Genomic DNA, 144,179 nt, shown 5'->3' on the forward strand with positions numbered 1-144,179 from the left:
GGTGCCGAAGCCCCAGGCACCTCCTGCTCACTGACCTCCTCTTTCCTGCCCCCAGACATTCCCTCATAAGGGGCTGTCTCCCTCACCTCTTCCACTTGGATGTCGGCTGTGCACCTGCTGGGTGCCAGCACACCTGGGACTTGGGAGACCCAGTGGGCAGAGCAGAGCCGAGCCCCGCCGTCTGGCAGAAGAGGGCCCCAAGCCCGTAAATACGCACACAACAGTGCGATGCAGGGAAGGAGCCTCAGCGGGTGGGGCTGGGACGAAGCGCAACTCGAGGGCCCCGCAGTGGTTCTCTCTGCAGCGCCCAGCTCCGTCCAGGAAGGCCCGGTCCTTTGTTACTGTTTCTCATGAGGCTAGGCCCAAACCATTTTCATATGTATACACCTGTATAACTTTTTATGGTGTCATCTCCTAATTTTATTTCTGTATTGCCTTTTTTTTTTTTTTACCATTTTGGAGTGCCTTTTTCTTTTTAAAATTTTATTGGAGTTGATTTACAATATTGTGTTAGTTTCGGGTGTACAGCAAAGTGATTCAGTTAGAATCATGAATACATATATTCATTCTTTTGCAGATTCTTTTCTCATATAGGTTATCACAGAATACTGAGTAGAGCTCCCTGTGCTATACAGTAGGTCCTTGTTGGGTATCTCTCTTATGTATAGTATAGTAGTGTGTGTATGTTAATGCCAAGCTCCTCATTTATCCCTCCCCCCAATCCCATTTCCCCTTTGGTAACCATAAGTTTGTTTTCCATATCTATAAGTCCATTTCTGTTTTGTAAATAAGTTCATTTGTATCATGTTTTAAAAATCAGATTCCACATATGAGTGATAGCATATATTTGTCTTTCTCTGTCTGGCTTACTTCACTTAGTATGATAATCTCTAGGTCCATCCATGTTGCTGCATTATTTCGTTCTTTTTCTGAGTAGTATTCCATTGTGTATATATATACATACCACATCTTCCTTATCCATTCCTCTCTGTATTTCTTTTTTTTTAATTGAAGTATAGTTGATTTACAACATCATGTTAATTTCTTCTGTATGGCAAGGCAATTCCGTTTTATACATATATATATATATATATATATATATATATATATATATCCTTTTTCATATTCTTTTCCATTATGGTTTTATCTTATTTTATTTTGCTGCACCACACCGTTTGCAGGATCTTAGTTCCCCGACCAGAGACTGAACCTGGGCCACGGCAGTGAAAGCCCGGAATCCTAACCACTAGGCCACCAGGGAACGCCCTGTACACTTTTATTTTCAGTAAACTTTGTATTTCAGAAGTTTTATATTTTCAGGGAAGTTGCCAGTTAGCAGTTTCTGTGTGCCCAGCACCTGGTTCTGCCACTGTCACGTGCCATGGTAATTCATCACAACTAATGAGCCAATATTGATACATTATTATTACCTGAACTCCACTGGTCATTCTGGTCTCACTGGTTTTTCTCTGACGCCCCGTTTCTGTTCCGGACCCCCCCGGGGGACCCCACATGACACTCTGCTGTTACGGCTCCGCAGGCTCCTCTTGGCCGAGAGTTTCTCACGTCTTCCTAGTTTCCGATGGCCATTTTGAGGAGTGCTGGCAGGTATTTTGTAGGGTGCCCCTGACGTCTGGGTCATGGGTTTGGGGGAAGCCCGCGGATGCGCAGGCCTTCTCGTCATGTCCCTTCAGGTCTATGCTCTCAAAAAGGCTCCACCACTGACGGGGGATGTGGTTCTAGGCTGTGATGTTTCCTCTCCCCCCCTTTCTACACTGGACTCTGGAAGCGAGTCCTGGCGTGCTGCCCAGACTTCAGGGCTGAGGAGTTATTTGCCCTCCTTGAAGGGGCATCTATATGAATTCCTTGGAGTTATGATATCCATGTGGTCTCGTGGACGTTGATTTTACACACTGGGTTATGACCCAGTGCTATGACTTGGGTAGTCAGATGATCCAGTCCTTGTCCCAGCCCAGCACTAAGCCCTTTTTGCAAGGAGACTGGTTCCTTGTACTGGAAAGTGGAATTAGAAACCAAAATCTGAGCGTGGGGTGTGGTTGTTGCTACTGGGTGTCATTGCTATTCAGAGCCCTGGATAGAAATGGGAAACTTATGTAGGTAACTCGCCCGTGTAGACACACTGCCCGAGGACCATTTCTTCATCCATCCATCAGTCTCTATATTGAGCTAAACATCCTCAGTCATCAGGACCCTTGAAGGGCATTTTCTTTACGACTCAGCTGCCTTGGTGCATTGAGTCTAGGTCAAGTTTAAAGAGGGAAAGAGGTGATGAGCTAAATCTTTTTTTTTTTTTTTTTTTTTTTTCCCTGCCAAGCAGGTCAAGGTAAAATTTGTTTAAGCTACTTTTGCATCAGTAGTTCTCAACTAGGCATGAATACCCTCAGGAGGACACTGGACACTGTCTGCAGATGCTTTTGATTGTTACAACTGGTGAGGGCGGCACCTCGTGGGCGGAGGCCAGGGATGCTGCCCAACAGCCCACAGTGCCCAGGACGGCCCCCAGCAGAGGATGATCCAGCCCCAATGTCCGCGGTGCTGAAGGTGGAGACGCCTCCAGGCCGGATACAAGTGGGAAGGAACACTTGAGCGGCCCCCATTAAAGTCGTAACCTGCTTTCTTTTCTTCTCATGAAATAATACATAAATTTAATAGAAGTGATGCGTGATACTTTCTCATCTATGATATTCTAATCCTTTGATTTTTTAATGTTTTAAATTTAACAATAGCTAATTTACAGCATTGTGCTAGCTTCAAGTGGACAGCTTCAGCTTCTTTTCCATTATAGGTTATTACGGGGTATTGAATAGAGTTCCCTGTGCTCTGCAGTAGGTCCTTGTTATCTATTTTATATCTAGTAGTGCGTATTTTTAATCCCAAACTCCTAATTTATCCCTCTCGCCCCCTTTCCCCCATAAGTTCGTTTTCTATGTCTGTGAGTAGGCTTCTGATTTGTAAATAAGTTGTGTTATTTTTTTAGATTCCACATATAAGTGATATATAATATTTATCTTTCTCCATCTAACTTACTTCACTAGGTCCATCCATGTTGCTGCAAATGGCCGTAATTCATTCTCTTCTATGGCTGAGTAATATTCCATTCTCTCTCTCTCTCTCTCTCTCTCTCTCTCTCTCTCTCTCTCTCCCTCTCTCTCTCTCTCTCTCATGCTCACTCTCTCTCTCTCTCTCTCTCTCTCTCTCTATATATATATATATGTATCTCACATCTTCTTTATCCATTCATCTGTTGATGGACACTTAGGTTGCTTCCACGTCTTGCCTATTGTAAATAGCACTGCTATGAACATTGCTATGCATGTACCTTTTCCAATTAGTTTTCATTTTTTTTGGAAATACGTCCAGGAGTGGGATTGCTGGATCATATGGTAACTCTATTCTTAGTTTCTTAAGGAACCTCCATTCAGTTCTCCACGGTGGCTTCACCAATTTACATTCCCACCAACAGTGTAGGAGTGTTCCCTTTTCTCCACATCCTCTCCAGCATTTATTATCTGTAGGCTTTTTGATCATGGACATTCTGACTGCTGTGAGGGCATACCTCACTGTAGTTTTCATTTGCTTTTCTCTAATAATTAGCAATGTGGAGCATCTTTTCATGTGCCTGTTGGCCATCTGTATGTCTTCTTTGGAGGAATGTCTGTTTAGGTCTTCTACCCATTTTTTGATTGGGTTGTTTATTTTTATGAGTTTTTTAAACATTTAAAATGTTATTCATATATATATGAATCACTCTGCTGTACACTTGAAACTAATGCAACGTTGTAAATTAATTATACATATACATATTCTTTTCCACTACAGGTTATTACAAGATATTAAGTATAGTTCCCTGTGCTCTGCAGTAGATCCTTGCTCTCTGTTTTACATATAGTAGTGTGTATATGTTCATCCCAACCTCCTTATTTATCCCTCCCCCAACCTTTCCCCTTTGGTAACCATAAATTTGTTTTCTAAGTCTGTGAGTCTGTTTCTGTTTTGTAAATAAGGTCATTTGTATCATTTTTTTAGATTCCACGTGTAAGTGATAGCATATTTGTCTTTCTCTATCTGCCTTACTTCACTCTGTATGATCATCTCTAGGTCCATCCATGTCTCTACAATGACCCAATTTCATTCCTTTTTATGGCTGAGTAATATTCCATTTTATATATATATATATATACACATGTACCACATCTTCCTTGTCCACTCGTCTGTTGAGGGACATTCAGGTTGCTCCCATGTCTCGGCTATTGTAAATAGCGCTGCAGTGAACACTGGGGTGTGTGCATCTTTTCGAAATAGAGTTTTCTCTGGATATTTGCCCAGGAGTGGGATTGCTGTGTCATACGGTTGTTCTATTTTTAGTTTTTTAAGGAACCTCCATCCTGTTCTCCACAGTGGCTGCACCAATTTACATTCCCACCAGCAGTGTTGGAGGGTTCCCTTGTCTCCACACCCTCTCCAGCATTCGTTATTTGTAGTTTCTTTGATGACAGCCACTGATTGGTGTGAGGTGATACCTCACTGTAGTTTTGATTTGCATTTCTCTATTAACTAGTGACGTGAAGCATCTTTTCATGTGTGTGTCTGTTGCCTATCTGTACGGACTATGCAGTCCATAGAGACCACATTTGGAAGAAATGTCTATTTAGGTCTTCTGCCCGTTTTTTGATTGGGCTGTTTGTTTGGTTTTTTGATCCTGAGTTGTATGAGCTGGCTGTATGTTTGGAAATGAAGCCCTTGTCTGTTGCATCGTTTACAAATATTTCCTCCCAGTCTGTAGGTTTGTCTTTTCGTTTTGTTTCTGCATAGTCTGCCTTCTTGTTTCTCCTACCCCACTACACTTTTCTGCAGAATTTATCAGTTTCTAATACACTACATAATTCCTATTTCTCATTTAGGCCTTCCTCTTCCCACCAGAGGAAACTCCACATGGAAGGGATGCTGGCCTCTCTTGCGTGCTAAGGGACCTTAGCCCCACGACGGGCCACGTGCCCACTGGCTTATTGGAGTGGCGGGAAGGGGGAGGTGGGAGTGGGGTGGAAGCCACAAGAAGGAAGGCTGGCCTTGGAGAGGATGGTCGCATTGTTCTCCCTGAGACAGAAGTAAGGGCTACAGTGAGAAACGGCTGGCAGTTGGTGTTACAGAAGGAGGGAGGCCAAGCCCACAGCAGTGCCGGGCGTGGGCCTGCAGAACAGAAAAGGTTTGGAGCAGTGATGGGGCGCGTGGGAGGGGAGCAGGCGATCGAGGCGGGCAGCTCTGTGCCCTGTTCTGGGCGTGGAGGAGAGAGGAGACGGCTGGGGCGGGCGGACTTCGCCGTGGAGCTCGCGACCAACCACTTACACAGTTCCCGAAGCCACACGACACTGCTTCTCCCTGCTCTAAGGGTGGCCTCAGAGCAAGGGCCTCACCTTAAACCTCGTCTCTTGGCCTTCCCCAGAGCCTTTGGCCTCGCCGTCCTATTCACCCAAGGCCTCTTCTGCCCGGTACCCTGTTGTGGAAGGCACCCAAGCCCGGATGGCATAACTCTTGGGGCAGGCAGAGGGGCGGCCGTCTCTGAGGGCCCGGCTCCCCAGCGCAAAGCCACTGTGGACCTGGCACCTTTCCTGTGGGGCCCCCACAGCTCCCCTTCCCCAGCCTGTGGAGCCAGGCCACAGCCTGCGAGGTCCGCAAACGGGCCTCAGGGGTCCTCGGGCCCCAGGAGCTGTACATCAACTACATGCTGCCATTGGGATGGGGGGGTCAGTTTCTCAGAGGAATCTGTCTTAAAGAATTCACGGCTCTACTGGGAACAAGGTGTCTTCCTACTGCCTCTTCTCAGTACTCCCTGGGGACACGTCCTGCCTCCACACCACCCGCCTGTGCCCAGCGCGTCCCAGGAATTGCCGGGAAGCCACTCTGCACTTGTGACACATTCTTCAAGTTCGGTTGCCTTTTCCACACCCTCAAGTGTCTGAATCTTTTTGTTCTGCCCATCCATCCATCCACCCACCCACCCACCCACCCACCCACCCATCCAGCAATCACCTGAACGCCTGTCTGGCTCTACGTGTGCCCTTCGGGGTTCAGTGTGGTTGGCAAGACGGGCATTAAGGAAATAAACATACGATTCCCTGCTGTGCTGAATGCCATGAAGGAAAAGAGCAAACTGTACCAAGAGAAATGGCAGCGAAACTGACCCGACGTGGTCTGGGGTGGCGTAGGTGGGTTTTAGGCTTCCCGCGGGACCCCTAAAGCATCGACCATGAGTTAGGGGCACACTGGGAAGGGCCGATAGGGACGAGTGCACATACACAGGCTACACGTGCGGAGCTGAGCTCGGTGGAGAAAGAACAAAGACAAAGAGACCCACCTATTCGTTCTACACAAATTTATTAGGCACCTACTTTGTGCCACGCGTGGAGACAGAAGCTGGAGAGCGTAACAGTCCGCGTGGCGGAGCTGGCCGTCACCTTGGGGCTCGGTCTAGAAGAAGTAGAAGGCGTGGGCAACAAACAAGCACCCAGCAAAGGAACCGAGACGAGAGGGGCTGTGACGCTCAGCGAGGGCTGTACGGTCAGGGGGCTTCCCAAGGGTGGGGAGGACTGGCCAGGCCAGGTGGGCAGCCAGGGTGAGAGCGAGGAAGACCCCCAGGAGGGGAGGAACAGGCCAGGTGCAGGCTGAAGAGCATCGGGGGCCTTTGGGGAGCTGCAGATGCTCAAGACCAAGGTTGGCATGGCTTTTGCGTTCCAGGCGGTGGGGAGACACCAGAGGCCTGGAGCAGCGGAAAAACAAGCGGGCTTGCATCTCGATGCCCACTGGCCACCACGGGGCGGCTGACCGCGTTGGGGCCTCCCTGGGGGGAGCAGGCAGACAACGTGGCCGGGCCGGCCTTTCCCTCGTCCGAGGGCCCACGTCCCGCCGCCTGAGCACACAGCCTGTGGGTGCAGCACTCCTAGAGCCTTCAGGAAAGCCTCCGCCCAACCCTCTGAACCAAGCACAACAGGATTGGGGGGGGCCCTCCGGAAGGGTCCTTCACGGTCACTTCCCACAGGGCTGTGCCTGATGCCCCCTCCCGGCCCTGCCAACACCGGGGCCCAGACGGACTTGGACCTCCCTGTCCGCACCCCAAGTTCTCACACGATCATGGACCAAAGACCACGCCCCAGCCGTTCAACACGCACGTGGAAACCTGCCTCCCAACCGCCCGCTTCCCCTCCCAGTTCGAAGGCAGCACCGTTTACTTTGAAGAAACAGCCTTTGAACGTGGGCTCGGCAGCAGCCTCAGGGCACCCTGGAAAGGAAGAGAAGCGGATCGCGGCTCTGCCACCGTCTCACGCATAACGGCAGCCTCGACATTTCACTTCTGAAGCCTTTTCTCGGAAGGTTCTGTTGCTGCCTTGATTTGAGTGGCGGGCCGCGCCAACGATGTCGTCCTGCGTGCGGACCCGAGGAGAGCCGTGATGACGCCTCCCCCGCCCAGCCAGTGCCAAGGCGAAGGAGACCCCGCGCAGTACCGAACAAAAGCTGCAAATCAAAACGGGGCTGGCAGCTCACCGCGAAGCCAAGCAAAAGGCCCGTCCTTCGCGGCCCCAGGAAGCCCTCCTTGGCCCACGCTCCCGTGTCCCACCCACCCCACAGGCCGGCCTCCACGATGGGTCCACGCGACTGAACGTGGGGGCTCTCGGCTGGTGGGGCTGGACATCCTGCCTGGGGACAGTCGCTGTGGCCTAAAGAGAGTTAGAGACCCGCAAATGTGGCCAGAGCTGGAAGGGGGAGCCTGGTGCGGCCAGGACGGGAGTGATGCCCGGGGCTCTGTGGGGCGGGGAGCTCTGCCCTCCAGGGTGTTGCTTGGGGGCCGGAAGGCCACAGATCTGAGCAGCCCAGCGCCCCGGACACACAGGGACGGAGGGACAAGCCCGTGGCTACCTCAGCCAAGGTCACTACATCCAACAGGCTCGTTTACTATGCAGCAGTACAAAGTGTTTGCTCTAGGGCTGTGCCGCTGTTAATTTTTTATTTTATTTTTATTTTTAAACAGATGGTCTATAGTTTCCTGCTTATCAGCTGATACGGCCTGGCAATAAACTGGTACAGTAAATCCTCTTGTCTCAGGTGGCTACGGGCCGTGGGGTGGCCACCATGAATTAATCAGACCATCTTAAAGAAGTCCCATAGTGAACCTAAGGTCAGCTGTGACAAGGTATTTCTAAGAGGCAACTTGCTGGGCCTTTATTCAAAGCTAGACGTGACCCAACTCTAACCTGCAGATCATGCAACATGGAAACCCTTAAGAACAGGCAGGTTCTGGTGGAGGGTGAAGACCACGCCTTACCTCCCGAGACTGTGCATAAAATTCTGTTTTCTTAGCAAACCTTTCCTTCAGAGGGCGAGCTTAGACTCCCATCAAGGAGGGGCTGAAGCACTGAGGTTTCAAATCAATGAGGTGGCATTATGGAGGTTCAGGGGTACCACACAGTCGTGTCGGGGCTTCAGAGGGGGGACACCGCTGCTGACGGCTCCAAGGACGCTCGAGAGCAGAAAGGCTTGGGGTAGAGAGAGAGAGGAAAGGGGGCAGAGGGTTAACAGGGTGTAGGCAGCCCCCATGCACACCCCACAATGCCCCAAGGACACACTCGGACAGACCTTTGACTTGGTGTCCTTCTTCTAATGGCCAAAACAACCCTCAGGGCAACGTATATTTACGGGCAATCTTTAGGCTGTCGTCCGCTGCTGATTTAAGGGAGAAGCGGTCATGGTTTTGAAAATGGGGCCCCTTTTCAGATGAAGGGGAGCAGGTTGTTAATGAAGTGGGTTGAGTCGAGATCCCCCAGGCCTTTTTTGTGATCTTAGACAAATCACCTGCCTGGAGTTGACTCCTTCGGGGCCCTAGCCAGGCTCAGAAGAGCTTCTCTGAAGCCCGTCCAGTTGGCCGGAGGAAGAAGTCGGGGCTGCGAGCTCCTGCTGTTTCTGCGGGGCAGGCACGGGGGTGGGGAGCCCTACCGTGTGGCGCTCGGGATGGAATGACAGAGCTGGTGGAACCCGTGGTCCCTGCACCCAACCATGGTACGGACAGGGAAAGCCACGCGGGTCGTGTCACTTACCTGTGACCACACAGCCAGGTTCAAGAGCAGGTCCAGGAGGTGTCCAGGGTGCGGGGGCCGCGGGAGCCCCACCCCCGGTGTCTCCTGAGAAAGGGGCACGGCCAGCTGGGTTACTGCAGCTGCGCCATCTGCTGGCGGGGGCCTGGGGCACTTTGTGCCAAGGCTCGGGCCCCCGGGAAGGTCAATCACCCAGAGAGAGCAGGACGCCGGGTGGGGCTCCAGTGGGAGCCTGGGGGTGTCCCAGAGACCCCTTCACAGTGGACCCGCAACACCAGACACCCACGCAGCCCACCCAGCCTGCTGTTCCCGTCAGGGGACTGGAGAAGCGGCTCCCAGCACTGACCCTCTCTCCAGCATCGCTTTCCTCACTGGTCCAAAAACCCCAGAAAACCCCTGTAACACCCTGGCAAGAGGATGAAGATGGGTGGCCCCTTCAGAAGGGGACCGGTGGGAGGGAGGCATTGCCGGAGGCTGGGTCACCGTGCACACTGGTTTCACCAGTCTCGGCCATCTCCCCAACGAGGACAACCTCCCCACCACGTGGGCTCCAGGCCAGAAGGAACCAGCTCCGAGGACAGGCTGAGCCCAAGGGCTGAGGAAGGGCCCAGATGTACCAGGGACCCTCTTCTAAACTGTCAAAAACAAGGACCCAGAGGGAAAGCCGCCCTGAGACTGGCCTTGGCAAGCAGACCCCAGCCACCCCAAGTCACCTCTGACCCCTCTCATGTGCCCACCAGCCGTGCTGTGAGCCCCCCAGATCATCTCAGACACTCTCCCCGCCAACTGGTGGCTCCGGCCAGGCCTCATCTGGACTGACTGGTCCCCCGCTGCTCCTTCCTGCCTCCGACGATCTCCTCCGCGGTAGCAGGAGGCTTTGTTTTTTCCTTTTGGCCGCCCTGGGTCTTCACTGAGGCACGCAGGGCTCTCTAGTTGCAGTGCGCAGGCTTCTCTATTTGTGGCGTGTGGGCTCAGCAGTTATGGCGCTCAGGCTTAGTTGCCCTGCGGCATGGAGGATCCTCCCGGACCAGGGATTGAACCCACGTCCCCTGTGTTGGAAGGCGGATTCTTAACCGCTGCGCCACCAGGGAGGTCACAGCAGGGGGACTTTAGGAGGCGTGGGTTCAGACCACGGCTTAGACCCCTCAGCCTGCTGCCCTCCTCTCACGCCCGCCCCCCCACTTCCTGCAGCCAAGCTGGACTCTGCTGTCCCTATGGCCCATGGCCAGCTCTGCCCACGCCAGAGCCTTTCCCCAGCTTGTGACCCAGCAGGCTCCTGACTCAGTCCAAGCTCCATCTCAGACCCCTCCCTGGAGCCCCCTCATGCCCTGAGAGGCATTCAAAGGCAGCAGCTTGGAGAGTGAGCTCTGGAGCCTGACCCACCACCTGACTTCCAATCTAGGCTCCCCCATTTGCCAGCTGTACAGCCGCAGGCAAGTTACTTGACCTCTCTGTGCCTCCGCTTCCCCGTAAGGTTACAAGACTAAGTGAATGAATGTATTCTCCTCGTGTCTGGGAGAGGGCAGGCACCACGAGACACATCAAACTAAGGGAAACAAACAAATCAGGAGTAGGGCTTCTCCACAAAAAGACCGAGCGTGGGGCAGGCTGTGTGCTGACAGCCAACCCAGCGCTTCTCCCACAGGAGAAACAGGAGAGGAGGGATCTCCGACTAAGCGTCCACGGAGGTGGCCCCGAAGGCCCAGCCGCAGGCATGGCTGCCGTGGCTCCTTCCCAGGGGCCTGGACAAGCAACAGAGAAGTCTGACCTGCAGAGGACAAGGAGGAAACTCTGCACAGGAATAGGAATGAACTCAAGGGCTGCCCGCCGCCAGCCAAGGGCCCCAGGGGCCCCAAGAGAACCCCACCCCCAGCCCGGCCCCCTCCGCTTCTCCTTCCCCTGTGTCCAGGAGCCACACCCAGGTTCGGCCCTGCCCTGGCCTCCTCAGCACCTTCCCGAGCCCCCGCCTGGCCACAGCCGAAAGGCCCAGAGACACACAAATGCCGGTGTAGCCGCGGTAACTGCCCTGACCCTGTGGAGTGTCTGTTCAGGCTACGAAGCGGCCATGGGGAGAAAACTGGGCCACCTCGCTGGCCCCATGGGCCTGGCCGAGGCCTGGTGAGGGGCTCGCTGCCCCCTTCCGTTACCTGCTCCTCCCCAGGCTGGGCCACTCAGGGCTTGTCCATGAGCCCAGGTCTCCCAGCCCAATGTCACGGCAAAGTCAAGGAGGCCCCGGCCAGCAGCTCAGAGGCTAATTCTGATGGCCCTCGTTCCTTCTGAGATAATAATAGCTCCACTTTACTGCCGGAGGACAAGTGAAAATGCCTACAGAGGCCAGGCCCTGCTCGGCCTTGAGTGACGGAGCCAGGTGACGGTGCGGTGGCGGGTGTGAGGCTCGCCGACAGGGGGCGGCCACCCCCTCAGCTTCGGGGGCCTGTGGATGGCGGGCCCCAGACACCCAGAGGCTCCCTTAGGCCAAGAGAAGTCAAATCTCCAAAGCTTTGGTCAGATCGCCTACTACCAAAATGCTGGCGGCTATCAGAAGTCGGACCTAAAAACATCTGTGCAGTCGAGACACAACCCGTCCCTGGGTGGGCTCAGGCCCGGGGGCAGCTTCCACCGCCACTCTGGGGTGGCGGGTGTGCACCGATGAGGTTTTGCTGTTGACGGTAACAGCGACGCTTAGCGGCTTGGTCTCCCAGAGCCCCGGGCCTTCTGGGGGAGGGAGGAAGCGCCCGGGCAGATGAGCCGTCACCCAGGGGCGTGGGGTGGACCAGGGTAAGCCTGGTGCTCTGGTCTGTTTGACACCCAAAACCAGGGGCCTGAACCACAGGCTGCATCCGCATCCCGTCCCTCTGAGCTGGGGGCTCAGTCCTGCCAACCTCCCACCTCCAGACCTGTCCTGGGCACGTCCCCTGGCCCCTGCACCTGCTCTGCATCCTCACCTGCCCTCCTCTGCCTGCCAGGGCCTACCACTCACTCACAGGACCCTCCTGCTACCTCTTCACATGCTGGGCTTCTTCCCAGACACTAATCCTGCCCAGCTCTCCCGACCAAATCTAGCTATGGTGAAGTGGTGTCCTCCAAATCCCCCTGCCCCTCTACCCTGCTGCCGACTGGGCTTCCATTTGTCCTGGGACATTTAAAAATATCTGTCCAGCCCTGGCATATAGAACCCAATACCCCCAGCTGTCTGAATACCGGGGCCTCACTCGGCCAGCACATGCCTCCGCTTCCAGTAAACGCGTCAGCTGACCCAGAACACGGGGTCGGCCGAGCCCTCCGTCCCCATCCCGCCACTCTTCGCTTGGCTCCTGCATCGAATGTATTGCCAGCTCGAGCCCATTCCTGGCCCTACAAGGAGAAGACAGGCGCGGGCTGGGGGCCTCTGAGCCATCTGCGTGCCCGTGACACGGAGCACATGCCGGGAGCGTGGTGTGATGTCTGCCACAGCTGTCCCTCTCTCCCTGGCTTCCAACCCCGATGGGCCCCGTGGCCCTTGTATTAATATAGCACAAAGAGGACCGGCAGCTGGCCGTGGCAAAATCTTTCCACACGGACGGTGACAACTGACATCACACTGATTTGGGGCCCGTATGTTCCAAACGGACATTCTTTTAGAAAGACCATGGCTGCAACCTGCCTCGTCACTGGAAATGTGTCCACCTTTGCTTTGGGAACTGGGGACATCTCCAGTGAGCAATCGGGGGGCCTTTCAAAGGGAACCCAAACGATGGGGGGTGGCTCTAGGAGCCTCCTGGGGCTCACAGCAGCAAGGGTCCCCTCCCCTGGCGAGGCTCCCCTCGGTCTGTGCAGTGATTAAACGCCCCGTGGGGAAGAGGCAGGGAAAGCAGGGCCCGTGACCTTGACACGCTCTCCCCAGGGGCGTAGGAGGAGGGCGGCTTCAACAGACCCCAAAAGAACTCAGGAAGAGTGGGAGCAATGAGATGATTTCTGGGATTTAGACGCTTCAAAGGCCGCTGGAGAAAAGGCTGGGGGTGACAAGGGAAGCAGGGCACCGGGGCTTATGCCACGCAGCTGTGCTGGGGCCCTGGACCTCAGCTCCACCTGCCTCATCGTTGCCTCGGAGCGCTTGGAAATTCCCATTGCAACTTTACAAATACACATGTGAAAACAATATTCAGCAAAAGTTTGCTGAGGGCCTAGCGCGCACCGGAACTCTCCGGGCACCGGTCAGTCTGTACAAGCAGCAGAGAAGCGAGCAGGCCCTGGCAGTCCACAGCACGACGGGTCCACTCCCTGCACGCCCTGGACTGGTGTCAGATGTCCCTTCCACCGATGCCGACCTTTTAAATTTAGTGTTTAAAAATCCTACAATGAGCCCTGTAACCCTCCAGCCAACCCAAGGAAGCGCAATCGGTAACCTTATGGACTAGAACCCCCTGCTCCCCTGCCCTGCCCACCTTCTCTGCATAGGCAACAAAGATGTCAGCTGGGGTTTATTGTGTGCTTATCGTGAACATCACTGCGGTTTCCTCGTGCATATACTGCTTGCTTTTGAACTTTATGAAACGCGGATCCTACCACGTCTGAATATGGACTTTTAGGCACGGGCTCTTTTCTGGCATTTTCTGGCAGCCAGTCGAGAACAGAGAGCACGATGGAAGGAAAGACCCCACTGCCCCACGGAATTCCCGGAAAAGCCCTGAAGGAGAGGAGTGGCCGTGGCTCTGAGGGGAGAGGGCGGCCCTGCGAGAAGCCGGGCAGGAAGGAAGAGGGGCCCGAGCCCGAGTGGCCGCTGCTTGCAGCACGGCTCTGCCGAGGCCAAGGGCACAGGGTGAAGCCTCCCGGAGAAGCGTGTTTCTTGGCTGTGTCTGCAAACAAAAACATGCGAAGTGACGGCAAATGTCACGGTAAAGGCAGAGCGAGACAACTACATCTGTCGATTTATTATTAGAAGGCAAATGTCATGGAAAGAAAATCCGCCCCGAGCCATTCGGTCCTGTTGAAACTCCACAGGGTGCAGCTGGCTGGAACCAGAATCCTTCCCACCACGCCTCCGCTAGGAGCGGCCTTACTCCATACTGGGGTCAACTCTAATTTGTCCCCTTTGATGGCAAAAAGTCACTGGAGAGGGAGACAGGAAGACCACCTGTCTTCACAGCCTCCCTGGGGTCCACGTGAGTATGTGTCTCGGAGAAGAGGGCGCTGGACTAGATCCAGGCGGTGGCCGAGGCGATTCTGAGGGGCACGAGGCAACAGAGGGGCTGTCCGTTTTAGAGCTACTCGCTGATCTTGGCGTGTATTTAAAAAATACTCAGCCAGAAGCTAAGTGACGCTGATATAATTTTCCTTTAAAACCAAACTCATTTACGAGAAGAAAGCAAGTCGGTTTAAAGAAAACTATTACGTGCTTAGAGGATGCGGATATGGCAAAAATCGTGAAGGTAGAACAGAAATAAGCGAACTCAGAGCACAAATGATCTCGATGTTTCTAAGAGGCTGTAAATTTTCTCTAACTTCTAAGGTACTGTTGAGCTCAGAAAGTTCCGACTATGTTCTCTGCCTAAAAACGGCCATTGCACACAGCAGGCCGGCCGCCCAGCCTGGACTGAGCCTTCTCTGCTCGAGGCCCTGTGCTTCGGGGCGCTTCCACGGCTCTGCCAGCCCAGAGCCCGCCCCCCTACCCACTGCAGCTGCTACCAAAGGAAGCCCCAACAAGGGGGGTCGCTGGGCTCAGCTCGCGGTCATGAACCCCAAGGAGCCCCTGGAGAAGCTCCTGTTTCTCCTCTCCTGAGTTTGTTCTTTTCCCCAAGTTTCCACAATGACTTCAGAAAGAAACACAGATGAACAAATGTCACTCTTCGTGTAGGCAGTTCACCCAACTTAACAGGTGCTCTCAATGGCAGACCTTGCTCTCATCACATACAAGTCTATTTTAAAAATACTTCAAATGGGAACTGACTCTTTTAAACATGTTAAAAATAATTATATTATTGTTCACTGTATTACCTCATTTATTTATTTGTAGTGTCACATTATTAATAACAGTATTATTATTATTAAGGAAAAGCCAGGTGCCTATACAGCCCAGTTTGCCAGGGAAGTCCTGCTTTACCTGTCATCCCAGTATCCCCCCGCAGTTAGCACTGCCTTGCACACTCAAATGTGTCCCGGTTGGCTGACAAATGATTAGGTCACCCTAGTTATGCACCATGACTAACTTGTCTATGTCTGCAGTGAGTAGGGTGGGAAGCAGGGGGAGGACAGAGACCTGGATTTCAAAGGCTGGAGGGCATTCTTTAAATTGTGGCCATTCCCAACTTAAACTGTCTAGATCCGGGATTAGGACAGGAGGCCTACCGCTCAGGTTCAAAACAATCCAGCGATGAGGGCTGCAATCAACAGAGCGCAGCAGAGCTCTCCACCCCGAGGTAGTGGTGTGAACGGGACTGTTTCTAACAGAGCTCAGTTACCTTCAGGAAGAACTAAAAGTGGCCTCGACCCCAGCACACCTGGCCTCTCTCTTCTCAGATCTTTCAGTGAGGTTTCCCGCCCCTTGCCTTCGTGGCAGATCTCTGAAACGAACTTCACTGAAGTTCAACGTTTTTTCTTGACTGGTTAGAGACAAGAATGATGAATCCAAGGTCACAGCCCCAGAGGCCCAGCCCCGAGCCCTCACTCCCAACCCAGGGAGTTCTGGGTTCTCTGGGTCAGAGGAACGGGGTGGTGTTGAGATTGGGGACACATGCACCGCTGGTGGGGACGAACTGGTGGCCTCGTACTGAAGGGTGGCTGAGCCAAAGCCCAGTGTCTACCTGGGACCCAGCAGTCCCACCGCTTGAGATCGACCCGAGAAAAATCCCTGTGAACGCACACATGGAGCAGGTGCCGGGACGGGGGGCAACGCTCTTCCAACAGGGACCAAGCGCACGTCAACAGGGAGGTGACTGTCAGTATCTTCTATTCAGACCAGAGACGACGGGTGACAATCCAGGAGCCAGGCAGCTTACGGGAACCAGTGCAGAAGGGTCTCTAAGATACGGGGCCAAGTGAAAAGCCACAAGGTGGCATAGATGCTGCTTGTGTTTCTTTTAAAAAGCCATTTTTCTGTGGAAACTAGCCGGTAACCTCAGGGGGATTCGAGAGGTGGGTTATGGAGCCCGCGGCTGGTGGAGGGTCACTAAGGCAGCCTTTAGCCTTAGCTCTAGTATTTTTAACTTCTCATGTAACGCATCTAATTCCTATGTTCCACGTCTAATTAAACATTAAATTTTTAAAGTAATGGCTGGGAGAAGCTGCTAATATGCCACGGGTCTCATGGAGTAGACATCCTGAGAGAGGGTCTTGAGGAAGATTAACCTGCCTTTCTTGTACCTAATTCCCGTATCTGAGGGACGAGCTTTAGGTAGTAACTGGTGCTTTTGGAGTTGGCTGGGTATTTGAATAACTGGCAGAAAAAGAGAGCGTCGCCAAACAATCTTCGCGTTAACCGCGCCCAAGTCCTTCTCCTGGCTGCCGTGTGGACTTTGCCAGGCTCGATTACTAAGGGCCTGGTATAGTTCTATTTCTAGCTTCCCAACATTTGTAGCCGGCTCTTGCTTTGCTCTCTCTTTAATAAGGAGCCGGCAGAACGTCAGTTCTAAAGTGGATCAAGAAAAGAATGTGAAGCTCTGCACTGCCCATTTGGGTGCTGACAAGAAATAGACCTGGAATCAGGGGGCTGACATCCGAGCCCTCGGCTCGCGTTCAGTGTCTCCGTGAAGGCCCCCAGTTGGCACAGCGAACCAGGCACTGAACCCGGACCGCAAAAGATCCCGTCTGAGAGACGGCTTTGCCACTAGCTGGCAGGTCCCACCCGCCTCTGAGCCTGTTTCCTCACCTGTACAGCCAAGAAGCTAAGATTTGATCTCCCAGGTCCCTTCCAGCTCTGGGACGGCTTCTGTCCTCCATCGGGGTGCCCCTCCCTGGTACCCCCCTTAGCACCAGATTCCTTCTGCTCCCACGGCTGCCCTTCCGTCGAGCTCCAGACCCATGACCTCTTTCTGCCTAGTCGACTCCTCCTCACACGTGGTCCAAAGGCACTTCTAACTCCACAGGTTAGGGACTTCCCTGGAAGTCCAGTGGTTAGGATTCAGTGCTTCCACTGTGGGGGGCACTGGTTTGATCCCTGGTCGGGGACTAAGAGCCCGCATGCTTCGCAGCACGGCCCAAAAAAAAAAGACCCCAACCCCACAGGTTAGTTAGAATGGCCGCCTCTCACCCCACTCACCCCATCAGAACTCGAGGTCCCACGCCCCCTCGAGCCCAGGGAAAGGCACTGACTTCGGCCAGTTCCGCCAGGTGTCTTCCTTCACCCAGCCAATGCCCCACATCCATGCTGCTGCCAGGCCTTGTTGGTCAACCTCCTAAATAACTCTCAAAGTCGTGCTCCCAGCCACCACCATCTCTCTGCGCCTCAAATTCCAACCCCCTACCCCGTGGCCAGAGAGACTTTTGAAACCGACAACCTGATGACGGCACCTCCCGTCCATCAGGACAGAGGCTTCCCTGTTCAAGACACAATAAAGACCGCGTTTCGTCCTGCCAGGCCAACGAGGCCCTGCGTGGCAGCCCCTGCCCACCCTCCAGACCCAGCTCACTCTGTGCCCCAGTTCCGCTGACCTTTGGCTGGTTCCCCTAACCCGTCATCCTTTTCACTAGAGGGCTCGTGAACGCTATTCCTGACCTTGGAACTGTACGCCCGACCCCCACCCCACATTCACCCTTCAGTTCACAGCTCAAGTGTGCACATATCATCTTCCCAGGAAAGTATTCCCTGATATGCCCAGATCGAGGGCAGCTTCCTCCGCCATATACTCTGAAAAAAAAAAAAAAAAAAAAAAAAAGCACATTTCTTTTCCAGTGCCCTTAGCTCGAGTCGGGCTGTAATGAGAACCTCCTTCACGTGGTGATGCATTGTTTCCAGATCCCCAGCTCCAGGTGGAGAGACAGGGTCGGAGAGAGCTCATCTTCATATCCTGGTGCCTAATACAGAGTATGGCCCATAGTGGGTACTCAGTGCATTTCTGTAGATCAAACTATGGCTTCTAAGACCTTCCATCGAGAGGCCACAAAGAGCTCATACAGCTTACTATCAAAAAAAACAAACAACTCAATCAAAAAATGGGCAGAAGACCTAAATAGACATTTCTCCAAAGAAGACATACAGATGGCCAACAGGAATATGAAAAGATACCCAGTATCACTAATTATTAGAGAAATGCATATCAAAACTACAATGAGGTATCACCTCACACCAGTCAGAATGGATCATCAAAAAGTCTACAAATAAGAAATGCTGGAGAGGGCGTGGAGAAAAGGGAACCCTCCTACACTGCTGGTGGGAATGTAAGTTGGTGCAGCCACTGTGGAGAACAGTATGGAGGTTCCTTAAAAAACTAAAAATAGAGCTACCATATGACCCAGCCATCCCACTCCTGGGCATACATCCAGACAAAACTATAATTTGAAAAGATACCTGCACCCCTATGTTCACTGCAGCACTATTTACAATAGCCAGATCATGGAAGCAACCTAAGTGTCCAATGACGGATGAGTGGATAAAGAAGATGTGGTATCTAAGAGGCCACTAAGAGACAAGACCCAACACGACTGGCCTCTCCCACTTTCCGTTAGGCCCCTTCTGCCTCGCTGGGCTCCTGCCAATCCTAACCATCACCCTCCTGCTTCTTCACCTTTACCACCACCATCAGTGACAGCTACCCTACCACTGACCGAACGAACTCTCACTGCAGCAGCTCAGTACCAGTTTGCTTGCCATCAACCACTACTAAGCAGTTCCTATTTCTTTCCTCATGTGATCACCTCCACAACCCTGGAAGGAGGTTTCTTTGGACCCTAGAAGGATCTTATTTTGCAACTGTGGAGGCAGAAGACCAGACAGGTAATGCCACTGGTTAGCTATGAAGCAGAAGGAGGCAAGGTGTATATTCAGCCCAGCTGGTCCCAAATGTGGCTTCTTCCTTCTCATCCCAACTCCCTCTGTTGAGTTCCTCTCATTGGATACCATCTTGTTTCCTTTTAAAACCCACCTAAATACTATCAGAGAAAAGACATTAAGAGAAAAGCCCTTTAAAGAAAGAAACACAATGAGGATGCGCCACTGCACCCATCTCATTTAGAAAAGGAGCAAAGATTCTTGTCTCTCACATACTTTCAGAGAATATGGCGACACACAAAGGAAGGGTGAAGAAACCAAAAAAAGACGAAAGAATAAAAACACCAATTTAACTAAACGATATGGCTAACTAGAAGACAAAAGAATAAACGAAAAATTATTTTAAAATTTAAAAAAGCCCAGAATTACCAAATATCACAAAACTGTGGAGTCGGAAAGGACATGAGTTGGAAGTTCCTGATTTTGAGATTTCAGACAATGCTAAAATTTCCAAATAAATATGGAATGCCAACCTGGGTTGCCACCCAGTTTTTCTTTTTTTTTAATATGCTAAGTAAAGTCATTTAAAAAACTAAATAAGGGCTTCCCTGGCGGCGCAGTGGCTGAGAGTCCGCCTGCCGATGCCGGGGACACGGGTTCGTGCCCCAGTACGGGAAGATCCCACATGCCGCGGAGCGGCTGGGCCCGTGAGCCATGGCCGCTGAGCCTGCGCGTCCGGAGCCTGTGCTCCGCAACGGGAGAGGCCACAACAGTGAGAGGCCCGCATACCGCAAAAAAACCCAAAACAAAACAAAACAAAAAAACTAAATAAAAACAAAATCTTAAAACCAGAAAACCGATATCACTATCTATTGTCACTCAAAAAGAAATGACACTGAAATACCAAAAGGTAGGATGCTTACGCAGCCTCCATCTCAAGGACAGTCCCTTCCCTGAATAAATTTAACCTGATGAAAACCCCACTACATCATCTTTATTTTTCTCACTTCACTGCGCATTGGCATTTGGCAACCACCGACTCAGCTCAAGTCGCTCCCTTGTGCGGGATTCCCTTCTACAAAATCCTCCTGCAGCAACCTCCGCTGAGCGTTGGCCTGAGCAGGCTCCTGGTTGCCTCATAAAGCAACCAATTCTAACGGTAGCAGAATAGGAGAAAAATGCACAGAAATCAATACCGTTCCTATAAGCACAAGAGAAACAGCCTGAATATAATGATGAAAGAGGGTCCATTCACAGTAGCAATAAACACATCAAATACTTGGGAAATACATGATATATATTCACATATCAAATTCCACATATATACATCAGAATTATATAAAGAAAACACAAATCCTTAATGGGAGAAATAGAAACTCAAACGAAGAGAGAGACCATACTTCCGGCTGAAGGCTAAACACAGAAAAAAATGACGCTATTTCCTAACTTATAGATTAAATGAAATTCCAGTCAAGGCATCACCAGGGTCCTTACGGAACTTGACAAGAATGATTCTTAAACTCTTTTTTCTTTTCTTTTTTTTTTTTTTTTTTTTGCGGTACGTGGGCCTCTCACTGTTGTGGCCCCTCCCGTTGTGGAGCACAGGTTCCGGACGCGCAGGCTCAGCGGCCATGGCTCACGGGCCCAGCCGCTCCGCGGCATGTGGGATCTTCCCAGACCGGGGCACGAACCCGTGTCCCCTGCATCGGCAGGTGGACTCTGAACAACTGCGCCACCAGGGAAGCCCTCTGAACCACTGCGCCACCAGGGAAGCCCTCTTTTTTTTTTTTGTCTGTGCTGGGTCTTCGTTGTGGCGTGAGGGCTTCTCTCTAGTTGTGGTGTGCGGGCTTAGTTCCCCCGCGGCCTGTGGGATCTTAGTTCCCACGTGGACGCGGGGATCGAACCTGCGTCCCCTGCATTGGAAGGCAGATTCTTAACCACTGGACCACGAGGGAAGTCCCGAATCTTAAATTCTATAGAAAAATAAATGGACAAAACCATCAGAGGAGTCTGAGATAATACGCAGTAAGAAGATTCTTGCCCCAGCAGATCTTAAAATATAGCATGAAACGATGATCATTCAGGCTGTAAACCAACTAAACCAATGGGGAATGATGCCACAGCCTAACAAACACGGCAGAAGTAAACTCGCTACCAATAAAAGACACAGAAGCCGCACTACGCCACCGCTGTCCTGAGGACAGACTGATGTTTTTCAAAACCTTCCCATCTCAATTTGGAATAGGAATTTCAGAGTTTGTTTTTTTTAAAAAAACTAATTAAGCAACATCAGAAAATTTCAAAGTGACAAAGATGAAGATTTCCTGACAATCTAGAAAAACGTTTCGTATTCCTGTGTGTTTCCTATTCCCGTGTGTTTCGTATTCCTGTGTTTTGAATTCTTAGGGCCATCTCAAGCTCCCACCTCCGAGGCTGTCCAAAACACAATTTGAAATTCCTTAGATTCATCTTGTTCTCTAATTATGAGTGTGAGGGTGGGGTGGCGGAGGTGCTGGCAGCGGGCGCCAGGGAACCTTCTGGGCTCCTTAGTCAGGGGCTGCGGCCCACCGGCCCAGCACCCAGCAGGCCCCACAGGGCCCTCTTGCTGTTCTCGGCTTCCCAACTACACGGATGGTTCTCAAGGGCAATTAGGCCTGAAGTCCTCACTTGCCGCGAATCAATCAGACCTCAGCAATTTGGAAAAACAAAAGTCTCGCTCTTCCTTCTTCCCTCAGGAGTGGAGAGGTGGGAGGGAAGTAACGGCTCTTTTACGAAGGAGTTTCTAGACCAGCAAAGGGAAAAACTCCCAATTTACAATGATTTTTAGCCAAAAAAAAAAGTATGAAGGTGGGAGGCTCCAGAAGTCGTCATCACCAGACAATAGTGAGTTTTCATTTCTGATCTGAGAAGACCTGTTCTTTTTTCTTCTAGTTTTGTGACATTTTCTTTACCTTGGGTGGTTCATGTCTAACTGTGGGCCCTGCTGGGACCTGTATTATCCTGGCAATGGAGGTGACCTTGTCCATCATCTGCCCCAACATCTCAGGACTCTCATGCACAAGAGAAGAAGCGGGGGGTAGGCCTCCGCCAGAAGCAGGAAGCAGAGGTCGGTCACCTGGCCCACACCTGGCCATGGACCTGCTGAGAGGGAGCTGACCCAGAGCATCCCCTTCCCTGCCTAGCTGACAGGTCCACAGCCTCGGGGTGCCACAGACCCTCATACCTGTGGGGCAGGATGGCCCTTCCCCGACTGCCACTGGGAAAAACAAAGCCGAGAGCAAGTAACAAATACCTTAGAATCCTCTTCAAGTCAAAGCACTGCCACGATGAATGAGGCTGATTTCCCCAGTTATGAGGACGGGCTGATTACAGAGCCCAGCATCATTTGTCCGAAGATAATTGCCTCAATTCTCCACTTCACTTTGCACATATAGAAACAGTCGTAATCTACCACAGCCTCGGTGACTAGATATGTTAAATTGGTCTAATCACGTCTTGAAGAGCTTGGGCTGAAAGGACAGCTCCGGGTGCCATCCTGAACCAGGGCACCAGCGAGCCTCTCTCCCTCGGCCCCGCTGCTGCCTCCCTCCCCCACAACGTCTGAAGGGGTGAGTCAGACCCTCAGCAGAGAACAGAAAAACAACTCTGAGGCTCTCTGTCAATGTCTAGTGGCCGTGGGCCCGGGTGGACAAAAGCTAAACCGCACACCACAGGATGTTCCCGACAGCCGAGTGGTCCTCTGCAATCAGCAGTGTTTTCAGCCACTGCCCACCAGCCTCAGGAGGGGCAGCTCTGCAGGGCAGAGGACACAGCTGACACCAGCACCACCGGGGCCATGGGCAGCGCTGGCCACGAGAGAGCACCAGGCAGGCTGGAGCAGGGCAGGTGACAGAATCCAGGCGCCATTTCTCCAGGACAGAGCCAGGCAGAGGGCCAGAGTCCAGGGTGAACCAGGGACCACATCAAATGAAAGCTTTGGCTCTGAGAGCCAGAGCCAGAGCAGAGGAAGGGAGGCACCGTGCCCCAGGAGGACCTGCCCACCCAAGCTTACATTCTGCCTGGGGGAGGGGCCTTCCAGACACTTCCTGTTGGATTAGGAGCCTAGAAATTGCTCCTCCCATGACAGGAGTAGGTAGGTAGGCAGGTAGGCAGGCAGGTGGGTGTTGCGTTGGTAGGATTACCTCGACAGCGCACAAAGCCAAGAGAAAAGAAGGGCCACTCCTGAGAGGAGGACCCCAGCAGCTCTGCACAGGGACACAGGTCACTTCTGATCCTATCTCCCTTTAAAAATGAAGGGCACAAATAGAACATTGTAACCCCAACAAAGGCCTGGACAGAAGCCAGCCATGTCAAAGAGATGATGATTTCCCCCTATTGTTTGCTTCTGGCTCTAGACGGCACAGCCCCAAAATCACAAAGTCAGGAGCCCGGGCTCGTCGCCCTTTCTACTGGTGAGAGCTGACAGATACCAGCGCCGTCTGAGTGACAGCGACGTGGCGCCCCAGAAAAGCGAGCCAAATGCTCTTGTATTGTACCCAGACCTCTGGGGGGGCGGGGCGCAGGCAGCAAGGCAATGCCAAATTCCCAGTGGGCTTGAGCCTTTCTGGCTGATTGCCACAGTCAGTGGTGGGGAGCACGTCATATTCCCTGAGTTCATTTCTACCCAAAGGAAAGTTTGAAAAGCTCTCCGTCTCTAAAATTAGTCCTTATCAATGACTGTCCAAAAAAATGTGTTCAAGAGTGATTGTACCCACTCGCCTGGCGGAGCAGAACCAAACTTTTGTGTCTCATCTTGGAAAACGTGTTGGTGCCGAGGGGACCCATGACAATGGCCTGGCGAGCCTTTTGAGAATTCACGTGAGTCATGTCTCCCCCAGAGTGACTAGAACAGGGCTTCGCACACAGTAGGCATGCAGGAACAGATGGCTTGAAAGCACTGCTCTAATGGGCTTCAAAAAAAAAAGAAAAGAAAACCTCAAAGTCAGACGAGGTAAAAGCCCACCTTTCAGAAAACCACCAGATGTAACCACCTGACTGTAGCCACCGTCGGGCAGCTTCCCTCCCTGGTTTGTCCACCTGGTGAGGATTTAGAATGTGGCACCTGTTGGCAATCCACTCTTTAATAGTTGGAGGCATTTCACATTGACATGCATGTTGTCAGATGACAGGGGTTGGTCACTTCTCAATCACCTCCGTCTCCCCACGATGCCTGGAAGAGTGTCGTGGTCACAGAAGTGACTCAACATGAGGCTGCTTAACAGCCAATTTCATTGTTAATTTCCGAGGCAGCTCCGGGAGGGGAGGCAACGAGGCCCGATACAACTAATAGACAGAGACGGATTTCTCTGCTTCAGCAAATGAGCTGCGGAGCGGAGAGTCACAGAGCCCACCCTGGTCACAAAAGGCCCACCGCTGGCCGAGCCTCCATCACTGACACCTGTTTGCTCGTGTCCTGAAACTGCCACCCAGACACTCCTTCCTGCCGCTGAGCCACCTGCACTTTCAAATGCTTCTACAATAGAAGCCGAGTCGGAAGAGCATGTCCATCAATAGAGCCCCCAGCCCCTCTCCCAGGGCCTCCAGAGCCCTTTCATGGAACCAGAATCTGACTTGAAAAGAACTCGGTGAGCGTGGAGTTCTAATTCCACCTGGCTCAGGAGTCCCAGGGAAAACATCTCTAATATGTGGTCACCTGTCCTTTGATTTAACGCCGCTTCTGACGAAGAGCCACCATCTCCTGACAGCCGTTCCACTTCAGAGCCCTAACTGTTGGAATATCCTTCCTTGGGCTGAGCTGAAATCTGCCTGTTGAAACTGCCTCCCATAGGTTCTAATTTTGCCCTGCCGAGCCACATAAAATACATCATAATGCCTTTTCCACAGGACAATCTTTTAAGGGGCTGAAGACAGTTATTCTTCACAGTTCGTCCAAATAAGACCCTGATCGTAATGAACTGGAAGCTGCGCTTTCCAGTCCAATGGGTCCAGGAGCCTCCCTCTGGCAGAGCCCCGCCGGTGATATACGTTGATATATGTCCGCACTTTATTTACCGCAGACAGACAGAGCCCCTGGTTCCTTCGCCTGGTAACAACCCGAGGCCATTCATCACCAACTTGCTCCTTTTCGAAATTCACTCTGCAGCAAGCACTTTTAAAGTCATGCACGTAATGCATTTAAAGAGCGCTTTCTGCACAGAGCCATTTGCTCAGCCCCGGCACTAAGTGCGAGATGGAACAGTATTTCAGCGACGTTCTCCTGCCCCCAGAGCCCGTGTCGAATGTACGCCAGAAATGTATCGGTAACTATACATGACTGGGGCTCTAAATGCAGTGCTTTGTTAAATGTTCATTTGCTGATTAAAATGCATCTTGCAAAGAAAGTGCATTAGTAATGCAGAATCTAGTCCAAAACTATGTATTATGTAATGCACATTTTCTAATAATGCAGGCAGTCTCGGTGTATCTATATTAGTGGATCGGCTCCGGGCTGCCAGCTCCATTATAGGCAGAAAGCACTCCTTTTGCAAAACGAAGTACTTTCTTATGTACACTAAAGAATCATAATCCACCTCGTTGCTGACAGCTGGCATTTGTCTCCATTGAAAGGGCATTCAGCAGCACCCACATATTCCTGAGTTTTTCCCAATGTGCCCCGAGAACCACTTGAACGATGTCTTTATGTTCCACTCACTGTCAGGGGGGCTGAGCTGATTGAAGAAAGCAAGTGGGTGGGTCAGTGTGAGCAGAACCTTTGGAAATGTCTCAGGTTGGGGCTGAGAGACCAGGATTTGAGATCTGCAGCTCCAAAGGGCCCTGTCCCGTGTCCCCCGATACCATCCATATGATGACTGGAGCCATCCAGACACCTGTGATAATAAAACCCTTTCAGTCACTCTGCAAAGTGGTAAAGAGGAGAGCACAACGAGAACGCAGACGTCTGTCTTTTTACGAGGTTTGCAATCAATCCCACTTTATTACACCAATCAGTATTTTAATGCTACAAACTAACTCGAAGAAAACAAGATGCAACATAGACACAGCCAAGAAGACAGGGCAGGAGCATTCAAGACCATCCCCAGCGAAGATGCAGAAACAAAACCTCCACATGTCAAAACAGTCGCTAGGATCTCACTAAGGTCTTAACTCTGGGTTCAGCAGCTCTAAGGCAGGCATGGTGCGCAAGGGATAAGGGTGAGTCACACCACACTGAGGAATAGCTGTGGGTGCAGGACACTTCGGCACCAGGAAGCAGTGCCAGGAGGGGACACCTGGTGGACCACCTCAGAAGGGAAGGCAGAATTACCTCATGGACTCTTCAAGTGTCCCCCATGTTGACTCAAAGACAAGAAAAACCACCTGTCGCACCTGTAATGCCTTGTTGTTGCTTCCACAGATTCTAGGAAGATGGTTTTGCCCTGAGTTATACCACCGGTGGACCTGTCACAAGGGCAAAAGTGATGCTGCATATTTTAACGGGGAGGGCATGCACAACCCAGAAGCAGCAGTCAGGTTACAGGTGGAACCCCAGAGCTTCCGAAGCACCATCCTGCCTGAGCAACGACCACTCCACGGATCCCCCTCCAGGAGGACATGGAGCTCATTTGGTTCTCCAGGGCTGAGAAAGAGATGGGCTCATTTCCTTTGGGGTTCAACGACATGACCTAGGGTGTCGAGGGGTCCCTTAGCCCTAATGCTCTGGTTGATCCAATAATTTTCTCACTAGAATGCACGCCGGGTTAAACAATGTTGGTGGGTAAGGAGGGAGTCCTGAGTGGTTTAATGCTCTGAGTAACAGCAAATTAATCCTAAGTATCCTTTCCTTGATGTAAGATTTTCTTTTCTTTCCTTTTCTTCTTCCTACTCTATCTTCAGCACCTAGAACAGAGCTTGGCATGTGCTAGGCACTCAACATTTGTTGAATGAACTCACTTGTTGAATGAACTCACTTCGTTGAAAACCTATCTATGAAAAGAGCTTTGAGTGGTACCCAGCGGTTTCCTTGATAGCTGATCGCCCTGCAGCGCCCCCCAAGGGCAGACAATTGGCTGTACCTACTGAAGAGCACAGATATTAACTAGTGGTTCCAGCTAATTAGACTTTCGGCACATGTTCTCAGCTAGAGCTCAGGGTGGTCCACCAACGGGCTTGGGGACGTGTAAACCATCACTCCGTCTGTCTGTGGGGGTCCTTCTTAGGGAAGATGCTCATCTATCCATTAGGTAACTAATTAGTCTCTTGAGACCGCATTGGTGGTTGGGGGGATTGGAAACTGCTCAGATTACGGTCACTGTACCAGGTCTGCCAAAGGTGATCTCACGATTAATTAATGATTGCCTGAGGTTACCATGCTCACACTATTGAGCCCCTGGAAAATGCCCGGAACCGCACCGTTAATACTGACGTACAGAAGCTCATTCCTCCGGAATATCCGCAATTTTGCGGTCTGGTTTTTAGCTGCTTCGGGCTTTGTTCAACTTATCGATAACCCTGGAGAAGCTGGGGAGCGGTACGGACCCCACGGAGAACCCATGCCTAGCTGCGCAAGCACTCTAACCTGTAGCTAGCTCGCTCGCTCGCTCCTTGGCACCCGCCAGGCCCCCAGCCGCTCCCATCGCCCAAATCCTTTCAAACAAGGTTCCCTCCTGCCACCTGCCGGCCCATTAGGGTCTACGCCTCGGGCTCGGCGCCACTGCGCAACTCACGCGGAGCCGCCCCCGCCTCCCTACTGCACATGCCCGGCAGAAGTCCGGGCGCGCAACTTTGCAGAACCTCTCCGCCCCATTTGTCTTCGCCTCAGTCTCCTCTTTCCTCTCCCAGGCGAGAGGACCAGCGGAGGCACCTCTCCCCGAGTCTTAGGCTGCAGAGTCTAAGACTTAGAGAGAGGAGCCTGGGAGGAGATAGACTTTTTCTCCCCTTTTCCCATCCCTTCTTTTTGCCCAGAGAGGCAAATAGAGGCGCGGAGCTTTAGAAAGTTGAGTGGTCAAGAAGGTAGGTGCTTCCTTTTTCTCCTCGCGCCGAGGTGGAGCTGGGACCTCCGGACCCAGCTTCTTAACCTCGCGAGGAGCACCTTTTCCGGCTCTAGCAGCCGATGCTCTTCGGAGCTGCTCTCTGCAGAGCCAGAGGGTGGGTCGGATTCGCCGAGTGTGTGTGAGGATGGATCGCAGATCCCGAGCTCAGCAAGGGCGCCGAGCTCGCCACAGTTACAACGATCTGTGCCCACCCCTAGGCCGCCGGGCAGCCACCGCACTCCTCTGGCTCTCCTGCTCCATTGCTCTCCTTCGCGCCCTCGCCACCTCCAGCGCCCGCGCCCAGCAGCGCGCGGCTGCCCAGCGCCGGAGCTTCCTTAACGCCCACCACCGCTCCGCCGCCCAGGTATTCCCCGAGCCCCCCGAATCCGACCACGAGCACGAGGAGGCAGCCCTCGAGCTCTCCCTCCCCGAGTGCCTGGAGTACGAGGAAGAGTTCGACTACGAATCCGAGACCGAGTCTGAAATCGAGTCGGAGACCGACTTCCAGAGCGACCCTGAGACCGCCCCCACCACTGAGCCCGAGACCGAGCCCGAGGACGAGCGCGGCCCCGTGGTGGCCAAGCGCCGCACCTTCGACCAGTCTCTCACTGAGCGTCTCAACGCCCTGAGGTTGCAGAGCCCCGACGCCTCCCCGAGTCGCGCGCAGCCCAGCACTCGGGAGTCTGAGAGCCCCAGACAAGGGGAGGAGCCCGAGCCCGAGGACAAGGATCCGAGGGACCCCGAGGAGTCTGAGCAGCCAAAGGAGAAGAAGCAGCGACGGCGCCGCTGCAAGCCGAAGAAGCCCACCCGCCGCGACCCATCTCCGGAGTCTCCTTCCAAAAGGGGACCCATCCCCATCCGGCGTCACTAATGGAGGACGCGCCCCAGATTCTCCTTGTTTTCTTTGACCCAGGTTGGTGACCAACCGCTAAACTGGGGAGTCTGGGGTCGGTGCTGGAGCGGTGGGAGGAAGGGAGGGAGAAGCAAAGGCAGGTTAGAAGGAAGGCGGGAAGAGAGCGGGCTCAGCTAGTTAGCCCTGGAGGCGGGGGCGCAGGGCGAGCTAGGAAGAGCTCCGCGAATCTCCCCCGGGGCGCTGGCCGGCGCCCGGGTGGCCAAAGGCCTGTTGGCCAGAGGGGCGGCGGGGCGCTCCTCGCGCCCCTCTGGAGACAGCCTGAGGTCTCCGAGCTGGTGTCCAGGATGCACGACTGAATTCCGGGAGCACCCCAGGTTTCGAGCTGCACACCCAGAAGGCACGGGTAAGTACTTTGTTTTACGTGCTTTTTTCCCTCCTAGAGTAAGTAGTCTCAAACCAGTTGGCCTTGGCGGGTGCCCGAAACGTGGTTCGGAGGTGCTCGCGCCAACTTTCAGAAAGCAGAGCCGCCCGGCGGTAGCGACACTGTTGCAATGTGCGAATACTAACCAGGCTGGGATTGGGCGACAACTCCGGAGACTGCCGGCTCCCGGGGAAAGTTGCGCGCGCACGCGCGCGCCGCTTAAGACACTCGGAGCCTAGAGCCCAGGTCCCGTCGCTGTCAATTTGGAGCCGCCGGACCTCGGCGCCAGTGCCCCCCGCGGCTGCGCGCCGGTCCTGGCCGCCAACGCCCGTCTCCGGGCGCTTGCGGGGCCGGAGACCGCAGCAAAGAGCGTGCGCACCTGCCCGCACGCCCCAGAGCCGACCTCTAAGAGCCGGCCGGCGGTTCCCCACGAGTCACCGGTGCTTGGAAGGCAGGCAGAGGAGGTACGGGAGTCTTGGGAGGTGCCCAACGGGCTACCAGGGTTGGTGGTGTGGGCTTGGTCACGTCGGGGCATCGCCAGCCTTTTGGCGCAGCTAGTCTGGTGGCGGGGCGGGGTGCAGCTTGGCTGGAGAGGTCCCGGGCTGTTTGCGCAAGGGCCTGGGGATGTAAGAGAGGGGCCAAGAGGTCAGCGAGGTGGTCACGAGCGGAAAGGTAAAGCGGAACAAGGAACAAGCTGGAGAGGGAGTCGCGCCTATCACCAGGGAACCCTACAACGCGTCCCCAAAGAGCGCGGCACCCGCCGAGCTGGGGAAAGGTGTTGGATCCGACGCAAGTCCTTGGGCGATCGGTCGAGAGGGGGCAGGAGCCGGCGCCTACGGCAGCCTCGAGGAGGGGAGGGGAGGGGAGGGGAGGGGAGGCTGCGCGCACCGGCCATTTTCAGCTCCGGTGGAGCTAAGTTTGGAATCTGTAACCTGGAGGCGAAGCTGCCCTGGTGTCGGAGCACAAAAACGGCCTGAATCCGGTAACGCATCTTCGGTGCGGAAAGTGTGCCTTTCTCACCAGTCCTGGGGGAAAAGACTGGTTAGTGAAATGTATTTACAAAACCTCACCCGATTTGGAAGTTGGCTTTATCTTGGTGCGCGCGCGTCTCGTTTGGCGTTGGTTTGAGCTATTCTGATGAGAATGATTTGGGGGGGGGGGGGAAGTGAAACGTTTTGAGACTTGAAAAGACGACGGGTCAGGTTCTTAGACTCCTAAGATAAGGTTGCGGCCAGAAGGAACACACGTTAAAGGGTCTTCCTTCCAGGTCTCTTCCCTGGGCAAGGCGTCGCGGAGCCCCAGAACTTCTTCTGGGCTGCGGCGCTCGCTGACTAATGGCTGTTGGATGCTGTTCTGGTCTTCACTAGTAAATACCGGGAAGGGGGCTTCCCTGGGCAGCGGGGAAATGTCCAGAAGTCTGGAGACTGCCGAGGACTTGTAGAAGGGTCCGGTGCGCCCTGGCTTTGGCTTGAAAGCGTGAAAACTGCCTAAGTGAAATGGGGCTCCCCAAAGCTGACATTTCTACTTAGTGTAAAAACAGCGGTTCTGTGTTCCTTTCCGTGGCATTAAGTGTTCTGTTTTTTCTCTGTTAACGTCTTAGCAGCCTGAGTTCACCCAGCAAAATGTCTCTGGTGAATAGGCAAAATCAGCCAGGGGTGCGGTTGGCTTTTTTGGTGTGCTTTTCTGTGTGAGGGCTGCCCTCACAGGCTGGGGGGTTTGGGGGGACCCGTTTTCCTGCAGAGCTGGGTTTTTCATTGGAGAAATTAGCATATCGCCTTGTTGCAGGATGAATATACAAGTTTTTTTTTTAAGTCGTCAGTGCCTAGCCCACACCTGTCACCCCAGTCTTGGGCTCTTTTTTAACCTGAAGCCTGCATAAGGAGAGGCTGTCTTTCTTAACAGTAACCAATATACCAGGTTAGTTGTTGCGGGGCGGGGGTGGGGGGGCCCATGTAGGAACACACAGTTTGCCATCTTTCAGACGCTCCTCCATGAGCTACATGATTGTGAAAACCTGTTACCCACCCCCACAGCCCTCCCCCACTCAGTTCCCCTCCCCCACCCCCTCTCCTTCCATCCTGATTCCGGGGTGGAAGAGTCATTAGGCACATACACAACAACTGAGGAGCATACCAAACCCCTATGACCAGGACTCACCCCATGGAGAGGGAGTTTTGCTACAGAGACGCTTCAAAAAATACTCTTTCTACCTAAGGCACTGGTGTTTAGCTGCCTCTCTTTTCTAGAGGCATTTCTGGCAAGTTTTCCAAGCATTCCCAACTCACTAGTCTCCCAACTAGCCCTTTGTCTCGCCCTGCTCAACTGGGGTGTTAGCATTTGAATGGGCTTAACTTGCCCTTGCAACTTAGGAAATTGTCTTAGAAAAAGCAGACCTTAAGAGTTGACCACTGGGGTGAATTACCAGCCAGTTATAAGGTTTCGATTGGAGAGAAAGGGGAAGAGGAGGGGAAGGAGGGTAAAGCTACTTAAATTGTAAGCTCTGATATTCAGGATTTTTAATTTTGCGACATTAATCATTTGCTTAATAGAAATGTGCTTTTTCTTGGACAAAGGTGCTCTTTTAACTGAACTTTTTGAGTTGGAAAGTCATGCAGCAGTGTTCAAATACTGTGTGGTGTCAACAAGCTGGTGTAGGTTTACTTCTGAGGTTTGGCAAGCAAGACTTCTAATCTGTTTATCAGAATTCAGGAATTGGGAATTTTAAAGTTTGGAATTGTTTTAAGATAATGTTTCTTTAACGCGCTAGAAACTTTTTCCCCTTGGAATTGCTATCAGCCCTTTACACTTCAGCCCTCATTTTTAGCAGCTGTGATGGAGGGTTTAATGAGAAAGAAAGCTGCAACTTCAGTGTAGGTAAGAAGGAGGTTTGTTTTTTTGTTTGTTTTAAATAACCTGCATGGATTTTACTTAATTTGTCTGTATTGTTACTGCTCTTCATGTAAAGGGAGGCTATGGAGAGGAAACTGAGCAGAAACCTTGGTGTTTGGGGAAAGTATGTCTCTTTAACAGAAAGGTGACCTATAACAGCAAATCGCTAGAATCAAATTAAGCGTCCAGAGTGATGTCATATGCCAGCTCGAGTGCTACCCTTCTCTTAAAAATTGTCCAGCAAAGGGGGAATGAGATTCTCATATTACATCTTTAATCCCCATGTTCCAGAATGAGGGATGGAATTCCTCGTCCTGCTCTGCGGGTTTGACATTAATGACGCTATTTTCTAAATCCTGATGCCCCAGAAGTGGGCAGCAGGATCTAAGACCTCAGGCTCTTCTCACCCTGGCCCTGCCCAGCAGCCTCGGGTCAGACCCGGTGGCCTCTGCCTCAGTTTCTTCACGTGGAAAATGAAGTAGCTGAAGAGATGGTCCTAGCATCCCTTTCTGCTCCCAACACTTGGAGGTTGATTAAGAAGCCTGGAGTTGCCCAATTTGACTCATACCAATGATTTTAATGCTAAAGGAGCCCCCCCCCCCCGCCGCCCCGAACGTTAAAGCTTGATAGAATAAAAGCCAGTTGGGAAGAAATCCGTTTTGTGTTGATCTAATTTGATTTTCCCAAATCTGGTTTTGAATTGGGGGCAAAAATGGTTTCGAGGCCAGTTAGAAATAAATAAACGATAGATAAGTAAGTAAGTAAGCAGGCAGGCAGGTTAGAGAATTCAGAATTCCACTGTGTTCTATTACTAACGGGGGGGGGGGGGGTGGCCTCCTCAAGAGCAGATACTTAGTGTTTGTCTTAGGTGTGCTGGTTTTCCCACCTGCCCTCCCTGATCTCAGGGTCGGGGCAGGGAGCCCTGGAGCCAGCCTGGCCCTGAGCACTGCAGCCGGGAGATGCTGGCCGCTTTGGGAGAGAGCAAACTTAACAGCCCCGCTGCTTAACTGACCACAAGTGTTGAATATATTCTTTGGTAACACGTTCAAGTGCCCTGATTAGGTGAGACCTGAAAAAATAGCCCAGAGGCTGCAGCTAGTTAGGATAAACCAGTTTTCTCAACCTTTGTATTTTTTTTCTCTTATCACTCCCTCCCAGGAGCTTCTTCAGACATCTTTTTCTTAATTAGTCCTCGCCCATGAAATGTTAGAGATATATCGTCTATGTTTCTGTACTGCGGAATCTGGTAATAGCTAAGGGTTTTTTTGCACTCCCCCCAAACCAATCTTGTCTCTGTTGCAAATGCATGAGATAAAGAAAGCAAATGTTTAAAAGAACTGGTTTATGTCAAATTAAGTGATTTAACATTCTGTTTTTGTTTTGTATTTTAAACTTTTGGGGGGCTACGTATTAAAAGGCTATAAATAAGGTGGATTTTACTGATGTTTGGTTTCTCTTTCTTACATCTCATGTTTTTTCCCCAAGCCCCCTGGTGCCGATACTGGTGCTAGTGCCTACTTAATTCACACGGCAGAGAAGCCAGAGTAAACAGCCTAGTGACTCAGTTCTCCCAAGCCCAAGAGTCTGCAGTGCAGGGCCACCATCACCTGCTGACAGCACTCAGCCAGTTGAGGCGGGACACCTGAGATGAGCTGACGCCACGGAACCCACCCCCCAACTCCCTATTCCAGGGTAGAACCGGGAAGGCAGCCTCCCCCAGCTTCACGTGTGGACACGGCCTGTTTTTTGGGCTTATTTTAGGCTGAGCACGTGGCCAATTAGCTGGGGGGGGCACAGATATCAGGCCATAGCTAGAGGAGGCTTCATGGACAGAGGGCAGGTGGTGGCTGTAATGGGGGGTAGACGTGAGGACGACAAAAGGAAAAGAAGGTTTGGGGGGATCACAGGAAAAAGAGGGAGACAAGACACCTGACAAGGAAAAGATGAGGTTTGGAGATGGGGATCACAAAGCCTATAAATGTTAGGGCTAGAGAGAACAGGTTGAAGCACGAGATTGGGGAGAAAAAGGTTTAGGGGAGACTCCATGGCAGTCTTCAAATACGTGGTGGCAGCAGGGGCAACGTCAGCTTAGCATTAGGAAGAGCATTTTTCACAGACAAGGATGACAAGGGATGGCCGCTAATGGGGGTCTCAGATTAGTCACCCTTAACCTCGCCGTCCCTCTGAGAGTCTCTTACAGGCCTGGCCCAGAAATTTCAGTTTCTAGGTGCGGTAGAGTTGTCATACGTATGACCTCAGCTGCTTCAACTAAATGAAAAGATTCGCAGCCTAGGAAACCTTGCTTCATGTGGCTCAGATCCTAAGGCCTGGATTCTGGTTCAGGGAGAGTCCCCGAATCTCAAACCTGAGCGGTGTTAGGGGGTGCAGGGCCAAAGACTCCCCCACCCCGCCCCCGCTGAAGAAGACAAGTTTCTCCTCCCCGACGCGAGAGCCGGCTTCTGAGTGTCCTGGCTTATGTTGCTGTCTCAGTTAGATTTCATTAGGAAACTGCACTCTGGGTAATTGAGGTTGTGCGCGAAGGTGAAATATACCATTCCCCTTAAATTCAAATCACTATGCCAAGAATCACCCGGGGTGCCTCTAAAGCCAAATTTCTCTTCCGGGATTCCCTCCCGCCATCCCAGCCCCCCACTTTTGCCCCCTCTCAGTCCCCTTCCTGGGGTGGCACTGGAACCACCCCTTCTCCCCCTGAAATAGTCTGCTGCACCACCAGCCAGCGTGGAGACCACAGCTTCATCCAGGTGACTGGAGAATGTCTGGACCCACCCTACAAGCGCAGGGGGTGAGATGCCTGCGGGTCTGCAGCCAGACCCGGGGGGCCGGTCCAAGACGAGGGCTGCTGAGTACAGCTAGTGAGCTGAACGAGGGGGTCTGAATTCATAGTGGGAACCCTTGGCCTCTGGGGCTCCAGCCTGGGGCTTTTTACTCTGAGCAGGTCAAGTCTTCTCATACATCTGGCTGCCACTGTCTGGCACCATGAGCCCTGCATCTGCCCCTAAGCCTCATCCGCTTGAGGCATTTTCCTTGCACTTAGCATTTGCCTGAAACAGCCCGGTCACGCAGACCCTTCTGCAGACAGCAGTAGGCTGCTGCCACCTCCACCGGCCATGGCTGGCCGAGGAGATGCTGAAAGGGAGAAGGATGGGCGCAGCGAGTCCTAATTGAACAGTAATTAATTGAACAGCTTCAAAGTCTTATTGCTACTCAGTCAGCACTCAGAAAACATTTGTCACCGGGAGGCTGAGAAACATAATCGCAGCCTGAATTCGCTTCCCTTTGTCCTCCCCTTTCTGCTTTTGCCTTTTCCTCACAACCGGTGGAAAGATTCTCCTCCTCATTTGAAAGTAACCCACTGGCAGCTAATGACTCGAGGGGGCTGCAGAGAAGGCTCTTCCGCAAACTGCCCCCCACCCGACGCCCTGCTAGGGGGAAACGCCGCCGCCCAAGATCACGTTTTCCTGGTTTCTGCTCCCTTCTCTCTTGCCTACCCCCCCTCCCTCTCAAGGGACCCTCTTCCACTTCACTTTCTCTTTCTTGAATAAAGGGATGAACTAAAAAAGAAAGCTGACAGGCAGCTACTTAAAATCTGGATGGGGCTTGTGCCTTGGGCAATGAGTAAGAGTCCCCGAACATAAGTACCCTGAGATCGTTCACTGATTATGACGTGTGCTGCCGTGGAGGCGTCGATATAGCGCAAGATGGAGTTGGGGAGGCCCAGGGAGTCGTGTGGAGCCACCAAGGAAGGGGGCCACATCCCTGCAGGTGGCACTGGTGCCGTTCAGAGTCAACAGTGAAGAAACACCGTCCTTCCGTTTGGGGTTACCTCTTTACAAAAAGCCAGCCGATTGCTACCTGTGTGGCACCTGGGCCGTCTGGTCTGAACAGACTGACTTTCCTTAGAAGTGCAGCATTTAACTGAAACGAGTAATTTTCCCATCCTTTCTTAATGCATCAAGTGGAGAAAAGTTACCCTTTCCAAGTAGCTAAGAATATATTATAATTTTCAAGAACCCTTCACCTGGATACTGAGAGCCAATCCTCTCCTCCTGTCACGGACACCTCATCTCACTGCAGCCCCTCGCACACTCCCCGTCAGGTAGGGTCCAGACCCTGGCCCGCAGCTTCACCCCAGCTCAGCCTTCCTTCAGGCACCCTGACTAGCCTATCTTGCCGCCTTCTTCCTGGGCTGCGTGAACCCATTAACTAACTTTCTTCCTCCTTCCTGCTCATTCCTAGAAAAGATACACCTCTTCCCCGATAGAAATCCATCCAGAATTGGAAATCTATGCCCCAGATACTCTGGGATTATAAAATTACAATGGCAGATCCTAAAAACTGTACCCTCTGGCCATCTCCATGCAGGTGAAGGCCACATTTCCGTCTCAGCCAAGATCGCCAGCCCCGAATGGGCTCGCCAGACAGTCCCACCAACCAGGGTGGCCCCCAGTCAGCCCACCAGCTGACCACCCCCAGCTCTTACCATACCCGTTCCTCGGGTCCCTGTGGTCAGGCTACCCAGCTGCCTTTCAAACATCGGCCACATTGCTGCCACCTCTCAGGTCCCACTGCTGATCTGTGGTGGAGTTTCAGCTCTGATCCTCACTCATCCAAGTGATTTGGGGTTTTCAGGTTCTGGTAGCCAGTAACTAGAGAAAAGTAAGAGTGGACAAAAAGGGGAACACTGGAGTTAAATGCTGGCATTTTTTCTCCTTGGTCCAACTTATCTGTAACCGTTAAAGGCAGTTCCTACTCAAGTCTAAGGGTCCTTTCTCAGCCCACAGCAGTGGGGCAGTTTCAACTGGGGGTGATTTTGCCTCTCGGGGGACGCTTGACAAAATTTAGAGACATTTTTGGTGGCTACACCTAAGGGGATGCTACTGGCATCTAGTGCGTAGAGGCCAGGGACGCTGCTAGGCGTCCTTCAGTGCCCGGGACAGTCACCACAGCAAAGAATCACCTGGCCCCCGATGTCACCAGTGCAGAGGCTAAGAAACCACCATCGAGATGAGATCTGTTGACCAATTCTTAACTTCTTCACTCCGGCGTACTCCCGCCCATCCCGTCCTAGGCCCGCTGCTCTCTCCTGTAATGTCCCCCCTTTTCTTCTCCAGTGCTCCAGGTGTTTGAGCTTCTATCACCAAACATATTCCTCCCCTTGAAGGTTTTATCTGATCTAGTGATTTCATATCCTAAGAAGGATAACTGTCCCTTTGAATTCGGGGTCTTTACCTTCCTTCTAAACTTTGGTCCCTTCCTCCTAAATAATAAGCTGAAGAAAATCTCCACCCAGACTGTACATCCTTCCTTCCCCTCTGCCATGTCTAAAACCAGACTGGCTCCACCACCATGCCAGCTTCTCTCCAGATCCTCCACAACGTCCCTATCCCACAGGTGTCCCATCATCCAGGCACCAGACTTGACTCCGCCACCCTTTGTGCGTTGCACAGAAGTCGCTGGAGGGTCCTCTGGGATCCCTCTTGAGTCCCTCCCTCCAGCCCTCCTGCTTCCTTCCCTGTGCGTGGTTCTCGCTCCCTTAAAGGTCATGACCAGACACAGCCTCCTTTGTTCTCTTCAACAGGACCATCCTCCGCACTGCCTCAAACCTGTCCTAAAACTAGGCTCAAATCCTCACTTGCAGGACAAAAAATTCAGTATCTCTTCCATTTCCTACCAAAAGAGCCTCAAAACTGCCTGCCCTGAGAAATCCTACCCAATTTTTCCTGCCTCTCTCCCCCACTGGTCCTCCCAGACCCGGCAAGGTGGCCTGTTCTCTTTACCCAGCCATGTGCCACGTTTCCCACTGTTGGATCTTTGTTCGTGGTAGGCCAATGTCTCCCATCCCCCCCCTTCTGTTCACAGCCTAGACATCTATCCCTCCACAGAGGCCCACGTGAAACTCTATTTTCTCCAACAAGGTCCCCCCAGTTGCAGGTCTTTTCTTTCGTTTTTATGTTGCTTAGCCTCTGCGAGGGAGGGCTGCTCTCTGCCCAATCTGTATCCCGCCAATGCCTGTGCTCTCCTGGCAAACCACCAGGATGCTACCGGCTCCTGAGGATGTCAAACAGAGACCCTGTGCCCATTCCCTGCTGACGTGGGCGGCGCGCGAGGCCTGGCGAGAGCAAACCGTCCCTCTGGGGCCCCCACCGTGGCCTCCCTGAGGCTCCAAACCGCGACGTCTACTAACCTTCCACTTCGGCAGGGCTCAGCACCCCCGCGACCTCAACTCCTTATCCATCTGGGGCCGCTCCTCTGCAGCGGGGCAGTGAGCCCCTCTCCTCAGGGTCTGGGCCCTCTACCTCCAGGCCCTGGAAAGCCTGCTCCTCGCCTCACCCCGGCGGCGGATCCCTGTTAGGTGGGCTCGCCCACCGCCATCAGCGAGAACAAGGGTTGGTCCCTGAGAGCCCTCACCTCCCCTTTCAGCCTTGGTGACTTGGGGCGCCAGGAAGAGCGACCCCACGGCGCCACCCAGCCTCGTGGCGGTCCAGGCCTGGTCGCCATACGCCCGCCCACCAATCCGCTTCTAACCACCCCGGCCGCATAACCTCTTAGGGCGTTCCAACGCGGCGCCCCCTATTGGACCTCCCACTCATATCCGGTTTCCGGTCCGACGCCCCCCGCTCATTCGCCAGGCAGCCTTGATTGGCGTGACCCCAGCCCAATGGCCGACCAAGCGCTGGGGTCGGAGGGGAGCGAGTTGACTGTTGCGACCCAGTTGGACCATTCAGTGGATGCCCAAAAGGTTGAGCCGTTACGCGTGGGGATAGTTGTCCAAAGTTTGAACCAAAGTTCAGTGTTGGCACTTGGAAGTGTGTAGACCCGAAGAGATGAGAGGAGACGCCCTTGGGGAGGCTCCACACGCTACCCGGGGTCCAACTTGGTCAGCTTCCTCCTCGCAGCGCGGCCACGTGCGGGGGCAGTGAGGCGCTCTGGCTGTGACCCCCTCGTTTGAAGAGGGTTGCGTTAGGTTTCACGAGGTTGGAGCATACGTGCGTACGTGGTTCGCTCGACTGCGGCTGGCAGATACAGCGATCCAGGCAGTGCGATCCCGGCGATGCGCCCCGCTTGCCGCATCCCGCCGCCCCTCCCCCCGCCCTAGGGCTAGGCGCCCACCTGACTCTTGCCCAGCTGCCTTCCACCTAAAAGTGGCTCACAGGTCCCTGTCACCCACTGGCGAGTCAGATACGATGCCATGCCCGAGTCCCGGGTCTTACGCGAACCGCAAACAGCAAATCTTTCCTGGGGCTCAAAGCCAGATTTCGCCGACCCCAAACCCAGATCAGTGTGCATGCACGCACGAGCCCACCCAAGTGGTGTAGGCATTGATCCCCGCCGGCTCGGAGCCCACCGCGCGCTACGGCGACGGGAATGCAGCCGGGCGACTGCCGGGTTTGTGGCAAGACTTGTGTGCCTCCTCAGCGGGCTCAAGCGCTGGAAAAGTAAAGCTGCTGCTCTGGGAGACCCACAGCGAGAGCAGAAGGACTGGAAGGGGGCTGGAGGAGGGCTGGAGCGGGGCTAGAGGAGCAGACTGACCACCCCCGCAGCCGGTGCCCGAGGCGGGGAGCAGCGCACAGCGGCCGCAGCTGCCCGCGCGGCACGGTGTGTATTTTTGGATTTGGTGCGCATGAGGTTTCTCAGTCTCTGAGACCACCCTAAACCGGCCGTAAATTTCAACTGAAATTCCATTTAGCCCTTCCCCCCGCACAGTAGGACCCCCGGAACTCCGGGGCCTACAGTCTGTGGGGTCCCTGTGTGCGTCCCACGCCCCCGCGTTCCGTGCCGCGGCAGCTACTGCTTAGAGAGTCTCGGTGGTAGATGCCCGAGACCCTCTTATTCCCCTGTATTTATCATAGTTCCCATAAACGGGGAGGAACCCTGCCTGCGCCACCGCAGGCCACTGCTGAGACCCCAGAGTGTGGTGGGGATGGGGGACATAGAGGTGCTTTACAGGAGCCAGCCTCGGCAACCGGCAAACAAAAACGCAGAAGCGATGGAAAGTACCCCAACACATTTTAAAAACAAATTGCGTGCTCACACTCGGTACCCCTTGCCCCTCGCCTCCTGCCTGCTCCGCCGGTGGGCTCACGACCACCTGTCGCATCCCCGCGCGCGCCTGCACCCCCTTCCCACCCGCCCAAAGCCTTGCGCTCCAGACCTGGGCAGGATCCGAGGCTGCCCAGGGCTGGGGGCTGGGGCTCTGGGGCTCAGGGGTTCAGGGGTAATTTGGGGTTATGAAACACTCCTGCAGTCCCCCCTCCCCTCGAGGAGAGTCTGTTGGGTCTGGGAGGGAGGGTTTCAGCTCCTGCGCTCAAGCAGCCCGGGGCCCACGTCTTGCATCACGTGTCCCGCAACGCAGGAGAGCTCTCTCTCTGGCCAGGGGAGAAGAGAGGAGAAAGACTCCAAATCAGTCAGGGAGAGGACTGGAAGGAACCAAAACGTCCCTGCGAGGCCTGCGCTCATCAGCCCCCTTACCCAAAGTCCGGGGCCGGAGCCGGCTCCCGGAGCCACCTCGGCCGGGGCTGGTGTCCCCTGGTGGCAGAGAAAGAGCACTACGAGCGATTTTCGGACCGAATCGGCACGCTCCTCTGATCCAAGCAGGCGGGGCTGGCCTGGAGCTGAGAGAAAGAGAGAGGAGGGGACGAAGCAGGCCTAAGGGGGGGCCAGGGGCCGCCTGAGGGGATAAAAAGTGGCCAGAAAGGAGCCAAGACTCAACCAGCAACAATAGACTTGCTTCTAACATGGTCTGGGGTTTGAGGTCCTGAACCCCTAGACCTCACTGGGGTTAGAAAGTGTGGTTGGAGAACTTTCCAGCTGGTACTTCAATTTTTTTTTTTTTTGAAAATATTTTTTTCACCCTAGTTCGGTCGGGTGCTCCGTCTTACGGGGCCCCAAGTTTATTTTAAGAAACCGCCACCGTGTTATGGGCGTGCGCAACTGCCTCGACGGCAATAATATGTCAGGACAACGCAATATCCCCCTTGAACTCGGCGAACAGCCCGAGCAACCACCTTTGGAGGCCCCAGGGGCAGCTGCCCCCGGTGCTGGGCCTGGCGCAGCCGAAGAGATGGAGACCCCACCGCCTCACAGCGAGCCCGTCCCCGTCGAGATTGAAGGCGAGGCCTGTGGACCCCCAGAAGTCTCCAGGCCCAAGTTCCAGGACCTCAGCCAGGCCATCAAGGAAGCCGGAGCCCATGGAGGCTACAGCCCACCTCCTGAAGAAGCCATGCCCTTCGAGGTCGAGCAGTCCAGCTTGGGACGCTTCTGGCCTACCCTGGAGCACCCTGGAGACACCACTGGGGCCCATGCAGGCCTTGAAGCCTTCAGCCCACCGATCGTGGAGCCCAGAGCCTTCGGTGAGGCCAGGTCAAGCCTGGGAAGCTACAGCCCTCCCCCCGAAGAAGCTATGCCCTTTGAGTTTGAGCAGCCTGCGCAGGGAAGCTGCAACCAACCTCTCTTGCAGGTCTCAGACCTCGCTCCAGGAGGCCCACGTGCGGGGGTCTTTAGGGCTCCTCCCGAGGAGCCCCAAGATCTCAGACCTGCAAGCGCACGCTTCAGAGGAGGATGCAGCCCTCCCCGTGAGGAGGATGTGCCATTTGAGTTTGATGGAGCAGGCTTTGGGGACGACAGCCCACCCCCTGGGCTCCCCCGAGCTAGCCCACAAATCGACGGCCTTGGCGGCAACCAGATCGCGGCAGTCGCGGCCCCGAGTGCGGTCCTCCTCGCTCCCGCCGCGAACGAGCCCCCCCTCTGGGTCCCAGGCATCATCGGCAGCCCATCTCGAGAGGCTGTCAGACCTCCTCCACACTTCGCGGGCAACAGCCCCCCGATGGAGATCTCCGGACCCCCGCGCGAGATTGGCAGCGCCCCCGTTGGGGTCGACGACGCTCCCGTCAACGTGGACAGCCCCCGAGTCGCGCCTGACGGCCCGCCCATCGAGGTCTCCCGAGCCCCAGTTAAGAGAGAGCAAGCAGAGGGAGAGAGACCCCCAGTTGAGGGAGAAGCAGCCGAGATGGAAGGAGGCTCAGCCGACGCTGCCGCGGAGAGAGGCAAAGTCCCTGATCCCGGAGACGGAGCCCCTGCCGCCGGAGCAGCCCCTGACGCGCCAGCCGCCGGGGCAGCCCCCGATGCTCCTGCCGCCGGGGCAGCTCCTGCCGCCGGGGCAGCCCCTGCCGGCCCTGACACGCCAGCCGCCGGGGCAGCCCCTGCCGCCCGGGCAGCCCCTGCCGCCCGGGCAGCTCCTGTCGCCCGGGCCGCCCCTGTCGCCCGGGCCACCCCTGTCCCCCGGGCCGCTCCCACCGCCTGGGCAACCCCAGCCTCTGGAGCCCGACCCAAGATCAGTTTCCTTAGACCCCCCAGCCCCGAGATCCAGGCTGCCGATCCGCCTACTCCGCAGCCTCCTCGCGCATATGCCTGGCGGGGCAGGTCTGAGCGCAGCTGCTACCGCGGCGGCGACAACGACGACATATCGGTCAGCAGCGACAGCGGAGACGAATCCGACGATGGGACCTTCGGATGCCACCGCTGGTTTCAGTCCAGGCGAAACCGCCGCCGCCGAAAGACCCGGCGCAACTTGCTCCGCAACTTCCTCGTTCAGGCCTTCGGAGGCTGCTTCTGCAGATCCGAGAGCCCCCAGTCCAGAGGCTCCCTCAGCCCCAAGGTCAAGAAGGTTGCCCTGGAGGAGAAGCGCAGACAGACCCGCAAGGAAAGCGTGGAGATGCGCGCCCAGAAGCGCACAGAGAAGAAACGCAGCAAACTCATCGACAAGCAGCTCCAGAACGAGAAGATGGGCTACATGTGTACGCACCGCCTGCTGCTTCTAGGTAATGCGGCGGACTCTGCCCGTGGGGAGCAGGGCCGCCCGGGGGCCCCGGGAATGGGTGGCAGGGCTGCCCGGTGGGGCTTGGGGCCCGGCGGCGGGAGGACGGGGTCTGGGCAAAGGCGGGAAGAACCTGCCAGAAAGTTCCAGCTGGGGGCCCTAACTTTGCCCCGGGAGCGGGGGGGGCCTCGGGTGGGCTTGGGTGGCGAAGTGTGTGCCCTTTAGGGAGAAAAGTGGTGCCGTGCAACACTGAGGGTCGTTTCCAGCTGGACAAACCAGCGCCAGCGACCGTAAGACATCGCCGAGTCGTGGGGTGGGGGACGGCAAGAAAGGCGGGGGCTTCAGGTGAGCCAGGAACTGCAGGGGAGGGCTCCGGGGTCGCTCAGGCTGGGCTGGCTGGGGCCGTTGGTGGGTTGGGGTCATTGGAGAAGGTGCGTCCCCGCCTCGCCTGGCACGGCTGCTTGGAGTAAGACGGCTTGTTGTTGGTGTGTGTTGGTGTCCATATTGTGTCCGCCTGTGCATGATATGCTCAAGCGTTCTTCCATTCCCGCCCCTGGCACCCCCAAATTACCCGCCGACTGTGTACTTGTACCGGGGAACGGGCTGTCTTGTGTTTTGCGCCATTGCGCGGGCAAAAACTTTCCGTGTTCGCACACTCGGGTGGTACCTGTGCGCTGGCGCTGTGCAGTGGGCGGCGCGAAAACGCCCGAGAAGGTAGCGGGAGACGCTGGGCAGGATGTCGGGCCGCTGGCGGGGCGGGGGGAGGGGGCCGCCTCTGGCCGGCCTCCGTAACCTGTTTTCTGTCTGTCTTTCTCTCTTTTCTCCCTTTGCGCTAAGCGTTTCCTCACTTCTCATTCGTTCGCCCAACCCTCCCGCCTTTACGGTTGAAAAACCAGACACTCAGGTATCTGGGGCGTCCGGGGCTGCGCGCAGAAATTCGGTATTCTGCACACACTCCGCTCACCTGGCGGGGGGCGGAGGGAGGAGGGGGAGAAACCCCCCCCACACACTTAACCCGCTGTAGGCGAGTCCCGTATCCCAAACCACACGGGGCTGGTTCCGGGGGGGAGGGGCTGGGGAGGTGGGAGGGGGCGTGGCCATGTTTAAAAAATATGAAATCATTTTTCTTCCTAGGGAAGAGCCTGAGGTAAGCCAATCATTTACCCTTTTACAGAATACAGTAGGAGGGGCTTGGTGTAAAGAGAGAGGGTTTATGCGTTGGGAGTGGAATGCCCATCTTGTGTTTGAAATGCAATTAAAATAAAACTTTTTAAAAAATGCTTCCAGTGTATTTTAAGTGTGTGGACAAAATGTGATAAAACTGTGAGACATGTAAATGTTTGCATGTGAATTCTTTCAAGCAGCTTTAGCTGGGGGCAAAGAGGCTCAAAGGTAAGATCCTCTGCATATGGGCTTGGGATACAGAAACATTAAAAAGATGTTAATAATCCCATTGGAAGGGTACCTTTGGTGGCCCTGGCCTTCCCCCTCCTCCTCCCTTCACCTATGCCAGCTTTCAGGGTCCTCTCCCCTCTCCAGGACCTCCCTCCTCCCCCCCACAGCTTGACTCGTGCCACAGCTAATCAAAGCAGCAATTAGCAAAGGTCTGAATGTGGGGCTTAAGTGAAAATTTCAGATGTGAAACTCCACAATCTTAATTTCTTTCTTTATTCTCTAAGACCTCTCAAGGGATTTCAAGATCACAACTTTTCAGGCGGTGCTATGTTTGTTTGCTAAATATTTTATAATGTGTGATGGTGTCTATTAATGACCTATGGGCATCACTGTTTGCTGTTGTGATATGTGCCTCTCACGCATCACAGTTTTACATGTGATGGTCATTCTGTTTATGCCCACCCAGGGAAACACAGACAACATCATTTCCCCAAAAACATACAGGAGGGAGACAGTTTTACATTTCAGATGCCTCAACTGCGTGGAAGGCACAGCGCCTCAAATGACAGCGTGCTGTTTTCCTGCAGACAACTGATTTTGCCACAAGAGCCCCATTTCAATATCCCAAGCATAGCTCTGGGTAGCAAACCTGTGATAGGGGAGGCGGCCATAATTGGGGGCAGACAGGAGAGCCAAGTGATGGCGTGCACTTGAGCCCTAATTGGCCAGTGCCGCTCATATGCCGGGGCCTCAGTTGCCTCATTTGTGAAATGAAACTTTCAAGCAGATCTTCACTAAATTCTCCTTTGCTCCATGGCCTGAATCCCCTATCCTGGGGGTTGGGGAGCACCATCCACTTAAATCAGGACTGGAGCCTTAAACCATAGGTTATGCACGCATCAACTCTGTAGCAAACAGCCCGTGTCTGGGGCTGAGCCTTAAGAATGTTAGAAGTTTCCCTTGCTTACCCATGTTTTATATGCAGGGGGAAAAATTCACCTTAAGTAAAGGAAATTAGCTGGGGTCACCCTGCCATCATCCTGGCCCTGCACCCAGGTCAAGCCCGTTTGCATGCAGTGTAGTCCGGTGAAACGTGGGCCCTGTCTAGCACGAACCTGAATTCAGAAAGCCAGATTGCCTGCTGTGGCAGTGTGGCTTGTGGAGCCAGGCTGCAATCTGACAAGGTTTCATTTTGCCAAAGTGACGAGAGGCACCCCGCTGGGTCTGAATTATTTCCATGTTTGCAGAGGGGGAGAGGAGGCAGGATGAAGACCCACTTCCATTTAGGACAAGACTTTTCACTAACATTTAAATCCTAACATATAAAACAAGACATCCGTATACGCTGAGCACTGAAAAGGGAAGACCAAATGACCATCCTTTGATAATTGGTGACATACAGATTCATCTGTTGCTTTAAAACTGTATGTGTTTCTGTGTATATACCCTCTCCATTTTTATTGCCCAAACAGCTTAACCACATTACAGGGACTCTTAAAAAGGAAAATGGTAGATAAATAGTTAGAAATAGATAGACAATCAGTAACATGACTGAAATTCTAGAATAGCTAAAAAGTTGAAGCCTTTTTCTTACTCTAGCCAATAATAGACTTATTTCCATGTTTCTGTTGCCTTTCTGAATAATTTTGGTGGCTTAAACATGTTTTGGAAACCTAATTTGGGTGATTCCCTCATTTTTGTTAAGAATTGAAGGGACTGCTAGGCTAGAATTTCTTAGTAGCTGCTGACTGTATTAAAATTGTGCAGGCAAATGCTATATATAATAATGGCTATTCTGCCATGACACTTTGTTTATACAGTGAATCTCAATTAATTGTATGATAATTTATTTATGCCACCAGGTACAACAGTGAGGCATCCATCTCATCCTGCTGGAGTGCCCTTTGCTTTGCTTTTTTATTTATTTTTAATTCAGCCATTTTTCCGTATTCAAAATGCCTCCACTGAGCTGTTTGGTGCAGTGGGAAGGGCATGGCTTACCAGGCCAAAAATCTCTTCCTTGCCTTTTAAAATCCAATTTCCATAGATTTTTCTCAAAAAAAAAAAAATGCCTTTCTATACAGCTATGTTAATTTTTATCATTTGCCTACGTTACATATACCATGGAAAACTGGTATTAAGCAAAAAAAAAAGTGGGGTTTGTCACCTTTTTGTACATTCATCCCACCCCCTTACTCTCCCCACCCCCAGCTTGAGAGGGATAGCCTCACTGCCTTCAGAATTGTTAGTAACCTGTAAGAGTAATGATTACACATAATGATAGCACTTTTTTACCGTATTTTTAAAAGCCTTTCATCCAGTCACATTTCTCCTTTGCAACAGCCTTGGGCAGTAAAAATGTGATGGGACCCCATTTCATAGGCAAGTAAACCAAAAGCTCAGAGATTAAATGTCAGGGACTTTTGCTCAAAGACTGCAAGGTAAGTGAAGGAATCAGAAGTTTCTAATTCAGTGCTTACCCCCAACATGTGGTAATAAGTTATAAAGCGTCATTTCAGTGTGAGCCATGATTATTGTTAAGTGCGCTATGTGCTCTTAAAATCCCTTGTCAGATGACAGGTGTCCCGCAGTCTTCTGCCTCCTGAATAATAACCAGAACCAGACAGACCCTTGGTTATAAATGTCCATTGAGTGTACGTGAAACGTGAGCCTCCTCATTGCTGGGATACCTGTCACTGCTGTGGTGATATTTTGTTTCCACATTTGCTGTCATTCATCTGCCAACACTGCAGTCTTTGTTTGTTTGTTGGACTTCTTTTTTTAAATGCAGGTTTTCTTTAAAGTCTTTAAAAAATCCCCCAGAAGTGTTCTTGAGCAAGGTCTAAAGCTTTTTTCTTTACTCAGGTTTCCACTAAAACATCATTATCATCATCATTTAAAAATACAGTTGCTTTTATGCATAGCCCCTCCATTATTAGTGTTAGAGTGTAATAGACTGTTTAGAATCTCCTGGCCTGGATCTAATGACCCTATTAAAATAACTCTTACTCAATATTCTTCATAGTGATTATTTCTTAAAAGTATTCCTTCCTTTCAGTCGGGGCTAATTCCTCCTTAGTGAGTGTCAGTACATAATCTTGGAAATCACCTTTGACTTTTATGGGGGAAGGTTGGTATTAAGCAAAAAAAAAAAAAAAAAAAAAAACTTTTTTAGAGACGGTAAACTAATTGACTAGATTTGAAATTCTCCATCCCAACCGTGTGTCTTCTTTATAGAGTTAATTTTCCCACCAAATAAAACATACCCCTTACCCCAGCAAAACCGTGGCCCTCCAAATCCCTCTCCATTCAGTGACTTTTAGGAGGCATGTAAATAGCAAATGAAAACTGGTCTCTATACTTCTTGTTTCTTTAACCTGTGGCAAAGGCAGGGTTCTTCCCAACCCACCTTGTGCCTCCTAGGGTTTCTAATGGAATGTGAAATTAACATGCCAGTTGTCCATTTCAAAATCGGATTCCTCTGCAAGTGTAGCAATTTTCAAAACAGAAAGGGCAGGGCCAGTTGCTGTGACAGGGTTCCCACCAGCAATTAAAACAGTTAGTCAGGTCATTCTAATTAACCGTCTCCAGCTCTGGTGGCCCCCCCCAGTAAGAGGAACTCAGACTCGGGCCCTGTTAACACCAACCTCAACAGATTTCATTGAATTAGACTGAAAGGGTCTTTGTCCCATCAGATTCCTGTTGTGGCCTGTGGTCACCCTGGGCATAAGATCCTCATCTCTTCAGGGAGTGAGAGAAAGATGGGCCTGAGTCTCTCTCTTTGGGATTCTGCTGAAGAGTCAGCAAGTCAAAGTGGCCTTTATGAAACTGAGGAAGGCTAGTGGGAAGCCCCAGATACAAACTGGCCATTGGAGTAGGCCAAGGGAGGGGAGGGGCGTTTGCAGAAGAATCAGAGGAAGATGTGTCCTTTTCCTTCATTCCTCTAAAATGGGGGCCAGATACTAGAAATTGAGAGAAGCCTTGAACCCAGGGCCTGGCACATGTAAGTATCTGATAAATGGTAGCCATTATGTTTAGAAATTTACTTTTCTTCCTGGACTTCTGTCTCCCTGGTCCAAGGGAGGGTTTGTTTTTTTTGTTTTTGATGTTTTCTGTTTGTCTGTTTAATATTTTCTTGGCCATACCATGTGGTATATGGGATCTTCGTTCCCCGACCAGGGATCGAACCCATGCCCCTTGCATTGGAAGCGTGGGAGTCTTAACCACTGGACCGCCAGGGAAGTCCCTGGTTGGTTTTTTTTTGTTTTCTGTATTCCCCATGAGACCTAAAGTTCTAAAAGTCCCAGGCACCCATCCTGCCTTTCTGCCTCGACGTTTCAGAGTACACTCTTTGTACACGTTTTATAAAGAAGGGTCAACCCAAGCCGTAGACTGACGACTCTGCCAAATTTATGATCGTGTGGAGTCACTGTTAGGTGTGCAACAGGATGAGACGGGAACTTACTTTTTACCTGTCCTGAGAAAGTGCCGCCTACCCCCCTCTCGGAGCCCACAGCCCCCTCTGCCACTCCCCCTCCTTTTATTAGCTCCTATCTATAAACCAACCGGATACTATGGTTGAGCCCGGGGTCCTGAGCACAGACTGTTCTGTACTTATTACACATGCAAAAAAAAAAAAAAAGATTGTCTCTAGTTTTCCTTCCCGACAGCCAGATGGTGACGAAGGCCAGCCACTGGGAATGGAAGATGAGGAGAGACCTCCAAGAACGAGGTAGGGAACAGCATACACACAAAAAAAACCCATGTTTGAATTTTCCTGTTGCTCATCACACGCTCAGTTGAGATATGGGATGCTCTGTTCTCAGACAGCAAACACTTGAGAGGTGTAGCCCCCTCCAATCAGAATTACTGGAGTAGTTTTACCCAGACAGCAACTGGGGGCTGTAATAGAGAAGGATGTTAGGTAACTGATCTGTGACAGAGCAACGAAAATCAAGGGCGTGCGCCTCTGCCGTCCTTACTTAGAAGGAAAATCCCACGTTGCACTGCAGAGTAATTTGTTAAACCTCAGGAGAATTCCCGAGCATTTCGACTCCTGGAGTTCTGCCCACAGAACTTGAACGTTAGATCTTACTAAATGTTTCTTAATGATTCAATTTGGGGTGAGGAGAGAGGTATAAAGGTAGAAATTGTTACCGGATCCCGAATTTATTATGAGTCAGTCAATGTTTCTGAAGTTGTCACACATACTTGGTGTGTGGGACAGAGTACGTACCTTAAACTTCCTTTAATGAGTTGATAATGGGAAGGAAAATCTTTCGTACCCACTTCTGAAGGCGTGGCACAGTCAAGCTTTCACGAGCTCCGTGTCGACACGGAGCGTCGATTCTTCTAAGGGAAAAAGAACTCAATTTGTCCAGCTCTTGACTCTCCCCCTCCATCCAAAGACCAGAGTACCTCTCTCCTCTTTCCTGTTTGAACAGTTTTGCCTTGCCTCAAACTGATTGCTAATTTGCAAGTGACCTTGGAGACTTTTTTTATAGGGAACCTCCATTCAGGTAAGTCTGCAGCTGTGGGATTTTTGCAAAGAAAGAATGATTCGTAAGATGAGGCACACAGACTAAAATCAGGCGTTGTGATAGAGTCCAGGGCCAAGAAGGGCTGCTTGCCGGGGCTCAACCCAGGGAAATAGGGACAAGGTCCTACATCTCAGCTAGTGTCCATCCCAGCACCCTTCTGATCTTGGGGACCACATGCCTAGGCCTGTTTCTTTAGCTGTAAAAGTAGCTGATGGTTACCTTTGACAAAGAAAAACCAATCTGTGGAGAGTAGGCAGTGTTACTTAGGAAGTATATAGCTACTTAAATTGCTGAGGCCACTTGGACGCCCCCTTTTAAGTAGATGCCGCTTGCTTCTCTGTGGTTATATAAGGTAACTCCTAAGGTTTTGGGCCTTTGTGGGCTGCTGAAATCATAGAAAGTGTTCATCTTAATTCCTTATAGCTGTTCTCTATATAGGTCTGTTAGGCCTACAAGATGCTTAATTAACTTATTAATAAAATCATATACGTCATTCGGGGTCCTTCCACCCACTGCCTCCCCCCAATGTGAATTTTTTAATGACTGAATCTAGAATGGCGCAGAGATGGTGAAGGTGAGTTGATATTTCAGGTGGCCACTAGATGGTGAGACGGCACAGGCAGAAGAAAGGTGTCACATCTGTAGTGAAAATGAGAGGGGAAGGGAAGAGCCAGCAGAGACAGAGGAGGGTCCCACTCCAACTGCACCCTCCCACCCCACGCCAGGACAAAGCCTGGATTTAACAGGCCCCAGAGCTTTACTCAGACCTAGCCTTTTATGTTTAAGCTCTGACTTCTCCCTGCTGGCTCTATGCTGGGATATTAGCATTTTCGGGGTGCTCTGTCTAACAAAGGGGTCTTCCATAGGTGTTCTGTTGCCATGGGGACCGTCCTGTGCAATGTAGGGTGTTAGCAGCCTCTCTGACCTCTACCCACTTGACGCCAGTAACACACACACACACACAGCCTACCCCACCAAGCACCACCACATACGCAGTGTGACAACCAAAACTTCCTGTAGTCATTGCCAAGTATCCCCTGGGGTGGAGGGTGGCGGGGGCAGAAATCATCCCCAGTTGAGAACCACTGCCCTAACATTATCAACCTCAAATCCTGGGGAAGGTAGAGATCATACAGGTCAGAACTTGAACACCTTAAAATAAAAAATTATCTTCAGAGAAAAGGCTGTTGACTTCAGTTACTAATAACCAGTCAGAAAGGTTTATGCCAGTGTTGGTGAGCCTACATTCCAGGGTAGAACTAATTTCCAAAAATCTCTGCAAAGAAGGTGACCTAAAAAGTCGCCAGCTGACCCTAAATAGAATAGAAAAGGGTGGAAATAATGAATCGGTCTAAGACTCTGATTAACCAAGTCAGTCCCATAGCTAATCGATGGGCCAGGATAAATCGGGGCTTACATAGACTTTAACCCTTAAATGATCACATCTACTACTCAGGGGTTCTTTAGGGGCCTTTGTCTGCAGCAGGCAGGGAATGCTCCCCGTCTGCTGTGCGTACGTTAATTCACTGTGCGTCGTGGAGGAGGGTGGCCGAGATAATCAGCACTGATACTCCGATGGCTGCTGGTCGTATATCAGCTCTGGGATGGCTGGGGACCCACCTTGCGTGTGTCCCACAAAACGCAAATGGAGCCTGGGATTGGCAGTGCGTACACGCCTGCCATGGGCGTGGGCCCTGTTAACTGGGTCACCTGAGCCCCACAACCACAGGGAACCAGCCCACTGAACGGAGGTGCCCCCTAACCTATAGCAACTGATATTTCAAGGCAGGAAGCTGTAGGGGTGGGATAGGGGGCAGTGGAAGGAATGCCTCTGAATGACCGTACTGAGGAAGGTCAAATGAGATCTTTTAGGAATAAAACATACCTGTGCCAACAGGAATAAGAACCCAGGGACATTTCCTGATCAAGAGAGTTGCACTTGGTTTTTGGTAAGATGGTCGATGCACCCTGCCCGCCCCCTCATCCTAGGGCAGATTCTATAACCAATATCTTGGAATAATCACAACAGGAATACATCATTTTTTAGTTTTATTTTTTACAAAAATTTTTTACGGAAGTATAGTTGAATAAATCATTTTGCTTTTAAATAGTGGTCTAGGCCCCCAGCTTGCACCTAATGAGTCTCTCCCCCAAGTATCCCTTATGGAAGGAGACTTTATCGCTTCTTTATTATATTTTGAGCCTAAAACACTTATATTTTTGCCCCCTTCTGATCTTCCAATACGGTTATTACAGATTCATCAGAGATTTAACTTTTTTTTTAAAAAGTTTTTTTTTTCTTTTTCCTTAGAGAATTTGGAATTTGTGGCCTTTAAGTTAATTGCAAAGTCTAGAAGGAAAAACAGAAAACAGAAAGCCCACTCTCCACTCCAGACACCTATGTGAACTTGGACTTTTGCTTTTACTGTTAAGATTACTTTAGGGTAAAGGGTGGAAACTGATTGGTAGTTTGATCAATGATATATTGGACATGTTAAATTTAAAATATCATTTTTTTTATAGGTTTCAAGTTTAGTTAAGTGAAGCGCCCCTAACTAAGATCTTCTTATTGCAGAATCCTCAGAACGACCCAAGGCATGTTTTTTGAATGTTGATTTTGACTTTTTGCCTGGGACCAAGTGCAGCATCTTTCCAAGGAAATGCTTAGAAGGTTCCAGGCAGAACCCAAAAACAAATGCCAGACGTTAGGGGAAAATTTTTAAAAGTTGGATTGCCAGAAAATAATAGCTATTTATAATTCAACACTTAGGTGATTTCATTTCTTCCTTTTTAGCTGCTAAAAGGGAAGCGTATTAGATCCTTTTGTTTTGCAAACAAACGGCCAGGGCTGATTTTAAGATGGACACTTGAGGGAGGGTTGCCCTTTCCAAATGCAAGTCTTTGGGCCTTTTCCCGATGGGATCTGGTCACTCTGGAGCGCTCTCAGGAATCTTTATCCTTGGGCGGTTGGGATGGGGTGAGCTTGTTATCATCCTTCGCTGTCTCTCCACGTTGCCTTGATTGTAGAGGGGGCGGGCAGAGGGGCCCAGGATGGCGGAAAGAGCACACTGGGTAAATGTTAGCCGGCTCTCATTTCCAGAACCTTGGTTGATTGCACTGCTCTATTCAGGGGTTCCATGAATTTGCCAGGTGACATCCAGAAAAGGCCAAAGTTTGACTCTTTTTTTTTTTTTTTTGCGGTACGCGGGCCTCTCACTGTTGGGGCCTCTCCCGCTGCGGAGCACAGGCTCCGGACGCGCAGGCTCAGCGGCCATGGCTCACGGGCCCAGCCGCTCCGCGGCATGTGGGATCTTCCCGGACCGGGGCACGAACCCGTGTCCCCTGCATCGGCAGGCAGACTCTCAACCACTGCGCCACCAGGGAAGCCCCAAAATTTGACTCTTAAAAGTACCAACAAGGCTCCATGTTATGATGGTTCTGCCATGGTCAAGATAGAGGCTTAAGTTTGGTGGGCCATCCAACAGAAAGCCAGGGGGGATCTCTCTGTGTTCACCTTTATGTAGAAAGAGGTAATGACCCAAGGGACAAATCCAAAACCCTTGCAGACATCTTATCCTGAGACTTAAGTTGCCAGACGGCAGAGGCCTCACTTCTCTCTTTCTTTCTGGCCCTAGAACCTTGACTCCCCAGAGATAGGGTCTGACTTCTGATATTAAGGCAGGCTCCAAGCTGGGCACTGATCTTTCATCCTGCCAGGAAGAAAGGGTCAGGAGACAGACCACCAAGGCTGCCTTTGATGGAGAAAGCGGGGTGCTCTGTCCCATTCTCCCCAGAGGTCCGCACAGCTCAGAAATGGGGAAGAAATCAGCCTCTTAAGAGATTCCCTCATTTTTTCCTTGCTTTCCCTTTTTTTCTCTCTCTCTCTCTCTCTTGCGATTTTTTTTTAAATAAGATTCTTATTTTAAGGGGGTTTCTGAGCAAGAAATACCTTTTTTTTTTTTTTTTTAAAGGGAAAGAGACGAGAACACCAAGGACTTAGGGCTGAGAAGTAGAGACAATAAAATAAAGCAAGCCTGCTCAGAACTGGCTGGCAGATGGCGCTCGGCTTTTACTATTGAGAGCCTGGCTTTTCAAAATTCACCATGTGCTGGTGCCTAAGGCAGAATTCCACGGCCCCTCCCCTAATCCTCTTTCCCAGGGACACAGCTCCCGCCCCCAAGGCCCAGGGATAGTTTTAAAGGTGTTCCAGTGGAACAATTGATATCTGAGGTCAAACCCTGTCCCTTTTATTTATCTTTTAAATATTTATTTATTTATTTATTTATTTGGTTGCACCAGGTCTTAGTTGCAGCAGATGGGCTCCTCAGTTGCGGCTCGCCAGCTCCTTAGTTGTGGCACAAGAACTCTTAGTTGCAGCATGCATGTGGGATCTAGTTCCCTGACTAAGGATCGAACCCAGGCTCCGGGCATTGGAAGCGCAGTCTTATCCACTGCGCCACCAGGGAAGTCCCAATCCTGTCCCTTTTAACTAGTGGCTCTATTAGACCCTAGCCAGTGCAGGAACACACACTATCACAATGACCTCTAAATTCCTAGGCCATGTGTGTGCCCTAGGTCTTCTGGGAACCAGTTTCTGAGACCTTTGGGCAAATTGCTTTATCTTCTGGGTCCCAGTTTTTCTCATCTGAAAAATGAGAGAGATGTCCTTCTCACTTTAAAAGTTCTTTAATTCTCTTATTAAAAGTTGTAGTAGAACTGGTATGCCAAACCACCCCCCTGCCCCGCCACACACTCTCTCTCTCTTTCTTAAAAGTATCCTTTTCAAAATGGCAGCTTGTACAGGCAATTTTAGGCCTATCTTTTGCCCTTTGGCACATAATTAATAATTTCTGAGAACCCACCTCTGGGAGAATCTCTGCAGGATGCAGAGGAGAGTGGGACATTCTTTCTCACCCCAATCAAGGGCTAGAAAAGAAATTCAGAGGTGGATTGAGGTCCTTTTTTCCATCAGGGAAACCCAGGGAGCCTTCCTGGAGGAGGTAGCATTTGAGACAGTATGGGAAGATGCAGGGAAATGAGAGAGGAGACTTTGGGGTGAATGCTCGGTGCTGTCTTATAGAGAAGATACTGGCTGAGAGTAAATCCTTATGGTTTTTTCATTCATGGGAGCATCATTGGGTTTTTGAGGGTCTCAGATTTCAGAGCTAGTTTTAATTTTCTCCCCTTTACAACCCTTCTCTACCTCTCAGGGCTGCAAACCCGCTGAGCACTCAGGGGCATTCTTACTAAGAAGAGTCTTCTCCATCTAAGGATGGGACCCGCACCCTCCATCTCAGGCCCAACCCTGGACTTGGGGGAAGGTCACTTCTGTCTTGTTTAGGCCAAGTTCCAGTGGAGGGGAGGTGAGATCTGATGGTGTCTGGGGCCAAGTTCCTTGGTTCCAAAGAGAACAGGCATCCTTGCCATTTTTCCCCCCACCTCCCCTCCCCTCCCTGCAGCAGCTGTAAAATCATGAGGTCATCTATTTGAGAAGGGCCACGTGAACTTACCATGCCAGGACCTACCAAGTCCCGTCATGGGAGTTTATTCCTTTCCAACGAAACTTACCCTCCATATACTGTTCTTAGATACGTTCTCGTCCCTCCCTCTTTTATAGTTGAACAAAATCAAAGGGACTGAATAAAATATATTAACTTTGGGCAAAAGCTTCCCCCGCCCTGCTAGTAAAAAATCCTCTTCTTTAAGTCAACAAACTTTATTCCAACATGCTTCTCTTAAGCTCCTAATCACCTGGGGCTCCTTTAAAGCTTTTCTGACCTTTTTCCTCCTCACACCTTCCAACCTATAGCCCTGAACCTTGGACGAGGCAGGTTAACAAAGCCCCCCCCCCCCCGGGGAAGGGGGTTCCTCTGGGTGCTGGGGTCCCTGGGAAAGCAGGGCAGGTGCGCTGCCCAGTTTCTAACACCTTTTCTGGGCCAGTAGAGCTCCTCCCCCACCAGAGGTCAGCAGAGAGCTCAGAATGGCTGGAATGCTCGCAGGAAGTGGGATCACTTAGAATTTTCTAGATGAAATGTAGGAAAGCCCTATGGAAAAAAGCCCCAGGTTTCAGGGGATATCTCAGGTTGCCGTCTCATCTTGTGCTGGGTCCCTGGGAGTTTAGTTTTAACACCAATCCTGCCATTCTGTGCTTTGGGGGAACAGGGGGCTTTGGTCTGTTCATTTGATGGGTTTCTTTGCCAGTTTCTCCCCGCACCCCCCACCCCCCGCCTCCCCGGACAGCACGCACATCTTTACCTTCTAGGGGGCCATGCCCTCTTAGAACTCAGGGTCTCCCACACAGGGCCAAACCGCCCACTTTCGCTGCCCACAGGACTGGGAATCCACACCCCATACTTTCCCTGACCCCTTTCCCTTTTTCTTCCAGAAGTCGTACTTATTGTTAAAATGACATTATAATATTACAGGAAATCCCCCCCGTCCCGCCCTTATCCTGTCAGGATTTTATATCTCCTTATCTCCTCCTGTTCTTTACCCAGACGTATGGATGTTTCTAAAGAGGGTACTAATCGCGGTGTGCAAACAACTTCACCTTTAGCTCACCCCCCAGCCAACACACACTGACTTCCTGAGCGCCTTTCCCACATTCTCCATTGTGTCTTTTCAGGGTTCTTTTACTTGCTCAGCGCTTTCCCTGGGGTGGGATGGGGGGAGGGGTAAGGAATCTGAATTCCTTTTTTTGTGTTTCCTCCCCCGAACTTTTGTGAACTACTCCACAGTTAAAAACCAGCTCCCCCCAAGCCAGTTCTTTATTGTTGAAAGACAGAGAAAGAAGGTACAAAAGGAAGGAAAGAGCTACAGAAACACAGAGATGAAATGAAAAGTTTGAAAGGGAGAGAAGGAGGAGAGAAGAAGGGGGAGAGAGAGAAAGAGAAGGAAAGAAAAAGTGCCTTTGCTACACTTAGTTCTAGACACTAGACGTGGTCCCTGCCCTCTAGGAACTTAGAGTCTGGAAGGGACGAGGCAGAGGTGTGGGATGCAAGGAATGCAGGTTGCCCCAGGCAGAGGATGGAGAGCGGAGGAGCCAGGCTGCCCTCAACCGGAGGACTGGGGAGGCAGGCCCAGGAGTCTGGCGGGGGGGGGCATCACCCCCTCCCCGTCCCTCTGCCCCATGGGCCCCATGGGCCCATGTGGGTCCCAGGAGCGCACCGAGTAGTACAGGGACTGGAGGGCTGGTGGAGAGTGCCAGGACCAAGGCCCCCACCTCCCTTCCCCACTGTCCCCTGAGCTCTGACCACTGCCCTCTCTCCCACAGTCGGCCCTTTTTCAGTTTCCCGAATGTTCCTCTCCTGACCCTAAAATGATAGCTCAATTTTTTTTTTAATTAGTAATAAGCCCCCTTCTAGCATGACCTAACTTTCCGAGTGTTTTCACCAGCCTTACCCCACTGAGTGGTTTGATTTTAAGAAATCTGGCACCCTTGGACCTTTTTGACCTAAAAAAAAAAAAAAAAGGTCAATCTTTATGAGTTCTTTGATAATTACTCAAAACAAAGCAAAGCAAATCTTAAGGCTGAAAGCAAACACCCTGTATATTACGTATACATCTCAGACGTTGAGGAAATCCTTAGAAGTTTATAGGTTAGCGTCCTCGAGAACTTGGCTCCGGCCAGACCCAGTATAGGCATTGTGTGCTTTTTTTTTCCTTCCTTCCTCCCTTCCTTCCTTTCTTCCTTCCCCACACTTTTGAAAAACAAGTTTTATTCTCCTGGGTATGTTCATTAGAGAGGGGAGACAGCTCTATTCAGTGAGGAAGGGGGAGGGGGATTCTGCAGCAGGAGACAAGATTGATTGCTTTGTGCTGGGGGGCCCCAAGTGCACATCACACCCAGATGCAAATCTCTCAGGCTATAAAAAAAAAAAAAAAGCACAACACGAGAGCAGATTTCAGCTTCCTGGCATTAGTGGGGAAAATATTCCGTCAGCTGCCTCTGTGTCCTGTGCCTTATTCATTAGCTCAAGTGAAAAAAAAAAAACCCAACAAAGTCTTGTCCTAAGTAGGGCTCCATTCTCCCAAGTTTGGGACTTAAAAAAAAAAAAAACAAAAACACAGCCCACTGAGGCAGAAGAGGTTTGCTAGGTTGACCAGGATTTGGTTTGTTCTCAAGGTTTAACTTCCCTCCACCAGGAAAAGTTCACACTTTTCCCAAGCCCCCAGAAGTTAGAAATGTGTTACTAATTGATTGGAGCTAAATTTGCATTGCTTTGAAACCCAGCAAAATTGCCCATTAGGGGCCAGTAGGGGGAAAAACAATTACTGTCCTAAGAGTCAGGAAAGGGGATTTGCCACCAATATGCTTATCAAATGGACCTTCTGTGACCTTTAAGAATCGTTGGGGAAAGGGGGTCATGGCTGTTCTTCAGAAAAAATAAAGAAAAAGTTGTTGGGAAGTGTTTGATGGGAATTTAGCATCAAGTGACACGCCTAATTGAGGGAAATCATGGTTCCAAATGAAAACAGTTGTCACGAATTAATTTTTCAAGTTTCTGACTATTGGCAGATCTGAGGTTTACCTCATAAGTAGGCTGTGTCCAGCTTGGCAAAGAGCATGGAATACTGCCCAGTTCTCGGTGCAAATGCTCCCATTTTCCCTCACTGATAAGTTCTTTCCTAATTTGGGGGTTAAGTGGGATGTCGAAATGGCTGTTTCCTTTTTGCCTTTGTAGTAGCATCTCTTAACTTGCAGTAGCTGCTCACGTGTCTGCCAAGCCTCCCAGAAGGATGAAATCCTTGCCGGGTCGGTGAGTTGGCCTTCGCTGAGGCATTTTCATTTATTCATTCATTCACTCAATATACACCTGATATGTGCCCTTCCGCGTGGGGAAGATAAAGGTATAAGACATTGCTGCTCCCTTTGAGCAAAACAGCCCCAGGAAGTTAAGCGTGGACCGTCGCTACCCGGTGATTAAATAGGGAATAGACATGGCAGCTAAGAAAAGATGGAAAGGTTGTCAAAAAACAGACTTTAGCGGCCTTCTGACACGACTCCAACCTAGTTAAGCAAAGCAGATCAGTGGTTACATGAAATTATTGTTGAGTCCTGATAATGAGATTGCAGAAAACCCCGAAGGATCTGCTTGGCTCAAAACTAACACCTGTGTGTAGATATTGGACGGGCATACAGTTCAGATTTCCATGCCAGTCTGGGGCTGAACAGTTATATGCCAACAGCGGGGACGGGCCTTCTGCAGGCGCAGTGTGGGCCTCGGAGATGCTACGGAAGGATGCCTTTCTCCGGGAGGTGTTGCCCTGGGGCTCCCTGGGAGAGCTGAGGCGTGGGCTTGCTTTCAGAAGGGACTCCAGAGGCCTGGCCCTGGGCTGGTGAGAGAACTGCCTTTAGCCCCATCTCTCTTCATTTTCTGATCTGTCTGGAGCCTAACTATGCCTTCCAGGATCTTCAAGGACTGAGAATTCTCTTTGGGGTAGCCCCACATTCTTCCACCGAACCTTAGAATCTTCTGTGTCTAGGGTTTGTATTCTGAGGGGTGGGGTGAGGGAGTGTTTGTAGTTTGCAGCCAGAAGTCCTGAGGTGCCGTGGAGTGTTTTCACCTTAGCTTGGGCCCTCCATCTTAGCTTCTGGGCTGCCCTCCATTTTGGCTCCAGTCCTCCATCTTAGGTCCTGGCCTGTCCTCCATCTTAGCTTCCGTCCTCCATCTTAGGTCCTGGCCTGTCCTCCATCTTAGCTTCCGTCCTCCATCTTAGGTCCTGAGCTCTGGGCCTCTTTTTCCTGTTTCCTAATGCAAATAGAGATCCGCAATATTCAGTAGTATAATTAATTCCCGGTCATTGTGGGAAGAAAAATGCCTTAATTCCAGAATTTAATTTCCAGTTTTTCTTTCACAAACTTTTCAGTCATCTCTTCAGTAGCCTTGGAAGAGTCGTTTTATCTAAAGGTCTCCTGTAATGCTCAGCACATGGTATGTGATTTTTATAAAATATGTGTGTGTGTACAGATAGGTAGATGGAGAATTTTTATTTTAGCTCTACGATGAGGGAAGTGCTTTTGTGAGGGCTACTGAACTGAAGGAACTCCCAGACGACAGGGACTGGTTTGATTCCATGAGTAAAATTCAGGTTTACAGAATTATTAAGTTTGGGCTTCTCCTTGTTTGTGACATTTTCATGCCCTTCACCTGAGAGGCACACTAAGAAATCAATGTGAGTGAAAACCCATTTTCAGGGCATAAAGCGAAGCTTGTTTACCAGCTCAGGAAAAAAAATCAGTTTGCCAAGTCACTTTGAAAACGTCCTTTATTACAAGTGGCTGCCTCTGTAAATGAATTAGTTATGTGCAATTACTTCCCCACCGCTGGCCTGATGCTCCTCTCTTGAATCCGGACCACTCTGCTAGGATACCTTGAAAACGATGTCCATCCTAAGAGAAATGATTGGAAAGAGATGGGGCCACCAGGGCGCCAAGAATTACAGTGAGCAAACGATCCCACTGCTGGGACTCGGGCTCTGGCTACAGAGTCCCCTTTCAAAGACATCTGAGACGGGGAAGGCTGAATTTTGCTTTCTGCCTGTTCAGGGATGAGCTTTTGGCAAATTTGAGAAGGTGGGGTTGGCCCCCAGGCCTCCTTACCTCCCTGCAGGTGGCTGTGTTCTGTTCACTTAATCCCATTAGCCGGCAGAGGCTTACGGAGCTACCCTTAAGGGACGTTTGCATTTTAATAAAGAGCTCTCCGAGGCCAGGAAGCTGAGAGAGTCACATTTTTAATAGTGGAATAGAATTCTAGCAGGAGGCGGTGGAGGAAGACAGGGGAGGGGGCGTTAGGGCAGTTGACACCTGAGCCCCATTCTCCCCAGCCCAGCTCTGTGCACCCCCAGTGCGGTGAATTGGCTCCCTCTCCCCTGCCCCCGTGACCCCAGGACTTTCTCCCCCACCCCAGCTCTTCAGGTACAGCTTAGTGGGTGGTAGGAGGGGGCCCCCATCCGAATGGCAGAGTCAGGTCCAGATGGAAGCTTCGGGTGCCTGACTCATTCCGGCTCAGGCCGGTAATAACAAGCCCCATGTTTTTCTCCAGCGTCCACTGCTCTGACACACAGAATAGTCAGGAAATAAAAGATTTGAGTACTATACAGCTGCTTTGCTTTCTCTAAAAAGGGGGGGGGGGGAAGTCGGGGGTTGGGGGGAGAAAGGAGCAAGGAGGCAGGAGTCCAGGCCAGCAAATAACGAAGCAGCACAAACAAGGTTGCTGCTGGCGTGTTACATAAACAGCCCCACCACCCCGCGCTGCAGCCCGAGGAAAAAGTGGTGCTTTAGTGACACTTGGGTTGGTTTCACACCTGAGCTTGGAGTTACTCAGAGGTGCATTAACAACTAATGATTCAATTGAGGGAGGCCTGGATTGCCATTTTGACTTGCCAGATATTAGCATACCCTTCTAGAAACCCAGAAGCCTGCCAATTGAGCTCCCCAGTGAAACTGAGAAGGGGCCTTTCCAAGATGCACGATATTTAGGAAAAGGAAATTAAGCTAATTTTGAAATGTTTCCTTAAAATCGAAGTAGTTGAAGGCTGGGATGAATATTATGAATTCCTCACATGATACGAGTTTGAATAATATGTCATGGATTCCAAAGGCACAGCTGAAAAGTACTCAGGGCCCTGGGTTCCTTTTCGTTCTTTTTCATTTTTTTTTCCTTTTTTTTCCCCCTTAAACATTACTGCATTGCTCACCTGAAATGTCCTTTTTGGAAAGTTCTCTGATAGCTAACAGGACAGAGTGACGTTTTCACAAAATGAGATGAGATGCCATTGCCAGAGAGAGCCCTGGGCACTGCAGTGGCCGTGACAGGAGCGTCACCCAGGGGCTCGGTAGCACTCGGCGGGGAGGAGGAGGGCATTTCATTATGCGTCTAAGTTATAGCTTTATTTCAAACACAAACACGCAGGCTGGCGAGGATGTTAAATATGCCGTCACGCTTTCCCTCCGGGCGAGGAAGGCGCTTGGATTTTATCTTCCCAGATCCAGAACCTGTTTACTTCCTTCCAAGCAGCTTCCTCCTGCCCTTTAGATAAATCAACGGGGAGACTCGACCTCCAAATGTGGCTAAATTGCGACCCCTGACAATGTCTGGTAATTAGGGAGCCGGGCGTGGATGGAGCTGAGGGCTGCGGCAGCCGGGAGGATAGCCCTGCAGCACCTAGGCTGCTGCAGCAGAGGGGCCAGCTCCAAAAACATCGATTTCTCTCCCCACCCTCCCAAGGTTAGGATTCTGCTTAGAACTCTCTGCTTCCTGCTAAAATTTCCATCACCAAAGGGCCTGATTTCAGGCAGAGAAAGGACCACTTTAGCAAATGAGAGGAGAGGAAAGCAGAGGGTCATTTCAGCTGCGGCAAAAATCAGCCATGCCATTTTCCCTGACAGCACTTTAATTATGATGAAAGAACAAGATGGTTTTTGGTTTTTTACCGAGGAGGCTTGTGGTGGGGGGAAGGGGAGGGGGCTCTGAAAGAGATGCGAGTGGAGTGCAAAGCGGGCTGTCACCGCGGGCTGATGTATACACTGAAGGAGGGAGGGAAGCGCCCCCCGCACGGTCCTGGGTCCCGGCCCCCGTTGCGCCGGTCAGGCCCGCTGTTTGCAGGCAGGGGTGAGCCGGGCATAGGAAGGGCCGGTAGGGCAGAACTTAGCCAGCTGCTGGGTGCCGGCTTCCCCCTTCCCCTCTGTGGGGTGAGCTGTGACTTTAACCCCGAGCCTTGGAGGGCGGGGTGGGGGGGGTCTAGCTTGTGTTCTGCTCCATCGGCTTTGAAAGCAGCCGAGGGGTTTTCAGTGGCCGTACGTCTCATTCTTGAAAATGGTGGGTTGTTTTTTTATTGTTTTTTTTTTAAGTCAAGTCAGGTGCTTGGTTCAAATGGCCATTCCAGGGCCTTGGAGCTGCAGAGGAGGCCAGAGAGAGCCCTGCAGGCCTGGGGCTGCTGTTCTGAGGGCAGAGGCAGCGTTTTAGCGATGGGAAAAGAGGTGGAAAGCAGATGTTAATCAGTTTCTTTCAGCTCAAGCGAGAATCAGGGAAAGGGCCCATTTCCCCTTCCACCCACCCTGCGTTGACCTTAGACATTGAGCCCTCAGGAACCCCCACCCACCCCCGCCCCCAACTGGGTTGCTAACAGCCCCTGAAGGTGGCCCTGGGATTCGTGCTGGCAGTGTCTCTCAGCTGAAAAGAGCCTTAGCTCCTGGGCTTGGGAAGGTGAGGAAGATAGCACCCACATGCATCCACATTGCCCGCGGGTCCCCGGGGATGGAGGGGGGGGGACAAAAAGGCATAGAAGGTGCATTATTTCAGCCCCCTCCTCCGTTTTAGGACCCTTTCATGCCTTGCAAACACCAAGTGCAGGCTGCTGGAGAGCCTCTAGGACAGAACTACACAGAACAGGAGAGATGATCTGACCCTGCTCACCTCCGCTGCTCTTGTGTAACTAAATTACCCGATGTCTCTGTTAAAAGTGATGTCGCCCAGAGAGAGCACCCCGCAGCCTTGCGATAAACACCGAGGGGCCTTATTCCCCTCTCCCCAGGGAGGCTCTCTATGTGGCAAGTTCTCCCAAACAATCCATGATTTTCCCGGGATCCCTTATGCCCCTGACTGAATCATCGTGCTGCTGGAGACCCTTCTGATTTTGATGATTATTACCGGGCAGAGGATAATGAAACAGCAGGGACTTAGGGCTTTGTGTGGTAGGTGAATGATGGACATTTCCGAGTAAAGCCACTTTATTTCTTGCACGTACCAAGAGGACTCACAAGCCAAATGCAGCATCTGCGAGATCTTATGGGAGGGGGTCGGGGTCTTGGGCTGCTGAGGCGGTACTGCAGGGATACAGAGATGCCTCCTTTTTCTAGAACAACTGCAGTGTCCCCATCTGAGCCCAGCCAAAAGGCAAATTCTTTATCTGGACGCACGGTGATTCTGCCTGCTGCATAGACGGAGGAACCGTGATCCTGCTGATTTCAATGGACCGGTTGAGGAGAAAACATGAGGAAAAAAAAATCTTTATTTTTCTCAGTTTTCCCTTTTCTGCTTGGAAAACAATTTTAGGATCCGGCAGTTCAGTCTGCAAGGAGGAAGGGGCAGCATCCCAACTTACGACCGTTGGGGTGTTTAGCTATTTTAGAGGGATTTTAGTTTGGAGGAAAAAAAACACAAAAAAAGACAAATAAGACAAAAAAGCTTGCTGAGTTGGGGGTGAGGGGGGTATCAAAGCAGCCCACGTTAGGAGGCTGTACCTTTTCAATGTCGGAATAAGGGAGGTGTGTGAGGATCCACTCTTAGAAATAAATAGGCACTTTGGAAAAGGAAAATATCCCGTTCTTTGAGAAACAGGGTGAGGTGATCGGTTAATGTCGGGTGGTGGGGATCATAATCCTGTTTGAAGAATTGGTCTCATTTTTCATGTCAGAATTAATATTGGTGGAGATTAGATGGCTTCTTAATTTAGACCATTTACATCTTATAGAGTGCTAAAAAAGAGGGCTCCGAGCCACTTTCCGGCAGCAGCGAACCCAAATAAATAGGAACGATATAACCTTTTTAAAAATCCGTTCTCTCTGCCGTCTCTTCACTGGCGAATTTTGAGTCATTTAGCACAACCTGAAAACTCAGATTTTTGTTGCTAGAAAAAGTAATGCTTCCTACTGTAGTATGGTTTTTGTTTGTTTGGTTTTTGTTTTGTTTTGTTTTTTGTCGCCCACAATTTCCTATTCTGCTGATCTTTTTGACTTGAGTTTTTGTCTTCTTGACACCAAAGCATCCAATCAATTTGGTCGAAAGTTCAGTCGTGGAAGAGCAACTGGTTGTTTTGTCCACAGACAGCCGGTTTGTCAAATATTTGAGAAACAGCTTATCTGACCACCTACCCTGACATCCCCCCAACCCAATGCTGCAGGGAAACTTATTTTTAGGAATTGGAGGGAACAGACCTTAGAAGCCGTTCCTCTGCTCTCTGAGGAATGAGGAAGTAGAGGGGACACGAATAAGATGTCATAGACCCTCTCGCTTTCTCTGCAGTGGCCATCTGAAGTCTGCAGTAGAGGGGAGGGGGGGACCCCAGTCTTCACAGGCAGGCGTGCAGAGGGGGGGAGTCTTTATGACTAGGCTCTTGGCAACATCACGGTCAGGGTCAAGATTTGTCTGGTGCCTGAGGCCATCTTAGGATGTGGTGAAGGCTGAGACCACCTGCCCTCATTTTGTTTTAGGGTACCACCAGTCCAGTGCAGCCAGTGAACAAATAAGGACGACAAGTGTTGCTTTTATAGAAAAAGAAAAAAAAAAAGCGTCATGATTCAGTTTCTTGAAAAAGCCGCCCCCCATCCTTTTATCTCAAAGTCACCATAACTAGGACTCCATCATCAATCTTTTTCTTTCTTTCTCACGTGGATAGCTAATTGAGGCTCTCCGGGCTACAGGGTTTTTTCCTGCTCTTTCAAGGCACTCAGTAGCCAGGCAGGTGGGGGAGGAAGGGGATGCTAGGAGGGGCAGAGGAGGGGGCAAGGGCTCCTTGGCACACCCCCTCCTGTACTTCAGTCTCGTGCAGAGCATTCCTATTTGCAGACAGCTCAGCCCAAAGCAGAGCGTTGCTATTACCCCCAGATGCTGTTTCTAATCGATCTGCTTTATTTTCCCTCTGGGGTGCAGGCAGGGCGGAGCCCAGATGTGCTCAGACCTCCAAAGCCACCCAGCCTTGATCCTTTATTTTTATGTTACAGCCACAGAACCTTGCAAATATGTTTTCAGCAGTTTAACCGCGTACCGAGAATTTCAGGGGAAAAAAGGTCAAGAAGTGATGATGACTTACATTTATTAGGGGCCCCATCAAGCAGACCTCTGAATTCTAATAAAGACAAATCAGTGTCATGTTTCTAAAAGGAAAAGAGTGACAGCTGGGTGATTTCACAGAATTATCAGGTGTTGGGAGGAAGGTAAAGCCAAGGGTTCAGTTACTATAAATTAGAGTGATTTTTTGGGTTTGTTCCCCTGGGGTTTTCATTGCTGCTGGTACCTGTTTTGGTGTGTTTGTAGTTTTGCTGAAATACACATATATTTTTCTCTCAATATCTTTTCTACTTTGGCATCCATTTTAGAAACTACATTTTTGTTGTAGAGTTCTATTCTTTAGTTTTCTTCTTTCTTCTTCTTTTTTTTTTTTTTTCCACAAAGTTGCCCTGTCTGCCTTCTGTACGCTCAGTAAATCTAGGGGATATGTAGTTATGCCAGGTTGAGGAATACACATCTATTTAACACATTTAAGAATGTGCAAATGAAATATAAAGTTATTTTATATCTAAGATTAAAACATTGTGTCCTTGGGGATCACCCTAGTTAGCCCACAGTTTTTCCCCCATTTTGCATTCAACTGACTCATGGCAGCTTACTGAAATGATGTATTTAGACTAATTACTGATTTAACTAATAGAAAACCGTTTAAGAAATTCACTTTTAAGGCTGAGAATGACTTTAAGTTCCCCTGCTCTAGGGCGCCCCCCTGAGGCCCGGGTTAATAATAACATCATGATAGGATGGGGCCAGTTAGGTTTCTCTAGACATTAGGATGCTTTGAATGGTTATGAATGCATGGAATATCCATTTAACTTGCAGATTAGATGTCTTTGGGTCCCAACTAAGTTTTATATCAACTTCCTTTGAAAGATTCTTTCACAGCTAGGCTTTTTGAAGCGGAGAGTACAATTATGAAAATATCCTGGTACTCAGAAGGCAGAGATTTGTCTTTTCAGGATAAGGAAGCAAAAAACCTAACGCTGCTTTAAGCTGGTTGATGCCTTCAACCATCACAGTGAGAAGCACCCTTATTGGAACCAGTCCCCAAAGTGGGAGATTTGTCCACTTTTGGAGGTGGTTCTCTGTCCGTCAGCCATCTGGCATCATCTTGCTGGAGGATAGGGACCCAGGGCCTTTGTGTGGCTGGTGGGATGGACCAACGAAAGCTTTTTCATCTAGGCTCCTTTTCGGCTCAGCAGAGCTTTCTTTCTGCCCTCTGCAGACCAGGACACCCCGTAGGCATTTTGCTCAGGCCGGACTTTGACATTCCAGAGTCGTCCTCTTACCAGCATGCTGACTTCATACCGGAGCTCCCAAGGTTTGGGCTGGAGCCTCACGGGCCCTCCTCCACTGTTGCCAAGTTCCCTCGAAAGTTGGCTACCTTCGTGACTGCTGATTTCTAACCGCAGGTCAGATTAAAGGACTCAGTGAAACCTTTGCCCTGTGGCCCCTGCCCTCAGGGTGTTCATGTCTTGTATACGTGAAGGGCTAGTTTTCCAGAGTTTTCATTTCTTGGCGTTAGGTCACTGCAACCCTGGGATAAAAATAGGTGTAATTAGTATGTTACAGATTAGACTCTGTATTTCTAGCTTTGTGCCACTTCCTCTAATAATACCAATTTTGGTGACACATTTCCTAGAATCCTGGGCTTGCTTCGTTTGCTAAAATCCTTCAAGAGCCAATTATAGGACAGATCTGTTTGCTTTAAAACCTAGAAGGGTCTGATCTTGATCAGACCTCTCGGCTCCCACTTCCTCTTTCCCCTGTCTTCTGAGGTCTGTCTTGATTTTCTTGTTTTCTATTCAGGGAGCAGGGCCTCCATCCCCCTCAAAGGCTGGCATTTTTGTTGACGGCTGAGCACACATGGTCTTCCGTGGCAAAAGGCCCTTTCCTGGCTGGCTCCAGAGTCCCCACCAATTAATCGGGGGGGTGGGGTGAGCGGGGGGGTGACTTGAGTTAGGCATCGCTTCAGCCAAGCTGGGCATACATCGAGCACACCTGTCACTTGTGCCCGTGTCCAAAATTCAGCCCTAAGGGTCACAGCTGTGGCATTATTTCAGCATGAGCAATTCAGTATTTAATGTTCCTTAGAAAAATAAATCATTCCAAGCTGCTACTGTTCACCTATTAACCCTTAGAGGATTTCATAGAGGGAGGGCGGGGGTGTCATCCATAGTTTTCTTGGCCAGTAACAGACACTTCCCAGTTCTCCTTTTAAAAGACCATTTCTTATATAATGGCGAACAGGAGCTGCAGAAACAGCATCCTCTCATTCTCTGGCAGCCACAGCCTCCCAGAGTGAGAAGTTAGACTTTCTTTTCCTTTCATTTATATTTTTACCTGCGTAATACATAGCTTTCTACACATGGGCATTCCATCCCTTTCCTTTTTCATGGTAAGCTTATATTAGTCTGCCATCATTGACAAATATTGTCTTTTCTTTTTTTAAGTTTTGGCCACACCGAACAGCATGTGGGATCTTAGTTCCCCAACCAGGGATCGAACCCTCGCCCCCTGCAGTGGAAGCGCGGAGCCCTAACCACTGGGCCACCAGGGAAGTCCCTGTGGCAAGTCTTAATTTACAATGAAGTGCTGGTGGGTGGGATGGGGAAAGTTGATCATTAACCAGATTTGGGATTTGATGTAAATGGCCCCCCGGAGCAACACACATGTTAGACGTAGCCTCCCTTCTGTTACCTGGGTCTTCGTAGCTGTCCATCTGCAGTTCATCCACATAGTACAAATCGTTTGAAAGCTGAGTTGTCTGCCTTCTGAAAGAAATTGGCTATATTTAGTTTTTAAAGCAAGCCTTGCTTTGTGTTCTTTGTAAAGTCAGCGACATTCTTTCAATTTTTTCAGTGTAATTAGCACAAAAGGAGCCGTAATCTGAGAAGGTAGTAGAGACTTAAGCGACTGAGAGACAGGAATGTTGGAGAAAGCGGGCAGAGGCCTCTTTCCCCTTTCTGGGCGGCGGGCAGAGACCCCGGGACGTGGGTGTGGGTAAAGCTGAGGTCTGTAGCTCATAAAAACATCTCCTTTTCATCTGATCCCCAGACTGACTGCAAATGCCTGATGCTTTGGCTGGATAGTCTTCTCCTCCTCCTAACTTCCAGAGGTCGGCAAAGACCTTAGGAAGCCACAGTGCCCTCTGGGCTCCGCTGAGTCGAGTGGGCTCCTGACTTGTCGGGGAGGGGGCCGTGCGGGCTGCCAAGCCCTCCATAAAGTGCTGAGTGAGGGAGGGAGTGGCGGGCACAGCCTCTGGCTGGGACTTACGTGTAGCCACGTGCAAAGGAGGAGGCTGCCCTTCATCCTCTGGGAGCCAAGCATTTGTGCCCCCTCAAAATAAAGACCCGGGGAAAGAGGAGGAGCTAAACTATAATTACACGTTTTTCAATTTCAACGTGTGTGGGTAAACACAGATGAAAAGGTACCTACATTTTTAGATAAATTAAACGTGTGACTAATTATGTCCCATTAATTGCTTAATTCCGGGTTTACCAACAGCAGGCGGAAGTGGGTTTAGAGAGGAGGGTTCAGCTACGAGGGCAGGTGACACCTACAGCCCTGTCAGAATCTCACTTGTCCCAAACTGAGGCTAGTAACTAAGTGCAAGCCTGTTTGAAAACGGCCACCCATGCTTGGCTGGTAGGTAAATAAAGTAAAACCCCAAGATGTAAAAGTTGTATTTAGCAGTTGTTTCCTATGTATATATGTATACACAAAGCAGCATTTAATGAAAGGAAATGTATTACCTGATTCATCCAGAGTGTTTAGCGCTCTGAACTCTTAATCGTATGGGGCTAAGTTTGAAGAATTGAATGCAATGAAAAGAAAAGGAAAAAAAAACAGGAAAATCTTTAAAATCAGAGCAATTAAAGAGCTTCTTTTATCTACAGAGATCTTCTTAGGACTTTGAGACTCTCTTGATCGCGCCAACTTGCTTTTTGTTTTATTTTTTCCCGTTGGTACTTGTTAAGTAAGATGTTGGATCAAAATGTCATTTAAATAAGGCATCTTGTAAATAAAAACAAAAGTTAGCTGACCTGCACCTGTTTTTAACTAGTCCTCCCTGCATTATTCCCCATCCTGGATGAGTTCCCATCCTCAAGGCCAAATTAAAAGTTCTAAGCAACAGGCTTTCCCATCACCGTAGTCCTCGTGAAATCCCGCCCCCAAGGGAGGCTAAAGGTATCTTAGTTTAGGAAAATTAACTTTCCTGCTATAGAGTGGTAACAAATTTACATCTTTTTGTCCCCGCCCCAAGATCTCCAGTAAGCGGGTCCATCGGTCTGTGGTTGATGTCAGTAAGCCCCTAATCCAAGTTATCCATCTAGAATCTTTTCAGGGCTACCATATGTATCATATTATTTAGGTTTAAGTTTTTAAAAGGAACATTGTAATGCACGTCGTCTCTACTTTATCGTTTCCCCTTTTAAGGTAGATGCTGGCTTTGGTAAAAGTCCACTCCCACTCACTCTGGGGCTCCTGGGGATGTTGTGAGAAGGGCACTAATCGTCCTGGGAACTGGGCATCCATGGAGACCAGGAAGTTTCTCTCTTCGATGGTGTCCACACATCAAAGTCAAGGAAGATCCATAAAGGCACAGAAGTCCCAACTGCCCTCGTTTTGTGAACTGTGGTTTTAAGTAGACGTTTGATTGGTATCTCAAAGCCATTGGGTCCAAACACATTGGCCAATGTGCCCCTATATTTTGTTTGGATTCGAGTATGTTCTAAATTAAAAACAAATTATTTTTAAAATTAGTTGATAGAAGTTAAATCGGGAGATTTCATATGGCCTTGTAGTTAGTTAGTCCCTTAATGTCAGGGCTTTTGAAATGAAGTTTTACTAACTTGAGCACCATGTTTAGTTCTGAATGCCAGTTTTGGATTACTTTGTGGTTGCCATTATTAACTAGTGAATATGACAAGGGAAAAAAAAATGCCCTAGGTAATCACAACATTAGATTTTTAAGAACTTTATGGTCCTAAGTAATAGAACCTTCTCACGGGGGATTAACTGGAACTAGGAAAACGCTTTTTACAATACCTGCTTCCTCATCGGTATCGTGCAGGCTTCAAGTCACATTCATTTGCAACAATTTCAGTAATTCTAGTTAAATAAAGTGCGAAATGTGCTTTAAAGACAGAAAGCACCATTGAAGTGCTAAGCGCTATTATTAAAACCTTACAGCTAAGGTTTCTGTTTCAGTGGAAACCTATTTATTGTTCCCTAGGCTATTAAAATAATATTATAATTCTGTTTTCTCTGGGATCTTACAGTGACCCCATCTAATGAAAGGCCAAAAAGAACACCCTTGTCCAAAAACTGAATTACATCATTAAGTGTAAAAATGTTTTCAAGATACTAAGCTATAGCGAGTCTGTTTCTTTTAAGAGCAGACGAGGCATTCTTTCTCAGACAGGAAGGTGCAAAAGAGCCAGGGAACACATCCACCCATAAATACGATGCTTACAAGACCACAAAATTCAGACCCCGGCATGACATGCGAATGCATCCATTGTTGTAAAATCTGTATTGCTGGAAAGAGCTTTGGCTAGGCCGGCCCTGTGTATAGCGGTGGGACGCCCATCTGTTTTACCAAGTTGTATCGTGAGGTGACCTAGTGCTTTAGGTTACGGTTGTGTTATTATCCCAACTTGCCGGCTTTGGCATGAAGCAAGTCACCTGAAGCAGGCATTTTACACCCAGGACATTCTGGCCCTTTGCCCCTCTCTGGAGCTTAAAATTTCCACAACTTCCATCTCTCCCTGAGCCAAAAAAGAGGCCCCTTCCACTGGAAAACTCTAGAGTCTGGACTGTTCCAAGAATTATGCTAATGGATTGCTCACTCGCAAAGCATAAACCAGGCGCTTAAAATGGTAACAACCTATTAAAATAAATTACTAATTCATATGAAAAGGTCACGCATGGTGGCCTCCAAACCTGAAAGCCTTTTTTTTTTTAAATTTTTATTAAAATGTTTAAGGCCCAGGTAGGTCAAATGCTAGACTGAAAACTGTAGACGGTATCAGCTCACCACGCCAATTAAGTAAAAATCTCATCTTTCACTTTGTGTCGGGTGAAAACAGAAAGCTGAACAGACCACAAACGAGCTTGTGTTTCAGAGCTCTCAGTGGCCTTTGCTTACCTGTAAACCCTTGATTCCACCTGCTGTCATTTATTTACAAAGTAAATGCTTTATTTGTCCATCAGTGGTTGGTCATAATAAAATATAGCTGAAACCTACACTTAACACAATTTTTTTTTTTCAAGGATGGCCTGCCAGGTTAGAAGTTGAAATGACTGAAGCCAGACCTTGCTTTATTCATTCTAGGACAGTAGTCCCGATTGTGCCTTGCCTGGAATATATGTCAGTATATGACATGGGACAGCTTCACTCCTTTCAAAGTTCAGGTGTGATATTTATCTAAAAGGGGGGAGATGGTAACCCAACTCAGGGATTTCCAAATAAGGAGCCTTCATTATATTCCTTGTAGTAACGTGTAGCTACTGGCATAAGTATCGAGGTTGTATTGGTTACTATTTTCCTTCTTGCTCTTAAACACGATGTATTTGCGCTTTGCCACATTAGAAGCAGGAAGGAAAGATACTTTGGAACAAATGGAGCAGAAAATGTCTGGCCTATTCCTCCTCCTTATAAGTCTTCACCAATTTTTAAAAATGACAATCAGTTGATGAATCAAATTCAACCAACAGGTTTTTATTTAAGATGTAAAGGTATAAAACTTGGGCCCCGTCTTTAGGTAGTTTCTAATCTAGTTGGTGAATGATTGTGTCATGATCTTTGCAAACAGCCTTACTGTCGAATTTGCTTAGGAGAACATTCCCGTCTATAGGGTAAATATTTTTATCGGCTTTTGTTTAGACGAACGGTAGTTCCTTTGAGTTTTTGTCGAAAGAAGGTGTATTTTTGTGTAAGAAGGAGAGACCATATCCAGAGTGTGATCAAGACCTGGCTTACTTGGATGTGAGGAGGAAAGGGCAAGCACAGCAACTTTTCTGCAGAGTTCGAGAGAGTCTGAGACCCGCAGTCAGGCGAGGTAGCAGATGTAGATCATGAGGGTCTGGCGTGAAGATTTTGCTTCCTGTTCTTAATTCCAAGTGTTCTCTGCTGGCTTTGAATTGCCCTCCGCTGTCTTTCAGGTCCATAAAGTGAGGCCTTGTAGAAGGAGGGTAGAGGTGTACTGGATGGGGCCAAGAACAGTAATAGCGGACATCTTCATCTGACACAACTTTTCTTACTTTGAGTTGAGCAAACTGAGGAGAAGCGGGGGATTGCAGCAGTCCCGTTGAATGGTTAACAGTGTCTATTTTCAAAGAAAACAACACTCTTTGGACAGTTTACTCAAGGCCTCTGACCAAACCGAACAATCACCCCACCCCCTAGGTATGTTAGCTGTGTTTCCATTTACAAGTAGGCTGCCTCTTCCTTTCTTTCTATCCCCCCAAACATCCAAAGTTTTACTGTTTCGAAGTGAAAGAAAGTTAAAGGCGGGAGAGAGTTCACGACTACTTTATGGATTGGGGTTGACCGGCAGGCAGCCGCGACCCACCAAAGGCAGTTGCCAAGTCTTAGCTTGACGGCTGGGCTACTCTTGACTCACCTGGGCCCAAGGTGGGCCGCACGGACCAAACTTTTATTGACTGAATGAATGAATTGTACCCAAGCAGACACGCGCAGGGCTCAACCAGGAGACTCAACCAAGGTCCCAGGAAAAGTGAGCCGCGGCCGAGTCGTTGAGAACTTGGTGTGACTGCTCTTCACCCACCACGCTGTACCGCATCCTCATATGGGACAGGGCTTGGAGTGGGACACTTGAAAGTCTTTAAACAATTCTCAAACAAATTCGTGTTCAATAAACTACTTTTCCGTCTGTTCCAGAGCATCCCCCCGCGGCACCCCGGCCCGGCCTCGTATAACTGGGACGCCCTGGCCCGCCACCTGTCCCGCCCAGGAGGACTCCGGGGGCGCAGACCTCGCGGCCCCGGCCACCACCGCTCGGCTCTCGAGTCGCCGGCGCCTGCTTGCTCTTGCGATGCTCGTTTTTCGCGCTCACATAACACCTCTCATCGGACGACCCGCCGCCGGGCACGCGCCGCCGGGAGGGAGGGGTGGGTGGCGGTCTCCGCGCGCGCTAACCGGGAAGCTGGAGGTAAGGAGGCGCGCAGCAGGGGTAAGCGCCGCCGTCGCACACTTTGCACGCCGCCCAGGGCTACACCACTCACCGAAAATTGGGAGGCAGGTCTGGGAGGCGGGGTCCGGCGCCCACCGCCTTGGGCGCCCCCTCGGCCCCCGCCACCGCGTCCCCCGCGCCCCGCGCCCACTCCCGCGTGGCCCCCGCACCGGCCTGCACCTCCGGGGTGCGCGGCGGCCCGTTTGGGCGCGTCCCCGGCGGGCCGATTTTTCGGCTTCCCCTTCGGTTTATAGGGGCCGCCACGGTGGGTCCGTCCTCTGAAGAGGCTGGGGCGTCATCGGGCTGCTTAGGAGCGCTGCTCTCCGGCGGGGACACTCAGTCGCGTCGGCACCGCGGAGCGGGCTGCGTCAGGTGGCCGGCCCGGCGCGGCTTGCTCGCTGGCTCGCAGGCTCTCTGGCTCCGGGCTGCGGCGCCGCGGCTGGAGCGAACTCCTGTCCCAGCGCGGGGCGGCGGCGGGCGGCCGGCAGGCAGGCAGGCAGGCACTGCCTTGCGTGTGAGTGCACCTCACTCACATGTAAGTCCGGGGGCACCGTGGCCTCCCGCGGAAGTGCGAGTCGCCCGGCGCGGGGAAATAGCCACCGGGGCCGGGACGGGGCAGGGGCGCCCCAGCACTGCCGCCCTGCCCGCGCCTCCCGGGCACCCTCCAATTCTCTCTCTCTTCTCTTTTCTCTTCTCCATTGGCGTACCCAAGAGCCTAACCAAGGAGCGCCTGAGGGTAACAGCAACCTCGTGCCATCGCGCCTCTGCACTTTTCTTTTTTGAGTTGTTTGACGTTTCTTGTTGCTTTTTGATTTCTCGTGTTGTTGGGTGCTTTTTGGTTTGTTCTCGCCCCTTTTTCGTTTGCTCACCCTTTTTTGGCGCTAACTCTTAGGCAGCCAGCCCAGCAGCCCGAACGAAGCCCGGCAGCCGCGCTCCGCGGCCCCGGGGCAGCGCAGCGGGGATCGCAGCCGATTCCCCCGACACGGGGCGCACGGGGTCCGGCCAGCCCGAGGCCGGGGGCAAGCAGGGCGCCCGGGCCAGGCGAGAGCCAGGCACCCCGAGGTGGCCGAGCCACCATGCTGAAGATGGCCATGAAGATCAAAGCTTGGGCGGTGGAGAGCGAGAGGAAGACAGCGTTGGCTGCGGCCGAGGTGGCTGCCGAAGCTGCGGCGGTGGCTGCAGCGCTGGCCGAGCCGCGCGCACCGCGGAAGAAAGGGGACACCGAGAAGCCCCCCAAGAAGCCAGAGCAAGAGGCGTCCTCCGAGAAGTTGCTGACCGAAAAGGAGCGGCGGAAGATCGAGAGGAAGCTACTGGAGCAGAGAAGAAACGAGGAGAAGAAGAAGGAGAAGGAGAGGAAGAAGTTGGAGAAGATGCAGAAGAAGAAGAAGAAGAAGGAGAAGAAGAAGAAGAAGAAGAAGGTGCCAGAAGCCCAGGAGGAGGCCCGAGGCCTGGAGGTCGCCGCCGCTACCGCCGCCGGCGGCGCAGACGAGGGCGCCGCGGAGGGCGCCGACGGGGGCGGCGTGGGCGCCGGCGCCGGGGCCACGAGTAGGATCTGGATCGAGTGGGACACGGACTCGAGCGACGAGGACGACCTGTTCGACGCCTTGCGGGGCTTCAGGGGCGCCGTGTGGGGGTCCGGGCTGCTGAAGATCAGCGCGCTGAGCGCCCACCTGCCGCTCCTGACCTTCCCGGTTCTCTCCGTGCGCAGCCCCGCGTGGGTGCTCGATTTCCTGCTGCAGAAGCGCCCGGAGCAGGGCCGCGGCTGCGGCTTCTTTTTCGGGGCGATCTGCTGCTTCCGAATGTTCCTGGGCTGCGCCTTCTTCTCCTTCGTGGGCGGCCGGGCCAAGCGCAGAGGCCATGGGCGCCCCGGGACCTCGGGTGCCTTCGGCTCGGGCCATGGCGCCCAGCGCCAGGGGCGCGAGGAGCGGCTCATCTAGTCAGACCCCCCGCCCCCTCCCCGCCACCAGACACCACCATCGTTGTGTAGTGTGGAGTTTTATTGAGTATTTGTGTGTGTGTGTTTGGACACATTTTCCTTTTCGGTTGCTCTGTCCTTTGGTTCGTGCTCGCCTCGCTTCTTCCACACTCCCTGCTCTCTAGCTCTCTCTGTCTCTCTCTTCTTTTCGAAAAATTTCCTAAGTCCGGGCTCTGGCTCGCGCTCCCTCCCCTTCCGCCCACCCCGGCCCCTCGGCGGCGCCCGCGGGAGGGGGGAGGGGGCTCGGCCTCGGGGGCCGCTGGCCGACGCGGCCCGGGGGGTGGAGCGTTGGCGTCGTGCGAGGGGTCGTCACCGGCTCGGAGACGCCCCCTCTCCCCCCGTGGCCGGCCCCGCTTGGGGCCCGAGCCAGGGGGGCGAGGGGGCGTCTCCCAGGCCCGTCCCGTCCCGGGCGCGGGCAGAGGGACCCCCTCCCCGGGTACCCGTGGGGGGGGGGCGCCTCCCTCCACCAGCTCCCGCCCTCCCCGCCGCCGCGGCCGCTCCTCATCCCTCCTCCTCCTCCTCCTCCTTCCACCCCCCTCGCCGCCGCCGCCTCCTCCTCCCCCCGCCTCCCCCCGCCCGCCGCGGAGCTTTGGGTCGGGGCGGCGGCGGGGCCCCGGCCGAGGCAATAAGAGCGGCGGCGGCGGCAGCGGCGGCAGCAGCTCCCGCAGCTCCTGCTCTGGTCCGCCTCGGTCCGCGGCGGCCATCAGACCCCTCGGCTTCGGCTCGAGGGGCCGGGAGCCGCGCGCTCGGCTCGGTCAGACCGACACCACCCTCCCCGCGCGGTCCGCAGTCCGCCCCGCGCGCTCCTCCCCGAGGAGCCGAGCCCGCGCCCGGCCCGCCCGCCCGGCTGCCCCGGCCCTCTCCGCCCGCGTGAGGCCGCCCGCGCCCGGCCCCGCCGCCGCCGCCGCCGCAGCCCGGCCGCGCCCCGCGCCCCGCCGCCGCCGCCGCCATGGGCTGCCTCGGAAACAGTAAGACCGAGGACCAGCGCAACGAGGAGAAGGCGCAGCGCGAGGCCAACAAAAAGATCGAGAAGCAGCTGCAGAAGGACAAGCAGGTCTACCGGGCCACGCACCGCCTGCTGCTGCTGGGTAAGGGCGGGGCGGGGGGCGCCGGCCCCGGCCCGGCCCGGGGGCCCCTCGGGGCGCCCCGCAGGCCGCGCGCGCCGAGCCCGCCCCCCGCCCCGGGCGCGCGCTCCCGAGCCCGCCGCCCGCCCGCGGGCTCAGTCTCTCGGGGGCGAGGCCGGAAGGGGGACCCCGGGGCGCCATTCGGCCGGGCGGGGGCCCAAAATGGGTCCGGGGGCCGTGGCGACGCGGGCGCGGGTCCCCCTCCCCTGGCCGCTCGCTCTCTGTCTCTCTCTCGCCCTCCCCCTCGCTCTTCTTTCTCTCTTTTTCCGCGAGGCCTACACGACGCCAGGGGTTCGGGTGCGTGTTGGGGAGGGGGAGGGGGAGTCCCACAGGGCTCGGGAGACTGCGACAAAAAGAGGGTTTCGGGGACAGGAAATGGGGTGGCGGGCCGAGGGAGGGGGACCCGCCTCCGTTGGGTGTGTGATTTGTTGGGAGAGGGAAGGGGAGAAAGCGAGAGGGGCCGGCGGAGAAGGGGGTGACGCGGGGGGGGGGCGCCGCGGTGGCGGAGGGGGCCTCGTCGAGGGGAGAGGTTCGGCGGGAGAAGTGGCTGAGGAGAGTGGGGGCGGGTGACATCAGCCCCTCGGAAGGGCTCGGAGTGGTAAAGGTGGTGCAGCGAGGGGGAGGGGGCGCGGGCGAGTCGTGGCGCCGGAGTGGGGGGGCGGGCGGAGGAGGGAGCGCGGCGGCCGCTGGGCGCGACTTGGTGCGTTGCGGGCAGGACACACTGTGTGCGCGGAGCAGACGTGTCCCGGGCCGGGCCGGGCCGTGGAAGGAAGAGAAGGAGAATCGAATAAAATAAGGCCGAAAAAAAAAAAAATGGAGTTAGTACTCTAAGTGCCCAGTGAAGCCAAATGACACGTCATTTTACAGTATGACCTTTTTTCCCCTTCCAGATATGCAGGCTCTTTGAAAAGCAAAGAAGAGAATTAACTGTAGCAGCTGCCGCCCCCCCAAACCATTAACACACACACACACACTTTCCTGTTAGTCGGCCACATTGAGAGCGCTTTGTGAAAAAAATGGAAAGAAAAAAAAAAAAAAGACATGCACAGATCAGAACTGGAAAATGACATTTGTCTGTAAATGGCTTCTTGGTCTGGAAATGGCGTGGTTTTTTTTGTCCTTTTCAAGGTGGGAGGGGGATTGAGAATGCTTTAAGGAAAAGACTTTTTTTCCAGGTGGAAGGAGATGAGACTACGTTAGTTGTTTGTCAAGTGACATTTGGTTGTTTGGTTTGGGGTTTTCTCTTTTGATTGCGGTTTTTCCTCTTTGGCCAAAAAAAAAAAAAAAACGCGGGTGGGGGTGTGTGTGAACTCTAAGGAGATGGCCTTTTCCCCTTTTGTCTTAAAGGTGCTGCTTTGGGAAAATAAATCAAACAAAAGCATAAAAGAAATTGTTGAAATAACCAGAAGAATTACACAAGCATTAATTAGTATGGAAGTTTTCCACTTCCTTAGTAATTTGGCTATCTGAGTTAATTTGTGAATTTGCTAGGTTAAGACCTAGTTCATGGTCACATATCAACAGAACAGCTTGATTATGAAGAATAAAATGTAAAGGGCTGTTTTTTCTTTGTGGTGGCGTCTGCTTTGCTTTTTTTTTTGGATGGGTCACGTCTTTGTTCTCCTGGGTCCAGATTTATGTAAAGCAGAAAATTATTAAGTGAAAATAAGTCCCTTTGGTGTGTGTTTATGCATTTGCAATTACAGTAATTAAATGGTACGTATGTTGAGGTGTCGTCAAAAACTTACAAAGGTGGAACTATGCTATGTGAATATTAATGTGCCATGTAATTTGATTTCAAAGTATAAGCCTAGAAAAGTCTAGAATCTTTGCTAGGAACACTCCTGCTATCTGAATACTAATTTAAAACAAGTGTGATGTTAATGGTACCTTAAATTTCTAACAGCCTTGCACGGACATCACAAAGTCTTCACTTGAGACTGTTGCTCTGAACACACCTGGCATCACTGGGCTAACCTTTCCCAGGCGTCTTAGCCCTATTACCATAACTTATTGAAGGCTCTGGCATAGGGGGGTCTGCAGCCCAAGGCAGTGCCACACATTTTGCATCTTTAAATCGTGATTCTCACCAAATGATGCCCCCCCACGCAAAAGAGGAAAAGTAGTGATGCCCAGAATCCTCTTTTTTAATTTAATGATATGAAATCTGAGTGAATTACAGTATCACAAAAGATCTGGCAGTAATTTTTCAGTCCGATTCTCCAATTTCCTAAATGTGGAAACTGAGGCACGGACCTGTTTGTGCCCTAAAGAGAGGTGATACACACTTTAACACGAGAGTGTTGGAGATTCTGATTAAGACTATGTATTCTCTTCATGGAATCTCTTAATCGTACCTTTAATATTTTAATTTATGAGAGTTAGGCTCATTAAGATAGAATGTTTGCTTTGAAATCAATGTTTCTGTGGAAACTGATTTTAACTTTTTACAGATATTGATTACAGCCTTGTGAGAAGGCAAGAGAAGGAGGAATGCTTTGCTCTCTGGGCAGTAAAACAAAACAATTAATAAAATTAAAAGTGAAAAAGAGGACTAAAAAACCAAACAGGTTTGTGCTTGAGGAGGACAAAAATTGTCCCCTCAGGGTTAGTTGCTGGAGAGAGTATCCATTTGCAAAAACAGAAAATGAGAAACTAGCAATCCTCCTTCTAGCTTGGTGGAACTGTGTTTTTTCCATAAAATATATGTTTTTACAAATGAAAGGTGGTTTAAAATGGGGGCATGTGCCCCTTCTAAGCTCTGTTCGTTGGGAAGGGCTTGGAATCTTTGAAAATTCAGTGGTTACCAGGAATATTTTCCCTTCTGATTAAAGTCCTGCCCTTTTAACATGCTAATAGGGTAGTTCTCAAGCCCTGTATTTAATATTTAAATGTGTTTTTCGAGAAGGTGACAGCAAATCAATGGTGTCCCCCCCACCATGGTTGTTGTATCCAGAGTTTATCTTTAGAAAAACAAAGTTAGCAGGAAAAGGGGGAGGGGTGTGGAGAAGTGGATAAAATGTAAGAGTATGGGGCTTAGGGGTTGATTTTTAAGTAGCCCGGGGGGCGAGAACCCTGCAGAGAAGGCAGCAGCCTTGAGAAAATGTTGAAGAGGCAGTCGCTGCGTCAGTACTGATCTGGGGGCGCCTGCAGGGCCGGGGCATTGTTTTGTGAATACTGGGGTATTTTAACCATGAAACATCTGACGAGCAGTGAACTATGTGGCCGTATACATTAATGTGTACATTTTTACCAGTGAACGCTCATAGTTCAAACATCCAGTTTCATGGCTTTAACAGCAATTTTCTTGACCCCCCCTCCCATGACAGAATTGCGTCATTCTTTCTTTGCCCCTTTGCCCACCCCACAAATTTTAAGGCAACCAAAAGGAAAAATAAAAAGAAGAAAACAAAACACCTAAACAAACCAAAACCTTTCATTCTTGTTTGTTGTTCTGACGGTGGAATACTGCAGGTACACACAAAGTTGGATGTTTATTTCATTTTCTCTGCGTCGAAATGTCAAGGAAAATTGCAAGTCTCTTGTTTGTTTTTTGTGTGTTGCTTCTATGGAGAAAACGGCAGTCCTCTTTCTCTCTCCTCCCTGCCCAAAGTGTGTAAAATGCCTCCCTCTTAACCTGAGACTTACTTTCATTTTCTAGGTGCTGGAGAATCTGGTAAAAGCACCATCGTGAAGCAAATGAGGATCCTGCATGTTAATGGGTTTAATGGAGAGTAAGTGTCAAATCTGTGGCAAGGGCACAGGCAGAGTAGCACATTGGATGCTAACCTTTAGGAAGTTCAGGTAGCTTTTGGGGGCTGGGCAACGTCCGCTTGAATTTTTTCAGCCTACATGTTAGAAAATCCAGGGAAGAGCTCTTCAGGGGTTGTTCTCCTCTCCCTCCTTTTACTCTTTGGTGCAGCAACGAGACAGTAATAATAATAAAGCCCCAGTGTTGGCCCTGTGACGGGTCTGCGGCAGATTTTGGTGCAGTGGGTCTCAGACATAGCTGACTCTGGCCGTGGCCACCCTTTTGCCTGGTGACGCTGACCACTGCAGAGACGCCCCCCGCCCCCAGGCACATTTCAGCGCAATGCACCAGTGCAGGATGTTGTAAACTACTACGGAAACATGGTTTCAATAATATTCTCACATAGAACTAAGTTGGAAGAGTCAGCCCTTGTTCATAATTCCTCATTCCCCACCCCTCACCCCCTTTGGAATTATCATGGGTAGATCATTGTTTCCCTTTTTAAAAATCGATGGTCTTGCCTAAAGAAAAGAAAAAGGAGACGTTTAAATGATGGAAAGGCTGGGAGTTGGGCACTTCCGGCCAGACCAAGAGGTACTTTTGCCTTTGAAAAGTCCTTCAGGGCATTTTGCTATAGGACAATGTGACAATACCGCAGTGAGAATAAAGATGAAACGAGAGAGTGCCTATATCAGGGATGTAAAAGACGGGCATGGCGTTCTGCTTGCCAGGAAGGATGCAAATAAGGGGCACAAGTCTCCCCAGACCCAGCCTCTGTTTTCACGGGGGTGAGAGCAGTTAACCTCACTAGATTACAAACACCTGAAGCCACTAGTCTGCAGTTAGTAGTTGGTTAGCAATCCTATTCCCTTTCTTAAACCTGGATTCAGTTGAAAGTTGCCTTCCCCCTTGGTTTCAAAAGGGAAGATTGAGTCAAAGGGGCATAGTTTAATTCAGTTGTGCACCCAGAACAAACCAGTTAAAAAAAAAAGTTACTGTCGCCTACTAAGGGCGGGGCGGGGGGGGGGACATGACAAAGATGAATTTTATCACCTTTCAGAGGTAAAAGAGCTGAGCTGAAGGCAGTTTATGGAAAACAGGCTCTTTATGGAAAATTCTAGAATTTCTTAGACCAAATAAGGGGGGGTGGAGAAAAGGATGACATCACCCATACAAATGGACATTTTAGTTTAGGATGCTTTAAGCTTTAAAATTCAGAGGGATGGACTATTAATTTTATGAATGGCTCCTGATGAGTTACCGATACGCACATACATGCTGTTAATTAGTCAGTTGACTTGTCACAAACCAGTTCTGAACTTCTTAATTTCTAAAGCCTTGCCACCAGAGTTGCCATCCGTCAATTAAAACAAAAAACCTGAAATAGGCTCCTTGCTATGATTTTGTAATCTAAAGAAAAATCTTGCATAATTTTCCCCCCTGCAACTTGCTGGGGAGAGCTTCTTCATGAGGCTAGTTAAGCAAAAATAATTTGACCATGTACCCTCTAGATAAATATTTTGATTAAAACTGGACATGGCTCGAATTTTTTAAAAGGATGCAGCAGCCACTGTTTACCTTAGCTCGAGTCCAATAGAAGATAGGACATCCTTGACATAATTCACTTAAAGTTTTATTACTCTGCAGATTGCCCTAAAATTTTTTAATTTTTAGGGAAAGGATTCTCCTCCCTAAGCGAGCCCGTTTGTAATGCAGACGAGGCATTTAAACCAGAACTTCTCTTTTCTATTTTTTCAAAAGAGGAAGCGCCATTCCCAGTTTGCCTGCTTTGTAGAGGAAGCCATAGGTAATCTCCGAGGATGGTAAATTTAGTCCGTGAAAGTGACATACAGGGGAATTCTTTACATGAGTTTAGAAACCTTATTTTTATCTTGTCCAACTGAGCCTCCTTTTTTCTTTTTCCTCGCTGTGGTATTGCAACAAAAGCGGTTTCCTTCTCCACTAGGAATTCCCTGTGAAGTGGGGACATCCGTCCACGAAAGGGTGTTTTGTGTGGTGCAGGGTCTCTCCCTCCTTCCTCCATAAATGTGCGCTTTGTCAGGGCTGGGCTGAGCTATTACATTTGCCTTAACTGTCCGCAGACTGCTGTGCCAAGTACATCTGCAGAGTAACATGTCATTAATCTGACCTTCAGAAATACAGAGGTCAAATGCGGATTTTCCTAACTCAACGCTAACTCTCTATCTTACATTAAAAAAAAAAAAAAAGTGCCGTTAACACTGGTTGAGCTAATAAGCTAATCAAGTACAAACCCACGTAGACAGCTTAAGCCATCTTGCCCGTCCCACCTTCGAGGAGGATTTCCTACCATTCATGAAGATTGGGTTTTGGGGGGTGGGGAGGGTTGGTGGTAGTGGGTGGGTTTTATTCTTTTTATTTTTTGTTGCCTTATGGTCCAGGCACACTTTTAATTGATGACAGTTTATGGGGAGCAATTATATAGAAATAACATAGGTAGTTTCCCGACTACAAAAAGGGAGGAAATTAATATTGGCACCAGGAAATCATGGGCCAAAAGCACCCATGTCTGTGTTCAGATGCAACATGGTGAAGATTGAGGTCTGGGACAATCAGGGGCCGTATGCGCTGCTGTATTCTCCAAAGACTTGTGAGATAAATCACTGCTTTAGCTCCCTGATGCACGTACGTTTAGTGAAAGCACAAGAAAATATGCGTCTCTTCGGTACCCGACGGGAGTCCCCAGAGGACTCTGCTAATACTGCAGCGAAGGTGTGGAATTCTTCCCTCTACGGCCTGCAGTCTCAGTAGACATTCCAATTTAGCCAGAAAGGCGACCTAAGAATTAACGGGAGGATGGTGGCCATTTGTTTAGGAATGTAGAGAGGCTGTGTGGGGTTTTTGTGAAATTGCGGTGCCTTGCAGATTAGGTGAGCTTTCAATCTCTCTTTAAAAGGGGCGGCGAAGAGGACCCGCAGGCCGCAAGGAGCAACAGCGATGGGTAGGCACATTCAAAACCAGAGAAACTTCTTCACACGCACATTTGACACACACGAGGGTCATACTGGGAAACTGAGGGCACAGAGACCCGGGAAGAAAACCAAAATCATTTAAGGGCCATCAGCCATCTTGGTGTATGTCTGCAAACAGCATCATTTCTTAGCATTTCAGAGCAAGTGAAGTGCAAAACAATTTTTTTTGGCCAACCTTAAAGTATAATTAGATCCAGCTGGGGGGAGGCTATAGATTTCAACTTTAGACGATCAGTTTAGGGTTTCTCTACAATTGATGTTTTTCCATATGGTTTCTATCCTCCCCCCAACCCCCCAGCTCACCATCTGAATTGGCTACTTGCTTTTAAAACTGGCTACTTGTTTTTAAAACTACTAAATTCCATCTACCCAGTGGTTGGTCTGATTTTAAAATTTCAGACCTCGGGCGGGGCGGGGGGGATTTTTTTTTTTTACCTCTATTAAAATACGTGGTGCCACACTGTCCTTAATTTTGGGAAAACAGAATGCCGAGGAGGAGGGGAGGTCATTGTTGAGAATGATCTCGAAAAGCCTCTGGTCTTTTTAAAATTGTCAACTTTATTTTAACCCAAGGCACTTTATGTTAGCTAGTGGACAGGAAATTAATGATGGCCTCCATCTTTTTCCATTCATTATCAAATTATTTTTTTTCTTCACTTCCTGCATCCGCACTGCCCATCACGCCCGTGCGCGCGCGCACACGCACACACACGCATGCCAGGTAACCCTCTGAGCACTGCTTTGCTTATTCAGCTTGCAGTGGGGGAGCAGCTATTTCTCCTGAGAACATGCAGAGCCGACTGACCTAGCCTAGGGCATCTCAAAGAAATAGCTTCTGTGGCCTGGGAGGGGAGGGGCAAAGGATACTAGGGGGTCGGGACTAAGTAACTGACACATGTTTGTTCATCTGTTTTTTTTAGACAACATTACCCCTAGATGATGGCTTCAGTGTCTCATCTTCCCGGCTATGTCCTATCACACTTTGCATGCTGGAATTGCCCGTCTTAGGAACTTCTAATAAGAATACTATTCTGTTGGGGAGGGGGGAGGGGGGAGGGGGCCCTACCACCTAACCTCTAAAGATAACAACAAAAAAAAAACCAAAAAAAAAAAAAAGAATCCCTAATTGACAAAAATGTAGTGTATCAACTATCCAAGGCATCTACATAAAAAGTGATTGACAGTTTACTGTACCAAAAGTTGGCATTTGAGAGCTACGACACATCTTTACTGAGCTACCTACTGTGTACTAGATGCTATGCTAGACCCCTGAACCCTTCTAATACCTACTAACAGCCTGCTCTTCTGTGACTCTGTTCTACAAGTAGAAATAAGTATTAACATATGTGATAAATAAAAATTATCTGCATGTCTCAGCAATCCCTGTATCTTGTGTCTGTCTTCTGTCTTTTCCCACCAAAGGGAAAAAAGAAAGGCATAAAGATAAAAAAAGGTATAGAACTTAGTACGACATAGCCTTCCCCTAATACTTAGCTGAAGGGGGGAGCGGGGTGGGCAGCTCTTAGAATTCAAACCTAGCATAGAAAGCAGCCCTGATCTGCTTTATACGTGGGGGGGGGGGGAGAAGCTACAATATCCTATAAGTACTTCCAGCCCCCATTTTTCAGTCCATCAGAATTCTAGCAATTGATATACAATTTGGCTTTGTTAAGTAGTTTAGAGACATCTGAGGAATTTTCTCCAAATGTCACAATCAACATTAAGTTCATTAAGTGATAGTAAAAATTATGATAAACCTGCCAGCCCCCAGAATCATAGCTCCATCTACAGAGTAACTGCTTCAATGGAGGAATTTTTATGTTTTAGTATTACACGCCCGAATTAGATTTTAGATTTCTACTTTAGCTGTGTTATACTTGATATACTCCCACACCTATTCACATACGTAGGTGAATACTGAACGCGTTCTCAGAATATCCGTATTTAAGACTGGAAGTTTTCCAATTATCATACTACTACTTAGACCAAAATATCAAACTGAGTGAAAGAATCAGGTTTCTGGAAATAACTTTGCTCTTGCTCTTTGTTCATTTGGGTATTAAATACCCGGACATACCTAATTTTAACTCTGGTGGGACCATAAAAACAGGTTAAAGGCTCTCGGTACCATGAAAGTGGAGCTTGTATCTAATGAATGGGAATGGATTTGTCCTATGGGGTTTTGACTTTGAATTCCCGGGTGAACGTTAGGGACAAACACGTGTCCTTTTAAAACCCCAACGTCTTAAATACCTGATTCAGACTGTAGCACCAAGTCTGGACACGATTAGTAATTTTCAGAAACGTACGAAGCAGAATAGCCCCACAGAGAGGGGTCGGGACACTCGCCCTTTAAGCCTAGGGTCGTTGCGTTAAGAGTCTGGGGGCTTGGGGCACGGATCCCACTCTCCTAGTTGGCAGCACAGCTTTCATATCCGTGCCTGGAGTTCTCCCGACCATGAGGGGGTTCCTGGTACCATCTGTCGCCCCACACCCTCAGCCCCTGATGAGCACAGCACCTCTAAACCAGCTCCTGATTCCGGTGTGAGAGGGGCGGGGTCTCAAAGGCTAGTTTGCCCCTGGGGTAGGGATGAAATGCGATGAGATCATTCAGAAAACGAGGGCCCACCCCTCAAACGAATATGCAAGGAAAGGCCAGGTTCTCGAGGGGCGGGGCTCTTGCAGGAGAGCACGTGACATCCCCCATCCCCCACCGCCGTGGTCCCCCGACCCGAGAGCCGCCTCCCCACGTCACATGCTGACCTCCCCCCTGGGCTGCACTTTGCTGTTACCCGCCCCCCTCCCCCCCACCCCGCGTGTCCTCCGCATTAATGTCCTGTCGTGTTCTGCCTTGAGGGGCTACGTGTTTAATTTCTACCTCCATCCCACGACTCTTGGGCAATTAACCCCGTGAATACGTCAAAAATTGGGACTCTCTTTAAAGACATTTCTTTAAAAATCCCGGCAAGAAAAACGTAAACTCTGTCTCCCCCTCTGTCGTCCTGCCTCTGTCACTCAGACCCTCCCTCCCTCAGCCTCAGTCCCCTCCTCTGTGAGGACAGCACCTTAGGTCCTCGTGACGGTGCTGTCACGTCCCAGGGCCCAATACGCAGTAGGTGTGTCATGGCTGTGGGTTCAGTACCCCATCCCACCCCCCAAACCAAGAGGTGACGCCTGGGCAGTAGAGTGGCAAGATTTACACCCTGAGCAAGAGGTCCTTAACCCCTAAAAACACAAATCCGAGAATGTTCCCTGGCTGTGCCTGTGATGAAAGACAGTGTCTGAAAGACACAGGGGGACAAACAACGTCAGGGGACCACAGAGCCAAAGGGCGTGGCCTTTATCTGTGGTCCCAGGGACCCTGAACGTAGATGGTTCCACATCTACACACAGGCCGTCCCAGGTGCCCAAGTTAATAAGCAACAAACGCTAACCTCTACTTAACGGAGGGACAAGAGCCACACCGCCTCCCTCCCCTCCCCCCAATAAACCCCAGATCATAAAGCCTTCCGGGGGCAGAATGTTATTTTACCTTATTCACATCGAGGGATCGATCTATATTAACATCATCAACTAGGAATGTCATCCACTGCTGCTGGCTGCAGTGACTATTGAAATAAACAAAAATAAATAGGGCCCCAAAGCCCTCAAATCTGTAATTAACACCACCACCTGCATTTCATCCACTGGTTGTCCGTGTGCTAATCCAGTGACTGAGGAAGCCCCAAGGCACACCTTGAACTTTTCCCCCTCCCAACCCCACCCCCAAAGCAGGGATGCTAGCAAGGGCCAGTAGGAACCTTTTTGGAAGTGCTGGTGTGCGGTGTGGGCCTCAAGAAAATGGAAGCACCCCTGAATAGTGATGAGCCAGCCCCCACTTCTGGTACAGTAGCCTTGATCCTTATCTAGATGCCGACTTGGTAATCTGCCCCAATTGGGCGTGTCCTCAGGACACAGTCTGGGAGGTTATCATTTGAAACCACCTTTATTCTCCAACCTCTGCACCCATCTGAACCCACCACTCCTTCAAGAACAGAATACTATTTTGGTTGGAAAATCGTGATTGAAGCGACACTGTGAGTCAGCGTGATGCAATATGATTTTTTTTTTCCTTTTCAATCCCACTGTAGTGAGAAGGCAACCAAAGTGCAGGACATCAAAAACAACCTGAAAGAGGCCATTGAAGTACGTGCCTGGTCCTTTTTGTCATTCTTTTAGCCTCCCTGTCAGACAGCGCTGTTCCCCTGACCGCTTTGCTCCGTCATTTTCAGACCATCGTGGCCGCCATGAGCAACCTGGTGCCCCCTGTGGAGCTGGCCAACCCCGAGAACCAGTTCAGAGTGGACTACATTCTGAGCGTGATGAACGTGCCAGACTTTGACTTCCCTCCCGTAAGCTAAGCCCGTGCCCCTTCCCACCCCACACACCCCCTGGGCTGTCCCCCCGCACAGGCACGCTGCCAGCAAAACCCATTTCTGTGATATTGATAGGAAAAATCATCGTTAGAGCTTGGGTCAAGATGGATGAGCGAATTTCTGTCGCCCCTCGTGAGTCTTGGCTCGCCCGTCCCCACAAGTCAACGTCACAGTTCAGTACTACAGCTCTCGCTGTATTAGATTGTAAATCTTTATGAGAAAAAGTCATGAGTTGTGGCAGCCTTAATTATTCCCCTATACACATCTTGTGACAAACTGTTAAGTATGACACACAAATGCTAATTGTCTGGCTAATCGAAGATATCCTAAGATACAAGGAATGCAGAAATGAGGAGCCAGCTCTGAGTTTTATAAACGGAAGATCTTCTCATTTGAAACAATTTGCCATTTAACCTTTATTAAGGTTTTTCTAAAGTCAGTCCTTGTCTTGGGGCAAATGAAGTCTTTTCTCATTATTCAGAAAAAAGAAAGAAAAGACCTTCACCTAAATAAATCATAACCCAGGCACTGTCCTCTATGCACCCTGGCTGGCGTGGACACTGCTTACAAAGATTTGTCTGCTCCATAAAGAACTATTTTTAGGGAACACAAGATTGCCTGTGGCCCAAGCATATATGTTTTGACCCCTTTGTGGGGGAAGAATAGTTTATAAGAGGGGAACAGGAAACAAGATGGAAAGATGGGCAAGTTTATAAGGCCCAGAAGGAAAAGACTTGTCTACAGCAAAAACAATGACTTATTGTTGCCTTTTGTCAGGCTTTCGTGGGAATTTGTGTTTGTGTATTTTAAATGGGTTTGGCTGCAAACTTCTCCTAGCAAGGAAGCAGTATTAGTAAGTACGGCTAGGTAAATTCTTTTAAATGGAAAAGAAGTCGAGCAGTAAACACAGCACACATAATGCCAGACACAGACTCTTTCATGAGACGTGATTCTGTATTTCTAATAGGAGAAAAAAGGCAGCCCGTTAAAAATACACCAGGACGGTGACCTCTTAAGAGGGTCTTCTGTTAGCTGAACTTCACGTTCCTGCCTACTTTTGACCCTTTTCTTGCTGCATTCACATTGCAGAAGAACATCCTCTTTCCTTGTAAGGGACGAATTGCCCCGATACAATTAAAAATGTTATTCTGTTCAAATGAAATACGAATCATGACCTGCTGCAGTTTAAAACCACGCCGAGGTCACTTGCTCTTTTGATCGACAGGCATTGATGGACAAGGTCGGATTTGCCAGCAACTCCCAACCATAATATTTTTTTTCTAAAATTCAAATTTTCCTGGAAGGAAAATTTCGATCCCACCACATCTTCACAAATGAAAACGTCTTGTTTCCACGACATGGAATCATACATTGGCGGCGCCTCCTAATGAGCTTATAGTTCTCCTAGATGAGCCGTTGGGTGAACAAACTTATTCAGTAGTCTACTCTGGCCCCGCCCCCCACTCCAAAAAATATAGGCTGAAAACTACCCAAGAACAGTAATTCGCAACAAGAGGACAGCTGGATTCAATTTCTGAATACGTTTAGCGCACTGAAGGTCTTTATGAACGCCCATTCCTTCGTTCGCCCCGAAATTGGGAATAATCACGCCCAGGGTTGGTGGCAGAGTGAACTCCGGTCTCATTGACTTGGAGCAGCTCCCGCGTCTAAACCTTCCCTCTCGTGTTCACTTTCAGGAATTCTACGAGCACGCCAAGGCTCTGTGGGAGGACGAGGGGGTGCGTGCCTGCTACGAGCGCTCCAACGAGTACCAGCTCATCGACTGCGCCCAGTAGTGAGTAACCCCATCTCCACATCCGCATGTGAGATAGGCACACACGGGCGCACGGAGAGAACCTTACAAACCTCGACTCCCACTTTTCAAGTTACTTGTAAATGAGTTCTTTTCATAGAAGCCAGCCAGTTATTCCCACCTGCGGTTAGAAAGTTCTAGTCTGATTCATTTGTTTTATAAAGGCCTTAATTGCACTTTTTAGTGCGGTGACATTATTTTTATACAAACAATTAATGCCTGTTAGAGCAAAATGATAATTACCTGCAATAAAGTGACATTCATAATTAATGAGCTTGAAGTAATTAATTGAATTGACCTCCAAGCGTTCAGGGAGATAGGGCAGCTCTCACACTTCGCATCAGGTAGAAATATTCTATTTTATTGCTGTAATGTAAAAACCTGACAAAGAGGAACAGTGAGGACAAAAATATGCCTCCTCCTCCTGGGTGACTGATAAGGTGCTTTGCTATTTCTGCTATCAGGTAGGGGACTACAGTAGCTGCCAGAGTGCCATGTTTCTGGTTCATCTAGAGTCGGGGACTGTGTTGAATTCCATTTCCTATCCTTATTTATTCATTCACACTGGGCCTTAATTCAAGGATGCTCCCCCCATGGGGTCCTTGGTCTGTCCTTTCATGGGCTGCCTTCCAGTGGATGTGATAACACAGCTGGAAAGTTGCCTTTTAAATAGTTTATGACCCTCCTTATCCTGTACATAACATAGCAAATATGTGAGGTTCAGAGCCATCAAAAATATTTTAAAGGTGTCATTTGTTTGCTGACGTGGCACAAATATACTAAGTGGGCTCAGTTATCATTTTCTCAAGTTGGATTGTCTTTTATGACCGGGGGAAGGGCAAGAGAGATTTGTGATGTTTTAGCCTCTCTCATGTAAGTAACTGAAACTCACAAACAATTTTGCTATTGAAAATATTAAGTGACCAGGACCAAGGTACCCCGGCTGGCTCAGAACAAGCTAAAATCGCATGACGTAGGAGCCCCACGCCGGAGGACCTTATTGTGAAAACCACTCGAATAAACGGGAGGGAGGAAGAGGTGACAGCGCTCAAACAGCAAATGCAAAGCAAGCTCCCCAGAATCCTGTTAGAGACACATCACACAAGCTGATGTTAGGGGCTGTGAAACCTATCAGTTTATCTTTCCCTGGCCCTGCTTTCCCATCGAAAATGCATTTGATTATTTTCAGTTGTCACACCTGTAGCTATTTTGTGATTTTTTTTTTTTTTTTTTTTTTTAAATATACAAGCAAATCTGTATATTTTTTCAAGGAGCAGAAAAACAGTCCATCTGGGCCGGTCCCTGTGACCCTCCCACCCCCACCCCTTCTTCAACAAAGCCCCTGATTTTCTCAAAAGTTTGAGCTTAAAGCTGGAAGTGCTAATTATAGTAACGCAAAACAAATGGAAATCCTGGAATTGTTTGCCTTTTGTATTTTGGATCCAAGTCAGAAGTACAGGTACAAGATTAGGAGGGTTTAACCGTCCCAGTTTTGAGCGCTCTGGAAGTGGGGAGGGTGTAACAACTTCATTGATGAACAGTTAGCCAGTTTTTTGTTTTTTTTTTTGAATCTGACACCATTTAAAAGTTGCTTTTTTAAGGCAAAATTCAGTTACTCCTGCAACTTTATCTGAAAATGGCAACATTTGCACAATTTATGGAAAGTTTCAAGGGAACTCCAGGGAAAAAGGGAACATAGCTTGAATCTTAGAAAATGTCTTCCCCAGCCCGATGATTAAAGTAGCCCTGCCTCTGCAGTGACCAACGCGTTTCTGGTTTAACGGCCTTTATGTTAAAGTTGAGCTCCCGGTACCTTGCCCGTTCCTTAAGGTGCCTATTTTTATTTGTTGAGCTGGGGTTTGGCTGGCCTTACTCCAGATGTCTCTCTCACAAGATTTGGTGCTGATGATCTATTTATAGAACTGTGGTTCTGTTGCCATGGCAACGTGCTGCAGGCCAGGGCGGCTGGGGAGCTATTTCTGGCCCGGTGCTGTAATGTAAGACTGATTGGGCAAGTCGGTATATCCTCTAAGCCAGACTAACTTTAAACTGGTAAAAAGGAAGGGGCGGGGGGACCTTATAGAATTTCTTTAAATAGACTTTTCTCTCTTTGTGATTTTTTTCCTGATTAGCCCACTTTACAACAATCCAGACCCCTGCCCCCCAAAAAGCTGGTTTTAATATTAACTTTTCACAGTAATTAAATTAGTCCAGTCTTTTAGAAGTTATTTTTCCTAACAGTGTATCTAGTCAGGCAACACAAGCAAGATACTTTTTACTTTGGGAACAGTTATGGCTGTGGAGCGGGAGATAGAAAACACTGCTTTTCCCCCTAAAGCTTTTGCATCACTAATGATGGCCCCTGAGACCGCCCCCGCCCCTCCACTGTACTTGCTCCCTGCCCAGATAAGGGCCCCTAACCTGGATGGCCGTGAGGTTTTTTGAAAACTCAAAGTTTAATATCTGGACTGTCCTATTTCATGGACCAAGTGGAACGGAAGGGAACTTTGTGTCTGTTTCCTGTTCACTGTGGTAAGGGCCAAAAGGGCCCCTTCTTAAAAGTAGAAGGAAGGGATACCCTTTCTGAGTAACTCAATCTTATTTTCATTAGTCCCTCGCTGGGGAGGGGGGGGCGGGGGAATCCTTGTTTCTTTAAAGTATGCCATCTTTTTCATTTAAAAAAAAAAAACTGTGACGTGGAAGGGTACAGTTTTCAAACTACTCGCCATTTTAGTCAAAGGCAAACAATTTGAAAATCTGAATATTTTACTCAGTCTTTATCAAATGGCACAAAATCAGACCTGATTTGGGGCCTTCAGCTAATTGACATGCACAGAACCAGCCTTTTAAAATTAAAGCAAGACCAGAGCTCTGCACTGGCCTGTGCTGTCCCTGTAGGCCAGGGGTCCTGAGAGCCCACCCCTAGTTCCTGGTTCCTAGACCTACTGGTCAGCCAGGTACATTTATCTTAAATTCTGTTTGCTCTAACCTTTTCTAAGGCATAAGCTTGGACTCATAATGAACACAAGCAACCTCCGCATTGACTTAATGCCAGGTAACTGGGGGGTGATCATTTCCATTTAGCTGGACTTGGCAGAGAGGCAGGAATAGTGGGCGAAGTGGCGTGACTGTGTGCTCACCCCTGTGCATTCTTCTTTCCCTCCCAGCTTCCTGGACAAGATTGACGTCATCAAGCAGGCTGACTATGTGCCCAGCGACCAGGTATGCACACGGTCTCACAAGCAGAGGACGCAGAGCCCTCTTTCCGAACGAGTCAAGACTTTTGCTCCAGACTGTCAATTATTAATAATGTTTAGGTTGGTTTGGGTGCGATCCCTTGACCTAAGATTTTGTTTTAGGACCTGCTGCGCTGCCGCGTCCTGACCTCTGGAATCTTTGAGACCAAGTTCCAGGTGGATAAAGTCAACTTCCAGTAAGTAAATGGCTCCCTTTAAAAAAAAAAAAAAAGAGAGAAAGAAAGAGAGAGAGAGATTTCTTGACGTTCCCTCTGGCAGGGAGAATGGTGGACCAGTGTTGGCCCTTGGGGTGACCAGGTGTCATTTCTCTCCTGCAGCATGTTCGACGTGGGCGGCCAGCGTGATGAACGCCGCAAATGGATCCAGTGCTTCAATGGTACGGAAGCCATGGGCTTCTCTGCTCTTTAAGGACATTTTGGTCTTTTCATCGTCAAGGATCATTTTCTCTTCTAACGTGCACTGCTTTTGCTTTCTTGTGCCGAAGATGTGACTGCCATCATCTTCGTGGTTGCCAGCAGCAGCTACAACATGGTCATCCGGGAGGACAACCAGACCAACCGCCTGCAGGAGGCGCTGAACCTCTTCAAGAGCATCTGGAACAACAGGTTTGGGCGTGACCCCCGGTCTCCTCCCCACTGATCTCAAGGCCCTGTATTTGCATGGCTGGTAGAAGAGAATCTTGTGCGAGTTCTTGGGCAAGCATCTCAAACCCCTTGCAGAAAGAATCCTTTCTTTTCCTGAGCATTAAACCTGCGTCTCTCTCTCTTAGATGGCTGCGCACCATCTCTGTGATTCTGTTCCTCAACAAGCAAGATCTGCTCGCTGAGAAAGTCCTTGCTGGAAAATCGAAGATTGAGGACTACTTTCCAGAATTTGCTCGCTACACGACTCCTGAGGATGGTATGTGTGGCCTTCTGCAGTTGATTAGTGCCCCCTTGGTCCTACGGGGTGTCTTGCATATGTTAAAAATTTCTGTTCTGGATTTTTAAAATGAACATCCTCTAAGAATGGAACCCCCCGCTCCCTCAACCACCACCACACTATAAGGGATCTGTAGGGAGGAGCCAAAGAACCTTATTTTTTTAATCACTTAAGTAACAAAATATTTATATTCTTTGCAGCGACTCCCGAGCCCGGAGAGGACCCACGCGTGACCCGGGCCAAGTACTTCATTCGAGATGAATTTCTGGTGAGTAGAGACTGTCTTTGGTTCCCTCTCTCTGCTTGTTCTCTTATCCTTAGGGGCGCAAGTTTCCTTACTTCTAAATTTGGGGATCAAACCATCCAGTTCCTCAGTGTTATTTCACCAATAGTCAGTATGAATTTAGCCTTTGTGCCCCTCAACTTGGGTTTGTTTTAACATAACGTCAGTGACTGGTGGGCAGTCCTTGGTAGGTGACCCCACTGCCGACAGGGGGACTTACTGGAGAGGCGGCACTGACCGAGTTTCCTTCTTTGCCCACAGAGAATCAGCACTGCTAGTGGAGACGGGCGCCACTACTGCTACCCTCACTTCACCTGCGCTGTGGACACAGAGAACATTCGCCGTGTGTTCAACGACTGCCGTGACATCATCCAGCGCATGCACCTCCGTCAGTATGAGCTGCTCTAAGAAGGGAACTTCCAAATTTAATTAAGGCCTTAAGCACAATTAATTAAAAGTGAAACGTAATTGTACACGCAGTTGATCACCCACCATAGGGCATGATTAACAAAGCAACCTTTCCTTTCCCTCAAGTGATTTTGCGAAACCCCCTTTACCCTTCAGCTTGCTTAAATATTCCAAATTTAGAAAGCTTAAGGCGGCCTACAGAAAAAGATAAAAGAAAAAAAGGCCACAAACGTTCCCTCTCTCTTTAAGTAAGTAAAATAACAGCAGCAAACAGAAATAAAGAAATAAAAGAATAAATGACATAAATGAAACAAATGAAATAAATATTGTGTTGTGCAGCATTAAAAAAATCAAAATAAAAATTAAATGTGAGCAAAGGATGTGACTCCCGTGAATTATTTGTGGTTTCGAGCAGACACCCATTGTCCAGGGTTTTGACTGCATCAAAAGTTGGGAGGCCCCCGTGGTGAGGTGACAAGGCCCCAGGGTTATAAGTGGGTATAAAATATCGCCACTCTATGTTTTTGTTGACCGAACCTTGGGTTTCTGAAAACAATTTGCAGACGATACAAAATGTCCACTCTGTCCTCCTCTCGAACCCATGCCCCATAGAAAACCACTAAGCCCCATCAAAAAAGTTCTGTGCTTTGATCACTGCTGCCCTATCCAAAGAGTCTATCGACTTATACCCTTATGTATTGTCTCACAGTGTGCCTGCTTACCTGGTCTCCCCAAAGAGGTGTTTGAATTTCAGCTGTCTGTCCTGCATTAAGACAGGGACTCAGCTGGGTGGGAGGAATTTAGGAATGCAGTTTACAATCAGGGAAAGAGTTATGCAAGGAATGGTGTACAATGCATATTAAATCATCACGTTTTACACTTTAAATATCTTAAAATTTTGTCAATTGTATCTCAGTAAAGGCGGGAGGTGGGGGTTGAGAAAGAAATGGTATAGCGACTTGGGGAAAAAAACTCAATCCCTACCTCATTCCATACACAAATGAACTCAGTGTGGGTCAAACATATATGTGGAAATACAACAAGTTCCTTTTAAAAAGGTCATTTTTAGGGCTTCCCTGGTGGCGCAGTGGTTGAGAGTCCGCCTGCTGATGCAGGGGACGTGGGTTCGTGCCCCGGTCCGGGAAGATCCCACATGCCGCGGAGCGGCTGGGCCCATGAGCCATGGCCGCTGAGCCTGTGCGTCCAGAGCCTGTGCTCCACAACGGGAGGGGCCACAACAGTGAGAGGCCCGTGTACCGCAAAAAAAAAATAATAATAATTAATTTTTTAAAAAGGCAATTTTTACAATTAAAATCTTGGTTTATAGAAGGCCTCTCTAAGCATGACCTAAGATTTAAAAAACAAGGCGCTGGGGTGGGGGAGGACCGTACGAAAATTAAAATCAAATATGAATGGGGGTGGGAGTGGAGACTGGGTAAAAACCTGTAACAAAGGGTTAATTTCCCTAATAAGCAAAGAGCTCTGAAGAATTAATAAGCAAGCACCTCTCGCAAAAATGGGCAAGGTACATGAACAAGCAATTTTACTCTTTAAAAAGGTACAAATAACTAATTATCCCTACCTTGTTCCATACACGAATGAACTCAACGTGGGTCTAACACATATGTTTAAGTACAAACAGTTACTTTAAAAATGGCAATTTTTATAATTAAAACCTTGGTTTACAGAAGCATCTCTAAGCATGACCTGAGGCTATAAAAAAAATAAAAGGGTGGGGGATGACCATACAAAAATTAATATCAAATATGAATGGGGTGGGGGTGGAGACTGGGTAAAAATCTAACAAAGGGTTAGTTTCCCTAATAAGCAAAGAGCTCTGAAGAATTAATAAGCAAGCACCTCTCGCAAAAATGGGCAAGGTACATGAACAAGCAATTTTACTTTTTTAAAAAGGTACAAATAACTAATTAACATTGGGGAAACCATGCAACCTCACTCATAATGAAGTGAAATACAAATAAAACAATATTCCACCACTGTTGGGGGAGGGGGTGGCCGCCAGCACTCATGGGCCCCACATCAAACTCTGAATCCTTGGTGGGTTATGGCTTGGACCTGAGGTCCACTTGGGCTCCCTAGTCCTTCACCCCCCCAGGCTCATCCCTTAAGTTCACGGTCACCCATGGTGTGGCTTCCTGGAGGGGTGGGAGGGAGAGACCAGTTTGCCCCCAGCATCAATCATTGCACCCTCTGAAACTGGCCAAATGGGACACTAATCAAGTTGATTCTGTAATTCAGGCCAAAAACCTACTTCCTGTTCCATTTTCTAGGTCAAATTAATCCCAGCCAATTAATCCTCAAGCAGAGTATACCAGAGGTGAGCAAAGCATGCCCCACGGAGGGCAGAAAAAGTAGCGAATACCCCATGTCCATAAACCTTCCCAAAGCTTCCTATGTAACATTCATTCCACGTAAAAATTGTTGGCTTACTAGGTAGATTTCGTTACAAAACGACTCAAACCGCCCCCCCAGATTAACATATAATCTACACGAGTGCTTGCTATGCAAATATAGCCAGAAGACCAGTCCCCAAATTCCCATAATTGTCCAAAGTACTCCAAATAAACACAATTAACTAAACCCTAGGCAACAAGTACAAGACCAGCCCACCATACAAACACCCATCCAAGTAAAGTGCTGGCGGAGAATAAAGTCCCAAAGCCCCTCTTCCAATATGGCCGCCTGTATGCCCCGCCCACACAGAAATTCTAGAGCCTCCTCTAAATAATCCACGTAAGATTGTCGTAGTGCTAGCCACATAGCCATCACAATTAGGAAGCAAATTCTCAGGCTATAGAACATTTATACATAGAAAACGATATCCCAGAACCCCCGGCCCTTGCTGGTCAAAACTGGCAGAGACTTTGTGATGACGTCCAGAAAGAGGGTAATAAAAGTCACGGTTATCCACCACCTACTGTGTGCCAATTAAATCACTGCCCAATGAGACCCGTTCAGCTATTACTGCCATTTTACGAGGCCTAGAGAGGCCAAAGTAACTTGCCCCAAGAGTTAAGCAGGGAAAATGGGCTTCAAACTCAGGTAGCCAAAGCCCACTGCTTGGCTACTACAATATCCTGTAGTTCTAAAAGATATACAAAAAAAGAGAAGGTCTGCTGCTCTCCTCTCCTGGATGCCAGCTGCCAGGAGCCCAGGACCCATGACCCCAAGGGGAAATCCTGCATGTCTCCATTGATTCCATATCCAGTGGTGATGGTGGGGTGGGGTGGGGGGTCGTGAGCAGGTCGGGGAGGGGAGAGGGACATCCTCATCCCTCAGAGAATGGCACTGGACACACTCCTGCCTTACCCCCAGTTCAGAGGTTTGCCATGGGGCCACCTCCAGTCACTCAGATGTGTTTCAGGGTCCCTTCTCCTCCTTGGGATTTATCCCTTCTACTAAAACAATTTCATTTTCGTTTTCCCTTTGACTTGGTACCAAACGTAACTCTTATAGGGCTATTTTAAAATCTAAATTCTAGGATCTTCAGAATTCCAAAACATCATGAAGAATTTCATCTAAATATTTGATGACAATAAACCATTAGTTTTTTAGTTGTTAGCTGAATCTTACTTAATCTTAATCCCTACTCAAATGCAAAACAACATATTTTTCTAAAAGTAACAATTTGTACTCCACTTCATAAAGCTGTAGAGGCCAAATATTAAAAATAACTATTCTCTGATCTTTTTGAGATTAATAATAATAATAATAAAAAAAACCCACTAAGCCCCCTGAGGGCTTATTTAGTTTGAGGAGGGTCTAGAATTGGGCAGAAATTTTACCCACCTTCACTTTTATTTAAATGTAGGCAAAATTATCCCCAAAGAAATGACCACCTCAGAACAGCCTTTCTATGTCAAATGGTATTCTCTTATGATAATGGTTTCTTGGACATTTTTGGTGATCTTTTTACTCAACAAATATATAGAGAGTACAGAACCTATGCCAGCCACTGGGAGTTCTGCTCTCATGGGTAAGTTCTATCAGGGGAGACATGCATTTACCAAATAAATAACTAAAAGAATTACAAATGATGAAAAGGTCTCTGGGCTAATAAACAGGATGGTGGTGATGGGGAATGGGAGCTATTTGGGGAGGGATGCCACTTGAGATAGAATAGCCAGGGAGGGCCTCTCGGAGGAGGTGACTTTTCTTATGGGAATGCAAAGGATGACAAGGAGCTAGTCATCTAAGTATGAGTAGCAAACATCACTATTCTTTAATCAATATTCCTTATTAAAACATTATAATTAACATTTATGGAGCACTTTACCATGTGCCAGGCACTGTCCTAGGCCCTTTATATGGGTTATCTCATTTAATCATTTTGAAACCCTAAGAGGATATACCCTATCATCTGTACAAGATGTAACCAATCTGTATCCAATTGTACAAAAATGAAAAAGGTAAAATACATCTAAAACATTGTGAATAATTTATGCAAATCATGCTTTTAACAATGGTTACACTAAGAAGGCCATGCGATATGCACTTAATTTGTGAAATTGCTACTCCGGTTCCTAACTTAGAGTTGGCGAATTTGGTGTCTCTACAATAATTTTTCTGTATATAAACATTTACATACTATGAACAACTAAAACTGTCTGGTTTCGCCTAAAAATCTTACTTCCTCTATCAGTTAGGAATGTATTCAGCTGCAAATAATGGAACCCTGACTTGGAGCGGCACAAACAGAGGCTTATACCTCTTACTTACCAAGAATTCTGGAGGTAGGTGTTTCCTGGTGTTATCTCAGCAGCTCATCAGTGGCAGAGCCTATGCCTCCACAGTTCTCTTGGCTTCTCTCCTGTTGTTGCAAAATGGTACCATGTCTTAGCCTAAGGCAGAAAGGAGAAGAAAAGGACAGCCCAATCAATTCTCTCATCAGGAATGCAAATGCTTTGTAGATGCCCTTTGTTCTCTCTACCATGTGAAATATACATAGATACCAGGATAGCAAGATAAATAGTTAGATGGTGAGATAAATAGCTAGCTAGCTAGATAAGACAGAAAAGTATGCGTGCAATAACACTATTACAAACACACACACAGAGGTTTATAATTTTTTGTCCCATGGACCATGATGGAACTTTAGAAAGATACACCCAGAACCTGTAGTTTTTAAGGATTAGGGAATATAACAGGTAAAAACATTCAAATCATAAAGAACTCATTTGCATAATTATATATAAATCAGTTTGAAAGCCTAGATGAAATAGTTAATTGTCCAGAAAAATACTGTTTATCAAAACTGACTGGAGACAAAAAAATCTAAGCAGACCGCTTAACATAGGGGGAAAAAAAATACAGAGCCTAGAGAGCACCATGACAAACGGGCTTCAGGCGCTTGTTGCGGGAAGCTAGTGAGTGGAAGGAAACATGGAGGAGGCTTATGGGGCACCAGGGTCTGCTTCTTGCTCTAAATGCTGATTAAACAAATATACTCTATTTGAGAAAATCCGCTGAACTGTACACCTATGATTTGATTCTTTTTTTCAGTATATATACTGAAAAAAAATTTTAGGATGGAGGGGAGGAGGGAAAATTTTTTTTTTTTATAATGAGGAAAAGGAAAAAGGCACCAGACCCAGGTAATTCTATAGGAGAATTCTACTAAACCTTTAAAGGTCAAATAATTCCAATACTACTTAAAATTATTCCAGCATATAATGAAAGGAAACTTTCAAAAGTATTTTTATGAAGTATAACACTGACTCTGAAACATGCCAAACATTGCATCCAAAAATAAAATTACAGACCAATCTCATTTATGAATATCAATCATAAAATCTTAAAATATAAGCAAGTAGAATCCAATATTAGTTTAAAAAAATGAAACATCACGCCTAGGTAAGAGTTATTCTGTGAATTCAAACCTGGTTCAATATTGGCAACATAGTAAGATTTGCCAAATTTAACACCCATTTATATTTTTTAAAATCCAATAAAATCGTGATTAATGGATGCTCCCTTAATATAAGTCTATGTAGCATATATTATATAAATGTTATATATATAAATTATATATGTATGATACATATATAAAATATATTTTTCTTTTTTTTTTTTTAAACATCTTTATTGGAGCATAATTGCTTTACAATGGTATGTTAGTTTCAGCTTCACAACAAAATGAATCAGTTATATATATACATATGTTCCCATATCTCTTCCCGCTTGCGTCACCCTCCCTCCCACCCTCCCTATCCCACCCCTCCAGGCGGTCACACAGCACCGAGCTGATCTCCCTGTGCTATGCGGCTGCTTCCCACTAACTATCTACCTTACGTTTGGTAGTGTATACATGTCCATGCCTCTTTATTGCTTTGTCACCGTTTACCCTTCCCCCTCCCCATAGCCTCAAGTCCATTCTCTAGTAAGTCTGTGTCTTTATTCCTGTTTCACCCCTAGGTTTTTCATGACATTATTTTTTTCTTAAATTCCATATATATGTGTTAGCATACGGTATTTGTCTCTCTCTTTCTGACTTACTTCACTCTGTAAGACAGACTCTAGGTCTATCCACCTCATTACAAATAGCTCAATTTCGTCTCTTTTTATGGCTGAGTAATACTCCATTGTATATATGTGCCACATCTTCTTTATCCATTCATCCGATGATGGACACTTAGGTTGTTTCCATCTCTGGGCTATTGTAAATAGAGCTGCAATGAACATTTTGGTACATGACTCTTTTTGAATTATGGTTTTCTCAGGATATATGCCCAGTAGTGGGATTGCTGGGTCATATGGTAGTTCTATTTTTAGTTTGTTAAGGAACCTCCATACTGTTCTCCACAGTGGCTGTATCAATTTACATTCCCACCAACAGTGTAAGAGGGTTCCCTTTTCTCCACACCCTCTCCAGCATTTAAAATATATTTTTCTACAGAACACAACATTTTACTTAATGAGGAATATCTAAAAGCTTTTCCACCAATGTCAGGAACAAGAATCAAAACAGACAAGGATGCCTCACGTTGCCATACTATAGTTATCATTTTATCGAAAATATAAGCCAATTCAATTAGACAAAAGAAAGCAATCAGAGGTCTGAGAGTCGGAAAGAAAGAAGTAAAACTATTCTTTATTGCAAATGATATAATTAAATACCATAAGTCCCCCCCCAAAAAAATTCACAGAAAAACAGTTACTAAAAAATGAGAATTTAGAAAAGAATAGGTTTATAAGATCAACATACGAAAATCCATAGCCTTTTAATAACTGATTTTCTTTCTGGATGTTCTATCCAACAGCTGACTTGAACAACACAATAGACCACATAGACACAAAGACCTAACAGATATATACTACTGAATAAACCTTATCCTCAAATGCACATGAAATATTCTCTAGGATAAATCATGTGTTAGGTCACAAAACAAATCTTAACAAATTTAAGAAGATCAAAATCATTCCAAGTATCTTTCCCATCTAACATGGAATGAAACTAGAAATCAAAACACTAAGAAAATGAGAAAATTCACAAACATGTGGAAAGTAAATAACACATTTTTGAACGATTATTAGGTCAAAGAGGAAATTTTTAAAGAAGGAAATTTTAAAAGTATTTTGAGGGCTTCCCTGGTGGCACAGTGGTTAAGAATCCGCCTGCCAATGCAGGGGACACAGGTTCGAGCCCTGGTCCGGGAAGATCCCACATGCTGTGGAGCAACTAAGCCTGTGCGCCACAACTACCGAGCTTGCGCTCTAGAGCCCACAAGCCACAACTACTGAAGCCACATGCTTAGAGTCCATGCTCCGCAACAAGAGAAGCCACCGCAATGAGAAACCTGCACACCACAACGAAGAGTAGCCCCCACTTGCTGCAACTAGAGAAAGCCCGCACGCAGCAACAAAGACCCAAACTCAGCCAAAAATAAATAAATAAATTTATTTTAAAAAAGTATTGTGAGATAAACAAAATTGAAACTATAGCATGCCAAAACTTATGGGATGCAGCAAAAGCAGCACTAAGAGGGATGTTTACAGTGATAAACTCCTACATTAAAAAAGAGGAAAGACCTCAAATAAACAATATAACTTTACATCTCAAAAAACTAGAAAAAGAAGAACAAACTAAGCCGAAAGCTAGTGAAAGGAAGGAGATAATAAAGATTAGAGCAGAAGTAAATCAAATAGAGAACAGAAAAACAATAGAAAAAAAAACAGGAGTTGGTTTTATGAAAATATAAACAAAACCAACAAACCCTTAGCTAGGCTGGCAGAAAAAAAGAGAGAAGACTCAAATTTTACAAATCAGAAATGAAAGAAGAGCCATTATGACAGATGCCTCATAAATAAAAAAGATCATAAGGGATTATTATGAACAATTATATGCCAACAAACTGGATAACCTAGATAAAATAGATAAATTCCTAGAAACATACAACCTGCCAAAACTTAAGAAGAAACAGAAATCCTGAACAGACTAATAACAAATAAGGAGATTGAATTAGTAAGCAAATCCTTCCCAACAAAGAAAAGCCCAGGACCAGATGGCTTCTTTGGTAACTTTTACCAAACATTCATAGAAGAATTTATACCAATTCTTCTTAAACTCTTCCAAAATAATAGAAGAGGGAGTGCTTCCAAACTCATTTTATGAGGTAGGCATCACCCTAATACCAAAGCCAGACAAAGATAAGAAAAGAAAGCCACAGGCCAATATCCCTGATGAACACAGATGCAAAAATCCTCAATAAAATACTAACAAACCAAATTTAATAACACATTAAAAAGTTCATATACCATGAACCAGTGGGATTTATCCCTGGGATGCAAAGATAGTTCTACATGTGCAAATCAATCAATGTGATACACCATATTAATGAAGGGTTAAAATCACATGATCATCTCAATCAATGCAGAAAAACATTTGACAAAGTTTAACATCCATTCATGATAAAAACTCTCAACAAAATCAGTGGAGAAGAAACTTAACACAATAAGGCCACATATGAAAAGCCTACTTCTAACACAATAATCAATGGGGAAAAACTGAAAGCTTTTCCTCTAAGATTCAGTACAAAGCAAACATGCCCACTCTCATCTGTTGTTCAGCATAGTACTAGAAGTTGCAGCTAGAGCAATTAGACAAGAAAAAGAAATAAAAGGCATCTAAATTGGAAAGGAAGTAGTAAAATTAGTTCTCTTTGCAGATGACATGATCATATATGTAGAAAACTCTCAAGACTCAACAACAACCAAAAAAACTGTTAGAATTAGTAAATGAATTCAGTAAAGTTGCAGGATTAAAAAAATCTACAAAAATGAGTCACAATTCTATGCAGAAAACAGATTATCCTAAAAGGAAGTTGAGAAAACAGTTCCATCACAAAAGCAAGAAAAATAATAAAATACTTAGAAATAAACTTAACCAAAGAGGTGAAAGACTGGTACACTAAAAATGATAAAACACTGATGAAGGAAATTAAAGAAAACATAGGGAGAATGGAAAGACATCCTATGTTCATGGATTGGAAGAATATTGTTAAAACGTCTATTCTACCCAAAATGATCGATAGATTCCATGCAATCTCTATCAAAATCCCAAAGGCACTGTTTACAGAAATAGAAAAAAAAAATCCTAAAATTAGCATGGAACAACAAAAGATACTAAATAGCCAAAACAATCTTGAACAAGAACAACAAAGCTGGGGGCAACACACGTCCTTATTTAAAAATACATTACAAAGCTACAGTAATCAAAACAGTATGGTACTGGCATAAAAATGGACATAAGGAAAAATGGAACAGAATAGAGAGCCCAGAAATAAATCCATACACCTATGGTCAACTGACTATTGACAAGATTACCAATGAGGAAAGGACAGTCTCTTGATTAAATGGTATACGGAAAACTGGATATCCACAAGCAGAAGAATGAATCACTTCACTGTACACCTGAAACTAACACATTGCAAATTAACTACACTTAAATTTTAAAAATGAATTTATTTTATTTATTTTTGGCTGCGTTGGGTCTCCGTTGCTGTGCGTGGGTTTTCTCTAGTTGTGGCGAGCGGGGGCTACTCTTTGTTGTGGTGTGTGGACTTCTCATGTGGTGGCTTCTCTTGCTGCGGAGCACTGGCTCTATGCACACAGGCTCCAGTAGTTGTGGCTCGTGGGCTCTAGAGCACAGGCTCAGTAGTTGTGGTGCATGGGCTTAGCTGCTCCGCAGCATGTGGGATCTTCCCAGACCAGGGCTCGAACCTGTGTCCCCTGCTATGGCACGTGGATTCTTAACCACTGAGTCACCAGGGAAGCCCCCTATACTTCAATTTTTAAAGAATGGCTAAAAAAAAAGAAAAAAATAAACTCAAAATGGATTAAATTGGGCTTCTCTGGTGGCACAGTGGTTGAGAGTCCGCCTGCCGATGCAGGGGACACGGGTTCGTGCCCCGGTCTGGGAAGATCCCACATGCCACGGAGCAGCTAGGCCCGTGAGCCATGGCTGCTGAGTCTGCGCATCTGGAGCCTGTGCTCCGCAACGGGAGAGGCCACAACAGTGAGAGGCCCACGTACCGCAAAAAAAAAAAAAAAAAAAAAAAAAAAAAAAGGATTAAATAAAGACCTGAAGTCATAAAACTAAAATAAGAAAACATAGGAAAAAAGCTTTTGGACATTGGTCTGGGTGATGATTTTTTGGATATGACACTGAAAGCACAGGCAACAAAGGTAAAAATAGACAAGTAGGATTGCATTAAACCAAAAAGCTTCAGCACAGCAACAGAAACAATCAACAGAGTGAAAAGGCAATGTATGGAATAGAAGAATATCTGTGCAAACCATGTATCTGATAAGGGGTTAATATCCAAAATATGTAAGGAACTCACACAACTCAAGAGCAAAACATGTAAAAAACCTGATTATAAAATAGGCAAAGGACATGAATAGATATTTCTCAAAAGAAGACATACAAATGACCAACAGGTATATGAAAAGGCACTCTACCATTAATCGTCAGGGAAATGCAAATCAAAACTACAATGAGATATTGCCTCACACCTGTTATAATGGCTATTATCAAAAAGGCAAAATATAAGTGTTGGTGAGGATGTGGAGAATAGGGAACCCTTGTACGTTATTGGTGGGATGTAAGTTAGTGCAGCCATTATGGAAAACAGTATGGAGGTTCTTCAAAAAATTAAATATAGAGATACCATACGATCCAGCAGTCCTACTTCTGGGTATCTGCCAAAGGAAATGCAATCAGTATCTCAAGCAGCCCTCCTCTCCTGTTCATTGCAGCGTCAGTCACAAATGCCAAGATATGCAAACTGCCTAAATCTGTCTATGGACAGAGGCATAAAGAAAATACTGTATATACAATGGAATATTATTCAGCCTTAAAAAAGAAGTAAATCCTGTCGTTTACAATAATATGAATGAACCTGGATGACATTATGCTAAGTGAAATAAGCCAGACACAGAAAGACAAGTATTGTGTGATGTCCCTTATATGTGGAATCTAACAGAGTCAAACTCATAGAAGCAGAGAATTAGGACGGTGGTTACCAGGGGCTGGGGTGATGGGGGGGCTGGGGAGGGGGAGGGGATATTGTTCAGGAGGTAAAGTTTCAGTTACGCAAATGAATAAGTTCTGGGGATCTGATGTACACAATGTGACTTTTGTTAATACTGTGTTGTATGCTTGAAATTTGCTAGGAGAGTAGATCTTAAGTGTTCTCACTACAAAGAAAAAAAAAGAAAAAGAAAATGCTATCTATGTGAAGTGATGGATGTGTTCATGCGCGTAACGTGGTGATATATCAAAACATCAAGCTGTACTGCTTAAATATATACATTTTCCGTTGTCGATTATACCTCAATAAAGATGGGGGAAATCAGCATGTGAAAGGTAGAACAATAAAGTTTTTAGGAGAAAGCGTAGAAAACTACTGCTTGGATATGGCCCACATGTTGTATTTGTGTTGTTTTTTAAAAAATTAATTAATTAAATCTGGCTGCACTGCGTCTTAGTTGCGGCATGTGGGATCTAGTTCCCTGACCAGGGATCGAACCTGGGCCCCCTGCATTGGGAGCACAGAATCCTAGCCACTGGACCACCAGGGAAGTCCCTTGTATTTGGTTTATATGACTCTTTTTTTAAAAAAATATTTATTTATTTATTTTTGGCTGCGTTGGGTCTTTATTGCTGCGTGTGGGCTTTCTTTAATTGCGGTGAGCGGGGGCTACTCTTTGTTGTGGTGGGCGGCTTCTCATTGGGTGGATTCTCCTGTTGTGAAGCACGGGCTCCAGGTACACAGGCTTCAGTAGTTGTGGCTCTCAGGTTCTAGAGCGCAGGCTCAGTAGTTGTGGTGCACGGGCTCAGCTGCTCCGTGGCATGCGGGATCTTCCTGGACCAGGGCTCGAACCCGTGTCCCCTGCATTGGCAGGCGGATTCTTAACCACTGCGCCACCAGGGAAGCCCCTATATGACTCTTAAATCTTGTTTAATTTGCAGGTTTCTCCCTCTCTTTTTTTCTTTTACATTTTACAATTTAGCTGTTGAAGGAAAACGGTTATTGTCCTCTACAGTTTTCCATAGTTTAAATTTTGCTGATTGCATCCCATAGTATAGACCTATTTGGAATTCTTATTTGAACAAACCAACTACTTGTTAAAATTATGAAAAAAATTAAAAAATGAAATTATCAGGAAAATCTGAACAATGGGTATTTGACAATATTTTAAAAATTGGTGTTAATTTTTTAGTACGTGACAGGGGAATTATAGTGATAATTTTTAAGGAATTTTTAAGGATAATTTTTAAGGAATCTAGTATTTTAGGTGTACCCACTGAAACAAAGTAATATGAGGTTCCAAAAGAATCCAGTGGGGTGGGAGTGGGAGCAGTGGATAGTCTGGTAATTCCTTAACAACAGGCTCTCCCGCCCGAAGGTGGCAGAGAGAAGGAAGGCTTGATTTGTAGTATTTGCCAATTTCCATGATGTAAATACTCCCATCACAGTTGGTTGCAAACTCCCAGCAGTGTGTCACTGAACATGGAATTGGGAAGAAAATCAGGTCTTGGCAGGCAGAGCAAGCCAGTTCCAGGACATCATTGAGAGAGGGCAGAGGCGAAACAAGATTGGCTGTGAGTTGATACCTGGAGGATGAGTCCATGGGGGTTCATTATACTATCCTAATTTTTTAAATTGAGATGTAATTGACATATAACATTGTATTCGCTTTAGGTGTACAACATAATGATTTGATTCATGTATATATTACAAAATGATTACCACAATAAGTTAACATCCATTGCCACACAGTTACAAAATTCTTTTTTCTTGCGATGAGAACTTTTAAGATCTGCTCTCTTAGCAACTTTCAAATAGACAATACTGTCTTATTAACTGTAGTCACCATGCTGTACATGACACCCCTCTAATTTTGAATATGCTAATTTTGTAACAAAAATTTTAGAACAAGGAAAAAAAGAATCCTAAATATCAAGATTAAATTTTTAAAACCTTCCAGTGTTATGAGTGGCCACTGCAAAGAATGATGAACAAGAATTACATGTAGGGACTTTCCTGGTGGTCCAGTGGTTAAGAATCTGCCTTCCAATGCAGGGGATACAGGTTCAATCCCTGGTCCGGGAACTAAGATTCCACACGCCCGTGGGACAACTAAGCCCACGCCACAATGAAAGATCGGATGCCACAACTAAAACCCGATACAGCCAAATATATAAATAAATAAATATCCTTTTAAAAAAAGAATTAGATGTAATCACATCAGTGGTCCACAAGAGACGTGCCAAAGTAAATTAATGACAAAAGGAAGAGCTATAATGTTGAGTGCCTACTACCTGCTTGATCTGGTTTAGTGCTTTACAAGGAATAACTCGAGGGGCTACTATTATCTGTGTTTTACAGGAACTCAAGGAGTAGAAAGCTGAACAACTTGCTTGGTCTACGATCACACGGCCGTAAGTGGCAGAGCTGGGATTCAAATCCAGATAATGGGACTCGAGAGCCTGCGATTTTAAACTCTGACCCAAGACTCTTGCTTCAAAAAAAATGCCCAAAATTGTCGTATTGGAAATAAACTCAGGGATGTTGCTGAATGATAGACAATCCGCCATCTAGGAAACCCTTTCCCCATCACTGATTCGCCCAATGCCTCCAGTAGACCAGTGCTGGACCTGCTGATGGCGACCAGGCAGACTGGCCCCTGTTCCCATGGAGTACTTCTCTACCGAGAGGCAAAGTGCATTTCCAAAATGGGGATTTCGTTGACACGGGGCTCAATGGGGCCGGGGCAGGGGCATTGCTCATATAAATTCCTGGGTTCGTTTTTTATCGCCATGCTGTTCTGGTAGTTTCTCTGCATAAATCTGTTGAGAGTAACTTTCTCTCTTTGTCACAGCACAGACTATTTTATCCACTCAGCAGGTGTTTATTGAATACTTACTATCCCCCAGACGCTGTGCTAGGCTCCAGAGTGACAGGAGTGAACAGAGGGAAAGCTCTGTCATTCTAGACATTGAGACAGTAATGGTAACCTAATAATCGAGGTGAGCCAGAGGGCCACAAGGTCTATGTAAAGTGACAGGACATGATGCGCTGGTGGAGTTGCTTAGAAAGATGTGGTCGGGGAAGGCTTCTTGGAGGAGGTGACACTGGAACCGAGACCTGAAGGGTAAGAAGAGTGTGAGGGTCTGAGGAAGGAGCTCGAGCCGCTGGGCGCACCCCCAAGGAAGGCTGAGCGCCCTCCATGTCTTTCAAGCACACATTTTGAGACACAAATGCGCTTTTGTAATGAGGGTCTTTGGGGACTTACTATGGCCTTGCATCCCAGATTCCTTCCTTTCCTAAGTGAGGTTCTACAGAAATACACACGAAGAGCTGAGATTCTGGCCGAGAGGAGGTCGGACTTGGGGTTGGGGTTAGGAAGAGAGTGAAAGATGGAAAGACTCACATATCAGAATCTGGAATCAATGGCCTCACCACAGAGCCCAGAAGAGCACCTGGCACGAAGTCATGAGTTTGGGGATGAAACACCTGGAGAGACAGGAGGGCGTTTGCGTCCATTTTCTCTTGAAATCGACGAGCTCATCAATATGGCTCCTCCAATAATAGGAAGGTGAGTGTAGGACCCCCCTGACCCCACCTACCAATACTGTTCCTCCACTTTGCTGCGTCAGAGATGAAGTTCAGGTCTGAGAATAATTGAGATCAGCTGCTAGAAATGAGGATCCATGGACCAGTAACAAGAATTGGTTCTGCTCTTTTTCCAAGAGGAGAGAAATAGCTAACGAAGAAAAAACGTACTGTGACCCTGTTCCCCAAGGTCGGGGTACCTCAAAGGAAAGACAGTCTCTATTGAGTTGGGTTTCAGGGAACAATGTCTTTGAGGAATGGAAAACCACACAGAGGGCTGGGATTACTGAACAGCCCCCGAAGCAAAGGTTAAGAATGCTTTTGTGTATGCTCATCCTTTACTCCCTGATCATCTGGCATTTGCTTTAGAATTTTATAGATTGGCAAACTGGGGATATCGTAGTAACTGATCAGTGGGGGCATTCTAAATTATGTTCTTGGGGTTTTATGATGTTTTCGTGTTTAGCAAACATCTGAAGACCCATTTTAAATCCCATTGCATTTCGTAAATCTTTAGTTATTCAATATTTCTCCCTCTTTCTTTCTTTCCCAATTATCAAGTAGCCTTTGGTGGCAGAGTCCACAGTGACAACATTTTTCTGATGGTTCTCAAGACTGTAAGGTCTTAGATTCCTTAGGTTTGATGAACCCTTTATGTAGTTTCATTCGTGTGATTTGATGCTACATTTTTTCTCTTAATTTCAAACCAAAACCTCTTTTAGTATCAGATCGCAAATAGAATGGCCACTAAAAAGCTGTAGGTCAGAAAAACAGGGGATCCTAAAGAAAAAAACGGTCAAAAGGTGAGGAGAAATCAGACTGGTTTTAAGGAAAAATTCGAATTTTCTAGCCTTCTCAGAAAAACAGAATTATTGTCACGGAAACAGCTAGAATAATTCTTATTTGTCTCTAGGAACCAGAATCGAAGGAAGAAATGAATACATTTCACAAAAGCGAAGAGGCCTTTCCTTAATTAGTAACTGGAAAATCTAAAAATCAGCAGGTAAGCCAGGTTAAATTCAAGCGACAGCACATGATAGCAAAGCATTCAACCTTTACCCATAAAATTATAGCTCATTGTACAATCAGTTGACAAATTACCCCACAAAGAATTCCATAATTGCTTCCATCCACAACTATAAACATTTCCATTATCATCATATAGAGGTTCAAATATTCTTATAACAGTTTCAGCAATTAATTGAAGTCATAATAGTAGCTTATCATTTGTCTTAAGGCTTTTACTTTTATTGAGTAGTAATAGTAGCTGAGACACCATGAGGTCCCTGCTGTGTGCCTGCAACAAGTTCAATCAATGAAGGTTCAATCCTCGATGAAACCTGTCGTGTGCTCAAAGTAAAACTGTCTTACCTGTGTTTACCAAAGGGGAAACGTGGGCGGCGGGTGGGTGGGGAGACGTAAATTAGGAGCTTGGGATTAACATACACACACACTATTATATATAAAATAGATAACTAACAAGGACCTACTGTATAGCACAGGGAACTCTACTCAATATTCTGCAATAACCTATATGGGTAAAGAATCTGAAAAAGAATGAATATATGTCTATGTATAACGTAATCACTTTGCTGTACACTTGAAACTAACACAACATTGTAAATCAACTATACTCCAATAAAATTAAACAAACAAAAAAACCGAAACAAAGTAAAACTGTCTTCTATTTCTTTCTCTGTAAAAAAGGATTTGTTGGGCTTCCCTGGTGGCGCAGTCGTTGAGAGCCCGCCTGCCGTTGCAGGGGACACGGGGTCGTGCCCCGGTCCGGGAAGATCCCACATGCCGCGGAGCAGCTGGGCCCGTGAGCCATGGCCACTGAGCCTGTGCGTCCGGAGCCTGTGCTCCGCAACGGGAGGGGCCACAACAGTGAGAGGCCCGCGTATCGCAAAAAAAAAAAAAAAAAAAAAAAAGGATTTGTTTTACACCTATGTACCGCAAATAAAAATTTAACTGATGTCACTTTTTGTTTTTTCAATTAGTAGTTTTAAATTCAGACACAGAATTAACTCACACTAACATCTGATCAAGAGCTTTTCCAGGTACAACTTAGTGTGTCTTCTGAAACTCTAACCTTCACTGTAAGAGTTTAAATTCAAATGAGTCTTGAGAGTTAGTTAGTCTCTGCCCTTGTCCTCAAAATAAGCAATTATGACAGATTTTGCTTTGGGTTTGTCAAAGCTGGTTCCACCAGTTGATAGGATTTAGGGGAATGTTGTCATGTTGGGCTTGGTTCTGGCTCCCTTGGTTCTTCCCCAAAATGATACGGATCCTTTGCCTCCTGACCCTGGTGCTTGATGTATTTTACAAAGTGAGAGATGAACTGAATCATAGCAAACAGGATTCAGACCAGAGCAAGATGGGTTTAGGGACAGAATGCAAAGATGAGTATCACAAAATTGGTCAATATGATTCCCACTTAACAGGTCAAAAGAGAAGATACCTTCAGTAGCTCGTTGGGGACTGAAAAGGCATTTGAGAGCATTGGGTCCCTTCCTGGTTGCTTTGTTTGCTTGTTTGTTTGTTTGTTTGTTTTTTAAGGCTTTGGAAGACTAGTAATAAAAGGACACTTCCTTAATATCATTGTTTGTGAGAATGGATCCAACAGCTAGCAATACTCTTAACATTCTTGAAGCCGGGAACAACAAAACAATCTACTCTCATCACTGTTATTTAATTTTGCTCTGAAAGGTTGCACTTCTAGTACAATTAGACAAAATAATAACAATAATTGGAATTAAAAGCACAAGAAAGTAGAAGGTAATATTGTCATTATGTGTGGATGACATGATTGTATAGCTTAAGAAAATCTCAAAGAAAACTTACTAAGTGCAGTATAATATAAAATTAACACGAGCACTGGGCACTGATTTAATACTCACCTACTATATACCAGTAAAAGCTAGCATCAATGGAGCAGTCACCATGGGCCAGGCACTGTTTAGTACTTTGCTACTCATAAACTATGCAACTATAACCATAAAATTTTATACTAACTGAGTGCTGATTATGGGCTAGGCCTTGTCAAAATACTTCAATACTTTTAACAATTGTAAGAGGCTTTAAATCCTATTTGTGTCATGAGATACTTAGATTATTAACAATATATTACTAGATATATTTATATAATATAGTTTACATTATAATCACACCTATAGGTGAATTTTACATATTAGATACTATTATATATTAAATTATATATAATTTATATTGTACATTATAAATTTTATTTTATTACAGATTATTAGTAATGGTTATTTTTTTATATTACTACATACTGATATAACTTTTCACATTATAATTACACATGTATAAGGTGATATATTACCAGTTTTATATATAATTTATTATACCACAATATTTTATGATATAGATTAATATCTATTGACATGTTACATTGCTACATATCTATATATTTTATATCATAATTACATGTGTATGATGGGGCATAATATCACACATTAAATTACGTGAACTAAATTACATTATACTACATTACATTATGTTTTAATGCCACCATCTATGGAGAATGAAACAGGCACAGGGAGGTGTGGCCTGGCTGAGGTTATGAGGCTCCTGGAGCTCCCATCCCACTCTGGTTCCAGAATCCCTGCTCTTTTATTTCTGGCCCCACTGCATGGTGTGCAGGGTCTTAGTTCCCCGACCAGGGATCGAACCTGTGCCCCCTGCAGAGGAAGCTCCCAGTCCTAACAACTGGGCCAGGGAGGTCCCCAGAATCCCTGCTCTTAACCTCGCCTCTCCACCCTCTCTGGAACCGGCTGAGCTCTCCGTTGGCTGTGGGAAGCTCTGCCTGCTCTGCCCCCTCCGCGCCTTGAAAAAAGCAAGTGTGTTGTTTTCAACACTGCTGACGGCCAAAAGCTCCATGAGCGTGTCTGTGTGTGTCTGTGTGTGATTTTAAAAGTCCAAATGGTCCCATTCTCCCAGCTACAGGGAACTGAAGGAGGGAGGAACAGGTGGAGATGCAGGGCACCTGCGGGCACAGAAAGGGGAGGTGATGCCATCAGATTTCTTCCCTCAGGGATGTGAGGAAAGAACCAACTGAAGCAGCCACCGGGTAAGGGATGCTGCAGAGGAAGCGTTACAGGGGACCCAGGTAGGGGCAGCTGGACCACTGTGGAGCTGAAATCGTAACCAGGAGCCCGTTGGAGGAGCCAGATGGCCGAGCTAGTAGAACGGAGCTGATAGGCAGGTAAGCAGAGGAGCCGTGAGGAGAGAGCAGAGGACCTCCAGCAGGAAGGGCGAGCAAGCAGCTTCTCGGTTCTCACCTGCCTCCCCGGTCCCGTGCCTCTGCGGTCGGCCTCACTCCTTACCTGGATTCCCCTCGGCCACCACTCAATTTCCCTGACGCCCGACACACACACACACACACACACACACACACACACACACACATTGATTACTTTGAGGGAGTCTCCATTTCTTGCAACAATTAGACCCACCCTAAAACCACTTGATGGACTAGGTACAGAATAAATACACTCCGAGCCTACAGCATATATACTAACAAAAACCTCTTACAAAGTAAAACTGGAAAAAGACACCAGTCACAACAGCAAGAAAAATTATAAAATACTTAAGAATAAACGTAACAAGTGCAGGATTTTATTAGATAAAAACTAAGTTGGAACTTCCCTGGTGGCGCAGTGGCTAAGAATCTGCCTGCCAAGGAAAGGGACAAAGGTTCGAGCCCTGGTCCGGGAAGATCCCACATGCCACAGAGCAACTAAGCCTGTGCGCCACAACTACTGAGCTTGCCCTCTGGAGCCGCCAAGCCTCAACTACTGAGCCTGTGAGCCACAACTACTGAAGCCCGCACACCTACAGCCCGTGCTCCACAACAAGAGAAGCCACCGCAATGAGAAGCCCACGCACCGCAACGAAGAGTAGCCCCGGCTCACCGCAACTAGAGAAAGCCTGCGCGCAGCAATGAAGACCCAACGCAGCCAAAAATAAATAAAGTAAAAAAACCCAAACAAAGTTTACTGAAATACAGAAAGGAATATTAGAATAAATGAAAAAAAAAATCTCTCCTTGGCTAGGAGGACTCCACATTTAAAGATGACAATTCTCTCTAAACCAACCTCTAAATGTAATGCAACCTCAGAGTACCGGTTTTTTATTTTTATTTTTTATTTTTTTGGCCGCACCAGACAGCTTGTGGGATCTTAGTTCCCCAACCAGGGATCGAACCCATGCCCCCTGCAGTGGAAGGGCAGAGTCCTAACCACTTGGCCACCAGGGAATTCCCTCCCCTGATTTTTTGAAAGCTGCAAAATTATGCTATAGTTCATCTGGGAGAATGAATCATATAAAAGAAAAGCAGATGAAATTCTGAAAATGGAGGTTGTGGACAGACTTGCTTGACTAGCTATAAAACACATTCTAAATATTATAAACATGTTATAAACAGAGCATTGGAACGAAACGGGAAATCCAGAAAAGAGGCCCAAGAGTATGGAAATCTAATATACGATCCAAGTAGCATTTGATTGTATTGATCAAGATTCATTTGGTTACATGTAACAGAAACTCAATGTGAAATAGCTTAAGCAAAAGGGAGGTTGAATGGAGATTCATAACACTCTAGAAAGATCAAGGGTGGATATCTGCATCATGGATTTATTCTCCCAGGGTTTTTTTTCTCATATAGTGACAACCCTGTCCCATGCCCCAGCTCTTCCAACTTCACCATCAAAAATGGACTGAGAAACAAGCAACGGGCCAAGCAGTGTACCCTTTGGCGTGCTTCCGTTTCTATAAAAAGGCTGCATGCGTGTGTGGTGTTGGGGGAAGCACATATATTTGTTTGCATATGTTTAACCCACCCCAGCAGGATACGTAGTAAACAGATATTATTGGATGCCTCTAGGGAGGAGGTACAAGGCGAGAATCTTTTTCCCCTTACTGGACCTCAGGAAAAGAGTTAACGATGGTCCCCAGGTTGCAGCCAGGCCGTCACTGGTCTGTGCAAGGTGCCTCTTGTTTTACAGATCTACTTATTCCCTTTTAGCTGCAATTCCCTTCCCACCATTGACAGCAATTCCAGTATGTTTGATGTGTGTCCTTCTGTGTGTATGTGTCCTTGGGAAAATGTGTAGATTGTTCCGGGCACATTTTTACCTATTCTTTTTTTTTTTTTTTGACTGCACCTCACAGCATGCGGGATCTCAGTTCCCCAACCAGGGATCCAACCTACAACCCCTGCAGTGGATGCGCAGAGTCTTAACCACCGGACTGCCAGGAAGTCCCTGGGGCACATTTTTTAAAAATTAAAACAAGTTTATATATTAAAACAGTACAATCACAGAAAAAGACATATCAGATGTCATTACCTATTTTGAATTTGCATGTGAATTTAATATTGAACACGTTTCTTTTTTTTTCTTAAAAAATTTATTTTATTATTTTATTTTATTTATTTATTGTTTCTGGATGCGTTGGGTCTTCGTTGCTGCACGCGGGCTTTTCTCTGGTTGCAGTGAGCGGGGGCTACTCTTTGTTGCGGTTTGTGGGCTTCTCATTCTGGTGGCTTCTCTTGTTGTGGAGCATGGGCTCTAGGCGCACAGGCTTCAGTAGTTGTGGCACGTGGGCTCAGTAGTTGTGGCACACGGGTTTAGTTGCTCCGCGGCATGCGGGATCTTCCCGGATCAGGGATCGAACCTATGTCTCCTGCACTGGCAGGTGGATTCTCAACCACTGCACCACCAGGGAAGCCCTGAACATGTTTCTTCTTAACATACAGATATGATTTCAATATTTTGAAGAGATCACATGCATTTAATCAGTATTTGTATTTGTCCAGTGAGTTTATAACTTTGGATTTGACAAATGTGATAATTCTAAGAATAAGTGAAAAAATGTATGCCAACAACAAGCGAAATGATGTATTTAGGATTAAATATGTGTTCGTTACTGTGCTGGGTACTTTTATGGTATCTCATTAGTCCCTAAATAATTAGATGATCAACCAGCACCAACAAACTTGGATTCAGATTAACCACCAAACTAGACACAGACACATACCAGACTTCACCCACCACTCATTAGACCTTCAAATTTTCCTTTCAACCCTCTCTTATTGCTCTTTTATCCTCCTTCAGGGGTTACAGTATACTGTGCACCAGTTTCCAATAATCCCAGTGAGCTCTGCTTGCCTACCTTCAGGCATTCAATTTTTAAAAACAGATTTGGACAGATTTTTAATTTTTAGGATTTTTTTGAAGTATAGTTAATACACAATGTTGTGTTAGTTTCAGATGTACTGAAAAGTGATTCAGTTATACATGTGTATGTGTATATATATATATATATATATAAATTTTCAGATTCTTCTCCCTTATAGGTTATTACAAAATATCAAGTATCATTCCCTTCAGTCATTCAATTTTGTTCATCAGAAAAGCAAGTTGGTTGCTCTGCTGAGAAGAAGCATTTACAATATTTAAATTCCATTTTTCATATTTATCTCCAGGAATCTTCAACAGAACTTTCACCACATCAAACCAAGAATAGTTTATCAAATATTTTTGCAGCAAGAGCTTTTCAGAACTGCCTTCTCTGAATTCTGTATCCACAACTGCCCTTGACATATTTTTTAAAATATTTATTTATTTATTTATGGCTGCGTTGGGTCTTAGTTGCAGCACACCGTGTCTTTCGTTGCAGCGTGCGGGATCTTCGATGTGGCATATGGGCTTCTCTCTAGTTGTGACACATGGGCTCCAGAGCGCACGGGCTGTCTAGTGGTGTGTGGGCTCAGTAGCTGCAGCGTAGGCTTCTCTTTAGTTGTGGTGCACGGGCTCAGTAGTTGTGGCACACGGGCTTAGTTGCCCCTCAGCATGTGGGATCTTAGTTCCCTGACCAGGGATCAAACTCGCATCCCCTGCATTGGAAGGCAGATTCTTAACCATTGGACCACCAGGGAAGTCCCTGCCCTTGACATATTGATATAAGGATGTGACAACCATTCCTGCTTCTGACCCCACTCAGCAACATGGGGTACATTATTTTTAATTGATATAAATGGTGTGATGGTATAGACTTCCTTCAGTATTTTTTCCCATCCAGCAATTTTTAAAATTCATTTTATTGAAGTACAGTTGATTTACAATGTTGTGTGAATTTCTGCTGTATACCAAAGTGATCCAGTTATATAGATAGATAGATAGATAGATTGATAGATATTCTCTTTCATATTCTTTTCCATTATGCTTTATCTCAGGATATTACATACAGTTCCCTGTGCTATACAGTAGGACCTTGTTGTTTATCCATTCTATATATAATAGTTTGCATCTGCTAATCCCAAACTCCCAACCCATCCCTCCCCCTTGGCAACCACAAGTCTGTTCTCTATGTCTGTGAGTCTGTTTCTGTTTCGTAGGTAGGTTCCTTTGTGTCGTATTTTAGATTCCACATATAAGTGATATCATATGGTATTTGTCTTTCTCTTTCTGACTTACTTCATTTAGCATGATAATCTCTAGGTCCATCCATGTTGCTGCAAATGGCATTATTTCGTTCTTCTTAATGGCTGAGTAGTATTCCATTGTATGTATGTATATATATATATATATATATATATATACCACATCTTCTTTATCCATTCATCTGTTGATGGACATTTAGGTTGTTTCCATGTCTTGGCTATTGTGAATAGTCATCCAGCACTGTTTTTAATATCTATCCACAATGCTGTGTATGTGCCTCCTCCATGGTTTCCAATGTCTACTTGTGGCCTCTGTATCAGTCAGACAGAGTAGGTTACACTGCAGTAACAAATACTCCCCAGATTACAGACATACCTTGTTTTATTACATTTTGCTTTATTGCACTTTGCAGATACTGCTTTTTTTTTAAACAAATTGAAGGTTTGTGGCAATCCTGCCTTGTCAGATGATATTAGCATTTTTTAGCAATAAGGTATTTTAAAATTAAGGTACATATATTGTTTTTTTAAACATAATGATATTGCACACTTAATAGACTACAATGATATTGCACACTTATAAACATACTTTTATATGCTCTGGGAAACGAAAAAAATTCATGTGACTTGCTATATTGCCACGGCTTGGAACCAAAACTGCAGCATCTGAGGTATGTCTGTATAATGGTTTAAAATCACTAAGGCTTATTTCTCATAGACGCTGCATGTCCACTGTAGACAAAAGAATGTAGCAAAGCACGCGCTGACTCTTGATTTCCATCTGCAAGTGACACACATCCCTCCTGCCCACATTCTGATGGCAAAAGTACTTCACATGGTCCCCCCTACCTTACATGGCAGGGAAGTTCACTCCCACCACGTGGCTGTGGAAAGAGAAAGCTGGAATATTTGTAGACAGTCTTAGTGACCACCATGGACACCCAGGCTGCCTTCAACTCCATGTTCCCCCAAACGATGGCGTGATGAACATACCTATATGCGCCCCCTACAGGCCCATGTAGCCACTGCTTGGGACATACACCCAGGAGTGGGATTTCTGGGCAGTAGAGCATATATTTCATTTCACTAAGGAGTGCCTGTTCCAGTCTGAGCTATAAGCAGGCACAAAGGTGTGTATATCCTCACATCCTTCCAATGCTTGGCAATAACCACGTTTTATTTATTTATTTTTAAATATTTATTTATTTATTTAGGCAGCGCCAGGTCTTCATTGCGGAATAACCACCTTTTAAAATTTTGCCAGTCCAGTAGGTATAAAGTGATAGCTGTTATTGTTCTAAATTGTAGTCTATGATTTCTAATGAGTTTAAGTATCTCTTCATATACTTATCAGCCTTTCACATGTCTTCTTCTGTAAAGTGCCTGTTCATATCTTCTTATATTTTTTCATATTAGCGTTACTATAGTTTTCTTGTTGATTTTTATGAGTTTCTGGTAGAAATTTTTACTCTATAGTCTTTAATATCTTTTGGATGTTAAACAATATGAATGTGAATATACTCCTGATCTCCCAGAAAGTTATATATTATTTTAATGGATTGCATCTCATCTCCTAACTCTTTGGGGAAAAAAAAAAATTAAAGAAAGGAAGATAGACTAGGCTGGAATCAGAAGCCATTCCTGGGCCAATCAAAGGTGACTGGGAAGGTGGGCCTATACAATGACAGCTTCTGTTTAAACCACAAAGCTGGAACAGAAGAAAAAGATTTCCCAGTATAAATGGGGAGTTTGCAGGGGGAGGGAGGGAGAAAGGGATGCTCTTCTGGGCAGACAAAGCAATAGATGATCCCTGGCTTAGCATTTGATGTAAAAAATAAGGTCATGTATCCATCAGGATTCTTTTGTTTGCAAGAGACAGAAACTCAACTGAAACTAAGTTTCAAAAAAGGAATGTATTATAAATAAATTGATTAATTAAAATTTTTTAAAAAGGAATGTATTTTTTAAATACATTCAAGTACCTCAAAAGTCCAATGGGTAGGAGAGCTGGACGTAGGTGCCCAAAAATATCAACAGGTCTCCATCTTTGTCTCTATTTCTCCAATAAGCTCTCTCTAAGGTGGGCATGGTGGCCACCAATAGCCAAACTCACATAGTACCTTAACAACTGAAGCCTAAAAAACCTGGTTCTTTCCTAACCTTTATGGTAGAAAAAAGTCCTAGGGAAGAATTCTGATTGGTCCAACCTACAAGACATGCCCTTTTCTGAACGAATCACTGTGGCCAGAGGGATGGAGTCATTTGATTGGTCAGACACGGGTCAAGGATGGGTGGTGGATGGGCCACTTTAGACTCAATGAGAGGGTGCCCCACAGGAAAGAGGGGTGCTTGCCAGAAGGAGAGAGAAGACATGCTGGACAAGCAGAACCCAGAAATGCCAGATCCAGGCCAGATCCCTGCCTCATTCCTTACATCAAGGATGGATTCCATATGGACAAGGATATGGGATGGTGGGGGAAGAAACCACAGGAGAACAAGAATACAATATTGGTGGGCTTCCCTGGTGGCGCAGTGGTTGAGAGTCCGCCTGCCGATGCAGGGGACACGGGTTCGTGCCCCGGTCTGGGAAGATCCCACATGCCACGGAGTGGCTGGGCCCGTGAGCCATGGCCGCTGAGCCTGCGCGTCCAGAGCCTGTGCTCCGCAACGGAAGGGGCCACAACAGTGAGAGGCCTGCATACCACAAAAAAAAAAAACAAAAAAAAAAAAGAATACAATATTGGTGATTGAAAGAATTAGGGGCTCAGCAAATGCCCTTCCAACAATGACAGTAAAATCAGACACCATGACGACAAAGACTGATGCCTTCTAAACTTCCATAGCACAAAACAAACAACCAGAATCTCCACAAGCAAGATTAAGAGACTAATGACAAATTGGGGGGAAACATTTGTAACCCACACATCAAAGTACTGGGATCCCATGTGTGCCCAAGAGTTCTTAGAGATTCCAGACAAAGTGGACACCCCCATGAAAGTATGAGAAAATGACATGAAATAACATCTCAGAAATTGATGAGGGAAATGGAATACATGTCTGAGAGACAGGAAAAATGATAAAAGTTTTAAAAGATTGACAACTCTGGGTAGAAAAATGAACATGCTCAGGCTTCTCCTTCAGGGCCACCCTCCAAGGGCAGATGGAGTCCTGGTGTGTACACTCTGGGCCTGAGGAGTGACCAAGGGGCAGTGGTTTGTGGTTGAGGGTGTGGACAGAGCTTGGATGTGTGGCATGGGTGTCAACACACATGCATGTCCAGTCCCTTGAAGGTGGGACCAAGGCAAAGAAGAAAGAGGAGGGTGGAGACCCAGTAACCTCCATTTGTCCCCTTGCATCAGGCCCCTTTGATGCTCGAGGGGTGGATAATTCAAAGCTTTCTAGAGCCAGCTTAAGGATTAGGGACGTTATCCTAAGAGCAATGGGAGGCCTGCTGAAGGATTCTTGGTAAAGAGAATGAAATGAGTAAATCCGGGTTTTTAGAAGATCCCTCTGGCTACGATGGGGTGAATGGATTGGGGTTGAGTTAGATAGGAAGAAGGGGGAAGGGTTGGGAGGGTGAGGCCATAATTCAAAACAGAGATGATGACAATGTACATTGGAAAAGTGGAAAAAAGTGAGGAGGAAAAACAAACACGGTGATGGATAGGATACGGGGTTGGAGAGAGGAAGTTCTCAAGGGTCACGTTTTAGGCTTCTGGTGCATGTTACTGATGGGCAGTGGTGCTGTCTACTGAGACAGGGAGCTGGACAAAGGGTCAGCTTTGGTGGAGGGTGGGGAGGGGGAAGAGGAGGTTACGGACACACTGAGTTCATTGCCTTTGAGATGCCCAAGCAGAGATGCCAAGTAGACAATTGGATGATTAAGTCCAGAGTTCTGAGGACAGTCTGGGTTGAGGAGACACATGTGGCATTGAGACTGGATTTCATGTCATCTAAGATGCCACCGATTGGAAGCTGCACCATTATTTTAGATGCCACTAAGAAAGAAAAAAAAAGCACTGAGATTCAACCATGACATGCCTCTGACTGAATAGTTTTGATTTCAGATAAAATGTGAAAAAATGCATCACAGAATTGATGAAATTGATTGTTAGGGTATAAGTTTGGCTTCTTTTGATGAACTGAAGTAACAGGGGCACAATAGGATAGAAGGTCACTTCTATGACATGGAGAAGACTGAGAAGGTAGCGTAGCCCCACTCCACGAGGTGTCCCAGGGCCCAGGTGTCTTCTACCTGCATGGGGTGATGCTCTTGTCTGCAGGGGCAGCCTGGCTCATCACAACGACAGCATTCCAGCATCAGAAGGGGCCCTGGGGAGGGAGAGGCCAGGGCCCTCTCTATGAAGGCACCAGAGTGGGTATGTGTCACTTCCTCTCACTACCCAGTGGCCAGAACTTTGTCACATAGTACTCCCAGCTGTAAATAGTTCCCAGCCTCCCACAGTACTCCCAGAGAGGCTGGGAACTATTTACAACAGCCAAGACATGGAAACAACCTAAAAGTCCATTGACAGATGAATGGATAAAGATGTGGTACATATATACAATGGAATATTACTCAGCCATAAAAAAGAATTAAAGAATGCCATTTGCAGCAACATGGATGGACCTAGAGATGATCATACTAAGTGAAGTAAGTCAGAAAGAGAAAGACAAATACCATATGATAACATTTATATGTGGAATCTAAAATATGACACAAATGAACCTGTCTATGAAACAGAAACAGACTCAGACATAGAGAACAGACTTGTGGTTACCAAGGGGGAGGGGTGTAGGGGAGGGAAGGATTGGGAGTTTGGGATGAGTGGATACAAACTAGTATATATAGAATGGATTAACAACAAGGTCTTACTGTATAGCACAGAGAACTATATTCAATATCTTGTGATAAACCATAATGGAAAAGAATATGAAAAAGAATATAGGGACTTCCCTGGTGGTAAAGTGGTTAAGAATCCGCCTGCAAATGCAGGGGACACAGGTTCAAGCCCTGGTCCGGGAAGATCCCACATGCCGCGGAGCAACTGAGCCCATGCGCCACAACTGCTGAGCCTGTGCTCTAGAGCCTGTGTGCCACAACTACTGAAGCTCACGCGCCTAAAGCCCATGCTCCGTGACAAGAGAAGCCACCGCAATGAGAAGCCCGCGCACTGCAACGAAGAGTAGCCCCCACTCGCTGCAACTAGAGAAAGCCCACGCGCAGCAACGAAGACCCGACGCAGCCAAAAATAAATACATTTATTTAAAAAAAGAATATATATGTACAACTAAATCACTTTTCTGTACAGCAGAAATTAACACAACATTGAAAATCAACTATACTTCAATAAAATTTTTTAAAAATTAAAAGTAGAGAGAGAGGCTGGGAAATGTGGCTTTAGCTTGGCAGCCTGGTGCCCAGCTAGAAGTCAGGGCTCCTAAGAAAGACAGGATGGACGTTGGTGTCAACTGGTGGTCTCTGCCCCAGGAGTCACCTGCACGTGGGTGGTGATTGACGCTAAGGGCATGAGTGAGACCAGGTGATGGTGAAGAAAGCCGAGAGCAGGTGCTGGCGTGCCCTCACCTTTGGAGTTTCAGAGAGGATGATAATCAAGAAATAGACCAAGGAAGAAAGGTCTGGAAAGGGAAGGGGCACCAGGAGGTGTTTGTGCCAAGAAGCCAAGGGAGCCAATGTCTCAAGGGAAGGGAGAGGTCACCTCTGTCCAGCGCTGCTGCGGGGGAGGGACAGTGAGATGAGATTTTCTTCCAAATGACTGATTCGTAAATACTGGTAATTGAAGTCAGAGGATGGCGGTTCGTGATACTCTTCTCTCTATTTTTGAATATATTTGAACGTTTCCACACATCACAAGAAAATAAAGCAAAAAACCTATTTGATGTAGTGACATGGAAGTCACTGGTGACTTTCACAAGAGTGGTTAAAAAGCAGAAGCCAGACGAGAGAGAAGAGGGATTTGTGCGCCGAGGCTGTGGGGGCTGTGACGGTTAACGTGGAGAGCGGAGCTTCCCACAAACGCCCGCATCAGTGACGCTGGCTCCACACACTCCTCTAGAACCTCGCCTCTGCTCATCCAGATGTGGACCCTATCCCCAAACCTGGGAATCTGGGGGCACCTGTGACTTCTTTCACCAACAGAGAACAGGGGGTTTGATGCCACGTGGTCTGTGAGGCTGCGTCATTAAAAGGATACGGAAGGATACAGCTTCCCTGGTTCATATTTATTCTCTCTTTCTCTCTCGAGTTGTGTAACATAAAATGTACCAGTTAAAGCGTTTTAAAATGTACAGTGCAGTAGGGTTAAGTCCATACACATCATCGTGCAACCCATCTCCAGAACTGTTTTCAACTTGCAAAACTGAAACTCTGTCCACATTAAACACTAACCCCCGACTGTCCCCCCTCCCTAGCCCCTGGCAACCACCATTCTATTTTCTGTCTCTGTGAATTTAACAACCTCTGGTTCTGTTCAATACATTCATCCTTGGAATCCAGCTGCCATGCTGGGAAGAAGCCCAAAGTAGTCCATGAAGAGACCACTTTGATCCCAGCTGATAGCAATCGCCCACCTCCTCACGTGAGTAAACAAGCCTTCAGGTAACGCCAGCCGCCAGCCGCAGGTTTTGGGATAACCAGCCAGAGCTCAGACGTTGTGGAACAGAAACAAGCTATCCCCACTGCGCTCTATCTGAAGTCCTGACCCAAAGAAACCAACAATAAATGTCACTAAGTTTGGGGGTCATTTGTTATGTAGCCATAGTAACTGGGACAGTTGGTAATCCTTACAAAGTGTTTGTTAAGGAGAGAAGGAAATTGGGGGTGGGGCGGTGACCCAAGGCAGGTAGGTCAAGGAAAGTTGGTCTTTGTTTTGCTTCTTTAAGATGGAAGCAATCTGAGTGTGTTTAAGCATTGAGCGGAAAGAAATATCCATGTGAGAAGGAGACTTGAATATTCAGATGAAAGAGGACAGGTCTGTAGAGACCGTCATACAGAGTGAAGTAAGTCAGAAAGAGAAAAACAAATACTGTATGCTAACATATATATATGGAATCTAAGGAAAAAAAAGGTTCTGAAGAACCTAGGGGCAGGACAGGAATAAAGACGCAGACGTAGAGAATGGACTTGAGGACACAGGGAGGGGGAAGGGGAAGCTGGGAAGTGAGAGAGTGGCATGGACATATATACACTACCAAATGTAAAATAGATAGCTAGTGGGAAGCAGCTGCATAGCACAGGGAGATCAGCTCTGTGCTTTGTGTCCACCTAGAGGGGTGGGATAGGGAGGGCGGGAGGAAGACGCAAGAGGGAGGGGATATGACAATATATGTATAGCTGTTTCACTTTGTTACACAGCAGAAACTAACACACCATTGTAAGGCAATTATACTCCAACAAAGATGTTAAAAACAAAAAAGATTTTCCAACTGGAAAATCTCAGTGATTAAACAGCACACTTCTAAATAACACATGGGACTAAGAAGAAATCTCAATAGAAATTTTGAAATATTTTTAAACACGTGAAAATGAAAACACAATTTGTCGAAGTTTGTGGGATGTAACAAAACAGAGTTCAGAGGGAAGTTTGCAGCATTGAATGCATATATTAGAAAAAAGGAAAGATCTAAAATCAATCATCTTAGTTTCCACATTAGGAAAATAGAAAAAGAAAAGGAAATTAAAGTGAGCAGAAGAAAATAATTAAGAATTTGAGCAGAAATAAATGAAATTGAAAACAGGAAATCAATAGAGAAAATCATGACACCAATGCTGGTTCTACGAAAAGATCCATTAAGTCGACAAGGACTTCACTAGAGATTCTTTAGACATTAAAATGATAATAAAGGAATAGTATTAGCTATTGATAACGATGAAATGGACCAATTCCTTGAAAGATACAATCTACTAAAACTCACACAAGAATAGAGGATCTGAATGAGCCTACCTATATTAAAGAAATTGAATCAATAATTAATAACCTTCCAAAACAGAAAATAAGAGCCTGACAGGGGTTCACTGATAAATTCTACTAAACCTCTAAGGAAGAAATTATACTGATTCTCTACAATCTCTTTCAGAGGATAGAAGCAGGGGGAATCTTCCTAACTCATTCTATGAGGCCAGCATTACCCTAATACCAAAACCAGATGAAGATATTCTGAGAAAACTACAGACCAGTATCTCTCATGAACATAGACACAAAAATCTTCAACAATGGAATTCCCTGGCGGTCCAGTGGTTAGGACTCTGTGCGTAATAAAATATTAGCACATCAAATCCAATGACGTATAAAAAAATTATACACCATGACCCAGTGGGATTTACCATAGTTATGCAAGGAAGGCCGATTCATCATTCAAAAATCAACTAGTGTGATCCACATTAAATTGTCTTTGTTTGAAGATGACATGATCATCTACATAGGAAATCCAAAAGAACTGACCAAAAAACACTCCTAGAGCTAATAAGTGATTAGGGCAAGTTTGCAGGATACAGTTTTAAAATGCAAAAGTCAATTGCTTTCCTATATACCAGCAATGAACAAGTGGAATCTGATTTTAAAAATACCATTTACATGAAATACGTAGGTGTAAATCTAATCAAATATGCAGAAAATCTATATGAGGAAACTATAAAACTCTGATGATTGAAATCAATGAACTAAATAAAAGGAGAGATATTTCACATTCATGGATAGGAAGATTCAATATTGTCAGGTTATAGGAATAAAGACACAGACCTACTAGAGCATGCACTTGAGGATATGGGGAGGGGGAAGGGTAAACTGTGACAAAGCGAGAGAGAGGCATGGACATATATACACTACCAAACGTAAGGTAGATAGCTAGTGGGAAGCAGCCGCATAGCACAGGGAGATCAGCTAGGTGGTTTGTGACCTAGGGAGGGTGGGAGGGAGGGCGACGCAAGAGGGAAGAGATATGGGAACATATGTATATGTATAACTGATTCACTTTGTTATAAAGCAGAAACTAACACACCATTGCAAAGCAATTATACTCCAATAAAGATGTTTATATATATATATATATATATATATATATATATATATATATATATATAGTCAGGTTGTCAGTCTCTCTCAACTTGATCGACAGATTCATTGCAATCCCAATCAAAACTTACTATTTTGTGGATATCAGCAAAGTGAATCTATAAGGTATTTGGAGAGGCAAAAGACCCAGAATAGACAACATGATGTTGAAGGACAAGAGCAAAGTTGGAGGACTGATGCTATCCTACTTTAAGCCTTAGTATAAAGCTACAGTCATCAAGATAGGGTGGAGCTGGCGAAAATACAGACTAATAGATCCATGGGACAACAGAGCTCAGAAATAGACCCGCAATATATAGTCAACTGATCTTTGACAAAGGAGCAAAGGCAGTACAGTAAAGAAAAGATAGCCTGTTCAACAAATGGTGCTGGAACAAGTGGACGTCCGTATGTAGAAAATAAATCTAGACACAGACCTTAAAACCTTCACAAATTTAACTCAAAACGGATCATAGAACTAAATGTAAAACACAAAACTACAAAACTCCTAGAAGAAAACCAAGATGACCTTGGGTATGTTGATGCCTTTTTAGATAAAGCACCAAAGATATAATCCTTGAAAGAAATAACTGATAAGCTGGACTTCATTAAAATTAAAAATTTCTACTCCGCAAAAGACATTCAGTGCTGGAGGGAATGCAAAGTGGTACAGCCACTTTGGAACACAGTTTGGCTTTTTCTTCTAAAACTAAACATACTCTCAACATACAATACAGCAATCGCACTCCTTGGTATTTACCCAAAGGAGTTGAAAACTTATGTTCATACAAGAATCTGCCTGCAGATGTTTATAGCAGCTTTATACATAATGGACAAATGTTGGAAGCAACCAAGATGTTCTTCAGTAGGTGAACGTGTAAATAAACTATGGTGCACCCAGACAGCGGAATTACTATTCAGCACGAAATAGAAATGAGCCATCAAGCCATGAAAAGACATGGAGTAGACCTAAATGCATATTATTAGTGAAAGATGCCCATCTGAAAAGTCTACATACTGTATAATTCCAACTATATGACATTCTATGGAGCCAGTAAAAAGATCGGGGGTGAAGGAAGGGTGTATCAATAAAAGGACTGAGCACAGAGGATTTGGGGGGCAGTGAAACTACACTGTATGATACCCTCATTATGGATATATGTCATTATTCATTTGTCCAAACCCATAGAATGTACAACACCAAGAGTGACCGTTAATGTAAACTATGGACTTTGGGTGATCATGATGTGCCAGTGGCGTAGGTTCTATTGTAACAGATGCACCATCTGGAGGGGGATATTGACAATGGGGGAGGCTGGGGGTGGCAGGGAAGGAGTATAAAGGGAAATCTCTGTATCTTCCACTCAATTTTGCTGTGAACCTAAAACTGCTCTGAAAAATAACAAATCAATAAGGATCCAATAATAAGATTCCTTGACATAATTCCCAAGTTCCTTTGGGTCCATAGGTCCCCCTCCATCTCCCTTTTTTCTTCCTTGAAACAATTTATTTCCACAGTCTGGACTTCATAGGTGGGGCCGTTACTTTCATTAGATAATACATGTTGTCTTGTTTTCCCTCTTTTTGTCGAAAGCATCATTGATGTTCAGTGTCTACATCAATTCATCAGGGGCTGGAAGATGGTCAAAAACTCATAGTAGCATTCCTTTTCCATGTATTAGCTGGAATGCTTCTTTTGAAAAGAAACTTGCTCTCATCTATTTGGTTACCCAAATATACAGTGTGTCTAGGATAGGCAAGGGAAGTGCTGGATTCTCCATCTTTATTTACTAGTGTTCAAAATAATATATTTACCCTCTAGCATCCTTCAACTGTGACCAAGTAGGTTTCTGTTGTTATTATTGTCATCATCATTAATTCTAACATTTTAAGCATCTATTAACATTTTTTTCCCAAAGAAATTTAAAAATTTATTCTAAAAGAAGACTCGGGGTGACTATTTCCAAATATCTAACACAGGAGGCCAGGGAAAGAAAACCATCTTTCTTCTTCAGTGGTATTAAATATATTCATAACATTGTGCAACCGTCACCACCATTCATCTCCATAACTCTTTTTATGTTTTAAAACAAAAGCTCTATACCCTTTAAACAGTAACTCCCCAATCCCCAGCCCCTGGCATCTACTATTCCACTGTCTCTATGATTTTGACTCTGCTAAGTAACTCATATCAATGGAATCTTACAGGGTATTTCTTTTTGTGACTGGCCTATTTCAGTTAACACATGTCCTCAAGGCTCATCCATTTTGGAGCATGTGTCAGAATTTCCTTTTCTTAAAGACTGAATACTAGTCAATTGCATGTAGTATAGACCACATGTTGCTTATCAGTTAACCCATGGAGGGATACTTGGGCTGCTTCTACTAATACATTTCAGCAGTTGTGAATAATGCTGCTATAAACATGGGTGTAAAAACTCTCCAAGATCTTGCTTTCAATTCTTTGAGTGTATACCCAGAAGCAGAACTATGAATAATATGGTAATTTTATTTTAAATTTTTTGAGCGGGGAATTCCTTGGCGGTCCAGTGGGGCCCAGGTTGGGGGAACTAAGACCCAGCAAGCCACGCAGTGCGGCCAAATAAATACATTTTTTGAAGGACTGCCATACTGCTTTCCACAGTGGATGTACCATTTTAATTTCTAACAACAGTGCACAAAGATTCCAATTCTGCATTTCCTTGTTATTTTCTGTTTATTTAGGGGTTTGGTTGTTTTGGTTTTTTGATAGTTGCTATCCTAATGGGTGTAAGGTGCTATCTCACTGTAGTTTTGATTTGCATTTTCCAGAATGAATAGTGATGTTAAGCATCTTTTCATGAGCTTATTGGCCATTTTTATATTTTCTTTGGAGAAATGTCTATTCAAGTCTTTTTTTTTTCCTTCCCAGCTGTGCCTCACGGCTTTCCGGGATCTTAGTTCCCGGACCAGGGACTGAACCCGGGCCCCCAGCAGTGGAAGCACAGAGTCCTAACCACCGGACCGCCAGGGAATTCCCAAGTCCTTTGTTTTTTAATGAGGATTTTTGGTTGTTGTTGAGTTTTAGTTTTCTTGCTATATTCTGGATACCCATCCCTTATTTTACTGACTTGCAAATATTTTCTCCTATTTTGTAGATTACCTTTTTACTCTGTTAATATTGTCTTCTGATGCGCAAGATTTAAAATTTTTTAGGAAGTCCAATTTTTCTGTTTTTTTCTTTCGTTGCCTGTGCCTTTGGTTCATATCCAAGAAAACATTGCCAAATCCAGCATTGTGAAGCTTTTGTCCCTATGTTTTCTTCTAAGATTTTTACAGCTTTGGGTCTTACATCTTACATACATTAGATCTTTGATCCATTTTGAGTTTTTTTTTTGTTTGGTGTTAGGTAAGTGTCCAATTTCATTTTTTTTGCACGTGGACATTTAGCTCTGACAGCACCATTTTAAAAACACTGTCCTTTTCCCCACTGAATGGTCTTAACACTCTTGTCAAAAATCATTTGATGATGTATTTATGTGTTATTTCAGGTCTTTCTAGTCTATTTCATTGATATATATCTGTCTATATGCTAATACAATGTTAGCAAACACTTTTGATTACTGTAGCTTTGTAGTAAGTTTTTTTTTTTTTAACATCTTTATTGGGGTATAATTGCTTTACAATGGTGTGTTAGTTTCTGCTTTATAACAAAGTGAATCAGTTATACATATACATATGTTCCCATATGTCTTCCCTCTTGCGTCTCCCTCCCTCCCACCCTCCCTATCCCACCCCTCCAGGCGGTCACAAAGCACCGAGCCGATATCCCTGTGCCATGAGGCTGCTTCCCACTAGCTATTTACCTTACGTTTGTTAGTGTATATATATGTCCATGCCTCTCTCTCGCCCTGTTGTAGTAAGTTTTGAAATCAAGTAGTGTTAAGGCCTCCAGCTTTGTTCTTCTTTAACAAGACTGTTTTGGCTATTCAGGGTTCCTTGAGATTCCATATGAATTTTAGGATGGATTTTTCTATTTCTGTAAAAAATAGAAAATTTTTAATTTCATTTCAATAGAGATTACATTGAGTCTGTAGTTTGCTTTGGGTAGTATTGACCTCTTAACAATATTAACTCTTCCAATTCGTGAAGACGGAATTCATTTCCATTTACTGATATCTTCTTTAATCTCTTTCAGCAATGTTTCAGAGTTTTCATTGTACAAGTTCCTTGATATGTTAATTTCTAAATTTTTTGAGGCTACTGTAAATGGAACTGGTTTTGTAATTTCCTTTAAAGATTGTCCATACAAATGATTTTTGCGTGTTGACTTTGTGTCCTACTTTGCTGAATTTATTTATTAATTCTAACAGGTTTTTTTTGTGTTATAATCTTTAATGTTTTCTGCATGTAAGATCATATCATCTGGGAACAGATGGCATCCAATTTGGATGTCTTTTATTTCTTTTTCTTGCCTAACTGCTCTGGCTAAAATATACAGTACTACGTTGAATAGAAGTGGTAAAAGTAGGGCACCTTGCCTTGTTCCTAATCTTAGAGGAAAATCTTTGTCTTTTATCACTGAGTATCTTAACTGTGGGTTAACATACTCAGTGGTAAAAGATATATTTGGCTTTTATTATATTGAGCTAGTTTCCTTCTATTCCTAGTTTGTTGAGCACTCTATCATAAAAGGGTGTTGAATTTTGTCAAATACGTTTTCTGCATCAATTGTCATGTGTATGTGGTTTGTTTTGTTTTTTTCCCTTTCACTCCCTTAATGTGGTGTATTACATTGGTATGTAGTTTTCTTTTTGGTAGTGTCTTTATCTGGCTTTGGCATCAGTGTAATGCTTGCCTCACAGAATGAGTTAGAAAGTGTTCCCCATTCTTTAATTTTTGGCAGAAGTTCGAGAAGGACTGGTATTGGTGCTCCTTTAAATGTTTGGTAGAATTCGCCAATGAAGCCATTGGGTCTAGGGCTTTTCTTTGTTGGGAGATTTGTGATTACTGATTCAGTCTCCTTCCTAGTTATAAGTCTATTCAGATGTTCTATTTCTTCATGATTTAGGTTGGTGTCTCTAGGAATTTGTCCATTTCATTTAGGTTATCCAATTTTTTGGACTATAACTTTTTATAGTAATTTCTTATCTATTTTTTTCCTGTAGCATTGGTAGTAGTGTCCCCACTTTCATTTCTAATTTTAGTAACTTGAGTCTTCTCTCTTTTTTTCTTAGCCCATGTAGCTGAATGTTTGTCAATTTTGTTGATTTTTTTCAAAGACCAACATTTGGTTTCATTCACTTTCTCTGTTGTTTTCCTATTCTCTATTTTGTTTATCTCTGCTCTAATCTTCATTATTTCCTTCCTTCTGCTAGTTTTGGGTTTAGTTGTTCTTCTTTTTTAGTTCCTTAAGTTGTAAATTTAGGTTGTTAATTTGAAATCTTTCTTGTTTTTAATGTAAGTGTTTATAGCTCTAAATTCCACCACTAGTACTGCTTTCACTGCATCCTGTAAGTTTTGGTTTGTGATGCTTTTTGTTTTCATTCATCACTAAGTATTTTCTTTGTGATTTCTTCTTTGATCCATTGGTTGAGTGTTAATTTGCACAAATGTATGAATTTCCCAGTTTCCCTTCTGTTATTATTTCTAGTTTGTCCTGTTGTAGTTGAAGATACTTTGTATAATATCTATTAAAATCTACTGAGGTTTAATCTGTGGCCTTATGGTCTATCTTGGAAAATGTCCTATGTGCACTTAAGAATATGTATGCTGTTGCTGTTGGGTGGAGTGTTCTGTATACATCTGTTAAGTTCAACTGCTCTAACGTGTAAACTTTTTAAGAAAGCACCTGATAATAAATATTTTAGGCTCTGTGGGTGAAGGGCAAACTCAAGAATGTACACACTTATATAACAAGAGAGGAGACAAACTTGAAAAATTTTTAATTGGTGAAATTCAAAATATAATAACTATAATTTTTGTTATATAGGTCTACTAATGAGAAGAATGGAATACTTTGGGGGGGATAATTTGCTTAATAATTTGCTTAATTGGTGATCAAAGTTAGTGTCCCCTATAATCAAAATCAAATGCAAATATTCATCTATACATGCTGATCTGTGATGAGATTTTGTTTTCCATCTTTGAAAATGCTTTTTCACACAGACAGGTACTGCCGAAACTGGTAACAGTGCACAAGCCTGTGATTTTAATTGAGCATCTTCATCACATACAAGGAGATTACAGAATTCTATTAGGTTCTCCTCTTGATATTTCCTTTCAGCACATCATTCCATTACAGGTTGATCAGTTCCAGCTGAAGGTTGGGTGGAAGCTGCTCAGTTCCACAGTTAAATGGATTTTTAAATATTCAGATTTCCTTTGAGTTTGCATCAAAGTCTAAAAAGCACAACTTGAACGGCAGTTTGAACTCAAAAACTAAATGCACAGCAAGTTTGTTTAGGAATTGAGATCTTCCCTCTTGTTTCAACTTTTAAAGCACGGGAAGTATGTAAAGCAGCTTGACATTACTTGTGAGTCAAACAGTAAAGTTGAAATGACTTAACAACAATGTGTTTTACATATAAGCTCTGTATTGACTTTTTTTTTTTTTTTTGGCTGTGTCAGGTCTTAGTTGCAGCATGTGGGCTCTTCGTTGTGGCACATGGGCTTCTCTCTAGTTGTAGCGGTGGGTTTTCTCTTCTCTAGTTGTGGCGCGTGGGTTCCAGGGCACGTGGGCTCTGCAGTTGTGGCTCACAGGCTCTCTAGTTGAGGCGTGCAAGCTCAGTAGCTGTGGCGCGCAAGCTTAGTTGCCTCACGGCATGTGAAATCTTAGTTTGCTGACCAGGGATCGAACCCTCATCCCCTGCATTGTAAGGCAGATTCTTTACCACTGGACCACCAGAGAAGTCTCTTGACTTTTAATATTAGTTTGAATTCATTTAAAAAACATTTTCAAGTCCACAGGAAAATCCAACTTCCAAAGCCATTCAGTATTTTTAATAGTGGTTGAAGGAAAGAGGTCCTTCTTGTTCAGAAAAATTTCAATTTGACTCAGAGCTCAAAATATCTCAGTAAAACTTGGTCACTGATAAGCCTTCAAATTTCTGTGTTAGGACAAGTGAGGATATCCCTCTTGTATTTCTGACAAAATTTCACAGAACTGATGTTTATGTCCACAAGAAGAAATGAAGTTCATTATTGATACTACTGATTCAATAATACGTGACAGATTCAGATATTTTCCTCAAAGTGCCTGCTGATGGATAATACAGTGAATTACCATAGATTTAAACACTTCACTTTTTCACAATCTTTGCATCTTTGTCCAACCAAGCCAACGGCTGCTCCACACATATTTTTTCCAGTTTTACTGAGAAATAATTGCTATACAAACTGTCCAAGATTCAGGCATGTACAGCACGATGGTTTGATTTACAGATATTGTGAAATGATGACCACAGGAGTTCAGCTAACAGCCATCTTTTCATATAGATACAATAAAAAGAAAAACAGAAAAAGAGAAGAAGGAAAAGGGGAAAAAATTTTCCTTGTGATGAGAACTCTTAGACTTTACTCTCCTACCTTTCTTATGGGTCATATATCAGTACTAGTTCTAGTCATCTTGTTGTGCATTACATCTCCAGCACTTATTTATCTTATAACTGGAAGTCTGTACTATTTAATGCACACATATTTTAATACCTCTGGTTGTAACACATCTTAGTTAATTCTACTTAAGGGTACACTGAATTTCAGGCTGTACTGAATTTGCGTTTTATCAATGTCTTTGAACTACAGGCGAGAATATTTTCAATCAGACTATTCAGAGAGGCTAATTCTTTAGTCACTTTTTTTTTTTTTTTGCGGTACGCGGGCCTCTCACTGCCATGGCCTCTCCTGTTGCAGAGCACAGGCTCCGGACGCGCAGGCTCAGCGGCCATGGCTCATGGGCCCAGCCGCTCCGCGGCATGTGGGATTCTCCCGGACCGGGGTACAAACCCACGTCCCCTGCATCGGCAGGCGGACTCTCAACCACTGCGCCACCAGGGAAGCCCTTTAGTCACTTTTAACTTAGTATTGACTTCTTAAACACCAACTGAGTAGTAACATCTGCCCTGATTTTAAGTTGTTCTTGTCCCCAATGTCCTAAATTCTTCAAGCTACTACTCTCAGTATGAGGCTAATATTCTTAAAAACATTTTTTTCCCAGACCCATTTATTCAGCTGTTGCAATCAAATACCATTTAATTATCTTACCATTTACAAATGGCTTCTTTCTTGGCTAACAAATGAGCCCCTTGACAACTAATTTTGGTAGTGGATTCTTTTTCATTTTTTATTTGTGTGAAGAAAAATTCTGTCATGATGAGATATCGTTTTAAATTTTCCAATCTTTCTGACCACACTTCCCTCTGATTTGGGACTATTCTGATGAATGCTCAGTCTGGTCCTGCTGATGTATCTTGTACTCTGTGAGCACAGCTTTAGTGTCATTGCACAATAAACGCAACATCTTGCCTTGTAATGTGGTAACAACAGAAACCACACTCCATCATGCCTTACCAGCAAGACAGTCAGTCCACTTTTGTCTTTTTTTCTTGTTTTGACATAAAGGATATGCCCTGGAAACTCTGCGTTTAAGTCACAGTATGGCAATACGTATGACACTCCAAATGCCATCGGGTGCCAACTGTGCAACTGCAATTGGCCTTGTTCCAACCAGTGGCATAAAAACCATGAAAGCACCACACAATCTCTGCTGCAGTTACTCACCTTTGCTTCAGTAGCAGGAAAACACCCACGGAAAGTACGTAAACAAAGGAGTACGGCTGTGTACCCATAAAAGTTTACGGACACCGAGTTTCAAATAATTTTCATGTGCTGCAAAAGAGTCTTCTTTTATTGTTTTCAACCATTTAAAAATGTAAAAACTATTCAGAACGAAATAATGCCATTTGCAGCAACCTGGATGCACCTAGAGATTATCATACTAAGTGAAGTAAATCAGACAAAGATAAATACCACATGATATCACTTAGAGGTGGAATCTAAAATATGACACAAATGAACCTGCCTACAAAACAGAAACTGACAGAGAACAGACTTGTGGTTGCTAAGGGGGAGGGGGGTGTGGGAGGGATGGATTGGGAGGCTGGGATTAGCAAATGCAAGCTATTATAAATAGGATGGATAAACAACAGCGTCCTACTGTAAAGCACAGGGAACTATATTCAGTATCTTGGGGTAAACCATAACGGAAAAGAATATAAAAAAGAATGTATATACGTAGAACTAAATCACTCTGCTGTACAGGAGAAACTAACACAGTATTGTAAGTCAACTACACTTCAATTTAAAAAAATGGAAAAACTACTTAGCTTACGGGCCACAGAAAAATAGGAGGCAGGTCAGATTTGGTCCACAGGCCATAGTTGCCAAGCCCTGCTATACATCAATAAATGTAACTTTTATTTTTTAAACTTCAAATTAATTTTATTTGTATAGGTAATTATTTCCACATGATCTCAAATGGAATAACTTCGAGAAGAGTAGAGAGTATAAAATCTCCCTCCCACCTTGGCCACCAGCTCCTGGTTTCCCTCCCTGGAAGCGATCAGTATTTCTAGTTTCTCATATAATGTCCCAGAGCTATTCTGTAAAATAATAAGCAATTACATACACATATATTCTTCTTTCCTCTCCATGTTTACATAAAAGGTAACATACTCCACTTCACACTAATATGGCTACAATCAAAGATGGACAGTAACAAGTGTTGGCAAGGATGCAGAGAAATTGAAACCCTCACACATTGCTCGTGGGACTGTCAAATGGCGCAGCTGCTTTGGAAGACAGACTGCCAGTTCCTCAAAAAGTTAAACATAGAGTTACTATACAACCCAGCAATTCTGCTCCTAGATATAGACCCAAGAGAAATAAAAACATGTGCACACAAAAATTTATACACAAATGTTCTTACCAGCTTTACTCATAATAGCCCCAAAGTGGAAACAATGCAAATATCCATCAACTGGTGAATGGATATATAAAATGTGGTATATTCATATATAGAATATTATTTAATCATGAAAAAAAGTACTGATATATATATAACACAACATGGCTGAACCTTGAAAATATGATGCTAAATCAAAGAAGTCAGTCGCAAGAGGTCACATATTATATGATTCCATTTATATGAAAAGTTCATAATAGGAAAATCCACAGAGACAGAAAGTAAATTAGTGGTTTCGGGGGCTGGGAACAGGGAGGGATGGGAAGTGACCGCTAATGGGAACAGGGTTTCTTCTTGGGCTGATGAGAATGTTATGGAACTAAAGAGCAGTGACGGTGGTACAACGCTGTGAATATACTAAAAACCACTGAATTGTACACCTTGAAAAGGTGAATTATATGGTGTGAGAATTATGTCTGCATAAAATAAGGTAGCATCCTATACATACACCGAGCCTTTTTCCCTTAACTTTATCCAGAGGCCAATTTAAAGGGTATGAGAAATGCAGAAGCTGGGAAATAGAGTGGTGGCTTCTGTCAGCGTCAGCAAACTTTAAAGTACCAGTAGCCCAAATCTCAAAACACTTGCTTCGAGGAAGGGAATAGAATCTGAGAGTCTTCCTACTATGTACTGGTTAAAAGTAGGCCTAAGACTACCGGAAACCAAACAATCTCAGGCGGATGCTAGGCTTGCAGAATATACACAGTCAAGTTCACTGTCTACGTTTAACTGAAAGTTACAGAAATGGTTGAGAAAGAAAGGCCGACAAGTTGGAAATGAAATTAAAATACCCAGGAGTAGTCTGCGATACCCCCAAACCCCATCATTCTGAAACACCCCTCACTGTGCCTCCCCTCCCTGAGGAAAAACCCTCCCCCTCCCAGGAAAGATCCCGTTTCCCTACCTCAAACCTCTACTTGGCTGGGAACCAGCATCCAAACCCAACGTGGTCTGGAGAGAAATGCAGAACCAGGGTAGGAAAAAGAATTACACTGTGGAATAAGGGCAGGAATTTGCTAATGTGTCTAGGCACACGTCTTGGATGTATTGGTGAGAATGGACTTGGGGAACTTGGGCAGGGAAGGTGGGGTTCACTTTTCCAAAGTTATGGATTTGAGTGCCTTCTTTCAGGAGGCATGACAGCTGCTTTTGCAGTTTGCTGTTTCGGCTAATGTTCTGAACTCTGCTCTGTGCAAAGTGACATGGGAAGGCCAGTAACACTTCGGCATCAAACAGAAGAAAGAATTCAAAGACTTCAGGAGACAGGAATGCCGAACTGGAACCATCCTATGCTTCCCACTCACCCAGTCCCCCCACCTCCTGCCCCCGCTATGTCTCCCATTATGCCTGTAAAGACTGTGCATACTTTTGCCATGAGGAATGAGAAGGCATTGGTGAGAAAGATGTCAGTCTTTTAAAATGGGCTTTAGGGGTGGCGCAGTGGTTGAGAGTCCGCCTGCCGATGCAGGGGACGCGGGTTCGTGCCCTGGTCTGGGGTCTGGGAGGATCCCACATGCTGCGGAGCGGCTGAGCCCGTGAGCTATGGCCGTTGAGCCTGCGCGTCGGGAGCCTGTGCTCTGCAACGGGTGAGGCCCGCGTACCGCAAAAAAACAAAAACAAAACAAAAAAATAAAAAAATAAAATAAAATGGGCTTTAAATGACTGTTCTCCTGGCTGGGGGAGCGAGGAGGGGAGGGTTGCAATGGGCCTCACTGACCAATTGCAGTGGGGATGGGAGAAGTCAAGGGTGGTTTGTCCAGGTGGCCACTCTTACCTGCCAGAAGCAAAGTGGACCGAGTTATCATAACAGGCAACAGGACAGGCACGTTTATTTAACTTCATGAAACGGTGTGGTGCCCAGTGATCTTAGCTGTGGTTAATTAATTATAAATTCTCAAGAATTAAAGTGACAGATGACCCATTTTTTTTTCCCATAAAATAAGTCCAGGTCTAATGAGAATAGGCCCAACTGAAGAAAATCATCCAGGTCAAGGCCTTTTATGTAATTCTTAATGCTGGTTCACTTCATTGATTCAGTCTCTAGTTTAGACTAAAGTAGATGTCAGGTAGCCTTAAGACCTACCCAAGCATCCAGGCAAATTATAAGTCTTCTTCCTCACATTCCCCAGAGAGAAATGTGCCCCAGAGGAATGGACATCCTCAAGTCTTTGGGCTACTGGATACTCATCCCTAGTTGATGCTAAGTATTGGGATGCTATCAACGCTGATCATCACTGCTGCCTGCCGTTTAGCTTAGGACCACGTGGATCCAGAGATAAGAGGATCAGGTGCACCTACGGCAGGCAGGCTCATCCCAGGGCTATTTTCTGTTCAAGTGTAAACAGCTGGGATGGATTCTCAGTGTCAGGCAGAATCCCTTGATTAGCTTCCTGAGGCATGGAGTAAGTTGCCACCATGGTAGGCAGGACCAAAAAGAAAACACTGGAACTTCTCCTTTCCTCCAACATAGCAATCGAAAGCAATACCACCTAAGAAAAATATAGATTGTTGCAACCATCAAATAATTGGAAGGGGTATGCTTGGTGGTTTTTATGACATCTGCACTGAATCCACAGTCCACCGCATAAGATGTCAGTGAATTAACACATCCTTAAAATCAGGTGGCCTCTCCTTATGGACAAAACCAACACAGCGTCTGGAAACTGGTGTTCGCTTTGATTCAGCGAATGCATTAGATGTTTTCGTTATTCCTTTACAGTCCTTCCTCAAAGTCCTGTCTCACCCTGGGGCTTAAATTGCCCCACTGAACACCTCGTGAGGATTTTTAAATATTTTTTTATGGCTTTTCTGCACCAAGAGATCCTTGGAGGGGTAGAAGTGTGTTCATTCATCATCTAGCACATAGGTTACCGCACCGGGAGGAGTATTATTCAGACAGGATCAAAAGCCATGTATGTATCTCATCCAAAGAATCTGGGCTTGCAGCTGTGTTTTATTTGGTGGTGACTTGCATTATCTTCATTTGGAAAATAAGTGAGATTCTGGAGTTATTTAAGAGACGCCTACAGAGGAATTTTAAACGTTATACTTATTGGGATTATGAGCAAGTGTCTGTGCAAACATACGTGTGTGCATGCACAGGTGAAAGTTAAGGACTGGACGTAGTCAGCATTTATTGGTTTGGCCTGGCCAGTACCGCAATGCCTTTAGGGAACCATTGTCCTCAACTCCAGTCCAATGATGTGAATGGGGTGCCAATCAGAGAACCTGGTCCTATAGCCACAGGACTGGGCAAATGACTCAGGCCAATCATAATTCTTTATTGGCAGGAACACTTTAAGTGGCAAGACACAGAAAACCCAACTAAAATGTCTTTTGAATGAAGAAAACCTAAGGGGCATTGATAGAACACTGCACCCAACAAGAGCAGAACACACATGTTTTCAAGTACACATGGAACATTCACCAGACTAGACCATATTGTGGGAAATAAAGAAAACCTCAACAAATCTGAAAGAACTGGAATCACACAGAGTGTATTCTCTGACCACAAAGGAATTAAACTAGAAACCAAGAACAAAGGGTACCTGAAATACCCTCAAATATTTGGAAATTAAACAACACACTTCTAAATAACCCATGGGTCAAGGAAAAGTCTCAAGAGCAATTAAAAATAGTTTAAATTAAATGAAAATGAACACACAACTAATCAAAAGCAGGATGAAGTTAATGCAGTGCCTAGAGAAAAAAATGATAGCCTTAAATACTTATATCAGGAAAGGAGAAAGGTATCAAATCAGTGATCTGAGCTATCACCTTAAGAAGCTAGAAAAAGCAAGCAGAAAGAAGCAAATAATAAAAATGAAAGTAGAATAGAAACCAATGAAACTGAAAACAGAAAAATTATAGAGAAAAATAAATTCAACCAGAAAGTGCTTCCTCAGATCAATAAAATTTATAAACCTCTAGCCGGATTAAGAAAAAAAAAAGAGAGACAGAGAAGATATAGCTTACCAACATAAAAGAAGAATGAAAGATCTTACACTATAGATCTTAGACATTAAAAGGATAAGGTAATATTTTAAACAGTATACCTATAAATTTGACAAATTATATAAAATGGACAAATTCTTTGAAAGATATAAACTTCCTAAGCTCAGAGAGAGGAGACAGGTGATCTAGATATTCCTATACGTAATACAGAAATTGAATTGTTGTTTAAAATATTCAAAAAAAACAAAACCCAGATCAAACCAAACCAAATGTCCAGGCCTAGATGGCTTCGGTGGTGAATTCTACCAAACACTTAAGGGAGAAATAATACAAATTTTCACAAAATCTTCCAGAAAGCGGAAGAGAAAAAATTGCTCCCCAACTCATTTCTGAGGCCATTACCCAGTATCAAAACCTGAAATAAATAGTACAAGAAAAAGTAACCTTCAGACCAATATCCCTCATGAACTTGGATACAAAAACTGTAAACAAAATATTAGCAAATTGAATTCATCAACACATAAAAAGAATAATGCATCATGAAAAAGTGGAGGAGACTACCCTGGGAATGCAAAACTGGTTCAATATTCAAGAATCAATTAATGGGACTTCCCTGGTGGTGCAGTGGTTAAGAATCCGCCTGCTAATGCAGGGGACACGGGTTCGAGCCCTGGCCCGGGGAAGATCCCACATGCCTTGAAGCAACTAAGCCCATGCACCACAACTACTAGGCCTGCGCTCTAGAGCCCGCAGGCCACAACTACTGAGCCTGTGTGCCACAACTGAAGCCAGCGTGCCTAGAGCCCGTGCTCCGCAACAAGAGGAGCCACCGCAATGAGAAGCCCGCGCACCGCAACGAAGAGTAGCCCCCACTCGCCACAACTAGAGAAAGCCCGTGCACAGCCACGAAGACCCAACACAGCCAAAAATAAATAAATGTATTTTAAAGATTAAAAAAAATCAATGAATGTAATTCAATAAAGTAAAGAAGAAAATCTATATGAACATCTCAACGCAAGCAAAAGAAAAAGAAAGAAAAATTTTAAGTGTTTGACAGAATCCACAATAATTTATGACAGAAACTTTCCACAAACTAGGAACAGAATGAACTTCGTCAACCCAATCAAAGGCAATTACAGAAAACCAACTAACATTATATCTAACAGTGAAAGACGGAAGCTTTTCTCCGAAAATCAACAATGCCAGGATATTTACTGTCATCACCTCTATTCAACACCATGCTGGAGGCCGCAGCCAGAGGAGCAAGGAAAGAACAGAAATAAAAGTGATAAGAAATAAAACTCTTGAGTCACAGATGACGTGACTGTCTATGTAGAAAATATGGAAGATTCTACTTTTAAAAAGCTTCTAGAACTAATAAATGCGTTTACCAAGGTCACAGTATTACAAGGTCAGTTCAGTCAATTAAATTTCTATACACTAGCAAAGAATAATTACAAAATGGAAATTTTTAAAGTACCATTTACAGGGGCACAAAAAATCCTGAAATGCATAGGCTAAAATCTAACAAAATATGTGACAGATCTGCATCCTGAAAAATAACAAACGCTGATGAAAGAAATGAAATAAGACCTAAGTAAATGGAGAGAGATTTTGCATTCATGGATTGGCAGGCTTGATATTATTAAGATGTAATTTCCACCAAAATTGATCTATAAATTCAGTAAAATACCAATCAAAATCCTAGAAAGATTTTTGTAGAAATATATAAGCTGATTCTAAAAATTTACATGTAAAGGCAAAGGAACTATAAATGCCAAAATAAGTTTTTAAAGAAAAACATGGGACTCCTGGTTTCTGGTCTGCATGTAAGGAGCTTAGACGTCACCACTCCATCCTAACAAGTAAAAAACTGAACACACTGAAAAAGCAACAAGTCTTAGATCCATCAGAGAAGTGAGATCACAGGGCAAATTGCTAGCTCCCAGGTTAGAAAGACACACAGGCTGATAGAATCACAACTTACCGGAGCAGAACCCTCCGTGGGAACCGGCACTGGGGTAGGTAAAGTCGAGGTCGGAAAAACTGAACTTTACTTGACGAATTGCTGGAGGCTCGGTGTAGACAATTCTGAGAGTTAAAAACTCAGGGGGACCAGTGGTAGGAGAACCCCAAGCTTTTGCGGTTTTGCCTCCGGGGGCTTTACTGGGTCCTCACAGCGACCGACCATCAGAGAAAAGTTTCTTCCTCCCTCCAAGCAGGGGGAGAGGCGAGTAGTCACGTTTAAATACCCCCGAGCATTCCGTTCTTAACAAGGCGTGCCCTCAGGAGAAACCACTTTAGCAGAGCCCAGCCTACTAGGTTTTCATCAGGCATAACCGACCTGGGGGAAGGGAAATACACAACTCCAGCCCCTCCAGCCAACCCAACCCACCTAAGAGGGGGAAGAAAAAGCCAGAGGCAATGGTAACTTTCACAGTCCACCGGGCACTGGCTCACCAAAAGACTAACACCAGGTCTAGGGCCAGAGAACCCTTCCTTTACGCCCACATCTTACCTCGGCCTTTCTGAAGGAACCGCGGTTCCTTTTACCCAGGACAGCACGTTGAAAGGTGGCTTTCAACAAAACATGAAAAGACATACTAAAAGGCAAAATATACAATTTAAGGAGACAGAGCAGACATCAGAACCAGA

General features: G+C 47.0%; 2 protein-coding genes across 9 annotated transcripts; both read left to right on the plus strand.

Annotated features, from left to right (window-relative positions):
- Nucleotides 1-28,155: 28,155 nt before the first annotated feature.
- On the plus strand, nt 28,156-28,881 carry LOC309832306 (neuroendocrine secretory protein 55-like; the record flags this gene model as incomplete). The annotated part of the gene is made up of 1 exon (XM_082669965.1): nt 28,156-28,881. The coding sequence occupies one exon, from the start codon at nt 28,156-28,158 to the stop codon at nt 28,879-28,881; it is 726 nt and encodes a 241-aa protein (XP_082526091.1).
- A 12,230-nt stretch (nt 28,882-41,111) lies between these two features.
- Nucleotides 41,112-95,269, plus strand: GNAS (GNAS complex locus; the record flags this gene model as incomplete). Of its 8 annotated transcripts, none has more annotated exons than XM_082669957.1 (13): nt 41,112-43,011; nt 80,695-80,767; nt 83,720-83,764; nt 87,926-87,980; nt 88,067-88,186; nt 89,908-90,005; nt 93,191-93,245; nt 93,383-93,456; nt 93,598-93,656; nt 93,765-93,885; nt 94,050-94,180; nt 94,402-94,469; nt 94,746-95,269. In XM_082669957.1, 13 exons carry the CDS (start codon nt 41,112-41,114, stop codon nt 94,890-94,892), a joined length of 2,946 nt encoding a protein of 981 aa, XP_082526083.1. In that variant the 3' UTR covers nt 94,893-95,269. The 8 variants fall into 8 exon arrangements, with proteins under 8 accessions (XP_082526083.1, XP_082526088.1, XP_082526087.1 ...); XM_082669961.1 differs by lacking the exon at nt 41,112-43,011 and adding an exon at nt 74,447-74,469; XM_082669958.1 differs by lacking the exon at nt 41,112-43,011 and adding an exon at nt 76,494-76,997.
- Nucleotides 95,270-144,179: the final 48,910 nt, after the last annotated feature.

The sequence above is a fragment of the Grampus griseus genome, assembly GCF_964374135.1.
Source record: "Grampus griseus genome assembly, chromosome: 14".
NCBI lineage: Eukaryota > Metazoa > Chordata > Mammalia > Artiodactyla > Delphinidae > Grampus > Grampus griseus.